This window comes from Nomascus leucogenys, chromosome 15 (genome assembly GCF_006542625.1).
Source record: "Nomascus leucogenys isolate Asia chromosome 15, Asia_NLE_v1, whole genome shotgun sequence".
Taxonomy (NCBI): domain Eukaryota; kingdom Metazoa; phylum Chordata; class Mammalia; order Primates; family Hylobatidae; genus Nomascus; species Nomascus leucogenys.
In genome coordinates, this window is record NC_044395.1 from 8,934,516 (window position 1) to 9,078,694 (window position 144,179).

The 144,179-nt window shown below is 42.3% G+C and overlaps 2 protein-coding genes and 1 pseudogene across 2 annotated transcripts; 1 reads left to right on the forward strand and 2 right to left on the reverse strand.

Moving 5' to 3' along the window:
• Positions 1-6,660: 6,660 nt before the first annotated feature.
• LOC100590552 lies at positions 6,661-11,641 on the reverse strand (annotated as a pseudogene).
• Positions 11,642-14,781: 3,140 nt separating this feature from the next.
• CDON (cell adhesion associated, oncogene regulated) lies at positions 14,782-117,111 on the forward strand. The gene is made up of 20 exons (XM_030828887.1): positions 14,782-15,008; positions 54,145-54,281; positions 56,238-56,510; positions 58,015-58,161; positions 59,307-59,450; positions 60,418-60,705; positions 62,295-62,564; positions 67,105-67,458; positions 71,724-72,022; positions 73,690-73,864; positions 75,946-76,077; positions 80,241-80,444; positions 82,584-82,765; positions 83,246-83,351; positions 87,829-87,951; positions 93,479-93,700; positions 96,109-96,389; positions 99,088-99,167; positions 115,887-116,161; positions 116,776-117,111. The coding sequence occupies exons 2-20, from the start codon at positions 54,206-54,208 to the stop codon at positions 116,937-116,939; spliced, it is 3,795 nt and encodes a 1,264-aa protein (XP_030684747.1). The 5' UTR covers positions 14,782-15,008; positions 54,145-54,205; the 3' UTR covers positions 116,940-117,111.
• Positions 117,112-121,508: 4,397 nt separating this feature from the next.
• VSIG10L2 (V-set and immunoglobulin domain containing 10 like 2) lies at positions 121,509-131,875 on the reverse strand. The gene is made up of 12 exons (XM_030828888.1): positions 131,794-131,875; positions 129,905-130,255; positions 129,361-129,636; positions 127,540-127,815; positions 126,681-126,929; positions 125,762-126,022; positions 124,131-124,421; positions 123,433-123,729; positions 122,649-122,771; positions 122,322-122,346; positions 122,161-122,213; positions 121,509-122,011 (listed from the first exon to the last, which is right to left on the reverse strand). Exons 1-12 carry the CDS (start codon positions 131,873-131,875, stop codon positions 121,914-121,916), a joined length of 2,382 nt encoding a protein of 793 aa, XP_030684748.1. The 3' UTR covers positions 121,509-121,913.
• Positions 131,876-144,179: the final 12,304 nt, after the last annotated feature.

Sequence of the window (144,179 nt, forward strand, 5' to 3'; positions counted from 1 at the left end):
GGGTGGGTAACAACTTTGTAACAGCACGTCCACGAGGAATAGATTGAAGGGGAAGGGAAATGGCCCCAAGCTTAAGTTTTCTCCATCCCTGCCACCTTCCCTGTGAACTTCCCTTATTCCGGTATCTCGTTCCTCTGTGTGTGTACTCTCCCTACTTGGTTTCCCCCCTTTTCTGACATAAATGTGCATGTAACGTCTATATCCAAACTACTGTGAGAAGATGTCTGAGTCCATTAGAGCTGCTACAACAAAATACCTTACACTGGGTAATTTCTAAAAAGCGGGAATTCATTGCTCATGGTTCTGGAGGCTGGGAAGTCTACAATCAAAGCACCAGCAGATTTGGTGTTGGGTGAGGGCTCATGATCTGCTTCAAAGATGGTACCTCTTTCTGTGTCTTCACACGGCAGAAGGGCAAAGAAAGCTCACTTGAGCCTCTACTCCTATTCATGAGGGTGGAGCCTTCATGACTTAATCACTTCCCAAAGGCCCCTATGTCTTAACACTATCACACTGAATAGTAGGTTCTGACATATGAATTTAGGGGGGAACACCAACATTCAGACCATTGCAGAAGAGCAGCCCAAGGCAGGAGCCACTAGCTTCTTTAGTCTCCTACCTCTGTCCCAAGATGCCAGAGTTCCAGTCACTCTTCTCATGGTGTCCTCTCCCTGCCCATGCCCTGGTCCAGCCTCTCTCTGGCCCTCAGGGAAGGGATACAGCTGAGATGGAGGCACAGAGTCAGTAATGCAGTTTCCATTTTTTCCAGGAAATTTGGTTCCCAGAACCCCCAGAATGGGACAGACAGTAACTGGGGAACAGGCAGGTAGTAAATAAGCTGGTCAAAGATCTGGCCAAGGGGAGAGAGAAGATGAGGCACAGAAGAGGGAAAGTGGGAAGCATGAGGCTAGCATGAGGACATGATTTCGGGGAAGACACAGGAGCTTGACTCCAGAGGCCTCAGTGCACAGCCATTGTCTTTTTTTATTTTTATTTTTTATTTTTCTTGAGATGGAGTCTCACTCTGTTACCCAGACTGGAGTGTAGTGGCACGATCTCAGCTCACTGTAACCTCCGCTTCCTGGGTTCAAGTGATTCTCCTGCCTCAGCCTCCTGAGTAGCTGGGATTACAGGTGTGCATCACCACACCTGGCTAATTTTCTATTTTTAGTAGAGATGGGGTTTTGCAATATTGGCCAGGCTGGTCTCGAACTCCTGGCCTCAAGTAATCTGCCCACCTTGGCCTCCCAAAGTGCTAGAATTACAGGCGCAAGCCAAAGCGATGGGCCAGTACTTTTAACTGACCAAGAGAAGAGGAAACACTTGGTTAGATAATGTAAAAGCAAAACTAGTAATAGAGATTCAAGAGATGTTCCTGTTCTTTGAATACATGTATGTATGTGTTTATTTTGTTGATAAGCACTTATATAATGCTGAGCATGGGCCAAGCTTATCTTAATCCTTATAAATCTTCTACAGCTGTGTCATATATGAATAAGTATCAATACGTAGAATATTCTCCATATTACTAATATGTAATAGATGATACTACAAATCAATAATTCATGTGTGTTCAAACTTTCACTGCTAATGCATGATAGTTGCTAACAACTGAAAAAATAAGAGAAAATTTTGACCTATAGGGGTAGAATTCGCAATGATTTTTACCACAATGATGATGATGGTGATGAGAAAAATAATAATAGTTGATTTTTATTATTGATTATGTACTTGTTATATGTATAATAAATACAAAAATAGTTATTTTTGGTTATGTCTGGGCCAAGTACTTTATATGCATTATTTCACCTAATCCTCAGAACAGATATAGAAAATAGGTGCTATCACGGTCTTTTTTTTTTCTTTTTTTTGAGGCAGGGTCTCACCCCATTGCCAAGGCTGAAATGCAGTGGTGCAATCATGGCTCACTGTAGCCTTTAACTCCTGGGCTTGAGTGATCCTTTTGCCTTAGCCTCCTGAGTAGCTGGGACTACAGGTGCACACCACCATGCCTGGCTAATTTTTAAATTCTTTGTAAAGATAAGGTTTCACTACGTTGCCCAGGCAGGTCTCAAACTACTGGCCTCAAGCAATCCTCCTGCCTCAGCTCCCCCAAAGAGTTGGGGTTATAGGCTTGAGCCACTGCTAGACCTATTACTATTTCTTAGATGAGAAAATTGATGCACAAAGCACGTTAAGTGATTTATCCAAGATGCAAGTTAGTTGTCATAGCATTCCTTGCTTCTGATACAGGAAACGTTCACAACTGATAAGGAACTGCAGGTGTGGAAACCAAGCTGATGAATAATAATGATGCCCATTATGAGTCCAGCACAGTACCAGGTGCATTTTATACACCTTAAATCCTCAAAACAACCTGGCAACTTGTGGTGTATTTACACCTGTTTTACTGATGAGGAAATTCGCCCAACTTCCTACAGCTTTTATGGACAACTGGACCAAACATAAGACCTCTTGTACCTCCAGGGACTAGTCATTATATCCAAATCTTGTTGGTCCAACCTGCGCTAGAGCTGTTAAAGTTGTCAGAACTTGCTCTAACAATGCCAGCCCCTTAGAGACTTTCACAGACTGTAGTTCATTTCTCCTTTGGAGGGGAAAAAGAGAAATTCTACCACGGAGACCTAGTGATTGGCCCAAGTCCATACCGCAGACAGGAGGATAATGAGGGAGCTGGGATAAATTATACTGGACAGGTTCCCCAATTCTCAGCTTGTTTTTTTTTCTGTGAGACCATCCAGCCTCGAATAGCTCATTCGTTAGCTCCCTATCCTTTGCAAATATCCCCAGCTCCTTGCCATTCTCTCTCAGGTCCTTTGCTTTCTTTCACATCTCAGCCAAGGGCTCCTTTGCCACACGTAGCCTAATGACAGGGAAGGTGGCATTGTGTCTGCTTAGCGCCAGGCTCCCGTACAGGCCTTTCTCTTTCCTGTAAAAGGATCTCCACATTCTTTGCTAGTGCAAAGAAGATGTGGAAAGTCATTTTCTCCTGACCTGGTATATGGGTAAATCAATCTAGCATCGCAAACCCAGTAACAGAGTTAGGTGATCTGTGTGTAATGGGTTTAGGCAGTGAGTCTCCGGAGCTTAGCCAGTTCAGCATAAAAAAGGCCATAGAAATCCCTCTCTCCGTGAAATCCTCTTGCACACAATTCAGGAAATGTACAAGACAGTGAGAATACAGTCAACCTATTGGAATTTCTTTTTCGAAGAAAAAAATAGATTGAGAAGGAAAATTGTTGATTGCCAACCTTCCAGCCTTGTCAGGAGAGTTATCCTGCAGTCAGTCATTAGATGTAAAATTCCTAAGGCTTGGGGGATGGTCAGGTCATTTAATACCATGTCAATATCAAGTTACATCATAAATAATTGGAACTTCCTGAATATTTAACAAGAACTTTGTTGTGTAAATTTGGAAATCATCCAAATTGAGACAACTGACTTATGTTATTGTTTAGCCCTCTGGGTCTAACTCATTGTGGGGGTTTAGTTGTTTCGAACTTTGATGCTTTTAGCACAGAGTAGAAAGAAAGGCGTTAAACCGATTGACTTTTAGATCGTCAGTTTCCCTTCTTGTTTTTGGTTTTAAATTGATTGATGCTTTTTTCTCATGTAAATAAGACCAAATAAAAATCCGAAGTCATAATGTGAAATTGCTGTTTAGCTTGCAAGCCTTTAGCAGACTAAGTCATCTTGGTGATGATCAACTTTGACCACTCTTGCAGTTGCTAAATGGGCACCTTCTGACATTTGCTACATCTGTCAGATCATTTCTAGTCCAAGAATATTCTAGAGGCTCATAATGTTCATTTGAGTTGGTATCAAATTCTAGACAATAAGATTTGAGTTTCTTCTGAATGGGAATCTATAAGGTTTCATAAACCATAAGATAACAGTATGAATGTAAAGATTAATTATGGTTATTATCACCTAAAGAATAAAATCCCAAGTTCTTATCTTACCATTCAAACCCTCTCCTATGCAGCCTCATCCTATCTTACTAACACTGTCTCCCATTTCTTCTTCCAATCCCTCCTTGGCAATGGTCCCCTCTTCTCTACTTCTCTCTCAGTCTTTCCCAGCCTCTAGACTTAGGCTAAGTTTTCCTTCCTCCTTGAAGCCTTCCTTCCTCTACTTCAGTTGGAAGTTATTTCTGAAGCTACCATTTACTGAGACCCTACTCTGTGTCAGGTACTGTGCTAGAAATGTGATGCATTATCTCATTTAACTCTTGAACGGCAGGTCTTACTTTCACATTAAATTTTTTGTTTGTTTTGGATGAGTAGCCTGTTTGCATGGTTCAAAAATCAAGACAGCATAAAAAGCTACACTTTTTTTTTTAAGATGGGGTTCACTCTGTCACCCAGATTGGAGTGCAGTGGCACCATCTCGGCTCACTGCTGCCTTGACCACGTCAGCCTCCCAAGTAGCTGGGGCTACAGGTACACACCACCATGCCTGGCTAATTTTGTATTTTTTGTAGAGATGGGATTTTGCCATGTTTCCCAGGCTGGTCTCAAACTCTTGGGCTCAAGAGATCCACCCTCTTCGGCCTCCCAAAGTGTTAGGATTACAGGCATGCGCCGCTGCAGCCAGCCAAAAGATACAAGTTTAAAAGTATCTTATCCACCTTCCACTATAAGTAATCATTTTTAAAGATATTCTTTGAATAGCCGGGTGTGGTAGCATGTGCCTGTAGTCCCAACTACTCAGGAGGCTGAGGTGGGAGGATCACTTGAACCTAGGAGGTCGAGGCTGCAATGAGCCATGATCATGCCACTGCATTCCAGCCTGGGCAACAGAATGAGACCCTGCCTTCAAAAAAAATAAAAATAAAAGGAAAGAGGTCTTCTTTAGTTCCTTCTAGTGGTTCTTTATGCAAAAAAAATCAGTAAATACAAATATATAATCTTATTTTCTACCTCTCAAGAAATTAGAGCATAATACTGCCCACAAGATGTCCTGCACCTGCCTCTCTCTTTCTTTCTCTTTCCTTTTCCATTTAACACATATTCTAGAGTACCCTCCACAGCAGTTCTCTGAGAGCTTCCCTTTTCTTTTTTCGGTGGCACAGTATTCCATTGTGTGGATGCACTTCTTGATGGTGGACACTTGGATTGTTTCTAATCTGCTATAAACAACAATGCAGTGAATAGATTTTTCATATGAATGCAAGAGTCTCCGTAGGACAAATTTCCAGACTGGGACTGCAGGATCAAAGGGTAAAAGCATGCTACATTTTGATAAATATTGTCAAATTTTCTTCCCTGGGGTCATACCATTTTTCGTTCCCACCAGCAATGTATGAAAGTGCAACGCACGCATCACTGTCTACAGTTTATATATGAGAAAACCGAGGCACAGAAAATACAAAATTAAGTGGTTAATAACATTCAGGCTGGACCTCAAACTTGTGCCTGGCTGTATTCCTCTCATCTGGTGTTTGTCAACTAGTGACTTGCACTGTTACTTGTTTTATATATACATAGGCCTAAACTTTCTAAAGCTTTATTATAAACTCTTTAGGTTTATAACAAAGAGTTTCTAATAAACAGAGGCTGGTCAATCACAGGTGAGAGTGAGGGAAAAGGGAAATAGGATATAAAAAGTTGGGAAACAAACGCAAGGCGATGCATTGTTATGAGGCCATTGCGTTTGACAAGTCACACAATACCCAGCTGGGCCCTCAATAGGTGCTTCTGCTTGGCCACGAGGGATGGCTCCAGACAAGTAGTGTAGACAAGCCATGCCTTGGAGCAGTCCATGGATAGAGGATGGGAGAAGGAGTTGATCTGTTGCCCTGCTCCCATTCCCTCCTCACATAGCAGAGATAACACACTGCACTTTCTTTCTTTCTTCGTGTGTGTGTGTGTGTGTTTTTTAACAGAGATAGGGTTTCTCAGTACTGCCCAGGCTGGTCTTGAACTCCTGGGCTCAAGCAATCCACCTACCTTGGCCTTGCACAGCGCTGGGATTACAGGCATGAGCCAAAACGCCTGGCCTCACACTATATTTTTGAGTTGTGTTGCTTAGCCCTCTCAGCAGATCCTGGGGAAGCCAGATTTCAAGCTCTGCGGTGCCTAGAAATGGAATGGTGTGAGGGACACAGAGTGGGTCACTGCAGGGTCTTGGAGACAGGTGAGGCTAAGAGAGTCTGATGAGGCCACATAAAATGTTCTTCTTTTTCGAGATAGGGTCTCAATCTGTCATCCAGACTGGAGCACAGTGGCACGATCTTGGCTCACTGTAACCTCTGTGTCCCAGGCTCAAGCAATCCTCCTACCTCAGCTTCCTGAATAGCTGGTACTTCAGGTGCATGCCATTACTTCCGGCTAATTTTTTATAATTTTTGTAGAGACAGAGTTTCACCATGTTGTACAGGCTGGTTTTGAACTCAAGCAATCCATCTGCCTCGGCCTCCCAAAGTGCTGGGATTACAGCTGTGAGCCACCACACCTAGCCAAGATGTTTTTAATACAGTTATTTCCTTGTATATCTTTAATTTTGTGCTTTATACCTAAAATGTGCTCAACAAAAGTTTTTTTTTTCAATTTATTTATTGAAACTTTATACATACACTGTTTGGCTATAGAATTCTAAAATCATATTTTCCAAAATGTTTTTATCCCAAATCACAGAATGATTATAGCAAAGAAATACATAAGTCATTCAATTTGCTTCTGAATGTGTTAAACACAGAGGATTATTTGCTCGTTTGGTAAACATTATCATATCCGCTTCTTCACCTTCTTCATCATAAACATCATCATCAACTTCAATAGCTTCTCCAGTAAAGTATGACACTGCTCTTGGGATTATACGCTCCCATAAAAAGTGACCTATTTCGAAGTCTGTGCAAGGATTTCAGCAGCAGCATCCAGATCTCCACTCTCAGGAACTTCAGGAGGGGCAAAAAAATGAAATAAAGAGTCATTGGAAACTGTGTTAGTCACAGTACGAACTGTCCCACTTCCCTTGTGTTTCTGCTTCTTCTTAATGGTTTTCAAAGTGAGTTTCTTTCCTTTTTTCCAATCTATATGGCACCCTGTACAACCCATAATTTCTGGTCCATCAAAAGAAGAGGGATCAGAATCATCTGGTTCTGACCTCATCCTGTATGTCTTTGACAGCATTTCATTTGTAAAATATTCACTGGGTTCAAAGTGAAATTCTAAGACAAAACTCATAGGCTGGTCAGCATCTGAGAGCCTCACTTTAGTATCCTTCGAGTGTTTCAGAATAGGTTCATCATGTCATTGAACCATATCACTGAACAAGTCAACATTCTTAAAAACAGTTAATCAAAATTCAGGAATTTCTCTGGGGTCTTCTTTTTCTTCATCCTTTTTCTCATCTTTGATCTTCGCGTTTTCTTTCAACTCCTCTGAAATCTCATCTTCTTTATCTGGTTTCCATTCACATTCTTCTTCCGTGGGTTCATAAATTGCATTAATAATCTCAAATCACTTATCAAATAGAGGCTGATAGAGAACAGCATACTTCCTTTCAAGATCGTGAACTTCCTCATAGAATCTGGTTTCTGTCTGTGCACATTTAATTTAACTTGCAGGTTTCTGAGAGCATTCACTCGTCTTTTAACTATCCTAGGCAGGCTTTCAATGTATCCTGTTGGTGTTTCTACCAGAACATCAAGTCTTTCTTGAAGGGCTGCAAGAATCTGAGGACTTTGCATCATCTGAACAGTTAGCTGACGTGCTTTGATTTTTGTTTCTTCACCATTGTCTTCTTCATGTACTTCTTCAACATCATCCAAATCTTGATCAAGTTCAGATTGTCAATGTCTGCCATGTTGTAAGAACTCCAAATATCGGCGGCTAGCATGGGGAGCCAGGAGGCCTGAGCTGCGCAGGCAGTGACTCAAGGCGGCGGTGGCGGCAGGAGGAGCAGGAGGCGGCACTGCGAGCAGATGGTGCTAAAAAAGAACAGAAGTTTTTTAACTGATCAATTTATTTGAAGTGATATTAATAAAAACACTTCCCATTATTGTAGGGAGACATTAATGTGTAATAATTAAGGGTCCAGCCTCTAGACACAGATTACCTGAGTTTTAATATGAGCTCTCACACTGACTAGCTGTGTGACTATAGTCAAGGCACTTCATGTCTCAATTTTCTCATTTGTAATATGGGACTAATGCTTAAAATAGTACTTGGCGCACAGAAGGAACTATATAAGCATTAACTATTATTATTATAAATAGCTTTTATTTATATTAAAAACACTTTTATCCAGTGTTTGCTACTTGACAATCACTGTATTAAGTGCTTTGTGTGTATCATCTCAATTAATCCTCCTAGCAAACCACTGAAGTAGGTCCTATTAACAACTCTATATGAGGTATTATTACTCTTTACAAATGATGAAGTCATTTACTACCTTACAAATGACGAAATCAAGACTCCAAGAGTTTAAGTTATTTGACCAAGATCAAATAAGGTACAGTCAGAATGTCATACAAGTTTATGGACTCTAGTTACTCTATTATGTTATTCTTGGAGAATCAATTTTTTTTTTTTGAGATGGAGTCTCGCTCTGTCGCCCAGCCTGGAGTGCAGTGATGGGATCTCGGCTCACTGCAAGCTCCGCCTCCTGGGTTCATGCCATTCTCCTGCCTCAGCCTCCTGAGTAGCTGGGACTATAGGCACCCACCACCACGCCTGGCTAATTGTTTGTATTTTTAGTAGAGATGGGGTTTCACCATGTCAGCCAGGATGGTCTCGATCTCCTGACCTTGTGATCTGCCTGCCTCAGCCTCCCAAAGTGCTGGGATTACAGGCGTGAGCCACCATGCCCAGCCTTGGAGAACCAATTTTAACATGTATTCAGTATTATAAAAGCACCCACTTCAGGCCTGGAATGTATTAAATGTCATTTAGTATCTAACAGCCTTCCCACCTCATCCCTGAGGACTTGAGTACTTGGCTCATAGTATTTCACTTATCAGCCTCTCAGTTCCTTCAATATGTCCCCTGGTGGCATAAATATCCACACCACGTAGTCCACCAGCACCGGTAAACATACTAGATCTAATCATTACATGGAACTGTTCTACTTCTGAAATGATAAACTCTGGTTATTACCAAAGACCTCTTGCTTCTTTCTTACTCAATCCTGTAACAACAGCTCTTTAATCTCATACGTATCTCCTTTTCTTTAATCTGTAATTTTTCCAGTCTATTATTCTTCTCAAACCTCTTACACCTTTTCCACTGCCTGGAGTCTATGATTGCTGTTTTAAAAATTTCTTACCAATACCATGTGTTATTTTCCTTCTTGTACAGCCTCCAGAAAAACTTCAAAATTGGATTGGTGTTATGCTTTTCCCCTTCTACCTGATTGATCAAATTTTGATGGAGAAAATCACATAATCATGCAAGCTCCATCACTAAACATTAATGGTCTCCAATCTCAGCCAGGCCCTCAGCATCACTTATCAATTCTCTGATTGATTTTCTACTTTCATTTTTCAACTCTCATTTTTCCTAATGACTATTCCAAACCTTTACCTCCTTCTTCAAGCATCCTTTTCAAGTCCCATACCTTGAGTTCAGTAAACAGCCTTTGCTCCAAATTCATCAAGATAATTGGGGGCTTTAGTTATTGGAGTTTTAGAGATCCATCCTTGGCTACAACTTTCTGGTTCCATTTTCTTCCTGAGAGATCGCTTCCACTTTAATGGTATAAACACTACTTTATGCTGATGATGTTTAAATCCGTATTTCCACTTGGAGTTCTCTACCTAGTGGACATCTGTGGTTGGAGGCCCCATAGTGTCTTAGTCTGTTTCTGCTGCTATAACAAAATGCCTTAGATTGGGTACTCTTTAAGCAACAGAAATTTATTTCTCATAGTTCTGGAGGTTGGGAAATCCAAGATCAAGGTGCCTGCAGATTCAGGGTCTGGTAAGTGCCTGCTCCTTACAGATGATGACCTCTCTGTGTCCTCCCATAGCAGAAGGGACAGAAGGGGTTAGCTAGCTCCTTGAAGCCCTTTTATAAGGTCATGAATCTTGCTCATAAGGGTGGTCCTCATGACTTAGTCAGCTTCTAAAGTCTCCACCTCTTAATACTATCATATTGACAATTAAGTTTCTTTCTTTTTTTTTAAACGGAGTCTCACTCTGTCACCCAGGCTAGAGTGCAGTGGTGTAATTTTGGTTCATAGAAACCTCTGCCTCCTGGGCTCAAGTGATTCTCCTGCCTCAGCCTCCTGAGTAGCTAGGACTATAGGTGTGCGCCACCACGCCTGGCTAATTTTTTGTATTTTTAGTAGAGATGGGGTTTCACCATGTTGGCCAGGCTAGTCTCGAACTCCTGACCTCAAGTGATCCGCCCTCCTCGGCCTCCCAAAGTGCTGGGATTACAGGCATGAGCCACCACACTGGCCGACAATTAAGTTTCAACATATGAATTTGGGGGAACACATTCAGATAATAGCATACAGCTACCTCAAATTCAAAAGGCTCCAAATTGAACACGTGATTGTTTCCCTGAAACCTGTATGTTCTGCAGGACATAACTCTCTTTCTAGGTACTTTGGGGGTAGGGAGAATAACCACTCTCCATCAAAACTAGCAGGCTGGGCTCATCCTTGAGTCCTTTCTCTTCTTTACCTTCCACATGCAATCAGTTTCAAGTCCTGCCCAAATTTCCTCGTGTTCTTGAAGTTTATCCCCACTTCTCTGTCCTTATTGCTATCTTCCTAGTGCAGTCTCTTGATTGAATTAAACTGCCTGCACTGCTTCAAAGCTTCCAAATTTTTTGACCTCAGGCTTGGCTCCCTCAAATCTATCTGCAAAAGATCACTGTTGCTAGGCGATCTTTCTAAGCACAAATCTGACTGTATCACATTCCCACTTAAAACCCTGCATGGACTCCCCATTACCTGCAGGATGAAGTCCAAGCTTCTTGGCATGACATACACGGCCATCTGTGACCTGGCTTCAGCTTCTTTCTGCAGTGCCTTCGCTTACCAATCCCTACCTGACCCCTTACACTTAGGCCACAAAGAAGAGCTTACAGTTCCCTTGATCAACAATGTATTCATAATTGCTTGCCTCTATGCCTCTATTACTTTTTTTTGAGACAGTGTCTTGCTCTGTTGCCCAGGCTGGAGTGCAATGACACGACCTCGGCTCACTGCAACCTCTGCCTCCTGGGTTCAAGCGATTCTCCTGCCTCAGTCTCCAGAGTAGCTGGGATTACAGGCACCTGCCACCATGCTTGGCTAATTTTTGCATTTTTAGTACAGATGAGGTTTCACCATATTGGCCAGGCTGTTCCCAAACTCCTGACCTCGTGATCTGACAGCCTCAGCCTCCCAAGGTGCTGGGATTACAGGCGTGAGCCACCATGCCTGGCTACCCCTCTGTTACTAATGTCCCCTCTGCCTGGTCCATCTTTCTACTTCTTCACCTTTATCTAGCCAACTCCCACTATCCTTTAAGATGTAGTTCATGGGGCACTTCTTTTGGTAAGATTTTCTTGGCAAGCCTTTCTCGCAAGCTCCATACAGGGTAGGCAACACTGACTTTGTGTTCACACGGCTCCCTGTTCATTGCACTGAAGATGTTTCCTTGTACTTATCCACGTGTGTGTCTGTATCACAGTTAGATTGTGAGCTCTTTGAAGCTAGGGACTGCACATTGTTTTTTTTTTTTTTTTAATTTTTTTGCACACAAAACAATGAACATTTTCTAAAAGTACATACAAACAAAAAGATGCATATCGAACATATTAGGAAGGTTGCACATGGGAAGGCGGGGAATAGAAATGGGGGGTGGGAATTAAAGAAAATAAATGAGAGAGGGACTTTGTATGGATCAATGATAATAACTCAATCCTCTATTTGACAAAAAAGAAGGAGAAGGAAGAGGAAGAAAAAGAAAGTGGGATAAAGGATCAGAAAGGGAGGAAAATAGAAAAAATTAGAGTATGACTCCAGGGTAGACCTGTTTTGTTGTCGCTTGTTTGGTTGGTTTGTCTGTTGTATTTTTCATATGTTTCGCCATGTTGGCCAGGCTGGTCTCGAACTCCTAGCCTCAAGTGATCAACCCGCCTCGGCCTCCCAGAGTACTGGGACTACAGGCGTGAGCCACCATGCCCAGCCCCCACATTGCTTCTGGTCTCTGTGGTAGACCTCCCAGAGGGGGCGGACGGGCAGAGGCGCTCCCCACATCCCAGACGGGGTGGCCGGGCAGAGGTGCTCCCCACTTCCCAGACGGGGCGGCCGGGCAGAGGCGCTCCTCACTTCCCAGACGATGGGTGGCCGGGCAGAGGCGCTCCTCACTTCCCAGACGGGGCGGCCGGGCAGAGGCGCTCCTCACTTCCCAGACGGGGCGGCCAGATAGAGGCTCTCCTCACTTCTTCCCAGACGGGGTGGCCGGGCAGAGACGCTCCTCACTTCCTAGATGGGGTGGCGGCCGGGCAGAGGGGCTCCTCACTTCCCGGATGGGGCGGCCAGGCAGAGGCGCTCCTCACATCCCAGACGATGGGTGGCCAGGCAGAGGCGCTCCTCACATCCCAGAAGGGGCGGCCAGGCAGAGGCGCTCCCCACATCCCAGACGGGGTGACCGGGCAGAGGCACTCCTCACATCCCAGACGGGGCGGCCGGGCAGAGGCGCTCCTCACATCCCAGAAGGGGCGGCCGGGCAGAGGCGCTCCTCACTTCCCAGAAGGTGCACATTGTTTCTTAATGTTGAACAAATGGATGAATGATTCATTAATGAAAAACTGTTTTACACCTGAAATGATTTCTCTTCTTTACAAAAATAGGGGGAGAGGAAGTAATTAATATCAACAAACATTGTGATTATTTCTCAGTCTGACTATGAGTAACAGTAGGCATAGTGAATTCAAATGGTACTGTGAGATCTGGAGGTGCGCAGAGTGCATTGTGTCCCAGGAGAAGAACCTGGAGTTCTCTGTGGCCACAATAAATTTGCAAGACTTCTATTACATCCACATAAAACTCTCATTTCAGTTAAATCCTCTATGTTTATAGAAAGTCTTACTTGCCGAGTGAAAAATTGTTTACTATACCTTGTTAATAACATATCGATTCTTGGTCTCAATAAGTGAACAATGGAACAGTGGAGGACAAACTCCACTGTTAAGAGTTTTTTTCTGGCTGGGTGTGGTGGCTCACGTCTGTAATCCCAACACTTTGGGAGGCCACGGCGGGTGGATCATCTGAGGTCAGGAGTTCAAGACCAGCCTGGCCAACATGGCAAAACCCCGTTTCTACTAAAAATACAAAAATTAGCCGGGGTGGCGTGTGCTGTAATCCCAGCTACTTGGGAGGCTGAGGTAGGACAATCGCTTGCACCCGGGAGGCGGAGGTTGCAGTGAACCGACATCGCGCCACTGCACCCCAGCCTGGGCCACAGAGTGAGACTCTGTCTTAAAAAAAGTTGTGGTTTTTTTTTTGTTGTTTTTTGTTTTGCTTTTTCCCTCCTGTACTGACTTTCTTTCCAGGGGCTTTACAAAAACCCTGAATCTAGCTAATTCAGAAAGCTAACCTGCTTGAACAATACCACACTTTCAAAGCATTTCTTTTTAAAATTCATGTAAGAAGGTAAGGGAGGACTGGCATATTTCTCCTGAAGTTCAGTACTGAGTATTTATAAACTTAACTATTATTAGGGCTCCTTTTGTAGTTAAACTAATAGTAAGTAATGATGATGGGGAAAAAAAGAGCTAACTGCTAATAATAACAATTTATAAAGAAGTTACAGTCCTTGAATGCCCACTAAGTGGCAGGTGCTTTTCACGAAGTATCGTATTTATGCTTCACAGCAACCTTTTGAATAGAAATTTATTTTTCCTTTTTCTGTTTGAACAACTTAAGTTCATTGAGCTCAGATAACTTGGGGCAGGTCCAACGGATGAGTTGGAAAGACTCTGGGGCCAAAGGCCACCAGGATACACCACGCCTCTCCTAGCCCCTGAGTTTTGCTACCTGCTTGCGTGTATGTGCAGGCAGGGCGGGTGGGTGGTGGTGGGAGAATCAGATGAAGCTACCTAAGGAACTAAACATGGAAAGTGGTGGAAAGGCGAAGGACGTATAAGCGGTGGGCCGCCGGAACCCTAAGAGAGACTAGGCAAGAACCGGGAGAAGGGATGCACCCGTTGGCGGCTCAGAGAATGTAGGTTGAGAGGCGAGGGGCGGGGCTGGGCGAGGGGCGGGGCCGGAGCGAGGCTGGGGCGGGGCCTCGAGGACAGAGTCGACCATTTGGAGACCTGCCAGAAGAGACGCCTCTCCAAGGGAATGAAAGGTGAGGGGAGCGTGAGAGCAGGCATGATGGGAATCTCTGTGACTTGCTAAGGCAACTCATCCTTACCTGTCCTGTACGCAAGAAGAACCTCTTCTATGCTCCCTGGGGTATCTCTCTTGCACAGTAGGCAGGTCAATGACGGGGAGAGGGTCCTGCCTAGAGCGTGCCCCCCTCCAGCACTTGGTACGGCCCGTGCCCCTGCCGCTGATCTGGCAGGCTGCGCGCGCACCCTCCGGCGGGGCGCGGGCCGGCGGGGCGCAGCGGCCTCTACGGCCCGCCTCCGTCTGTCTTTCCCCGGTCCCTCCTCCGGCTGCTCGCGTGCTCCGGGCCGGCCCAGCACCCGCCGAGTTACGCGCCCGCGCTCCCCGGCGGGGAGGAGCGCGGCCGCGGGGGCGCGCCCCGGTGACTCCGCCCCCCAGCTCCCCTCCCCTGAGCCCGGGAGCCCGGCTCGCGCGGCTAGGTGCGAGGAGACCCGGGACCCCACGCCAGCCCGCCCTGCCCAGCGCCCCCGCCCCGGCGTGCGAGGCGCCGCTCCCTCATCTGCCCTGCGCGGTGCATGGAGGGGCCCGTTCGGATCGCAGCCGCAGCCACCGTAGCCGCCGCCGCGCGCGCGGGGGGATGACCTGGGGGGTGGCTTTCCGAGCCGGCTGCAGCGCAGGAGGTCTGGAGGCTTAGCCAGCCCCGCAGAGAGGTGCGGGGGCGGGGGTCCCGCCGCAGGGTCGGAGGGAGGGGTGGCGCGCGGGCACTGGGCTTGGGGGGCCTTGGCTTAGGGGACGGGAGGTCCCGGGGACGGGCGGGCCGGCGTTCCCCGGAGGGCGTGGGGGTCCAGGGCTGCGTGCGGGGTCTGGATGCTGATGCCTGCCCGGCGGGGAGCCCCGGCGTTCCGCGTCCTCGGGGGCTCGGAGGCACCTCGCGGGAGGAGGCGGGGTGAGGTGTCAGTGACACGACGAAACCTCTTGACGATGGTCCTCGGGGGCAGGTGAGATGCCGCAGAGCGGGGAGCTAGGGCGCCCGCGCGTTTTCCCAAGGGACCCGGGTCCCTGGCCCCTCTCAACCTCCATCCCTGCAGAGCGCCCGCGAGAGACAGTGATTTATGTGTAGGGAGAAGCAAGAGAAATTTCCTGCACAATGTATCTTTCTCTGCCTTCACAAGACTCAGTGACTTCCCAGCCCCAGGGAGTGTATTTTTCCTTCTCCTGTGTAAAGCTTTCTGTGGATTGCATTATCATTTGCTAAATACATTACAGCTCGCTATTTATTTCAGTCGGCAGCTTCCAGACCTTTGTTGCTTTCTCTCTACATCTAGGAATTTCAGCAATAAATCACTGAGGGGGATAGATAGACTCTCTTGCCCTTCCCTTCATTGTTCTCCCTAACCCCACCAAATCAGGTGGAAGGCTCTCCAAAAGGAGCTGTTTCCAGAATGCCTGCCCTTCCTCATCAGGACGACAGAGGGTGGCAGGTGCTTTAAGGGCAGACTGCTTTCCAGTGGGAATCCAGAATTTAGAGAGCCTCATCAACAGAAAGTCAGCCTTTGTGTCCCAAACCAGACACCTTGAAAAACAGGAGGTTGGACTAAAAGCTCACATGAGATTTATTTTCAGGCCTATGCCAGTAAAGATGAAAGAGGCCAAGTCAGTGAATTCTGATTCCTTTCGGCGCTGATAACATAACCCCCACATTCCCAACTGACACTTGGCATACCTAGTGGACAGTGTCTCCAAGGAGAGGAAGGTGGGGAGGGTGTTACAAAATGAAATGAGTTTATTGTCAGCATAATTCTAAACATTCTATGACATTTTATAGTTCTCCGCCGCCCTCAGTCTATTTTTAGCAGAAAATTTGGGGATAGTTCAACTTTTAAGATAAGATGAAAGAAAACCTTCAAAAAATTTTCTGGAAATTTTAAATTAGTGCTTAACTAGAAAGCATTCTTTGGAACCCGAGAAGCACCAGATACTGCAGTCTCTGTTATGCACATGTTGAAGTGAACTGCCTTATACTTGAAGTTATATGAGAAGGATGGAGAAAACCTGTTTCATTTTGTAACGACGTGCCCTGGGTGTGTGTTTGGCAGTGTGTAGAACAGAAACATTTATATTTCTATTAAGAAACACACAAATGTATATTGTTTAACTTTCATGCAAAAACTTCCCAGTGTTTGGGAAATCTGTCTTTGTTTGAATAGTTTAGTCAACCAGGAGAATCAGTTACTAGAGGTACTGTGCTGTTGTTTGTGTAATAACTCACTTGGGATGCTTTGATTGATTGCCATGGTTCTCATCAACCTCCTCTCTGTGCAAAGTACTTAAACAGCTCTGACTCTCAAGCCATCAAGTACAAAGAACCCTTAGGACTTGGGTACTGATCTAGCTTGTGTAGCTTGGCTTCTAAATCTATCTTACGCCTTGCTTTCTTTGCAGGTGGTTTGACTTTGCAGGAAAAGAATTAAGTTCACTTTAAGATAGGACTTTCTCCTCCAGATCGTCAGGGTATATACAGATGAAGGCAGTAGGTAGGAATAGGAACTAATGTCCTAGGGCTTTGCGCTAAAGAGGGCAGGTAAAGATTTGTTGACTATTTCTTGGCCTTTCTTCTTATTTTCCCACTTTGCCCATCTGCCTTCATGACTTTATAGACAATTTCCTGTATGGTTTTGTCGAAATATAAGTTGAAGTAAAACCTGTAGAATTTTTTTTTTCGCGAACGTTTAGACTAAAAATTGGTGATTGTTTCTAAGTTAAATGCTAGGGAAATGATTTCAGGAATTAAATATTATCGCAGTAAAAATCAGGGAAGGGTTAGAAAATAAATCATGAATTGAAAAATGTGTTGCTTTAATGTGTAATGATATGAGCCAGCGCCTTGTGATCAGCTATGGCATGATGTAGAAGTATGGGTAAGACAATACAGTGGAGCTGTAGATGAGCTGCGTACGTGGTAGCCCCCCTTTAAGTAAGTGAACTTAGTACAAACTAATTAGATTAGAAACAGAATTTGGAGTATGGTTGCCAAATATGTTGCTCTGAAGGACATGCTTTTTTACAGCATTTTTTTAATGGGGAATTTTTTCAAGAAATTTCGTGAACTTGAATTCGAGAATGTTTTATTTTTACTTAAATTTTTATATTGTATGTAAACATTCCATGTGATAAGTTTTTGTTGTGTATTTGGCACTAACTCACTTTCAACAGCACAGGGGAGGGCGTTACTTGATTCTTTTTTGTTAGAAATAAGGGATGGTGTATGGAATATTCTTAATGTTACTTGAAAAATATTGGATTACAATTAAATGAAAAACTGGTTTGTTGGCTTTTTTTTTTTTAATCCTTCAAGTTTTCCCTCATTGTTTGTGCTCTTTCCCCCATTGTCAGGCTTAAAACATACAGTATCATTGTCATCTGTCTCCTGAATAATGGTCCTGAGGTGATATTATTAATGTGGCTTTTTAAAATCAAGCTAATTATACTTGCCTAAAAGAGCCACATGTGTGTGATTCTAGCTGCCTGGTGCCTTTTGAGAGCCCTGGAGACAAGCTAGTGAATAGAGCTGAAAATTCATTCTGTATTTGATTAAATGGAACAGACTCGCTGCTCCTTACCCCAGCGGGGGCTATGAGATCTCTTGATCCCCGAAGCGGCTCCAAGACCCTGGGAATTCCATTAGCGAGCACCTGAGGAATTTCTGCCCTGCAGTGCCTTTTTTGTATGTGTGTATGTGTGTGTGTGCAGAGGGAGTGGAGCAGAGCGGGGATTGGGGGGATGCGGGCAGGGGGGGTTGAGGGGGTGGAGGGAAGGCTACATTAGAAGACTCCGTATGTTGGCAGATCTAGAATCAAGGCATGACTTAACAACTTATCTTGTAAGAGAAAAGCCCAACCCAAAGGCAGATTGCTAGTCCGGACTTTATTACAAGCAGGACTTCAGTGATGTGTTTTTAGCACTGAAGTGAACTCCAGTGTAAGTACAGAAAGTGGCTTCTCTGCTTTTCCTCCGAAGCACAAGCATATACACGTTGCAGACTTGGTAAGTTTTCTTTGAATTATCTCTTGATAAATATGTCAAATTATCTTACTGTTTGGTCTTGCCTGTAAAGGCTGATGTATCGTTTTAATAACTTTCAAACTGAGAGCAAAATTAGATTTCATGTGAAACAAATTGTTTTGCAGTGATAAAATGCTTGTTTTAATAGGCATATTTTAGTTTACTCTTGATAGAATTTGATTGTTTCTGTTACATTATCATTATTATATAATTCTGATTTAGATTATGTCTTTTCTGTTGTCTTTTTAAGAATTCTATCATTTCTAGTGTTTTTGAGGCATTACTCTGCAGACTTGCTAGCAGCGCCAAGTAAATGAAAATCTATCTGCCAAAAACATTCTGTAAAATCTTTGGAGAAAAATTTTTGAGAAACATCAGTGTGTCTTCCTTCCCAAGTCCCTCTTCCCTTGCCTCAAATGTTTGGGCACAAAGTTTTTTTCAGAATATTAGCCCAGTTTGTTTCTTGTGTACTTTTCAAGGAAGACCAGTTCTGAATGGTGGATGGTGTAGTTAATTGGTTTTCATCTACCAAGAATGTGAATTCCAATGCTCCTAGTTTTCAGCTAATGCAGAAAGCAGTAGCGTATTTGATGGTTCATTTGATATATTTTGTTTCCAAGTGAAATCGTGTTGTAAATAGTGCACAGTCTTTTCCGTCCTACTCCCATGTAGCCCTCTACCAAATTCTGCTCACAATACGGTGTGTTCAGAAAATAAAGAAGCCTTTCTGAAGATATGTTTAGCTTTTTTCCACCTTAATCCTGTGCATTTCTCCTACTACTATGGCCAAATTGAAAGGACCCTCGAATGAATTGGAGTAAACACTGCAGTTTATGCCTGTCCACATTCACAGCTGTTTAGTCGCTTTGCTGTGCGGTATATTTTGATGGTCAGAGAGAATAAAAAACTAGCCCAAAGAACATTTTGTTCTGCTGTATATCTGTTGGAATGTGAGTAGGGACTCCAATGCTTAAGAGCCACTGATGTGCCTTTAATCCTACTCGAGAAAAAATATATGGGTTATATCACTCAACTTAGGTTACATATTTTGTTTATGTTTTGTTACTTGGAACTGTGAGGCCAATTTTGTTTTTATATTACCCTAATACAAACAGAGAATTCGGACGCTGACATAGAGCTTGCTTTTCAGCTATTCTTGTTCTAGACCAGCTCACCTCTTGTTATTTATGTAAGCCTGGGCAATGATCTTGACTTAAGCCTTGGGGGTCTTTATCTGTAAAATGGGGATAATAACAGAAATTATGTCTTACCACTATTGTGGGATTAAATGAGATAATGAAAGTCAAGCACTTGGCATATAGTAAAACCTCTGTAAATGTTAGCTGCTGTTATTTTTATTAACTCCTCCTGTATATGTAAGTGTACATGTATTTCTTTTTTTGTTGTTGTTTTTTTGTTTTCTTGTTTTTGGAGACGGAGTCTCGCTCTGTCGCCCAGGCTGGAGTTCAGTGGCGCGATCTCGGCTCACTGCAAGCTCCGCCTCCCGGGTTCACGCCATTCTCCTGCCTCAGCCTCTCCGGGTAGCTGGGACTACAGGCGCCCGCCACCACGCCCGGCTAATTTTTTATGTTTTTAGTAGAGACGGGGTTTCACCGTGGTCTCGATCTCCTGACCTCGTGATCCGCCCGCCTCAGCCTCCCAAAGTGCTGGGATTACAAGCATGAGCCACCGTGCCCGGCCGTGTACATGTTATTTCTTAGAAGCTAGTAATAGTGCAGGCACATGGAACCATACAGCTTTCTTAAATTTGCAGTTGAAACTTAGAAGGCACTTGGACATCGTGTGTTATTTTTTTCCAGTTGAGGTGTAACATAGTGATATACACAAGTGTACAGCTAATGTATACTAAGTGAACAGCTAGATGAATTGTTACATATGCACATGTCTGTGGTAACCAGTACCCAGATGGAGATATAGAACATTTCTTGGCCTTAGAAGGCTCCCTGGTGCCCATCCCAGGCAGCCCTCCCTCTTGCTAGCAGGCAGCAGCTATTCTGACGAGTTAGAATAGATGAGTTTTGCCTGTTCGTGAACCGTATGAAAATGGACTCCTACAGTATGTAGTCTTATGTTGGAGTTCTTGCACTGCTCAATAATGAGCATTATAGTAGACACAAGCCTGTGGGATTTATTCATGTTATTGAATAACATTTATTTATGTATACAGTACTAATTCATGCTTTGTAAATTGTTGTAGAGTCTTTTGTGCGGTTTGAAATCCATAATAATTCATTTTATTGGCACATTGGATACACAGCCTTTGGGGGAAAAAAGAAAATAACACTTCTTCCTTCATTACTAGAAAATCAGATCCCAATGGCTATCTTAGGAAAACAGCCATGACCTCATTTTTATTCACAGAACTGGGTTTATTCACTACTTGAAGGTATAATTACCTTCAGTTACAATTCCATAAACCAAATATTTTGAAAACTGTGTTCATTTTTATGTGTGTGTTTTTAGGAGGGAGCCTCAAAATAGGGGAAAAGGACCATCCAAGGTAGCTTATATCCTTCATGCTTAGGACTAAATGCCATAATCAACACTTAGCGTTGTACAGAAGTAACCACTAGTCCAGCGTTACTATAATATTCTTTGAGTTTAAAATGAAACAGTACAACGCTTTTCTGAAGAAAAAACAAAGCCCACCATAAAAGGAAGAAAGTGGAGCTAGGATGTTATACTGCAGGAAGATTTTGAAGAACAGGACCAAGCACTTATATCAGGAAGAAGAGTTTTGGCCACTAACTTATTAACAATTGTGGTCAGGCTATGCCTGTACATTCAGAATTTCTGTTTGTATTGTTGAAATTCTCTAATATGCTAAATAAAATTTATTTCACAGACAGACAAGATGATTCAGTAGATGAAATCAGAAGGGTTTTTGTTTGTTTGTTTTAAATTTTGGAAGGGACTTTGGCTGCGGTTAATAGCTTGTATTTCTGTTATTGGAAATGTTGATTAAGGATTTTCTGGGTGTTCTTCTTGAACACTAGCCATTTTTCTCTCAGGAGACATTGTATTTTTCAACATTTATAATTTTATTAAATCTGACTATTCATAGCTCTTGACACAAGGTCATTCTTCACATACAGCCATATGCAGGGATGGGTTCCTCTGGACTGGAGAGGGGCAAATTGTCCCCTTTACTTCCTAAATCTGACCATCCGTGGTCAGGATTTCATTGGGGGTTGGGAGCGTTGAAATAGTGATACGTGATTCATCTTTTGATCTATAGGCGTACTCAAAGATGCAGATTATGTTTCAGAAGAAAGAAGAACTATCCAACAAATAGAGCTGCCTCATGTGAAACCGTGCTGTTTGGAAGGGGCACGGACTCCTGATTCCTGAAAGTGTTGTGATGGCATTTGCAAAGGGTACTGTGGGAAGAATCTCTTCCTTGGTTGCGACATTGAACCAAATAACCTCTAGGGCGTTTGTAGGACTGAGGTTCCATGAAAGAGGCTTTTATGGTGTGCCTAGGCTACACACCCACCACGCACATGATCTTGGAGGTAGGAAATATGTTCAAAGTATCCAAACAGCCATTGGATAAATACATTTTTTAAACCAGCTCCAGTTTAAAGTTGGAGATTGCCTCAACTTGCTGGCCCTTTTCACTTTAAATGTAATCCTTAGTTTATCACTAACAAGTAAATGTCAAATATTCTTTCTTCCTTACTTAAATAGGGACTTTTTCAATGTTCTAAGTGTATTGGTATCAGAAATGATAATACTTAAAAATATAGCATATACTACCTTTTTATATAGGTACACATCTGAAGCCATTTGTTGGCCCAGTTATTTATTCATTCCTTTAACAAATATATGTAAACATTAATAAATATCCCTCTTGTCCCTCCTCCACTGCAACTTTTCTAAACTTGAGTTACAAGAGAGATAAATAACTCATATAGGAGGAGAAAGGCTGATATCAGTGACATATCCAAGTATCAAAACCATGTTCAAGATATTTTCTGGGATCCATAGATATTTAACCATGTATACATCTTATATCTGTAAATATAGTACTTTATGTTAATCATTGTTATTTAAAATGATGGAAGGAACTGTGGGATCCTGAATCACCAAAATAATATTTTCTCTATTTTATAAAACAGAAAAGTATGTTGAGTTTTTGCTGTTTTATATTTATGTATGCCCATCAATACCAATTCCATCCTCCCTGTAGCTTAGAAGTGGGCCTTCTGTATCTCTTGTCTGTTACCATTACCTTACCCCTCCATCCTCCTTCTCAAACTGTGGGAGAGGGACAGAGGAGATTCAGCATGCGAGATGAAAAAAATGCCTTTGCAACTCCTGCTTAAACTGTTACTAACTCATCCCCTTGTCTTCAGTCTTGGTTTGCCCCCTTCCAGATCATTGATTTTTCTTACATTTTGCCTGAGTAATGATCTTTCTGAAATGTAAATGTGATCACGTGACTGCTTTCATTAAAATCCTTTAGAGTCCCTGAATTGCTCACTTATTGAAGCCCAGGTCTTTGATTGGATATACAGGGTCATATGCCTACTGGAAGCTTCTGCCATCCCAGCTACTTTGCCTTCCATGAATATACCATGCTTTCTCGCAGGCAGGAAACGCATCTCTCCTGGCACTGATACGGCATCATAATTGCATACATGTCGGTCTCCCCCTTATTCTTTAAGGACAATGTGATTTTCCCCTATGTACCATTGGCCCACCCACCCCTTTCTTTGCACTCTGCTGAACAAGTACTAAACACTCAGATATCCTGGCTAGCATTAATGTGCATTGGAATTCTGGGTGAGGGAGTGTGTTCGACTGCATATTCTGATTCAGTAGGTCTGAGGTGGGGCCCAGTATTCTCCCTTTCTAACAAGTTTCCAGATAATACTGATGAGCTGGGTGGAACACACTGAGTAGAAAGATGCTGAACCATCTTCTCTAGATTCATGAATGATTTCAACACACAATTTTGCTCTTAAAAATTCAGTGACATCAATGACTCTCAAGTTCAGGGAGCGATACCACAGCTTCAAGTAATGAAGATGAACAAAAGCTTTAGATAAAGAAAAAAACAGTTACGTGTTGAAGATACTAGGATGTGCATTATCACGCCATTACTGGACTCCTTGTCAAATATTTTGAATATTTTAACAATTTTATATATTTAAAATGTATATGATTGTCCTGTGCAGCATTATTCAGTGCCCAGAGAGCTGATGTCATGTTTTGTCTTTTTGTATTTTGCGGGGGTTCTCCTGGGTATATAGGTACTAAAAAATATATTCTGGATTGTGTCTCTTGCCAGGGAAACTTCTGACAGTTACTGGCTTTTTACAGTATCAGAGTAAAAGTAATTAGAATTCTTTATTTTACTATCGTTTGGTATCTGTTCAGTGAGTAATTGTACACACTGCCTGGTTAGAGGTAAAATTGGCAAGGGGAACGAATGTTTAATGGATAAAATACTGCTTTTATCAGGCCATGAAATTATTGTAGTGACATCAGAACTTGGCAGTCTCTTATTCCAATAAAAAGAAAAATAGCATTGCAAGCTGGGGATAAGACATTTTTCCTGCCCATTTAATTTGGCTTCTTTTCATGATTTTGGCCTTAGGGTGTGTGTATAACAAAACAACAACACAGTGAATAACAGGCAGTAAGAATTAGGGAGTGAGCATGGTTTCAGCTGGAATGGACATAGTGTTTATCACTAACCTCTATTTCCATCATTCTAACTGTCCCTCTCATGTTGGTGACCATGAGAGTATGAGAGTGGGTATGGGGAATCCTCGTTTATAAAATGGGGTTGAACCTCACAGTTTGGCTTGATATTACGTAGCTTGCAATGTATTGAAAACATCTGATACTGGCTCATAAAATGATCATGTGGCTGAATGTCTGAATGTGATTATGTATGTGACAGTACAGTTTTGCAGAAAAGGTGCCATTTATCCCTCTGTGTAAAAACACCAGTCAAATAATATCAGATTACCAATCAGAGCGGTTTGATTTGATTTAGTGTTTCCTCCTTCCCATTTCATCCTATGCACTCTTATTGTGAAATTAGATTTCTAGATGTGACCATGATTTAATGACAACTCATTATCAGGATTTCGGTTTGGTGTCCTAGCATCCGAGCAGTAGTTCCAGTAAACCTTGGGACTACTAAATCTGGAGGAGGTATTTTTATAGTTCTTAATAGATTATTAAACTCCTGAGTAGAGCCACATTGGAGTCTTAACTGCTATGTTGTACCCATGATTTACCTCCTGGGTGCATCTTACTGTGTGATCGCCTTTTTAAGTGGGGTCATTTTATTGTTTCTTCCATTAAATCTTGGATGTTCATCCAAAAGGAAATGGCAGGTTTTCTTCTACAGCAATAAGAATTATAGTGAGGTTCTGCTGAGTTGGTTCTGGTGGGTGAAAGTATATTTTAAACCTAATTGTAAATGCAGTCGTCCCTCAATACCCATGGGGGATCCATGCCAGCACATGACACCCCCTATTGCCTTTGGCTATCCAAATTCTTAGATGCTGAAGTTCTCTGTATTTGCATATAACTTATGCACATCTTCCTGTTTAAATCATCTCTAGATTACTTATAATACCTAACACAATGTAAATGCTATGTAAATACCTGTTATACTGTAGATTTTAAATTTTTTTTTTTTTTTGAGACGGAGTCTTGCTCTGTTGCCCAGGCTGGAGTGCAGTGGTGTGATCTCGGCTCACTGCAACCTCCGCTTCCTGGGTTCAAGCAATTCTCCTGCCTCAGCTTCCCAAGTAGCTGGGATTACAGGCACCTGCCACCATGCCCAGGTAATTTTTGTAGTTTTAGTAGGGATGGGCTTTGGCCATGTTGGTCTTGAACTCCTGCCCTCAAGTGATCCAGCCACCTCGTCCTCCCAAAGTGCTGGGATTACAGGCATGAGCCACCACGCCTGGCCTGTATTATTTTTTATTTTTATTTTCCAAATATTTTTGGTCTGTAGTTGGTTGAATCTGTGGATGAGGAACTGTGGATACCAAGTGTCGAGTGTGTATACCTCTACTTAACATATTTTCAAGTGATATTATAATTTGATTAGAATTGTTCTGATCTCTAAATCAGTAGTTTGATTTCTATTTATTGAAAATTAGGCATACTTTATTTTTTATAGTATGAGTCCTTTTTAAGGTTACAATAAAAGTAAATGGATCAGATTTCTACCCTGAGTTCCCAATTCCAAGCTCTAGTCACCATGTTTTAAATTATTTTATATTTTGGTTGGGTTTCTCTCTTAAAAGAAATTGCAGTAATCATGTTTTGACTGTGTATAGGTCTTTTGTATAATTTTCATAATACATTTAGAGCTCAAGTTTTGTTTTGTTTTGTTTTGTTTTAATCCCATGGCTAAGTAAAGCCAATTTTGAGTCATTATGAGATTGACTGTTAACTGTGGTCTCCTATTAGGCTAGCAAACACAATTGATGTTATTTGTTATTTCTTTTGTGCTTGAGGATACATTTTAAGAGCTATTGTTGGCCAGGTGCGGTGGTTCATGCCTGTAATCCTAGAACTTTGGGAGATCGAGGCAGGTGGATCACCTGAGGTCAGGAGTTCGAGACCCGCCTGGCCAACATTGTGAAAGCCTGTCTCTACTAAAAATACAAAAAAATTAGCTGGGCATGGTGGTGGGTGCCTGTAATCCCAGCTACTCGGGAGGCTGAAGCAGGAGAATCGCTTGAACTCGGGAGGCAGAGGTTGCAGGGAGCCAAGATTGCACCATTGCATTCCTGCCTGAGCAACAAGAGCAAGACTCTGTCTGAAAAAAAAAAAAAAAAGGCAAAAAAGAAAAAAAAAGCTGTTGTTATAGCGATTAGGTCTTACAATTATTTCACATTTGTTATTATGACAGCAGTCACAGTGGGGGTTTTAATTATACAATACAGCTTGTGCAGAGATTTCATATCAATATTTTGTGGTATCAGATAAACTTTAGCTCAGGGTTTGGACTGCATGCATCTTAGTAATGTTAATAGGAGTCTTGTAGCTAACTCCCCAAGTGGATTTCTAAATGTGAACCTTGGTAAATCCAGGCTAATGCATTCCACCCCCCTTGAAAGTAATATCCAAAATTATCTTAAAGAAAACACTGTCCGTGTTTTACTTGTTATTTTAGGGTGTCTCTTCCCAGATAGGTAGATTGTTAGGGAAAAGATAAGGAAGTGATTACCCTTACAAAGCAGAAACTATAACACTTGGTTAGATTCACGTTTCCTTAGCTGTACATGTATACAGGACACTTAATTCATTGTGATTACAGGTGTCAGCTGGCCATAGAATCAAAGCAGCAGCCACCACATCTCAAATGCTACTGGCCTTTAGCAACCAAGAATGAGAAACTGATTTTTGAGTTTTTCATTTGTGCAATTAAGAATTTTTTTCCTTCATGTTGAAATGTGAGTTTTCTGGAAAAAAAAAAAAAATTTACATTGAGTAGGCGAAGTCCCCATTTGCTTGTAAAGGTTCTTTCTAATTCACTGAGAAATACTAGTGTCTTTTGTTTCCGATTCACCTAGAGTGAATGTATGCTGCATGTGTACTTGGGCAATTTAACAATAACTAATATAGTGTCAAAGGAGTGAAGTATTGCTTTTTACAGAGCCAGGCCCTTGTCTGTTTGTGTGCCCTGCAGACTATAAGAATGGAGCCTCCAGGGGATTGGGAAAGAAAAGTCCTGACCCAGGCTGTGCGTTGCGTGCACAGACAGGCTTAGGAGGAGCCACAGCACACCCCGTCCTTGGTCCCCTGCTGAGGAGTTTGTATTTCGGCAATTACAAATCTTGTTTTGTGGTTCTTTTTATTCTGTATACAGAATAATTTTCTCCTTTTCTGTTTCCGATAATGATCATTTCTTAAATAACTTTTATAGAGCCCTTTGTATTTTGGAGTATTTTACAGACTTTTTTTGGTTTGTGTGTGTGTGTGTGTGTGTATGTGTGTGTTTGCTACTTACAGGAAATGTGTGAGATTGTAAAATCTTTGTTAGAATGGAAATCATGAAGACTAAATGATCGAGCATTGATATCAGATATAAAAGTTTTAATCTAGTTCAAAGTTAGGTGTCCTTTAAAATACCTCTTTCGCATGTTGGAGAAAAGTGTTATTTGAAACTTTAGTCTTTCTTTTTAGGTTTATTTTAGGTTATAATTGCACAGTTGTATGTGTTTAGGAATAGATTAAAATAGTTAAGTTCTAAGGGTGCTTTTTTTGTGTGTGTTTTTTTTTTTTTTTTTTTTTTGCTTTTTTGGTCTTTGACATTTCTAAACCACAAGCTCTGCATTCTAGATACTATTGACCTAATGGAAAACATCGAAGCGCATTTTGCCTAAGGTAAAATTGACTCCCTGGTATCTTATATTTTTAAACTCATTCTTCTAAAGTTCTTCTAAAGAAGTCATTTCAGTTTTCTTTTCCCCTAGCCGTTGGGATCCTTGCTTTTTAACACTTTTCTTTAGAGCAGGCAGAATACTTGGATGCTTAGAAATTCTTTAACAGTATATCCTGGCTGAATATGAAGTATGAAAGCCCTTTCCAATTATATGTAAAGAAGTTAACAAGGAGGATGTTTTAGTTCGTTATTTGTGTCTTGGTTATAGAATGAATACAAAATCTGAATTGGGATGCTCTTTATTTTAACTGTTATTCCATGGTGCCCCTGCACCCAAAATGCGACTGATTATATTGAAACAAAATTTGTCTTTCAATTTCTTGGATGTGTTACAACATGAATTCAAGCTTTGCAGTTTTAGGTGATTCCTTTAGTATTGCTTTTGTCAGTTGTTAACTATTTCCGTTTTGTTTTATATCACTGTGTAATACAGGCCAAAACAAATGTTTTGGCATTTAATAATAGCTAATTGGTGTTATTTTGGTGTAGATTAAAATAATTATTAACTGTTTAATGGGATAGTTTAAAAATGGCTTTGATGACTTTTGATGACCATTTTGAGAAGTAAGGAGAGAAAAATAGATGTTCCTCCTCCTCTGTTGAAATGAAGACTGAGTTGTAATAGCAGTGGAGTGCAGCTCCCAGTAAGAGGTGTGAGGCTGTTTATTTTCACTCTGGAGATGTATATACTACAGAAGGAAAACTCTGGCCTTGCTTAACCTAAGCAAGTCATTACTTATCTACGATCTGTCAAGCAATTTGATTAAGGTTGACAGAGCTCATATAATATCAGAACCAGGCCCTCTTAATGATTAATGATGCTTGTCTGTAAGTTTTTCTTTTTTTAATTTGAAAAGAGAAAAATTGAACAAGAAAGACTACTTGTTCAGATCTCTAATTGCCCAGTATAAACTGTCTGTAGTATTTTTATCTATAGTGAGCAATATGCATTAATTTGTATGCTGTTTTTTAGGTTATAATTAAATGGCTTAAAAATAATAATTTTTCAGGTCTACAGGTTAACTTGGCTTTTAAAGAATTAAAGTGGGGCGGGGCGCGGTGGCTCATTCCTGTAATCCCAGCATTTTGGAAGGCCGAGGCGGGCAGATCACCTGAGATGGGGAGTTCGAGACCAGCCTGACCAACATGGAGAAACTCCGTCTCTACTAAAAATACAAAATTAGCCAGGCATGGTGGTGCATGCCTGTAATCTCAGCTACTTGGGAGGCTAAGGCAGGAGAATCGCTTGAACCTGGGAGGCATAGGTGGCAGTGAGCTGAGATTGCAGCATTGCATTCCAGCCTGGGCAACAAGAGTGAAACTCTGTCTCCAAAAAGAAGAAAAAATAACTAAATTGTTGAAATTTTAGAGAACCTGCTTCATATCTTAATATCTTTCTTAACATGGTTTTCTTTGATAATGTATATTCTTTATATAGTAGAATTTTTTAACCTGTAGGAAATTTTCCTCTTCATTCTCTAATGAAATTGAATTATTTGGAAGTCTTTGGCTTTAACTTAAGGAATTTTTGACTCTTTGCCTTCTAACTATAAAAAATGATTTGGATGATTGTAATAGCATATCTGGGGCGTTGAACGTTGCTGCTGACCTTTTTGCTAGATTGTTCCTTATCTCATTCCCATTACCAACAGATTAATACAATGTGTGATGGGAATGTGCCAAATGTTCTTGGCAACACTAAATCATTAGTCTATACTGTTGAGTCCAACTGAAGAAGACCATTTCTTTTCTTTTCTTTTTTTTTTGAGACAGAGTCTCACTCTGTTGCACAGGCTGGAGTGCAGTGGTGCGATGTTGGCCCACTGCAAACTCCACCTCCCAGGGCTCAAGCGATTCTCATGCCTCAGCCTCCCAATTAGAGTAGCTGGGACTACAGGTGTGTGCCACCACGCCTGGCTAATTTTTGCATTTTTAGTAAAGACGAGGTTTCTCCATGTTGGCCAGGCTGGTCTTGAACTTCTGACCTCAAGTGATCCACCTGCCTCAGCCTCCCAAAGTGCTGGGATTACAGGCAGGAGCCACCACGATGGCTGAAGACCATTTCTTGATTTTTATCATTTATGTCATTCACGTACTACTCTCTGGAAGTAGATATGGGACTGAAAGACATCCACATCCTTATTTTACATAAATGCAGCATGTGGAATTTGTAGATTAATGAAATGATTGAATTTAGAATGAATTTGTGTTACATAAATGGGAGCTTTAACCTAGGCATTTTTGGGCAGTGTATTATAGCAGTTTAGACTAGGATAGGTCCCGGAGTCAGAGAGCCTGGGGTCAAAGCCAGGCTCCACCATATTCTAGTGATGTGACCCCTCTGTGCCCTGATTTCCCCATCTCTATATGGTGGTCCATGAGGCTGTGGGATCATCCCATTTAGTCTTTACAGGCAAAATGAGGACACAATAGCTTGGGCTAGTGATTGGTACTTGCTAGGTACTTACTGCATGTGAGCAGTTGCTGTTGCTGTTCTGTTGCTGTTCTGTTTGAGATGGAGTGCTTTTTGTTATTGACAAAATGTGACATTATTGTGGTACAGCTTACTGAGAGACTGTCAAATCAAAATAAAATGGGTAGGATTAAAATTTAAGGAGCTCTTGACATGGGAATAACTAGAATTGATTGTATGTGCTTGGGTTGGTGAGGACATGGCTCCTGGGAAAGAGAGCAGTTAGGGGAGTGCTGTAATACGTAATGGTGAAAGTTTGGGTAAATTCGCATATCTTCAAGCAACTGAACACCATCTTGATTTTCTTGCTTTAAATTTTCCATTTTGTTACTTTCCCTTTCCCCCTCCATCTCCTGAAGCTCAATGTAAACATTCTTCAGTTTAATACCAGGTAAATAACACTGATTTTTATAAGAGATGTACTTCATACCTAGCTTTACTAGGCTAGGTATGAAGCAAGGGATAGCTAAAAGCAAGGGGATAGCTATCATTGGAATTCTTTGCTAACTTTTCTGATAATAGTTTTCCCCCAAAAGTATGAGTGTTGTCATTGATGGGAAATCTCAGTACTTCCTAGAATTTTTAGATGTATACTTAAATACTGAGCATGATTGTTACCTCTGTTCTTTCAGGTTTCCTACTTTTCTTTTGGGCTTACATATGTTTGGAGCAGATAAACACTTAACTGTGATTGGTAGTATTAAAACTACCAATAAAGTAACATCCTCAAGGTGCCTCACAGAAAGAAATAGAGTAGAAGTGGGGTCACCAGAGCAGAGATTTGCCTGGAGATAGACCAGTGTGCACACTGTCAGCCCCACCCAGACACTCCCCTGTTTTGTTTCTAGCTGGCCAGGATAAGTACAGTAGAAGTTGACCTCAAGTGGCCGTTGAAGATTGGGATTTAGTAATGGAGGGGCATCCAAAAAACTGGAGCCAGAAGGTGTTGTAGAATCGGAAAATGACAAGGGGGGCCACCGTCGCCCCTTTTCAGCTGGCTCTTGCTTCTCTGTCTTCAGCAGTGACAGTAACAGTGCTGCAGAAAGTAGATGCTTGTCTTAAATATTTTTTAAAAATATTATTTAGATAAGTCTTGAGAATCTCATTCTTTTCTTTGACCCCACAGATTGGCCTAATTACTGAATTTTTGTCACTGGTCTACAGGTTTTCAGAGCAGCACGGTAATTTTTGTAGCAATATTGAACATGTATGCAGGAGAAAACATTGTACCACAGCTCTAGAAATGCCTGGACTTTACGATACTCTGTGGGTCCCCTGAAATAGAGGATAAGTTTATTGCATTGCATTTATAGAATTTTATTAGGGTAATGGTCTTCATGGCTAGGGTAGCATTTATAAGATTCTTACAACTTTTTTGATTCTAGGGAATGGGAATCTTGTATTTGAAACTACAATTCTTATCCTACCATCCCAACACCATTCTTAGTCCAGATTTGTGAAGATGTGTGATCAAGGAAACAGCTATGTGTTTGGCTAGTTATAATGCCATTTCAGTGAATATGTCTTAATTGAGATGATAATATTCTGTATTTTGCTAAAAAGGGGCTAGCACTTAACCTTGAATGTGTGACTTTGTTTTTTTTTTTTTTTTTTGAGATGGAGTTTCACTGTTGTTGCCCAGGCTGGAGTGCAGTGGCGTGATCCCGGCTCACCGCATCCTCTGCCTCCCACGTTTAAGCAATTATCCTGCCTCAGCCTCCCAAGTAGCTGGGATTACAGGCATGTGCCACCACGCCCGGCTAATTCTGTATTTTTAGTAGAGATGGGGTTTCTCTTTGTTGGTCAGGCTGGTCTCAAACTCCCAACCTCAGGTGATCTGCCCACCTGGGCCTCCCAAAATGCTGGGATTACAGAGGTGAGCCACTATGCCCAGCCGAATGTGTGACTTTTTTGAAAAGGAAAAATTATTATAAAATCCTAATGTTGATGAAATAATTCTTGTTTTTAATTTCATATAATTATGTATAAAATAAACTGAGCGGAAGCATAAAACTAAAACAAATTTGCAAAGTAAATACTGGCTCCAAAATCAACACAATTCAAAAATTTAAAATAATATTTTAAAAACATTTAGATTTGCTATTGTTGAGTTTAATGATTGAGAACTATTTTCGTTTATTTTATACTTCCTTTGTCTGTTTTTTGATTCTTTTGATATTAAGCATGATTACCATTATTTTTTCTTTTTAACAATTTTCCCACAAATTTAAGGGCTTTAAACATTTTAAATTATTGGCCGGGCACGGTGGCTCACGCCTGTAATCCCAGCACTTTGGGAGGCCGAGGTGGTCGGATCACCAGGTCAGGAGATCGAGACCATCCTGGCCAACATGGTGAAACTCCGTCTCTACTAAAAATACAAAAAAATTAGCTGGACCTGGTGGCGCATGCCTGTAATCCCAGCTACTTGGGAGGCTGAGGCAGGAGAATCGCTTGTACCCTGGAGGCGGAGGTTGCAGTGAGCCGAGATTGCGCCACTGCACTCCAGCCCGGGCGACGGAGCAAGACTCTGTCTCAAAAAAAAAAAAAAAAAAAAAAAAAAAAATATATATATATATATATATATTTTAAAATTATTATAGGTACATAATAGTTGTATGTGTTTATGTAGTACATGTAATGTTTTGATGAAGGCATACAGTGTGTAATGATCAAATCAGGGTAATTAGGTTTTCTTTGTGTTAGGAACATTTCAATTCCACGCTTTTAGTTATTTAAAAATATACAATAAATTATTGTTAACTATAGTCACCTGATTGTACTATTGAATACTAGATTTTATTCATTCTATCTAATTATTTTTGTACCCATTAGCCATCCCCACTTTATCCCCACCTCCCTGCTGCCCTTCTGAGCCTCTGGTAACCATCATTCTATTCTCTGTCCCTCTGAATTCAATTTTTAAAAGTTTTTAGCTCCCACATGTGGTTGAGAACATGTGAAATTTGTCATTCTGTTCCTGGCTTATTTCACTTATCATAATGTCCTCTGGTGCCATCCATGTTTTTGCAAATGACAAGATTTCATTCTTTTTATAGCTGAATAGTATTCCATTTTGTGTATATACTACATTTTCTTCATCCATTCATCCGTTGATGGACACTTAGGTTGATTCCATATTTTGGCAATTGTGAATAGTGCTGCGGTAAACGTGGGAATGCAGATATCCCTTTGATGTATTATACTGATTTCTTTTCTTTTGGATATATATCCAGCAGTATCATTGCTAGATCTTACCGTAGTCTGTTAACAGTGAATTTGTTTTTAACAATCCATTATTTTGCAGGGCAGCCACTTTAAAAGTACACCCCAACATATAATACCAAAGTATGAAGAAAACCCATTCAATGAAAACTTTTTGTTATGTATTAATATTTAGTTTTTGTTGAAGAACCATATTCACATGGGATCTGTGCAATACGTGTGTTCCTACTTTGTGTAAGGTCGTCTCCTATGTCGTGCTTTTCAAGTTTGGCACACCAATGCTGCCATGAACTAGAAGATAAATCTCCCAAGTTTCTTTTTATCTGTTTCAAACTTTGTTTGTACAGCATTCTATAATGTCATATGACCTTCAGATGTCATCTCTGTGATCCAAAAATGCAAATGCAATTGGGCACTGAAATTTTGGGACCTGTCTTTGTTTGATGTTCCAGACTTCGCTGGATCAAATTATCACCATAATTTCTTTATCAGCAATGCATAACAACAATGACCTTTTTTTTTTTTTTTTTTTTTTTTTTTCAGAGAATTTCATACCCCCTGAAATCCATCCGCAGATTAGAATAGAGAAAAAGAACTAAAACCTGGTAGGTCTGAGAATCTTCCAGAATGAGAATGCCCATCGATTCACACTGAAGTGAGTGGATGTAAGCGCAACTGTGTACTCAAGGCCTTTCTTTTCCTTAGGAAGCTGTGTATGGAGCGGGAAGGCTTAGGCCTGGGGTTGCCCTGGGTGCAAACCTCACCCATGTCTTTGTTTGCTGTGGTCCCTTGGGGAGGCTATCTGAGCATTCTTTGTTTCCTCATTTGTAAAATGGAAATAATACCTATCCTTAAGTTTGTTTGAGGATTGGTAACAATGTCACCGGTAGAGGGTCCTGACTGCAAGTTGTCCACGTTCTTGGCATTTTTGAACAAAGGATTGGACAAAACGCCCAGCAAAGCAAAGAAAGAATGAAGCAACAAAAGAATGAAAGTGGGGATTTATTGAAAATGAAAGTACACTCCACAGTGTGGGAGTGGGCCGAGCAGCGGCTCAAGGGCCTGGATACAGAATCTTCTTGGATTCAAATACCCCCTAGAAGCTTCCCGTTGGCCACTTCATGCTCATCTCTTGTAAGTGAAGTGGTAGCCCGCAATCGGTCTGATTGGTTGCAGGAAGGAGCCAACCAGAGGCCCAAGTGAAGTTACAAAGGTAACGCTCCTGTGCAAACATCTGATTGGTTGCTTTTTGCAAAGTTACACTTCTGTGCAAAGGAAGACTCAGCCCACAATCAGTCTGATTTGTTGCGGACAGCCATTCTCCCACCTGCCAAGCAGAAAAGGTCAAAGCAAGTAGCCTCTGGTCCATTTGTTACTTAGGTGTGGAAATTAGGGTTTTCCTTTCAATTTAGTTCTAGGAAGTCGGGTCTGAAACAGCCTTAGGTTCCCTGCCTCCAGACCCCATTCTCCTGCCTCAATAATATATGTAAAATCGGCCAGGCGAGGTGGCTCACGCCTGTAATCTTAGCACTTTGGGAGGCCGAGGCAGGTGGATTGCCTGAGCTCAGGAGTTGGAGACCAGCCTTGGCAACACGGTGAAACCCGGTTTCTACTAAAATACAAAAAAAGAAGCCGGGTGTGGCAGCGTGTGCCTGTAATCCCAGCTACTTAGGTGGCTGAGGCAGGAGAATCACTTGAACCGGGGAGGTGGAGGTTGCAGTGAACCGAGATTGTGCCATTGCACTCCAGCCTGGACGGCCGAGCGAGACTCCCGTCTCAAAAAATAAATAAATAAATAAAATAAAATCTTTGAACCATAAACTTAATAATTAGTAGTTATAAACCTAATAATTGGTAGCTGTTATTATTCTTTGAATAATCTCATAAAACATGTTTAATAAGATGCATATATATATATATATGTTTCTGCACAAACCAATTCTTGTCTTTGTGGAAGCAAGAGGCCGGGGTGGATTAATAACTTAATAATTAGTAGTTATAAACCTAATAATTGGTAGCTGTTATTATTCTTTGAATAATCTCATAAAACATGTTTAATAAGATGCATAAATATATATATATGTTTCTGCACAAACCAATTCTTGTCTTTATGGAAGCAAGAGGCCGGGGTGGATTAGATTATCAGAATTATTTGGCAAGATTTTTCATACTGCATGTGTCCCACTTTCTTATCACTTACAGGTGACCCACAATTACCACTGGGAATGTGGCATAACTCTGCTGTGCTGAGGCAGAAAAATGAGTACTATCAACTAAAAACAGTTGAGTCTTTCTCGGGCAGCTCTGATTTAAGTACTTGTACAATATTTTAAAATCCTAATTTTGTAATTGCTTATGAAGACAAATTTATGTAAATAAATCAGCAAATTGGCCGGGCATGGTGGCTCACGCCTGTAATCCCAGCACTTTGGGAGGCCAAGGCAGGCGGATCACCTAAGGTCGGGAGTTCGAGACCAGCCTGACCAACATGGAGAAACACCGTTTCTACTAACAATACAAAATTAGCTGGGCGTGGTGGCTCATGCCTGTAATTCCAGCTACTCGGGAGGCTGAGGCAGGAGAATCGCTTGAACCTGGGAGGCGGAAGTTGCGGTGAGCCTAGATCACACCATTGCACTTCAGCCTGGGCAACAAGAGCAAAACTAAAAAAAAAAAAAAAAATACATAAAATAAATCAGCAAATTGATATTGCCTGATATTGACAGGGATCAACTCACATGCGAGCTGGATTAACCTCACGTGTATGTGTAGGTTAAGTTAGCATTGTGGCAGATTGTTTAAAAAGTGTATTTGATTTTCCTTAGATATTTACCAAATTTAAGACTTAAAAGAAAAAGTGTTGGCAGGAGGTGGGATAGATTGACCTGATGGTTTTAAGAAGATTTATGAAACTGTGGTTTGACCCAGTTAGTTTGTCCAATACTGTTAAAATCTACTTAAAATTTATCCTAAGAAGTTATCCTATTTAGTACTGGCATTATGTGGTAGAATTTTGTTTTAACATAGTTTGCTATTACATGATTTTGACTATACAGAAGTTCATATGTTGTGGGAAGCCTAACTATGTACAATAAAAACCTGATAGTTTAGTCAGTAATGCCCATCTGTGTCATAAGTGTGTGAAGAGAGTCTGTTATGTTTGTTTTGGCTACAGATCCGTAAAGCATCCTAAACGTAGAGATTTCCATTTACCCACAGTTGGTCACATGCCTTTTAGAGCTTTTAAGATCATAATAAATGTCTTGCAGCCCACCAAGTCATTTCTATTTGTGAACAAAATAACATGCCTTTGGTGTTGTTTATGGTCTTTTCCCCTTAGGTTTAAAGGGACCCTTTTGTTAAACTATTTTAATTTTTATCCTTTTTTTTTTTAGACAGAGTCTCACTCTGTCGCCCAGGCTGGAGTGCAGTGGCGCGATCTCGGCTCACGGCAACCTCTTCTGCCTCCTAGGTTCAAGCGATTCTCCTGCCTCAGCCTCCTGAATAGCTGGGATTACAGGCGTGCACCACCACGCCCTGCTAATTTTTGTATTTTTAGTGGAGACAGGGTTTCACCATGTTGGTCAGGCTGGTCTCGAACTCCTGACCTCACGATCCGCCTGCCTTGGCCTCCTAAAGTGCTGGGATTATAGGCGTGAGCCACCGTGTCCAGCCTGCCCATGTTTTTACTGTAGGCTGCACCATGCTCTTGGTTAGTTGCCTTGACTTTAGTACCTATTTTTAATTATATATCCTTTAATCACTTTTTAAAAATTATTGTAATAAAACATAAGTCAGTGTGGTTGTTAAGTAACTTCATAATTCCCAGAAAACATTGCTGGGTTTCTCACAGTGTAAGTTCTTTCATTTATCACAATTTACTAAGCACTCATTTTGTGCAAGGTATTTCCCAGGTGGTGTCTGTACAGTGATGAGCAGAATAGACAAGGCCCCTTTTCTCATGGAACTGGCAAACTAGTGGTTAATCTAGTTCCTCTAGAAATTTTTTTAAAAATTATTTTTTAGAGCAATTTTAGATTCACGGCAAAACTGAGTGGAAGGTACAGGGATATCCCATGTACCCCCCAGCCCTCTGTTCCCAAAGACCTTTTTTGCATTTATGTGACCTGTGAATAAGCTAGTCTAGCTCTTTTACTTACTTACTTACTTACTTACTTACTTATTTATTTATTTATTTATTTGAGTATAGTGAGTCAGGTAGGATCATCTGCTCTGTCTGTTCATGACCCTTCCTTGGCTATGATTTTTACGCAGGGGAAATCAGATTAAAATGAAAATGAAGGCCATGAGTGCGGAAGGAAAACAGTTTTAAAACATGACATTGGAGAGCAGTGTGCTGAGAAGAGAGCGAGGGGGCGATGGGGGGTTTCGAGTGGAACGTAGGGCTGCTTGTGATGAGGGTCCTGCCTCTGAGACATCAGCTTCCCAGCAAGGTCTAAGAGTTCGGCTTATTTTGGAGGGGAAGCTTAATCAAGAAGGCAGGGATGGGACTCTGGGACACATTGGGTCTTTTTGAGTGGCAGAAACGTGTCACTGCTGAGAAGAGTGATAATGCTGCTTTAGGGAGACCATTGGCTGACCCTGAGGATGAAGAGCTGTGGAATACCTGTGTTTGCAGATGACTCAGCCTGTTTCATAGCCAAATGTGTGGTGTTGAGCAGTTGTAGCATAATCCTACTGATTGAAGACAGTCAAAACGTTAAGTCTCTAGATTAGTTGTTTTTTGACACTGATATTTGAACCAGCATGATCTTTAATGAAGATTTTATATTCGTCTGGAGTAAAATGAGAAGCAGCTAACCAGAAGACATAAGCTGCATTTATACTGAAATTACTTCTTGCCTACTACTTTGTTTTCTAATGAAATACCAATAGTAGATGGCAGTGACTAATTTTTAAAAAATATTTTTAGGGCAGATTTTGGAAAGTTTACTTAGGATATACAGGTGTTTTGTTTGTAAATTTTCTGTCTCTTGAAATCCCAAAGTTTGAGAACCATTGCCGTAGTTTCCATTGAGTAAAATGACCTATGTACAATTATCTATCTTGGAAAATGGTTTCTGTGCTGTTTCTCATGCTAGATACTTCTTCACCTGTAAGATTTATGCCCAAGTTTTTGTGATGCCTCAGTATCAAGTAGGGTTCTCTCTCTCCAGCCATAGACTTAAGTTGGCTTTTTATTCTTCTCCAACAGAAATGGAAATAGCTCACTTCGTTTTAAGGGCACATTCATTGTTCCATGTACTGAGGTTAGGAGGCAAGTACCTAAAAGCCTCTGTCTATATAAAAGCTGCTTTGTAGATGTTTTATTAATACTACTGTTGGCTCTTTTAATTAGTAGTATGTTTTATTTGCACCCCGAGGCTGTTCAAGCAAAGAAGGTAATTTAAATCAACAAAATCATTTCTTATGTTTTGGAATACCTACACTTGCCATCTGATCCTTTACTCCTGAGGTACTTACTTATGTTGGCAGGGAAGCTAGGAAGAGAAAAAGATGATTATGTGGAGCCATGAAACATCTTAAAACGTCCTAAGTTCTTGGAACACTTTGCAACTAAATAGTTTCAAATTGGAAATGCTCTTTTGTTCATAACCAGAGATTCTTTTTTTTTTTTTCTTTGAGACGGAGTTTCGCTCCTGTTGCCCAGCCTGGAGTGCAGTGGGACAATCTCGGCTCACTGCAACCTCTGCCTCCTGGGTTCAAGCGATTCTCCTGCCTCAGCCTCCCGAGTAGCTGGGATTACAGGTGCCCGCCACCATGCCCAGCTAATTTTTGTATTTTTAGTAGAGACAGGTTTTCACCATGTTGGCCAGGCTGGTCTCGAACTCCTGACCTCAAGTGATCCTCCTACCTCGGCCTCCCAAAGTGCTGGGATTGCAGGCGTGAGCCGCTATGTCAAGCCTGAGATTCTTTTTTTAAAATAACTACTGAGTCTTTATGAGAAGACCTATCTCTTCTACTGTATACATATTTCTGACAGTCTTTCCAGAACTCTACGGATACCTCAATGATTGTTTGACAGTGGCTGTGATGTTCACAAAGTAAAGTTGGCTAGGGAAATTTCTCCAAATTCTTTACCTGAATATAAAGTGAAAGGCCCGCCTCTCCGGGTTCTTAGAATGAAACTGAACTTCACGTCTCCTACTGTTTTTTTTCTTTTCAACTTAGCTTTTTGTTTTTTTGAGTGAACATGAACACTCTTTTTTGCTTGCAAACTGAAGTGATGAAGTTAAATGTTTAGAGCTGAAATTTTATGGATTTTGGATATCTTTGCTGTTTTTTCCCCGCTTTCCTCTTAGTGCAGTCATTTTTGGAGCCTGCCATAGATGAGGCAAAACTATAGTGTAAGATAAACTTTTAAGTGTTTGTATGTTTTTTCATTTACACACAATAGTTGTAAATATTTGTCATAGAATTCCAAAGCTGGAAAAAAACTGAGTTTTTTTTCTTTTTGCAGACAGAACCTAAGCCATACTAAGTAAGTGTTCTGCCTAACATTCTCTAGGAAAAGGAGATAAATCCATTCAGACCACCAACTAATAATTTTGTTTTAAATATATTGTTTTAAAAAATTAGGGATCCTGTCATGTTTTGAAACTTTTTTATAGCAAAAAAGTTTTAAATTCAATTATTTATGAATTGCTATACAAGAGTTAAAGATGTCAGAGATGGAGTGTTTTAAGAAATGAGGTCAAGATCTCTGTTATTTTATTCTACTTTATCCCCCACCCATATTTGTTCCCTAACTACCTTGAATATAGATACTCAATGTATTTTTGCTGTATAAATGAATGAAAAACTGCTCTTTGCAGTTTTAGGTTGTAGATTCCAACCCCACTCATAGTCTGTGCTTAGAGAATGGGCTGAATGGACTGGGTACAGTGGGTCACGCCTGTAATCCTAGCACTTTGGGAGGCTAAGGCGGGCAGATCCCCTGAGATCAGAAGTTCAAGACCAGCCTGGCCAACATGGTGAAACCCATCTCTACTAAAAATACAAAAATTAGCCGAGTGTGGTGGTGCACGCCTGTGGTCCCAGCTACTCAGGAGGCTGAGGTGGGAGGATCACCTGAGCCTGGGGAGGTCAAGGCTGCAGTGAGCCATAATTGTGTCACTGCACTCCAGCCTGGGCGACAGAGAGAAACCCCATCTTCCAAAAAAAAAGAAAAGAAAGAAAATGGGTTGAATGAAGAGATTTTAGAAAGTTAAGGATCCATCCCCCAGCATTCTTATAATCCTCAGGCTCAAATTAGTTATATGATGTTATATAAAGAATAAAGTTGTAGGCTGGGTGTGGTGGCTCACATGCCTGTAATCCCAGCACTTTGGGAGGCTGAGGCAGGCAGATCCATTGAGGCCCGGAGTTTGAGACCAGCTTAGGCAACATGTGAGACCCTGTCTCTACAAAAAGTAGAAGAATTAGCTGGGCATGATGGCTTGCACCTGTGGTCCCAGCCACTTGGGAGGTTAAGGTGAGAGGATCACTTAAGCCCAGGAGGCAGAGGTTGCAGTGAGCCATGATTGCACCACTGCACTCCAGTCCAGGCAGCAGAGTGAGATCCTGTCTCACAAAAAACATGAGTAAAGTTGTATGTTTTAAGAAAACTCACTAAAAACAAAAGAAACCCTCATGTTGTGCACAGAAGTCAACAATGACAAGTCCTTCAAAGAAGAGTGAGGACTACAAGGGTATATACAGGTAGAAGTGTATTCTGTAAACATAAGATCTGTTATTGTGTAACTATGAAATATGAGTATAGTATAATACAAAACCCTTAAGCACTATGCCAAGACTTATACATGAGAATTGTTTCTTTAAAGCAGTCAGTTACCTTGGGAAACTGCATATTTAATCTCATGTTACTGTTATTGTGCCAAGAAATTTGGAGTTCTTTTAAAATTACCTTTATTGGTTGTGGTACACTAAAGAAAGTGTTTGATGTTCTTGATTTTTTAGAAATAGTCATTAATGAATAAATTGGGTCATAATGTTAGAGTTACAACTACCTGTGTTTAAAAATCAGATGTAATCATAATGAGAATGATATTCATGCCTGCTTTATACATTGATACAAAAAATAATAAGGGATTATGTTTTACACAGAGAAGCATCATTGGAATAAGTTTATCTGGGTTCCAGGTTGGGTCTATCTGCGGCTGTGTTTTTTTAGTAGTATGTATACATACGTGTGTATTTATATGTGTGTGTATGTACCTCTTCTGTATCAGTGTCTGTGAATTATTTCTTTGACCATCCTGCCAGTGTTGTGTTACAATCTAGCCACTGCTGCTTCACGCACGTGTGGCCTAGCAGAGTTGTTCCAACAAACTTTGCTTTATTTTTGATAGTCAGGCCGGACCTGATGCCAAAGGCCACTTCTTGGGCTTTTCCGCTTGGACTAAAACTTCATGCTATGTTGTGTTATATTTCCAAAGATACTGTGATCCTAATTGATTTGTTTTTCTATTTTCTAGTTCATCAGGGTGTTGTATCCTGATTGTTACTTTGGTTTTAACTGCCTGGCACTGATTTAAAGTTTTCGAGGGTGTAAGTTTTCCTGACATAGGCCAATTTGTGTTTTTACTTAATTTTAGACTTAACAGTCAATTGGTGCCAATTATGTACTAACTGCATAGTAATCTGTGATTGACTTGTATGTCAGCTTATGAACGTGCTTGAAGAACCCCTTTATCAATGCACAGCCTCTCTTCCATGGTAGGATGACAGCTTTGATGAAGCTGTGTCTGACCTAATTCCTATTACCAGTTTGAACAAAGCAGGGGCTTATAAGAAATCTAGATTTCTTTCATTATTTTATGTGGCCAAGTTTAAAGATGGAATAAGGTACTTGGAAACTAGTATTAATATGTTCTAGGTCTCTAGGAAACTTATAACTTGACAGTAAGATAATGTAAAAGTCATTGTGGCAGAGACCCAGTGTTCAGCCAGCATTGATTCAAGTTTATTTGCAGCAAAGATCCTTTTCCAGGATTTCTGTTTTTTTCTTATCTGCCTTTTCAATGCTTGACTGTGTATATTTGAATAATGTACTTCATGGAAATGAGTTTCTCCTTGAGGACTTTTTCCTCGTTATTAAAATGGAATCTAAGCCAAACCCCATGAGGGTGAGTCTTTCGTAACTGTCAGGGAAACTCTTATACTTAGGTTAGTCCAGTGCATAAGTCAGTAAGGTCTAAGCAAAGCGCTGGACCTGGTAACAACTATGTTAATTATATTACCTAACACCTACATGGGGCTCTTTTTCAAATGTTTCCATATTCCTCCTCCTCATCCTCCAGCAGAAGTTAGTCAAATGTGTGTCTGCATCTTTGCAATAGCTAGTTCTTAGCAAACTTAGCTTTTAGCATTTGTTTTGTGGTTACCATAACTGTTATTTTTCCCCATAAAGCCAATTCCAGTGACAAACTTGAAAAGCTACCAAGTGCTGGATTTGTGGAAGTGTTGACTCCATGGGACTTGCAAAATAATCCCCTTGAAATTTTCTGTATTTTGTCTTTTTAATGATCTCTCTCACGCTGCTTTTTAGAATTTCACCATTTGTATGCAGCTATGCTTTTAAATATTTATAATGCTCCTGTACAACCCACTGTGGATGCCAGGATTATCTTCACGATTCTTGGCTTCCTGTGCTCTAGTGGCAGGAAGAAATAGTCTCTTAGAAAGAGAGTGGAACAGGAACACTTGACTTTTTTTTTTAAACACACAAATATTGTGAATAGAACCTAACTGAGCTCTTGCCCCCTCTCCTTTGGTGTAATTAGGACCACATTGATTCCTGTTGCAGCTGGCAGCCCCTCACTGTTGCCTTTTTCTGCGTGTGACCCTTGATCTCAGTGACCTTTCCTGGGGTTCGTCCTGGGCCCTTTTCATTGTGTTGGAGCTGAAGTGGCTCATGTGGAGTTGATTATTTCTTTGCTCATTTGGCCTTTTTGGTGCCATAACTCCAAGTCACTTCCATTTTCTTCCTCTACTTTTGGCAGTCCACAGTGAAAGGAAATGCTTTCGCAGGCAGCAGGATCGTTTGTATGCTTGGCTGACTTGATTGAGACTTGGGAGAAGTGGGGGAAGGGTTGCGAAGTCTGTAGGTGTGAACTTTTTTGTTTGAGTTGATCTGAATGATTGCACGATCATTAATAAGTGCTTATAAAGTGAGTACTATGGAAAGCTGCATTTCAAACCCAGGGGCTTCATCCTGGCAGGAAGAGCGCACTCCCAGTGATTGGCAGTGGGCCTTGGTGTCTGAGATCCTGCAACTTTACTTTGATAAGATTTATATGGTCCTCCTATGGACTGGGAGCGATGCGGCAGGTCAGAAGATACATCATTGTTAATTGCACATGACTGCTTTAAGAAATTCTTTCGTTTCTAAAAGAACCCCCATAAGCCCCAGAGAGTAGCATGCTATTAGATAGTATGTTTGTTGCCACTAGACTTGTAGCACTCTGTTTGCCTCTCATTTCCTCCTGTAGAATCATGGAAGATGTATGCCAGCTGTTACTCTCATTTTGGGAGACCCCCTGTAGACAGCATGAAGACTGTCCCTAATCAAAGCCTTTAGTAAGCATGAAGGAATGTGTCTGATTACCCTACACTGTAGTACCTTGGAAAGGTATAACAGTGTGAAATATGAAATTAAACCACATTAAGAAACTTATTTTTAAAGTCTGAATATCATTTCTGTCTTTTCCTTTTTTTGTTTGAAAACTTCTTCATTAGTAGTATGGATAGTGTGGTTTATTTTGAATGAGAAGTTCCTATCCCTTCAAGCATGGTTGTTTTGGGATTCAGCCTGAGCCATAGTTCCGTGTGTCTGCTGTTGCCCACCACAGTGTCATCTGCGACCCAAATCTCTTAAGAACTTCAGGCTTCTTTCTGCTTGCCTGCCCGACCTTCCTTAGAACCCCACAGCTCATCTTGTTATCTCCACACCTTCAGACGCTCTCCATTCCCTCTGCCACCTCAAACAGCAGCAGCAGACCACAGAAGACCATGCTGCTCCCATCTCAGAAAATGCACATCATCCACTCACTCACTTGTCTAAGTCAGAAGTCTGGACAGCAGCCTCGATTCCTTATTTACAGTCACAGCAGTGGGGAAACAGAGCAGTGGACAGATGAATGGATTCCACAGATGTCCTAGGTCTTAGTGGTCTATTCTTTTCCAGTCCAACTCATTCATTATCCAAGTCCTGTTGATCACAGGGCCTCACTCTGTCACCCAGGCTGGAGTACAGTGGTGCGATCATAGCTCACTGCAGCCTCAACCTCCTGGGCTTGAGGGATCCTCCCACCTCATCCTCCCGAGTAGCTGGGACTACAGGTGTGCACCACCACACCTGGATAATTTTTGTATTTTTGGTGGAGATGGGATCTCCCTATGTTGCCCGGGCTGGTCTTGGAATTTCTGTGCTCAAGTGATCCACCTACCTTGGCCTCCCAAAGTGCTGGGATTATAGGTGTATGCCACCGCTCCTGGCCTCTTACGTCTTTTGAATATGACCGTGTCTTAAAAATTTTTGAAAAACCTTTCAAATTTGTCCCGTGATATTTCTCCAGTACAGGTCCCCGTATCTTTCACAATAGCCTTCTGAATTCTCTTATCCTCAGCCATTTTCCACACTGCAGTGTCGGTGATTTTTCAAAGGTACGGGACTGATCATGTCCTTGCCTGCTTAAAAGCCTTTGACACTGTCCTCTCAGAATAAAAGCCAAACACTTTAATATGATTTATATTGTTCTTTACACTCTTGTTTCTGCTCACCTATGTTGCTTTCCCCTCACTGTGTCTTATCCTTCTCTTCTTACTGTATTCTCCAGCCCAGACCTCCTTACTCTGATTCTGCAAACACACTGTTCCTTCTGCTTGGGATCCTTCCTTCCTTCTCTTCCATCCTTCCTCTACTCCATCCCCCAAACGTATCCATCTGATTTCACCTAGTCAGTTGTTTCCTCTGAGAAGTCTTCACCTCTCCAAGTCCGAATCTAGGTTAAGTGAGCCTTTTTCCTGGAGCACCTGTATTTGCTTTATTCTGTTGCTCACCTGTCCTTTTCTCATGTAACTGCTTTAATCTCTGAAAACCTTTATTTCCTAAGAATTCTGCCTTTTAGTATAAAGCATATCCATTGCTTTTCATGTAAAGAGTCATGATATGTTCTGTCCCAATCCAAGATAGCCAGATCTCACAGATAGAAAAACATGTCAATGGAGCAGTGAAAGCACATTTGTAGAGATGGCAAAAGATACTTTAAAAGTAAATAAATCCAGTTTGTTCTTAAATAAAATGCATTGAGTTTATTATGCTTGTCAAGGGAGGAAGAGAAGCCTTGAGGCTGGTGAAAGAGGAATGGTGAGGAATTCCTTCACGGGTGGTGTAGAGTCAGGAAATGGATTTTTGGACACTGAAAATCTTCTTGAGGCTCGTAGTTACCTCGCATTCAAACTGCACTTAGAAAATAAAAGCACCTAAAATCACCTTATGGCAAAACAAAAGCTCAACACAAGAGTGTTTCACAACTCGCGGAAATGGTGCACACACACTGCAGAGAGAAGATTAGTAGAATCTCACTAATTAGTGGAATCTCACAGAAGATCAGGAGAATGCCCACTGTCCTCCCCCTCAGCTGGCATCTGAACACAGAGCACAATGTTTGGGGTCAGCCAAACATAGCAAGCAATTCACTTTTTTCTACATGATGTGGTGTAAACTCTAAAAACTGTGGTATTATATAAATTGGCATGTGCAGCTTTGCCTGAAGCTATAATATCACTTTTTAGAGTGTTTTTCTTTAGTTTCTGATTGAAAAAGTTGTACTGAATAAAACGAAGCTGTATTTTTAAAAAAGTGGAATAACTTTCTAAGAGCCATTATTGCAAAAAGTTGCTATCTGAGCCATTCCTATGTTAGACGAGTCTGTATTTTCTGTGTTTTAATTGCTTCCTTACTTGTCACGTTTCCTCACCTGGTTGTAAGCCTCATGTGGGCAGACACTAGGTCTCTTTTATTCATCGTAGAGTTTCCAAGATAGCTCAGTGCCTGGTATATAGTAAGCATGCACCAAGTATTTACTGAATAAAAGATGAATTCCTCTGCTTTGAACTCTTTAAATACTTCTTACTCTCATTACATTTAAGACTTTTTTCTTTATTCTGGAGATAATTATGTTCATGCCCTTCTTTCTCAGTTGAGCAGTTTCCTTTAGATTGGTACATCTTTGCACCCCTCATAGGTTCTTGCCCAAAGTAGATGTTCTATGTATTAAATGGTTTGATTGAATGAATACTTACTTGAAAAGTAGAGTTATTTGAGAAGTTTGTGTAGGAAGTGATGTTAACTTCTTAGTTAAATTAAATATTCAGAATGAAGAAAACTGACAGGAGATTTAAAGTTGCCTGTGGTTAAGGTCAAGGTAGCCCAATGGGTTAAAAAACAGTATATACTATAATTGACTTCCATAATTGAGATTGGACTGCACTAATCTTGATAGTACTTAATCAAGTATTTTTAAGTGGACATGTGTTAGTTTTTCTTCGTAGTTCTGAAAATAATTTTTTCTTAGTTGATGAATAGCATATTTTGAGATTGTTTGAAAATCGAGATCAATCATTGTTTTAAAAAAGGAAATACCGTGTTTCATACAGAATAAGATTCTTTTTAAAAAACGGAATCTAACTTAAATAATTTCCTATTTTGAAGAACTATAACTGATCTCAAAGCCAAGTTTTTGTTCACAAATTAATCACGGTTATTTCCTAAGCTTGAAAGAAAACTACAAGAAAGTTTGAAATAGGAGGCTAGGAAGAGGAATGATTCAGAAAGACAGCCTTGATCGTCCTTATGAAAGCAAAGGCGTTGCTTCAAAAACAAAGTAATCAAATCTAGAAATTCAGGAAAGACTTTTCCCAAAGGATTATTCTGGCAGCATGTTGAAAAGGGGTTATAAAAGCAAGAAGTTCACAACCTGAACAATAAGTTAAGTAAACGTTAGGAAAGTATTTCCTTTCTTATTCTAAGATGAGGTACACCTTTAGCTTCCCTCTGCCCACAGAAATGCTCTAAGCTTGGCATGGCATATAAAGTAGAGCTTATAGGACAGGTTGCCTTCTATGTGGATGTGAGGGAAAGGCTTAAAGAAAGCCCTGTAACTTAGGAAACACCAGCTGTTGTTTAGTGACATTTGGACTTTGGGAGCAGTACTTGTGCCACACGAGACTGGGGAGCCTCCAGAGATTTTTACAGCATTGAGCAATAAGTTGTCCTGCTTTGTAGGTGGTTTAATGGTTTTACTACACTTAGCTGCGTTTTGTGTGTTTGTGTGTGTGCATGTTCTACAATCTTTTTCTGGAGAGACTGTACTACCAGGCGCTTTCCTGAGAGCAAAGTGACCACTAAGCATCTTCTCAGACAAATCACCCACTCAGAATGTCGGTGAAAAGAATGGAATTATGTTGGCCACTAGCTTTATATGAAGATGGGAAGGAGATGGAAGAACTTTCTCGTGGTCGTGCTAATTCCATTTGAGACCATTGGGTTCGATGAGCCCACCACTTCTGTTTTTCACATCAGGAATCAAATTCAAATTCTAACCTCTTCACTGATTTTATTACCTCTAGTAGATTAGGGAAATATATATATATATGTATGTTACATGGACAAGAAAAGCAGTAAGAAAGGGAGAATACGGTTTTGAAATGAATAGCAATTTACTGTTTTGAATGTCAGCAAATATTCCCTCAGAGTGTCAGCAGTTTTTGCATACAAATTTATTTTGAGAAATACGTGTAATGAGTTAAAACCACACAGTGTAACAATAGTAGGTCCTTATTCTACTATATAATAGATTATGGGTAAAAAGCAGAGATTTTATGTCCACATTGTTTTTTGTCATTGGAAGTTCACGGATTGACAAGGTTTGATGAATATGGCCTGCAATGTCCATGCCTTACATTCTTTTTCCAGTTACTTTTATGTAACTTTAGAATATTGTTTTAAAAAATCCCTGATAGAGAGTGAAAGTTGCTTTATGCCTTAGCAGGTATTTTAGTTCATTACTCAAAGTCATGATTTATATCCACGCTTTGCTTACCACAGTGTGAGGATCTAAACCATATGCCGGTGATGGGGAGTTACCTTCATGTGCCGATTTTGGTTGTGAGGGATGGGGTTGGCTATTGGGGGCCTCTTTTTGGAACACGACTTGACAATATGTATTAAGAGTCTTGAAAATGTTTGTACTCCCTGATCCAATAATTCTACTCCTAAAAGTGTCCTAGGGGCATAATTAGAAGAGTGGTGTAAGATTTATGGACAAAATATTCATAGCAGTATCATCTAGAATAGCAAAAAAGTAACATATATACATACATATATAAAAATGTAGCCTAACTATCCAAAAGAGAATGGTTAAGTAGACTAAAATACAAGACATAATAAATAAATAATAAATAAATTCTCTGCAGCTGTTAAAAGTTTTATTTATGAAGAATTTTAATAAGGGCCAGGGGCAGTGGCTCATGCCTGTAATCCTTGCACTTTGGGAGGCTGAGGCGGCAGATTACTTGAGGCCAGGAATTCGAGACCAACCTGGCCAACATGGCGAAACCCTATCTCTACTAAAAATACAAAAATTAACCAGGCATGGTGGCGCACACCTATAATCCCAGCTACTCGGGAGGCTGAGGCAGAGATTCGCTTGAACCTGGGAGGTGGAGGCTGCAGGCCACTGCACTCCAGCCTGGGTGACAGCAAGATTCCATCTCAAAAAAAAAAAAAAGAATTTTAATAAGGAAAAATGATCACTAAAAAATAAATTAAAGCACTTAAAACCCTAACATGTATTATCACAATTATGTAAATGCAGTACACCACATACATGAAAAAGATGAGAAGGAAGTGCATCAGAGTATTGACATGCTATCTATAGGTGGCGGGATTGTCTTGTTTACTTTCCTTTTTATACGTTTATGTATTTTCTGCACATTCTATATTGAATGTGTACCTTTTTCGGGTATTTGTAGAAATTTAGCAATTCTTGTAAAACTGACATATCAAATATGCAAAGGAAACTTGAATATTTTGTTTAAAATATCACCAGGCATTATGTTGACAACATCCAGTGCTTTAAAAAAATTCAAAATGAAAGAAACTCTGAAGTAAGAAAAAAAAAAGGCAGTGTGGTTTAAATCAGAATTCTATTCTATCTGACATGATTTAAATCAGAATCCTGTTTTTAATTTTTACATGAGGAGATTTGAATGTTACGTTCACTAGAACAGAGGTTAAGCACCTTTGGCAAGTAATGTGTTATGTGTGGTGTAGAGTGGGGTGGTTGTCCTTATCAGGGATTTTTTTTCTCTGCTGGTCATTATTTCCAGATTGAAAGAAACGATGAGGATGGGATAACAACTGTGTAAAGGAAATTAGGGTTATTGTCTCCCTTGCCAAGGTCAATTTCTGTAGGTGAGAAAAATGACTTGTATGTTAAGGCCACTGACTTGTGAATAAGAAGATGGCAGAAACCTTGTTTAGTTATGGTAAACTTTGTCAAACAAAATTGTGTTTATTTGCCAGAGCAATGTAGGGGAACTTAAATACACACACACACACACGTATTTGCATGTATATATACACACACATATGAATAAATTGTATATTTGGTTTTCTAATAACCTACTAGTTAAATAGCCATAACACTAATATTAAGGGTTTCTTTTTTGGTAAAGATAGTACTTTTGAAAATGACATACCATTGAAAGATTTTCCAGTAGTACTAATGGATATACTGTGATTTATACGTATCTAACCTTTGTGTGGTCAGTAATGTTTATTTGTGAGGTTGGGCCTGGGGTGCTGTTGCTAGCTGTTGACTATTACGTCAAGCTACCCAACTCCATAAAACAGCAGAATCCAACTCCTTGTTGTCATTATCACAGTTCTTTAACAAACTGAGCAAGCTTGCCTTGGATACATGTAAACCAAGCCAACATGTGTTTAGTAAATGCCTTTTCTGGCCATAGGTTCTTTCCAACTTCCAAAATCAACTGAGAGCATGTAGAGAGTAACCCAATAGAAAGATAGACTTAAGAAGATTCCTGCGTGATAATATTTAGGTAGCTGTAATGATCTGTGAAACTTTCAAGGACAACTATAAAGTCACTCAGTAGGTCATGCACTAGGGTTAAAGTTGACTCTGAAATTTGTTTCACTGCTTTTTAATAAATAAATAGCTGAAAGATTTGGCAAAAGGAAGAAACAATCCTTCTTGTCCTCATTCTCTCAGGAAAATGTCTCCTGTTAACAAGTTATTTGAATGTTTACTTTGCCTTGACTGCTTTCCAGTGGTGTGTCAGTTCTTACCCTTGAACCATGTGAGAATTCAAATAAACCAAAAAAGTTTTCACACAGCTGGACTCTTCTGCCAATGAGTCATTGCCAGTAGTCCCTCTCCCACTTTTTAAAGGAGGTCAGCAAGAAAAAACTGGAAAAGCAGATTTATAACCTGATATCCATGAGCTAGAGAAACTTGAGTTTGCACCTTTTAGATTTTAGAGTACTTGGCATAGAGAAGGTGAGCAGATTCTGAGAGATACTATTTGATTTATTAAAAGCTGTACTTAAGGTGCCTTCCTCTGTATTACTACCTAATTTTATTAATGGTTAGCATTAACCTTTCTTTGCGTAAATGAAAATGCACATAAAATTCTCATTTCTAAAATGTCATTAATGTAGCACTGTCATTAGATTTTGTTGTATTCTATAGTCGTAAGTCCAGTGTCTAGCCCTGGCTAAGCAGGAACATGGGGCATGATTTGCAGACATAGTAGCCTAGTCTAGCATAGTGCCTGGCATATAGTAGGCACTTACTGTATTTTCTGTTGATTTTTAAAATTATACATATGAATGAATAAGTGAGTGAAGGAATAAACAATATAGCTAGAATATACTAAATTCAGATGAGATGGCAGTTCTCATTAAACACTACTCCTTAAGGTCCTTCTGGGAATTGCATTCTATTGTATTCCTTTCATTTTAAGAAACATTTCTGAAATACCTACTTTCTGCTAGGCACTAAAATTTTGCAAAGCTAAATATGTCATTCTTGCCTTCAAAAAGGTCACAGTTGTGTCACCAGATAAGTTACATAAGAGAGTATTGAGTGCTGTGGTTACGCATGTCCCAGGTGTAGAGGTAGCATAGAAGAGAAAGAATTGGCCATGTCTGGAGAATGGCATGGACAGTGTTAGTTTTACTAGTTTTATTTATCTTTTATATTGTCCATCTCTCCTACTTGAATATATGGTATACATTTTTTGTCTGTTACTTGTTTTTATGTATACATTTTTAATTGCTCAATTCCCACCTCCTAGGATAGTCTTAGCATATGATAAGCATTCAATAAGTATTTGTTGCATGAATGATTTTTGATAGAAATAGCAGACTGACTCCAAAAAGTATGTACTGATTTTGTTTCCACCAGCAATATATGATAATGATTTTTGCTCACATTCCTGCCAGTGCTGGGTTTTGTGAAACTTTTGTAGTTTTACCAAATGTGCTATACTGTTTCTATAGTAAAATACACACACACACACACACACACGCACACACACACACACCACAAACAAACCGTCCCTTGACTACCATTTGTCTTCAGCAATTCTCCCTGTTTTTCTGCTGCCTTTGTATAGCAGAACCCTGGAAGGAAGTGTCTGTGCCTGCTGTTTCCTGTCTTCCCATTCTACCCTGAACCACCATCATGCTTTTGTCTTTTCTCCACTGAAACCACTCTTGTCAATATCACCAATGACCTTCAGTAGTCCTTCTGATAGTCTCGTCTTACTCTGCTTCTCATCGATGTTTGAGACCATTGATCACACTCTTCTAGAAATATTTCTTTTTCTTATTTTTTCAATTTATTTTTATTTTTATTTTTTATATGGAGTCTGACTCTGTTGCCCAGCCTGGAGTGCAGTGGCATGATCTTGGCTCACTGCAACTTCCACCTCCCAGGTTCGAGTGATTCTACTGCCTTAGCCTCCCGAGTAGCTGGGATTACAGGTGCATGCCACCAGGCTCGGCTGATTTTTGTATTTTTAGTAGAAACGGGGTTTCACCATGTTGGCCAGGCTGGTTTCAAACTCCTGACCTCAAGTGAACTGCCTTCCTCAGCCTCCCAAAGTGCTGGGATTACAAATGTGAGCCACCGTGCCCAGCCTAGAAATATTTCTTAGGTTCTCCCTGGACAAATAGATTTCTTTCTATTTCATTAACTACCTCTGCTGCGTGTCCTTGGCTATTTCCCGTCTCTAAAGGTTGGAGTATTCCAAGGCTCTCCTGTTTTATCTGTTCTCCTCTCTTCAGTCGTCTAGACATATTTTCCTCAGAGAGAGCTCATCTAGTGCCAAGGTGTTCATACGTTTAAGATCTACATTTCCAGCTCTGACTTCATACAGCTCCACACTCACACATGCAACTGTTGACTTGACAGTAGTACTTGGATGTCTAATAGATAGTTCAGACTTACCTTGGCCAAAACAGAACCAGTGATGAACCCTCTCTTCTGTCTCTCCTTCTCTAGTCTTCCCCATTTCAGTAAACTATTTATTTTGTGTCACCAAAACCCAAGAGTTATCCTTCACACATCTCTGTCCCACACTCTATATCCAAGCCTTTGACATGTCCTATTGGGTTGACCTTTATAATATATTCTGAATCCAACTACTTTTCTCCACCTCCACGGTTGACTCACTGCTCTAACCACTGTGTCCTCATCTGTCTCCAGGGTGATTACAGTATGTCCTGCTTAGTCTCCCTTTTCCACTTCAGCCAGTGATCTTTTTAAAGCATAAATAAAATTACATCATTCCCCTTCTCTATGTCCCCTAAGGGTTTGCTCTTGCATTTAGAATAAATCCCACAATCTTTACCATGGCCTTCAAAGCTGAATGTGATCTGGTCCAGCCTTCCTCTCTGGCTTCATCCATTACTATCCTTTTCTTGGCTTATTCCACTCTCACAATAGTGCCAAGCCCAATCCCAACACAGGCCTGACCTTGATATTCTTTGTGCTTGACCAATCCATGAGCCAGGAGTCCTCCATCTGAAAAAAGGAACAAAAACCAGTAGTACTTACCTCACAGGGTTGTTGTGAAGATTAAATTCGTGTATTAAAGCACTGAAATGGTGTGTGGCACATAGTAAGCACTACATAAATGTTAGCCATTATTTTGTTGTTTTCCTTATAGTTACTATTTTGGGGGTTGTGGAGGAGGAATACATGTTGGTTGCATTGAGATTTATATGTTTGTGAGATGTGTAAGTATAAATGCATTACAGGCAGTTGAATGTATTCATTTGGAGTGATTAGTTCTGTGTAGTAAGAGATATCCTAGGACCTTGGAATAATGAGCAAAACTTCTAGCTCTAGCGTCTAGAGATCAGTCTGTGAATTGGGAAGATTTGGATCATCAAGTGCCTAGTATTTGACGTACTCTACACAGAGCTTTCAAAATAGATGGCAGCCGTCATGCTCACACCTCCAGCTGCTCAGACGGAAGATTTCCATGGTTTAGATTTTCTTTCATTTTTCTTTTTTAGTGAACCAAGGCCTGGGGTTTGCTCTGGAAGCCTGTCCTGCCTGCTTCTGTAATCTGGCGCTATGCATCCGGATCTTGGACCCTTATGTACACTGCTATATGTTACTCTTATAATTCTGTGCTCTTCTGTGAGTTCAGGTAAGACTAGAAGAATTGGGGAGGGGGTGGTTTGGCCTTTACCCATCTTAATCCTATAAAAAATACATTTTTACTTCAATGCTTTGTGGTAATGGTGGTATCTAAAGATGTTTCTAAGATTGGTTTGACCAACTACATGATTTAAAAACTTGATAAATTAAGCAATTTAAGGATCTCTTAGTAGTGCTTTGGGCATTAGCAGACCTTCCTGTCCTGGCCCTTGTAATTTATCCCTTTCTTTTTTTTAAAAAAATACATATTTTCCAATCATGCTTTTTTAAAATAAGGAGATATGTTACTAATTTCTGAATTTGGAAAGAACAGGAATAAAATGCGGACTATATATACCAAAGAGAAGTTTTAGAATCAGCATGATACTGTGTTCAGTTGGGAGTGAGAGAACTTGGTTCAAATCCCAGGTCTGCCACTTTCTCTTACGACCTTGTCTAATTTATTGCCTACCTCTTTGGGTTACTGAAAAGCTAAATGTGTTTGTTGTTAAATGTGTATGTAAGCCCCACGCCTAAGACATGGTTCACGTGCATTTCTTTTTATTTTAGACTTGTGTGAAGATGAATATATAAGTAGATACAAATAGTGATGTTTATTCATTGAGTACTATTTATTTTTAATATCTGCTAAAATACTGTATAGCTGTGTTAAATTTAATAAGGGGAAAATTGGTTTTGTGGTTTTATTTCTGTTTTGCTAAACAACCACCCCAGATTCAGCCAAAAGAGATACTTCTCCGTAACTTCATTTCTGATTAAATATTCTATAGAAGTAGATTCAGCAATTTATTGATTTTTTTTTTCTCTTAAGTATTTTATTCCACCAAATTAACAAATGTGTCTTCCCCCTTCCCACTTTCGGGTTGGAACAGAAGGATCCTCATGGGTACTTTAGTGCAAGAACACCCCCGCCTTCCCGTGTTCCTGGAGTAATAGAAATCACAGACGAAACAATTGCAAATCCCAAATAAAACTACTAAGCCCTATGTTTAAGAAAGGGTAGCCTTTATATTTCAGCTGTGGCTTCCTAGCTTTCTATTTCTGTTTTCTTAAAACTTAAACATTGTTTTATACTGAAGGGAAGTAGTAAGGAAGTACCACAGCCCTCATTTGTAGAAAAACTTGCTCTCGTAAATCAAATCCTGTTGGTAAAATACGGGAGAATTCTTTTTATTTGGAAAGTCATCTTCACTTTTTCAGGTTCTTAACTTCCAATTCTTCCAAGTCACTTTATTAAAAGAGCTGTTTGCCATTTCCTTCTTTCTTTCTTTCTTTCTTTCTTTCTTTCTTTCTTTCTTTCTTTCTTTCTTTCTTTCTTCTTTCATCTTTTTTTTTTTTTTTTTTTTGTGAGACAGGGTCTCCCACTGTCACCCAGGCTGGAGTGCAGTGGTGCAGTCATGGCTCACTGCAGCCTCCACCTCCTGGGCTCAAGCAGTCCTCCCACCTCAGCCTCTGGAGTAGTTAGAACTACAGGTGTACACCACCACATTGGCTAATTTTTGTATTTTTTGTAGAGACAGGGTTTTGCCGTGTTGCCCAGGTTGGTCTGGATCTCCTGAGCTCAAGGATTCACCCGCCTTGGCCTCCCAAAGTGCTGGGATTATAGGCGGGGGCCCAGGGCCCAGCCGCACTTTGCTATTTCTTATTAATAGGATTGGTATTGTATCTGATTTATATCATCAGCATTCTTTTGTACCCTAATTGTTGTCTTTTGTACCCTAATTGTTAAGTGCTAGGCTAACATGTTGCTCTTTTTTACTTCCAACAAACAGGCTTATAAGAATTTTTGCTAGAACTTTTACAAGCATCAAGAACCATAACATATATAAAATAGGAGATTGCCTTTAGTTATAAAGATACAGATGAAATGTTTTTAATATAATCTTCTTTCTCTTTCCTATTTTCTCCCCTGCTTTCTTTGCAAATGGGGAATATTCCCTTGTAGACTTGGCACCTTATTTTACTTCTGAGCCACTCTCTGCCGTCCAGAAACTTGGTGGACCTGTAGTACTGCATTGTTCTGCTAAACCCGTGACCACTCGTATCTCATGGTTGCATAATGGAAAAGAATTGGATGGAAACCTGGAACATATTAAGGTTCATCAGGGGACTCTGACAATTCTTTCTCTCAACTCCTCCCTTTTGGGTTACTACCAGTGCCTTGCCAACAATAGCGTCGGTGCCATTGTGAGTGACCCTGCGACAGTATCTGCGGCAGGTGAGTTTAATTTTGTCCCTGTTATGTATGGGTTTTCTTGCAATTACTATTAGTGCTTGCATTTCTGAAGAGGGGAAAGAGGGGCTTTGGTGTAAGGCACATGGGAGTTTTTATCTCAGCCTTGACTCTTGCTGCGAGTATAACTTGTGGAAGTGCCCTTAGAGCTCTGTGAGCCTGGCCTCATGTCCTCATCAGTAACAATGACATGGAAATGATTTTTTTAAAGTTACGCGGTTAGGACAGTTTATTTTTTTCCTTTATAATCTCTGCAACTTTGCCAGGGAAAGGACACTTTTCTAATGTGAATTCTGAACAATTTCTTGGTGAGTACTTGGAAGTCCATGATATCATTAACAACAAAAGCTGTTGTCTACTCTAACACTTACTTGTTTCCTGGAGTCCTTTGTCTTTTTTTCACATCTAATTGTTTTATTTGCCTTGATGACTGAGTGATTTTAATGTATTTAATTGAAACCATGGTTAAAAAGCAGGAAAAAAGTAACTGTGAAGAAAGGAATGCTGAGTATTGAACTTACGGAAAATCTGGAATGCGTGGTTTTTCTTAGTAAGTTGGAGCCATCTGCCTTTCAAACGGTGATGGCTTCCAGTAATGGAAAACGCCTTCGTAAGGGCACCCCTATTTACAGAACAAATCTGGATTCCCCAGGAGTAGTGAGTTTGTCATAACTGAGAAGAGTAAATGTTTTTGTAGAGCTGTGACCCATGGACAGCTGTAAGACACACACTGGAGGGCTGAATTCCTCGTGGCAGGCTGCTGAGTGCTTTGAGCCCTGGAGATCATAAAGAGTTTCCCCTGCAGGCTCCATCCGTAGTGAACTGAGACTGAGAGGAGTTGAGACCAAGTTAGTAGATTCAGATAATCTAAATAATGATATCCTTCCTTATTTTTTTCATGTCCTAGGTTCATTCCAGAAATCATTTTATTGCAATGTAAATAGCTACAAACAGATTAAAGATCCGTAGGGAAAGTGAGTTTTGATGGGACACTGGATTGAGAAGGATTTATCTTGACCGAATGGGAATAATTATGCTTTATAGTTCTAGATGTCTTTAGGAGCAGTTTATATTTATTCCCTAGAAGCACTGACTTATGAAAAAGGGTTCCATGACTTAGGTCTTAGCCCTCAACCATGCACATCTGCCCCAGCTGCTTTCTTTTTTCTCTTCTTTTCTATTTTTTTCTTTTTTTTTTTCTCTTGAGACAGGGTCTCACTCTGTTACCCAGGCTGGAGTGCAGTGGCATGATCTTGGCTCATTGCAGCCTGAACCTCCTGGGCTCAAGCGATCCTCCCACCTCAGCCTCCTGAGTAGCTTGCCCCAGCTGCTTTCTGAGATGAAAAGATCATGCAGCCCTTTGGACTGGGGTCAGCTGCCACAAAAGGCCATGCTGCAGATGTTGTTTCTAATTTTTAAATTTCCTTTGGGAAAAAGAATTCAAATTTGCATTTATTTATTTATTTATCTGTTTCCTTATATATTTCAGTTCTTGGTGATTTTGCTTCATCCACAAAGCATGTTATTACAGCAGAAGAAAAAAGTGCTGGTTTCATTGGCTGCAGGGTACCGGAGAGTAACCCCAAAGCTGAGGTGCGCTATAAAATCCGGGGAAAATGGCTGAAACATTCCACAGGTGAGACCTTTTGTGAAAAGCCGGTGGCACACACAGAACAAATGTTCATTAAATAAGCTGCTTCTAAGCTCTGTGTGCTAGGGATGAACCGTGGATACAAGAAGGCATGAGTGGAGAGGACTAAAACAAATGGTTACAATATACAAATAATTATGGTCCCATACCCTGAGGCCTCACTCCCTCAGTTCCTTCAGACCCCCATCAGATTTCGCTTCCTTGGAAAAGATAGCCCTCATGTTCCTATCTAAAATAATATACCTGGTGCTCTCTGGCCCCTTTATTTAGTTTTGCTTTTCTTCATAGAATTGATCACACCTGATACCGTGTTATTCATATTTCTGTTAGTTTATTATTGTATGTCTTTTCCTCTGACCTCCGCACATACCCCTACTGGAATGCCGGCTGCATGCATGCAGGGTTTTTGTCTGCTCTTTTCCTTGCCGTAGTACTTGTGCCTGGCCATTGTTGGCAGAAAGTAGCCCCTTCATATGTATTTGTGGAAAAAAAATGAATGACTAGACGATGCAGGAACACCACGTGACCAGTGCTGTAGGTAGAGGTTTGCCAAAGTCGAAGCATGTTTCTTGTGCTTTGAGATTCACTATCGTTAAAATGCTTCTCCTGGGTTTGGTTTGCTATGCTAGTTCTGTAGACTTTTTTTTCTATTCTGCCTTGACTTTCCCTTTCCTTCATTTAAGAAATTTTCCTTGATTGCTTCTTTACCGCTAATCTCGTGTCTAAACGTAATACAGGCTGGCTGGTGGCTCACGCCTGTAATCCCAGCACTTTGAGAAGTTGAGGCCGGAAGATCGCTTGAAGCCAGGAGTTCAAGACTAGCCTGGGCAATATAGTGAGACCCCATTTCTACAAAAAATTAAAAAACCGGGTGTGGTGGCATGCACGTGTAGTCCCAGCTACTCGGGAGGCTCAGGTGGCAGGACCGCTTGAGTCCAGGAGTTCCAGGCTGTAGTGAGCCATACTTATACCACTGTACTACAGCCTGGGTGACAGAGTGAGCCCCCCATCTCTAAAATAAAAGAAAATAAGATGGAATAAAACATAATGATCAACCTTTGTGAGTTTTAGTTGTGCTGTGGTGTCCTTCATAAAGGGAGAGGCCTGACTGCACTCCCTTCCTTCCTCAGAGAATTACTTAATCCTTCCATCAGGAAATCTTCAGATTTTGAATGTATCCTTAGAGGACAAGGGATCATACAAATGTGCAGCTTATAATCCTGTCACACATCAATTAAAAGTTGAACCTATTGGCCGAAAGCTCCTTGTGAGTCGTAAGTATTTGGGAGAATAATGGTAACTGGAAGAGGAAGAGTCCTCATAAAAAGTTGGGCAATGATAGTTCTTTTTTCTCAAATCCTGTTTGTTTATCATAAAAAGCCTTACCAAAAAAGTAAATACAGGCTGGGCGTGGTGGGTCACCCCTGTGATCTCAGCACTTTGGGAGGCTGAGGCAGGTGGATCACCTGAGGTCAGGAGTTTGAGACCAGCCTCACCAACATGGCGAAACCCTATCTCTACTAAAAATACAAAAATTAGCTGGGTGTGGCAGCACGCGCCTGTAATCCCAGCTACTTGGGAGGCTGAGGCAGTAGAATTGCTTGAATGTGGGAGGCAGAGGTTGCAGTGAGCTGAGATTGCACCACTGCACTCCAGCCTAGGTGACAGAATGAGACTCTGTCTTAAAAAAAAAAAAAAAAAAGTAAATACATTAATGCATTATAGAAGAGTACTGTACGTGCTTTAAAAATGTAACTTACAGAAGGGAATTTTAGCCAAGGTGACAGAGTGAATACATGTGGAGAATTTTGCCCTTTGTTCAAACAAGAAGAAATAGAGGAGATACAACTTTATAGCAGTGGTCATTAAATTGATGTCTGTGAATTTTGAAAAAAAAAAAAAAAAGAGATGTGTCTGTCCTCTTTCTTTCAGATGTAATGAAAATCACTGTTGATTTTTAGGTTGTGGCGGTTGAGTTGAGGTAGCACCAATAGTTAGAGCATAGTAGAGGCGTGGCTTCTGAACTTGTTGGGAATTCTGCATTTCCAAACTGCCAATTCAGAAGTAGCCCTAAAGGACCACAAAAATCTGTTAATCCTCAACTAAAAAGGATTTAACTGCCAAATAGGACCTTGTAGTATAAAGAATACATGGGAAAATGGTGATGCCCACAGCTTTGCTAAGCAAGAGATTAGAAGCAAAGACTAACTAATAATCTCTCGTCTCCTTTCCTTTTTCCAGGTCCTTCTTCAGATGATTTTCACATTCTTCACCCCACCCATTCACAGGCATTAGCTGTTCTTTCTCATAGCCCCGTAACCTTGGAGTGTGTGGTGAGTGGGGTCCCGGCGCCTGAAGTGTATTGGCTAAAGGACGGGCAGGACATTGCACCAGGAAGCAAGTGGAGAAGGTTGTATTCTCATCTTGCCACAGATAGCATTGACCCAGCGGACTCCGGAAACTATTCCTGCATGGTGGGAAACAAGTCTGGAGATGTAAAATATGTGACTTACATGGTTAATGTACTTGGTAAGATGTTAGTCTTTAATTCTTTTCAAATGAAGCCATTTTTCTGGTCTAACGGATATCTGAAGGAAAGATCTATTTGTGAAATTGAAATAGGGAATATCTAGAAATATGTATATCCTAGCCAGAACAAGTTTCATTTTGATAATGACTGCTGAATTAGGCCATTCTTCTGGGTGGCATAAAGCATTTCGCATGGAATATTCATGGAAACCTCACCCCCAACCTTGTTGTACAATATAGAGATTATTCTCCCTTCTTCATAACATGGAGGAAAAAACTGGAAATCAGGAGAATGGAAGAATCTAACCTATATGTGTGTGTAGTATTCAGTAGTAGTAACTAAGACAGAGTACTGATGAGAAAATGTCAGGCCAGGCACGGTAACTCACACTTTGGGAGGCTGAGGAGGGAAGAATACTTGAGCCCAGGAGTACAAAACTATCTTGGGCAATATGGCAAAACCCCATTTCTACCAAAAATACAAAAATTAGCTGGGTGTGGTGGCACAGCCTTGTAATCCCAGCTACTTGGGAGGCTGAGGTGGGAGGGTGATTTGAACCCGGGAGGCGGAGGTTGCAGTGAGCTGAGATCACGCCATCACACTCGAGTCTGGGCGACAGAGCCAGACCCTGTCTCAAAAAAGAAAATGTCATCTCAAAAAGAAATCAATCTATTTAATTTAATTTTCTTTTTTTGGATGCTCTTACCAACGCCTGGGTGATAAAATTGAATTATTTCCACCCACATTTCTATGTATACTTTATTTCAAAGCTATTCCTTTGTTTCTAACCAGCTACCTACCTCACTATCATGTGTAGCCGCAGAAAACGTTTTCCTTTATTGAAACAGATTTTCATGAAAAAAATAGGTGGAAAGTGGTTTCATAGTGAATAAAGTTTTTGTAAACTCTTTGCATGTATTTATAATATTTATAACCATGGCCTGCTATAGGTTAGCAACACTGGAATTAACATAAGTGTATGACAAGCGGGCTTTGGAATTCAGTGATTAGGACTGGATTAATATGCATAATTTAGACTTAGGCTACAAATTCTGATAAATGATTTACTTTTGGGTAATAAGTGACTTTAAGGATCCCTAAATGAAGTTTTGTTTTTTTATTTTCACCTATTATACATCTAACCTCAAAGTTGAATTGACCATAAAAATAATTTAACCTCTGAATAAACATTCTTCTGTTTTATAAACATTCTACTGTTGGCTCCTGTTTAGTGTGAAATCCAGGGAAATTGTTACTGTATTTCAAACTAATCACCCGAAATAAATGCTAAGAGAAGCCCAGGATTAGAAACTATTTGTATATATGTGTGTATTCGCATATGTTGTGGGGAGTTAAGTGGGTGGAGTAATCTATGAAAGGAGACTATATCTTCTTAGTAACATATGGTTTATCCTATTAGTGGAACATTTCTAATTTTTTTCTTGATTACCACAGTAGACAGAAGAATGTGAATAAAACGCATTTGTTTCAACTGGTTATTGGTAGAGAGAAGATTTTTATCACTTGAGTGATAATTTAAGAAGTACATTTTGTGGGCTAGAGTTTAATTTGTGTGTTTTATTTTCAGAACATGCTTCCATTTCTAAAGGACTGCAGGATCAGATAGTGTCTCTGGGTGCCACAGTACACTTTACCTGTGATGTTCGTGGGAACCCAGCCCCCAACTGTACCTGGTTTCACAATGCACAGCCTATTCATCCTTCCCCACGACATCTAACTGCAGGAAACGGACTGAAAATCAGTGGGGTTACCGTGGAAGACGTTGGGATGTATCAGTGTGTAGCAGATAATGGGATTGGATTTATGCACTCTACTGGAAGACTTGAAATTGAAAATGGTAGGCTTTTAGGTCATGCCAGTCATAAGAACTTTTATTTTACAGATGGGCTTTTGTTGTTGTGGTCAAAAATGAAATTACTTTTACTAAAAGAAAATAACCCTAGCACCGTACAAGAACGGTGTTCATTTTCCATGTTCCTGGCTAGTGACAGGTAGGCATTTCCGTGAAGAAGTAATCTTATTTAATCAAGCTCATTAAAAAAAGTTTTTAAAAAATTTTCAACAGATTCTGTGTACTTTAAAAATCTATATGGTACAATCTCTCTTACTCTTATTCCCTAGACAGTCAGTTCCTCTCCTTAGAAATAATTAGTTTTGTCAGTTTCTCGAGCAGCCTTGTATGTAGTGCACATACAAGTGCTTTCACACAACATGAGAGAGTGTGTGTGCATTTTATAACAATATCTGTTTTTGTTTTTTTTTTTACCTAAATAGTGGTAGCATTCTTTATCATAAATTTTTTACTTAACATCTTGGGATATTTTCTCATATGGTACATAAAAAGTATTTTCATTCTTTTTTAAGAAGTTGCTGCTTAGTGGTCCATTGTGTAGTTGTAACAATTTGACTAGTACCTTATTGATGGTTGTTTTTAATCTTTTGCTATTACAAATAGTTCTATAATGAATGCCCTTCTACACAGATGATTTTGCACCTGTGTGAGTATTTGTAAAAGAAATTCCTAGAAATGGACTTGCAGAATAAAACCATATCTGTGTTAGTAATTTTGGTAGAAATTACTGAATCACTCTCCATGGTCCTTACCAGCGTACACTCCCACCAGCAATACTTAACTCTCCTTGTTTCCTCAAACCCTCACCAACATGGGGCATTGTCAGTTTTTAAAGTCTTTGCCAATCTGATAGGTAAAAAAGAGAACCATTTAATCTATATTTCTTTTATTACAGGTAAAGTTGGGCCTCTTTTCATGTTTTTGAGCCCTTTAAATTTGCATTTCTGTGTATTGACTGTTCTTTGTCTTTTGCTCATTGAAAAAATTAGGTTATTGGTCTTTTTTCTTCTTGATTTATAAGAGTTATCTGTTAGGGAAATCAATTGTTGATGATACGAGTTATAAATATTTTAAATTTCAGAGAATCAATATAATATGGACCAAATGTTATGACATTAGTGTAATTTATTTAGAAGTTAATAAAACAATTTTTAAAAATTGGCATGTATTTGGACACTTAAAATTATACTTCTCAATAGCTGGATCAATAAAAGAAATCATAATGGAAATTTAAAATACTTTGAACTGAATGATAATGAAAATGCTACAGATCAGTTTTGTAAGAGACAGCCAAATGGAATTTAAAAGGAAATTTATAGCCTTCTGTGGCTGTAAAAGAAAATTAGTAAGACTAAAAACTACTGAGTGAAGTAAAAGGATAACAGAATAGATTCAAAGAAAGAAAAAAGATCATAAAAATAAGGGCAGAAATCAATTAAATAGAAAACAAAGATAAAATACAGAGGATCAATAAAGATAGAGGTTGGCCCTTTGTAAAGTCTAAGAAAATGGACACATCTTTGGGGAAAATGATCCAAAGAAAAGAAAGAAGGTACAAATAATATTAGGAACAAAAGAGGGCTATAAATACAAGTCTTACAGCAATTAAAGATAATAAGATTAAGCTAAATTTTATGACAAAAAATTATAATAAAGACAGAAACGGACAAATTCTGAGGAAAAAATGTAACTTAGCAACGCTGACTGAAAAGAAATAAGCTTGAATAGTCCTACACCTATGAAAGAAGTTGAATTAGGAGTTAAAACTCTTCTCACAAAGAAAATAAGGGGCCAGATGATTTTATGGAGGTTCTACCAAACTTTGAAGTGATAGACCATTTCAAATATTATACAAACTGTTCCAGAGACGAGGAAAAGATGGAAACTCTCCAGTCTTGATTCCAGAACCACAATAAGATGGTGCAAGAAAGGAAAATCAAAGGCCAATCTCATTTATGAACATAGGTGTAAAAATCCTAAATAATATATTAGCAAGCCAGGACAGTGTAAAAAAGAAAATACGTCATTTCCAAACAGTTATCCCAGGAATCCACTTGAAAATGTAGAGTGTCATTCACCCTATTTACTGAATAAAGGAGAAAAACAATATGATTATCTCACTAGAGATGGAAAAACATTGGACATAATTAGGTATCCATGTTAGACACTTAGAGAAGTAGAAATAGAGTTGAACTTTCTTAATAAAGAGTGTCTAACAAGGACTTACAGGAAACATTGCATTTAATGGTGAAATATAAGAAGCACTTCCTTTGAAAATCTCTTCTGGCCATCATTATACTAGAGATCCTGACCAGCACAGAAAGACATGAAAAAGAAGGAAAGAACCCAGATCGTTGTTAATTTACAGCCAGATATGATTGTCAACATGGACTATCCCAAATAGTTTGCTGGCCCTTATGATGGCTGTTGTATGTCCTATTATGACCTATTATGATAAATAATAACATTTAACAAGGTGGGTGGATGAAGACCAGTGAACAAAAATCAGTTGCCTTGGCCAGGTGCGGTGGCTCACGCCTGTAATCCTAGCACTTTGGGAGATTGAGGTGGGTGGATTGCCTGAGCTCAGGAGTTCGAGACCAGCCTGGGCAACATGGTGAAACCCCGTCTCTACTAAAATACAAAAAAAAAATTAGCCAGGCATGGCCGCGTGAACCTGTAGTCCCAGCTACTCAGGAGGCTGAGGCAGGAGAATTTCTACAACCCGGGAGGTGGAGGTTGCAGTGAGCTGAGATCGCACCTCTGCACTGCAGCCTGGGCGACAGAGCGAGACTACATCTCTTTAAAAAGATCAGTTGCCTTTCTGTATACCAGTAACAAAAAAAGTATAATTTTAAAACCACCTTTTTTATATCACAGCAGTAAAGCACAGCCAGTTATATAGGAAGATGTATCAGTTCCTCAATATTATATATTGTATTCAGTATTATTTAGTTATCTGGTCTTTCTAAAAATTTTCTGTGGATTTGTGCAATTCTAATTAAAATCCCCTCATAATATTTTAAGGACCTTGACAAACTGATTCTAAAATTTATATGGATAACCCAAGGCCCAAGAATGGCAAAGACACTCTAAAGGAAGGAGAAAAAGAACATGGGAGACTTGCCTTAAACATCTAAAATATCTGTAGTAATTAAGAAAATATTATATTGGTACAGAAATAGATAGACTCTTGGAACAAGATAGAGACTTTCAAAAAGACATTTGCTTGTGAGGGCTTGACTGAGCTGGCATTGCAGATCAGCAGGGAGGAGACCCATTTCGCATTTTGATGTGGGATCGTTGTTACCAACATGGAGGTAAAAGTGAAACTCAGTGTCTTACGTTGTGTAAAAGATACAGTCTCAGTGGATTAAAGATCTAAATATGAAAGATGAGATGAAAAAAGTTTTCAAGAAAACATTGAAGAATGTATGATCTGTGGGTAAAACTTTTTAATAAGACATTTTAAAAGGCTCATTTTAAAAGATGACCACATTGAAATGAAAACATTTTCCTAATAGATACTGTTAAAAGCTGAAAAGAAAAGCAGTACATTAGGAAGGAGATACTAGTCACATACATACCTAAACAAAAGAACAGAATCTAGTATATACAGAGAACTCCGATCACTACAGAAAAGATTCATGACCCAATAGAAAAACTGACAAAGGCATTTCACAGAGGAGGAAGATTAATAATGTCACATAATCACATGCAAAGATGTTCAGCCTCATTAGTCCTCAGGAAAATGCATGTTCTGACCAGTGAGATAGCATTTTACACTCATTAGCTTGGCAAAAATCCAGAAATCTGGTATCAGTTGTGGGTTGGTTTTTTCAGACATGGGAAGGAGGACTGGAGAAAAAGACAGACATGCTAGAGAAAATGTCATTTACTTTGATCAATATTCCATTGTAAGCTCTCTTAAAAATACCTCCAGAGAATACCAGGACCAAAAAGAAAGATTTGGTGCCACTTTAATTTAGAAACGAAAATGCTGTTCATGCCTATGGGAAAAAAAATACAGGTATCATCAGTATCAACTTTTATTCAGAACAGGTTTTTTTCTCCCAAGCTTTTTATAATCAGATTCCTGCCTCCCTTCCCACCCTACCCCACAAAATTGACCATTTTCTTGAAGGAAAATTATCTACTTTTATACTTATTTACACATTTTTCCTGTTAAGGTCTGAGGTTTCAGCCTCATATGTTGTATATTTGCAGTGGTCAAATATGTGTAGTGTACCTTCAGAAAACTCGCCGAAGATTTCTTTATATATATTCCTTTCTTTCCGAAGGACAGGAAATTTACGTAGGAAATGTTTAGCAGCCCACAGCTATGAAACAACTCTACCATCTATTGACAGTTTTACTTGGTGAAAGTTGAGAAGGGAACTAACAAGGAGGTTGCTATCTTGGTTTCAGTCATTACTCCCACATTTACGTGATAGGATGAAATTGTTTTGCATCATAGATACTACAATGTTCTTTAATTTTCATATGTGAATTTCTTTTTTAATAGACAGTGGATTCAAGCCAGTTATAATTACAGCACCAGTAAGTGCAAAGGTGGCAGACGGAGACTTTGTCACTCTGTCCTGCAATGCCAGTGGGCTGCCAGTTCCGGTCATTCGTTGGTATGACAGCCATGGATTGATAACCAGCCATCCATCTCAAGTCCTGAGATCGAAATCCCGAAAATCACAGTTATCAAGACCTGAAGGCTTGAACCTGGAGCCTGTGTACTTTGTCATGTCCCAAGCTGGTGCAAGCTCTCTCCATATTCAAGCTGTGAGTCAGGAACATGCGGGGAAATACATCTGTGAAGCTACAAATGAACATGGTACCACCCAGGCAGAAGCATCTCTCATGGTTGGTGAGTTGCCATTATTTTTTATTTTTAGTTGAATAATTTCCTTTTATAATAGAAGATAAAGTGATTTGAAATATGTTATTTTAATGAATCCAGCAATCTCTCTCTATTTTTTCCTGATGACAGTGAAATGTAGAACTGTATTTCTTGGTATTTCGCTTTATGTGAATCACATGAATTTTGGTCTGTGTTTCTGATGTGTTTGTTAAGATTGTAGTTGCAATATAGAAAGCTCTCATTTGGGAGCAGGCCTAGAATATAACCTGTCTTTGAGATTAATGCTTTTGGTTTTCTAAGCCACCAAAAATGATATTGCAGACATTTTTTACGCCCTTGATAACTCCAGTATTGGGTCTGAAAGACTGGCCTTCATTGAGAATGTGGAGTTGTGGTACTACTAAGTAATACCTGTATGTATATATTCCCTGTGTCTTATCCAAAGTTATTTTCTAATGGGATGTATAATATTAATTCTTCGTATTGTACTGATTTTATGTGATGATGACTTAAAAACTATATATGATTTTTGATGTACTGGTATATAGACGATTAATATTCATGGAAATGGACTCAAACTTGACTTAATTCAAATTCGGACCTTCCATCAGTAGGCATTTAGAGCAGCTTTCCCCAACAACTAGTCAGTTGGGTATAGATTGTCACCTTATTTGTCTTGTGAGAGGCCCAACATCAAAGGCAGTACTGCCTTTAGTCTTGGGTAACTGAGGTCTCTGACCCTGGCCTCTGCTTTAAGGGGCTTAGCTTGGCCCTCTTCTGCCTGGGGCCATGGTCCCACAGGCCATAGAGCCCATAGGGTCAAGGAGCAGTGCTTATGCTGAGCTCAGAGCCCACGTTCCTCCTTCTAGACAGGTCTGGGGCTCCAGCATTTCCTGCTTTAGTGAGTTCACAGTCTGGTCCCCACAGTTCCTCTCCCCTGGCCCATCTGCCACAGTCTGGACCACACGACCAGTGTGTGGGCACCCTTAGCCAGAGCAGTGGCCAACGGGGGGTCCTTGGCAAAGGAGTGATGGTTGAAATAAAAAAGAGTTCGTATGTGCACATACGATTTCCCTTCACATGCAAACAAGGACGCCCTGGCTCTGAATGAAGCTGGAGGCGGAGGAGAAGTGGTGGAGACCAGGGACTTCCCCTTATCTTCTTGTGCATGTTACAGGTGGGGGAGATGTGGAGGCTAAGCACGTGGGCTGTGTCAGAATCCTGGCTCTGCCACTTAGCAGCTTTGTAACCCGAGGGCAAATCACTACACTTCTCTGTTCTGTTTCCTCGTCTGTGTAACAAGTATAGTGAAGGTGCCCCACTCATGGGGTTGATGTGAGAATCCAAGGAGTTAATGCATAGTGCTTAGAATGGTGTCTGGCAATAGAAAGCCTTCCAATGGTACTAAGTATAAAGTTATGATTATTACTGTCTATTATTAAATTATAGTGATCTCCTGTGGCAGTGTTAAGGGAAGGAAGAAATAGTTAGTGATTTTAGAAACCTTAAGAATCCTTAAATGAAGAAAGTAGTTCAGTGTTACATAAATCTGCACCTATAAATGAATATGTGTGTGTGTTTATATTTCTATTCCTCTAGGCAAAAATAAGAGTGGCTCTGTCAAAATTGTTAGCTGCATGACAGGTGTAGTTGCAGGAGCTCCTTGGGTAGAATTTAGCTGAAGGGATTATGTGAATGCAAGGTGTAGAGATACATATGTCATAGTTATGGCTGATGGAACTAGATATTTTGTCTAACTTCCTCACCTTAAATATGATAAATCGGAAGCCCTTTGAAGTTATGTGAACTAACTTTCGAAGATCTTTAAGATTCCCATGTGCTCCAGGATTTTATGTCTTGATAAATACTACTTTTATGTATGGTAACCCCATCAGCTATATTCTACCAGAGAGGTCCTACATTGTCTTTTTTAAATTTTCTAGCATAATTATTAAGATCCAACTGAGTTTATTAAAACTCAAAACAATATATAACAACTCACTTCTTTGCATAGGAATCTGAGCCTTGTGAGATTCTAGCATCCTGACAAGTCATTTACTTTGACTACTGTACTGTAAAGGGGAGAGCAAGCTAGGTTAGAGAAAGAGAGAACTCTCTCCCCAGCCTTTTGTTTTTTCCAGAGACCTTGGGTTTTTGAGGTCCTGGATGTACAAATATTTGTAGAGTGTGTGGTACTCTTTAAAACTGTCATGGGAGTTGGCGTGGGTTTCCTAAGTAGTTTGGGTTGTGAGTTGCTGGCAGCAGTGGTCACAGTGGGAGCATCTTTGACAGATATGGTTGTACTCCCTCCCTATTTAATTAGTTTCCACTTACAGTCATTAAATTTATTTACATTGTCATAGTTGCATCAATCTCTTTTCCAATTCAAAAAACATTCCACCTTAAAAGATGCTAGATGCCTGTTCTACCCATTTCGTAGAGTCTGAAGATAGGTTGAGATAATACGTGCAAAAACACTGGGGAAGTACTGGTAAGGTCTTTTCAGTTGTATTGAGTGTATCTCCCAAGTGCCCAGATTATATCATTGAAACAGAAGAAGAAAGTTAATTGAATCCCCCTTTTAATAAAAATTCTGGAGAGGTCTTATTGCATCTTAAGTCTTACAGAAATGGAATTTTGATACTCAGACAGCGGAGAAGCTGCAGCGTAACGTTTTTCTCATGCTTCTGTATGAGGCATGTGGCATTTAAACTCTTTTACAGCCAGATCCCACTTCCCAGTGGAAAACTGCCCGGAGGATCCACTAAACTTCTAATGATAAAAAGGTCCTTCTCCACTACCTCAAGCCACAGTTAATTACCTCCACTTGCTGAGTCCGTCTGTCTGCATTAGCAGGCACCGGATCACACCCTGAACATCAGTCCGCAGTCTGACTCACTAGATAAACTCTGCTGTTCCAGGAGCAATATTTTGAAGTTGTCTCAGTGAACTTAATTAGTTTTCTTCTACATTATTTCCTTACTAGCTTCTTGTTTTCTCTGATGGAGGATGCTTCTGGGACACCCTTTCTCTCTTTTAAACCAACAGGGAACTAACCTTACACTGTTAGTCCTGTTTTCTGCTGGTTCTCTACTACAGTCCAGCCCTTCTAAAAACACACCCATCTTTTACCAGGAATCTGACTTCATTTTGGAAATAAATGTACGTTGTTTCCTCTGCACTCTTCCTCCACAAAAGGAGTGAAAAATAGAATTTTCCGTTGCCAGTATTAATAGCACTTTCAAGAAAGCAAGCTGTCACTCCTTAGGTTTTATTGCGCTGGCAATATATTCGTTTTCGTAAATTGTTCTTTCTTTTTTTTTTTTTCACAGCAGTACCGTTAACATTCTTCTGGCAGCCTTCACTTAGTCTCTCTGAACCTTAATTTCTTCATCTGTAACATGGGAGTATTACCATCTACCTAAGAATGTTTGGAGAATTAAATGAGATTATGTTTATAAGATAGCTAGTACAATGCTTGGCACATAATATGTGCTCAGTAATTATCTTTGACTGTATGCAACCTATTTATTTTTTCAGTGCAAATTGTTTTTATCTTTCTCTGTATATTCTGTATGCTGTTAGTAGTAAGTGTTAAGGCTGCCTGCTTGTTTTATCTTTTTTAAATTTTTTTGAGTCAGGTGTAGTTGCAGGATCCCCCTCGGGTAGTAGTTAGTTGGCCTGTTGCCCAGGCTGGAGTGCAGTGGCACGATCATGGCTCACTGCAGCCTCAACTTTCCCAGGCTCAGGTGATCCTCCCACCTCAGCCTCCCAAGTAGCTGGGACTACAGGTATGTGCCACCACGCCTGGGTAATTTCGGTGTTTTTTGTAGAGATGGGGTTTCACCATGTTGCCCAGGCTGGTCTCGAACTGTTGGGCTCAAGCTATCCCCCCGCCTCATCCTCCCAAAGTGCTGGGATTACAGGTTGAGCCACCATGCCTAGCCAACTTGAAATCTTCTGAGGTTAAACTAGCAAATGATTATTACTAAAAAGAATACTCTTAGAGAACAAGGAAAAAATAAGAACATTTAATTGCTACACTATTGCATCATATAATTGGTTTTTCAAGCAATTTATTTGCTCTACCATGAGAAAAGATTGGGACTAGAGGTTAAATGTTTCCATGAATTATAAATGGCAATGTTACCCGTTTTAACTTCCAGGGCTTAAATTGTGCTAACAATAAAAGTGAGGGCAGTCACGTCACAAACTGGGTAGAAGACACTGCAGTGAGGGGTATCTTCAAGCTCTCTCCTCTCTCCCTGCAGTTCCTTTTGAAACAAATACAAAAGCAGAGACAGTCACACTTCCTGATGCTGCTCAGAATGATGAAAGAAATAAGAGAGATGGTTTAGAAACCGGGTTACTGAGCTCATTGCCGGGGAAGGTCCATCCCAGTGCAGTGGAATCAGCACCAGAGAAAAACGCCAGCGGCATCTCTGTTCCTGACGCCCCCATCATACTGAGCCCCCCACAGACCCACACACCAGACACGTACAACCTGGTGTGGAGGGCAGGCAAGGATGGTGGGCTGCCCATCAATGCTTACTTTGTGAAGTATCGAAAGGTAATGTCTTATCGTTTATCATCTTTCTCTGCTCACACCTGAACGTTCTTTGTATGACACATACTGTTGCCTTTTCCGTTTGTAGAATGGCAGGAAACAGAATAAGAGTGTTCCAGACTGATGAGTTTGTCAGAGAGATCCCAATCATGCTGGATTTACCAATCCTAGGAAAGCACTGAGAATGAAGTATAATTTCCCCCCAAACTGGAATTCTAGGAAGCCAATGATGTCTCTACATATTTAATCAACCATTTAAACCCTTCAACATAAAGCTCTATAACCACTTTTAAAACACAAATTCCTTCCTTCTCTAAGGTAGTAGAATACCATTTATGTAGCAAATAAAGCAGTTTCTTATTAAAAACAACTATTTGAACAGAGTCTCTGGCATAATTTATGCCAATTGTTTGCATTTCAAGGTTTTTTTTTTTTTTTTTTTTTTTTTTTTTTTTTTTTTTTTGAGACAGGGTTTTGCTCTGTTACTCAGGCTAGAGTGCGGTGGTGTGATCTCGTCTCACTGCAACTGCTGCCTCCTGGGTTCCAGCAATTCTCGTGCCTTAGCCTCCCAAGTAGCTGGGATTGCAGGCATGCACTACCACATCTGGCTAATTTTTTTGTATTTTTAGTAGAGATGGGGTTTTGCCAAGTTAGCCAGACTGGTCTTGAACTCCTGACCTCAAGTGATCCACCACCTAATCCTCCCAAAGTGCCGGGATTACAGGCACGAGCCACTGTGCCCAGCTTCAAGTTGCCTTTTTAATTGTATTAAAGTCACACATTGTTTGGTCATTTTTGGTGGTAAACCTTGGGCCTCTCTCAGTTAACTCTTCAAATATTATTTTCCCCATGGGCTTGTATTGGAGCAGAATGGAAAAGCTCCTCTCTGTTTAATGAGACCAGTAAATGAATGAAATGGGAGGGATGCATTCCATATTTAAAATAATTTTCTTTGTTCAAGAAATTTTAGTATACATTGTTGAATGGTAATGTTTTTAATGACTAGGAAAAACAACATGATGATATTTTAATATGATGCTATTTTAAAGTTTATGTACTGTTTCTAACCTAATGAATGATTCTAGATGAAGAAGTTTTGCTAGTAATCTCATCTACCCTAAAACCTCCATGCAATATTGTTTCTTGGTTCCATTAATCAAGAAACAACTGATTAGATCTTTTTATTTCCTGTAACACATATTGAACAGCATCAAGACATGAAGCAAGAATGCTGGAAATATATAATACATAATTATATAATTCATATACATATAACATAATATCATCTTAATTTACCATATATCTACTATGTATATTATATAATTACCAATGATACCTATTATTTTATACTTATTTTATTCTTCATTAGCCCAGGAAGAAAGAAGATTTTGTTTCCATAACAAGTAAAGGAAACAGAGTCTGGGAGGGCAGTAACTTGCTTGAGGCCACACATTAGTGGTCAGATGCAGAGCCAGGAGTTTTTCTACAGTGAGAATTGCAGCGTTCTTGCAACAGATCTTGTATTTCTTAATATGAAGAAGTTACTTACCATGGTGTATTACTTCTTAAAACTCTTCTAGAATTAAATGAATCCTAGTTTTGATCAAATGTGACTGAAAGATTTCCTATCCTCCATCTCCTGCTTTTCTGGTGTGTTTTCTCTTGGGCAGCTGGACGATGGGGTTGGCATGGTGGGAAGCTGGCACACGGTTCGAGTCCCAGGAAGTGAAAATGAGCTCCATTTAGCTGAGCTGGAGCCATCTAGTCTTTATGAAGTCTTGATGGTAGCAAGAAGCGCAGCAGGTGAAGGCCAACCTGCCATGCTTACCTTCCGAACCAGCAAAGGTAAGTGAGGAAGTGAGGGCTTCCTTTGGAGGAATGAGCTGGCTGCCCTGATGTCAATTTATTCGTAAGAATTCTTTTTTTTTTCTTTTTTTTGAGATGGAGTCTTGCTCTGTCGCACAGGCTGGAGTGCAGTAGCACAATCTCGGCTCACTGCAACCTCCGCCTCCTAGGTTCAAGCAGTTCTCCGGCCTCAGCCTCCCAAGTAGCTGTGACTACAGGCGTGTGCCACCATGCCCAGCTAATTTTTCATATTTTTAGTAGAGATGGGGTTTCGCAGTGTTAGCCAGGATGGTCTCGATCTCCTGACCTCGTGATCCGCCCAGCTCAGCCTCCCAAAGTGCTGGGATTATAGGTGTGAGCCACTGTGCCCAACCAGAATTCTTTTGGATAGTAGAAATTCCTATATATAAATTCACTAAACGACCCTATTATAGCCTCCCCCTTCCATTTTGGGGTCACATTTACATGGTTGTGTTGTCCTATTCTATAGAATATTCCACAGATGTTTTTGAAGGCTTATGTTATACAAGGCAATGAGGATAGATGATATAGGGAAAATGAAGATGGTCAAGATGAGATCCATCCCGACAGAGCTTACACTTTGATAAGAAAGCTAAGATGTGTAACTTAATACCAACTACAAGACTGTAGTCAGTTCAGCTAGTATTTATTGAATGCCTTTTACATGTCAGGCAAGAGGCAAAATAGACAAAACTTATGGCCTCATAGAGCTTCCATTCTAGTTGAGAGAGACTTATACGTAAGTTATAAGTACATTAGAAGGTGTTAACAGAGATATAAGTTAGGGGGTGGATACAGGAAGTATATGGGGTAGGAGTTGTTAACAGTTTAAGCAGGCGGCCAGAAAAGTCCCCAACGAGCAGTCGACATCAGAGCAGAGACACGAAGGAGGGGAAGTAGAAAGCCATGTGTCTCTCTAGAGAAAGAACATTCCCAGCAGAGATAGCAAGTGCCAGGGCCCAAGGCTGGGTGTGCATGGTGTTCACTAGGAGCACGAGGGGGCTGCTGTGATGGGAGCAACGTGGGTGAGGAGGCTGTAGGGGAGAGATGCCAGGGAACAATGGGGAGTCCACATCACACAGCACACCATCCACCTTGGGAGGACTTTGACTTTACCTCTGAGTGAGCTGAGAAGAGCTGGAGCGTTCGAGCTGGCTGGAGTCTGGATAGAATGGAGGTGGGTAGGATTGTAGGCAAAGAGACCAGAATATGCCAAGTACCACAGGAGATTTCCAAGGACAGTGCTGGGGAAGCACAAAGGAAGGATATTCTTTCTGCAGAAAGAGAAAAGGCTTGTGAGAGAAGGCTTGATAAAAAAAGATGCCATCGTGGCTTGGCTGTAAATGAACAAAGAGACTTTGGTGGGTAGGGAAGGGAACTGGATGGAAGAGTATTTTAGTATGGCACTGTAACGAAAAGGAGGTATGAAGATTGAGAAGAAACCAACTAGTGGCTTTTGAAAAAGACCCTTTCATCTAATTACTAAGTCTGGCCAGAAAAATAACAAGTACTTTCTATTTTAAATGTATCTTGAGTTAATTTTCATAATCAGTCATTAGGTGTTCATGGAGTCTGACCTATAAATACTGAGTAATCGTGCATTTCAGGTTTTAACAAATCACTCCATTTCACTTTTCGCCTCTTGAAATATTAAAACGATGTGACACTTTTCCTTAGAAAACTTAGCAGAAGCTCTTTAATGATGAGTTTTATGGCTTAGAATTAAGAAATATATACAGTAAAAAGAAAAATGGACTAATAGTTTGAACACTTAGTCATTTGGCTTTTTCACCTATTTTTTTTTTTGCATACGTAAAGTTAAAATGAAGGAAGACATATTTTAGCTTTACTTTAAAGATACTAGAAAAAGACCAAGTAATTTTTGGTCAGTTCCTCAGATCAGCTAAGTATTTATGAAGTAGGTCTTACATTTAGATGCTGTGGCAGATAAATTCATAAATTTATAACCACATACCAGATAAGTTTCACAGTACTCTTTTTTTCCCCACTTTACATACATGTAAGCTTATGTTACTGTATATGTTGATTTACCTTTCTAGAAAAAACAGCATCATCAAAAAACACCCAGGCATCCTCTCCACCCGTGGGCATCCCTAAGTATCCTATTGTTTCAGAGGCTGCAAACAACAATTTTGGAGTGGTACTTACAGATTCCTCTAGGCACAGTGGAGGTAAAAAGAAGAATATTTTATTGTTTCTTTACAAATATAACTGACCTGCTTCAGATTTGGGGAGGTGGGGTGGAATAGGGTGTTTGTTTATTTTCATGTCTTACCATACAGGTCTTTTAGGTTCTATTTCAACCATTTTAATGTCCTATATTTAAACTCTGGCATCTCAGTGTCATGATTAGTACTTAACTTCATTAACTCTGACTCAAAATGTTCTGGTACTAAGTTTTTGTTTTTTTGAGACGGAGTCTCACTCTGTCACCCAGGCTGGAGTGCAGTGGCGCGATCTCGGCTCACTGCAAGCTCCGCCTCCCAGGAGCCTCCAGCCTGGGTGACAGAGCGAGACTCCGTCTCAAAAAAAAAAAAAAAAAAAAAGAAAGGAGTTTTCTGGTACGAGAAGGAAATTTATATTTTGAACTCTGAAAATCTCACTGTTCATGTGTGTGACGCATCAAAATGTATAGTGGTACCTGTGGTAAGTTATTTTACCGAAGGATTACATGTTACATTCACTTTTTTTGTGTGTGCTATATCTAGTTAATCTTATGGTTTTTAAAAGTCTTAGCTGTATAATTTTCAAAAGACTTTTTTAGTATTTAAATTTCACACTTATATGAGCTCTACACTTATAGCCAGGTGTGCTTTTTGTGATTGTCCTAAAATGTCAGGACAACTAGGGAAGACTTAAGATTTCATTGCTAAGCTGTAAGAATTTTCAGACTTCTCTTCCATATTTTTACAGTTTTCCGTGAATTGATGTCAAACAAAAGCAGGTTGTAATGCTTTGAACTCCCTCCAGAGCACCTCTGTATCTTCAATATCATGAATCTCTTTTACTTGAGTGCTGTTCTCTCTGAGGCACGTTTCAGCTGCCTTAAGCAGATTACATATATGAGTATTAATTTCATGTGAATAAAAGTAATGTCTGAAAAGCAAAAACCTTACCATTTATTTTACACGTTCTCTGGCAGATACTGTATGAAATGCTGGAACAGCAAAGATAAAATAATCCTTGCCTTTAAGAAGTTTACAGTATAGGCCTAGCATGGTGGTGCCCGGTGGCTCACGCCTGTAATGCTAGTGCTTTGGGAGGCTGAGACAGAAGGATCGCCTGAGTCCAGGAGTTTGAGAACTGCTTGGGCAACATAGTGAGACCTGGTCTCTACAAAAAATTTAAAAAGTAGCCATGTGTGGTGGGGTGCACCTGTAGTCCTAGCTACTCAGGAGGCTGAGGCAGGCAGATCGCTTGATCCCAGGAATTTGAGGCTGCAGTGAGCTATGATTGTTCCGCTGCACTTCAGCCTGGGTGACAGAGTGAGATCCTGTTTCAATTTTTTTTTTTTTAATTACAGTATAGTGGATGATATAGGTAGCTAAACCCATAACAATATGTGGATAATGCAGACAAACTAATAACAATTTTGATTGCTTATGCTCGAGATCATACCCTTGGTGTTATGGGTTCACGAGAAATATCTAAGTCAGTCCCTCAATGTAGACAAGGGTGAGTAGATAAGAGAGGCTTCTCTGCATCGTAAGCTAAGCTTCAAAGGACAAGGACAATACAGACAGATGAAACAGGAGAAGAGTTTCTAGCAAAGACAGCTCGACAAGTGGCTGACATTCTATTTTGTTTAGAGATTGAGAGGTTAGAGATTTTTTTTAGTGTGACTGGTTACTGTGGGGAATGATGCTATAGTGGGCAGGCAGGTAGGTGCCTTGTGTGATACGCTTCAAAGTTGAATCTTTCCTTGAAAGCTATAATGAACCCTAAAGGATTTTAGAGAAGGAGAAGGGAGGAATAGCAAAAGAAAAGGCTAGAGAAATAAGGGGAGTGACAGTGTGGATGGAGGAGAGGGAAGACCTGTATGAGAGATTAGGGGACTGGAATCCACACTGAATGAGAAGGAGAAAGATGATGGATTGGGTGTGGGTGCCAGAAGACCATTTACCAAGATAAGTAATAAGAGTTTTTAGGTGAAGATTATGGATTCAGTTTTGGAAATCATGAGTTTGGAGTTGTCCAAGAAGAGATAACCGCAAGAAAAGATTTATTTAATATTCATAACAACCTAATGAGGAACAGATTTCCACGTCTGTTTTGCAGATTAGGAAACTGACACATGAGGAGGTTATGCACGATGCCTCAGATCATCCGGAAAGTGGAGGAACTGCTTGCTCTCCAAGTCCGTTTCTAACTCCAAGTGCTGTCTGTCTTTTATACCTTGTTAACAGTCACATGCTATTTCTTTTAGATATTGAAGATATTATATTCTGTGGAGACATCTTCTCCAATAACTTTCTTTTTCCTATTTGATCTGTGGTGTTTGGAGAGTTTTGATTTCAGACGAGTCAACATAAGGAAGTCGTATGGTTTTTCTAGTATTAAAAAAGATTCACTAACCATACTATTCATTCTGTTTTCATTGCTTTCTAACTTGAAAGGAATACAGTAAGTATCACTCAGCATTGCCTGCTTTGAATATATTCCTCTTTTATCCCTTAAGCAATTTGTTTTTTTTAAATGCTACAGTTTTCTTCATACAAATACCACATTCAACTTTATTTTCTTCTTTCTTATGTATTTGTATGGTGGGTTGAAGACATGTTGAGGTGGAAAGGTGTTGCTCAGTTGAGGAGCATGGCATAGGCTAGAGATGGGGCTCCCTAGTGGCTTTCTCAAAGTAACTAGTGTCACCATGGCCCAGAGTTGGCCCTCCACATTCCAGCTCTAGAAACTTGATTGTCAGCATGCCAAAAGATCACTGGTCTCTCAAAAACCGGCTCGTGTCTATACAGTTCACAGATGATCAAGGCAAACCAGAATGGCAATTACAAGTTTGCAATGTCACTGTCATACAGACCAGATTATTTCTGTCAGCATTCTTTCCTTGTAGGAACCAAGTGGGAAGCCAATTACAACCACAAGATTGCTTGTTGTGTTAGTCTGTTTGTGTTGCTATAAAGGAATACCTGGGGCTGGGTAATTTATAAAGAAAAGAGGTTTACTTGGCTCACGGTTCTGAAGGCTATGCAAGCATGGCACCAGCATCACTGGCTTCTGGTGAGGCCTCAGGTTACAGTCATGGTGGGAGGTGAAGCGAGAGAGCAAGCATATCACAGGGTGGGAAAGGAAGCAAGAGAGACGCCACATGCTTTTAAATCACCAGCTCTCGTGTGAATCAACAGAGCGAGAACTCGCTTACTACCATGGGGAGGGCACCAGGCCATCATGAGGGAACCACCCCCACAACACAGACACCTCCCACCAGGCCCCACCTCCAACATTGGGGATCACTTTTCAACATGAGATTTGGAGGGAATAAGTGTCCAAGCCATATCACTTGGTCATCAAGAAGAGTTAGATACATGGTTTCAATGGCTGATGAGCTTACTCCTCATGTTTTCACCTCCTGCAGAGTCGAGACCATCTACCTTGTGTGGTAGAGCATCCACTTTCCTTGGCAGTGCTAAGTGAAAACTGCTAGACCCTAGCTCCCTGACCCCCTTTTCTACATGTTCACGTGGATCATGTTTTCTGTTAGCACTTTTATTTAACGACACATCCTGTCTTCCCGTATTCATCCTGAGCAGCGTTCTCTCTCCCCTTTATTAACAGTATTGATTTTATCAGTCAGATTTTATCTCTATTTGCCACTTATAGTCTGTATTTTGGAGTAACCTTCCTGTAGCCTTGAGGTGTATTAAGATAGTATGGAATAGTAAATAAGAATTAGTAGATTGCTGAGTGCATTTTGTGTAGCTTGGATAGATGAAGGAAAACATTTAAATAAGATAACACGTAATTATGAAAATTTATTATAAATTTTAACGACAATCAAACTTGAAGCACCAAATAATACTTACATATTATTTTAGCCATGAATCTGAATAGTGTGGTCAAAATGATCATACTTGTTAGCTTTCAGTTTTTCAGAGCTAATTATCAAATTTATAGATTATTTTACTTTCTCTTTATTTCCTGTATTCCCATTAGCTTTTCACAGAGGACAGGAAGACTGCTGTAAATGTTATAAACTCTGGGAAAAAGTTTGGTGAAGAACCTTTAATAACATGAAGTTTGGGACTTATCCCTTTAATTTATCTATGTTATTCTTGTCTCTGACATGGTGGGTTATTGAAATGAACGTTTCCGTGTTCAGTTCCAGAGGCACCAGATCGGCCTACCATCTCCACTGCATCAGAGACGTCAGTCTATGTCACTTGGATTCCTCGGGCAAATGGAGGTTCTCCAATCACTGCCTTCAAAGTCGAATATAAACGAATGAGGACCAGCAATTGGCTGGTGGCAGCTGAAGACATCCCTCCTTCCAAACTTTCAGTGGAAGTTCGTAGTTTAGAACCAGGTAGTAATATTCAAACGTTTCCTTTTACCATCGGTGTGAACTTCAGATACATATATTTATATATTTTGAGACAGGGTCTCACTCTGTTGACCCAGGCTGGAGTGCAGTGGCATAATCATGGCTTACCTCAGCCTCCCAAGTAGCTGAGACTACAGGCACTCACCACCGTGCCTGGCTAATTTTTGTGTTTTTTGTACAGACAGGGTTTTGCCATGTTGCCCAGGCTGGTCTTGAACTCCTGGGCTCATGCAATTTGCCGCCCTCCGTCTCCTACTAAAGTGCCAGGATCACAGGCGTGAGCCATAGCACCTGGCAGATGCATATTTTTAGTAGTCTTATATTTTTTTCTAATTGTTGAAGTGTTCACGCTTATTGTATAAAAATGTGAAAATAAAGAAAATATAAAGAAGAGAATAAGTCACCTAAAATCCACCCATTCAGAGATAATCATTGTTTATATTTCGTTGTTTTTTTTCTTAGCCATTTTTCTCTCTCTCTGGTTGTTTTTTTTGTTTGTTTGTTTGTTTTTTCGAGATGGAGTCTCCCTCTGTCACCAGGCTGGAGTGCAATGGTGCGATCTCGGCTCACTGCAACCTCCGCCTCCCGTGTTCAAGTGATTCTCCTGCCTCAGCCTCCTGAGTAGCTGGGATTACAGGCGCCTGCCACTACGCCCAGCTAATTTTTGTATTTTTTAGTAGAGATGGGGTTTCACCATGCTAGTCAGGCTGGTCTCAACCTCCTGACCTCAGGTGATCTGCCTGCCTCAGCCTCCCAAAGTGCTGGGATTATAGGCGTGAGCCACCGCAGGATCATGCCGTAAATATTGTTTTATTATCCCATGTTCCCCATATTTTGTCATATATGTTTTCCAGTCATTAAAAATTCTTCACAAACTCAACTTTCAGTAGAGATTTACCTTTCATATAAATAAATATACCATAATCCACTTAGCTATTCTTTATTTCTGGGCTTTAGATTATTTCTGTTTATTTACAGTTAGAAATACTGTGATGTACATCTTATGTGTGGGTGTGTTTTGCTGTGACTGAATAAGAGGAAAATTGCTTGTTATTTGACAAAAATTATTTGATCTGATGCTGAATTTCAGCACAGTTGTAATACTCAGTGCTTAGTGTTATGGACATGAGTCAATGATGAACACGCGTTTGTTCTTTAAGTTTTGTTTCAGCAGAGGAACCCTCCCCTCCCCACAAGAATCTTGAGGCTATATGAGAGAAATTAAACCATAAAAGACAAAAAGCACAAATAAACTTTCTGTACTTTCATTCGTTTAGGTTTCATGGCGGTTTTTTTCTGGACTTTTAAATGTACATTAGTAGCAAATGCCTGTGGCTGTCAAAACAAGCAACGTGCGCAGCATAGGGTCATGTAGGTGTAGTTGGGAGAAGCATCAGTTTTAAATGCGGGTGAAGCTAAGAAACATTCCGTAGATTGAAAACACTGTTTTCAGAAGCTTAGTAATTATTTTTGAGCTATCGGGAAACTTGCTTTAGGATTTTGATTTCTTCTTTAGGTTCAGGTTTTCAGAAGTTCACAATCCTCAACATTTTTTTAAGTTCTTAGTATCTAATTCAAATAATTCCTTCTACAGTAGTTAAATCTGCTCCCTCTTACCCTGTTAGCAGTGAAACCAGAGTGACATCTGCAGCCGTCCACACGGTGCCTCTTTATGAGTGTATTCACCGTATTAAACCGTGCTTCAGTTGTTTCTTTTAAAGTGAAAAGAACCTAGTTTTGGGGACAGATAGTTCAATTAATACTGCTATTGATGGGTATGACTTAGAACAGGATGGTGAAAAGAGCAAATGTCCTCTTTCCTGTTCTCTACCTGCTTCTTCCCTGAGATGTCATTAATCTTTCGCAGCCCTCTTTCTTGGTGACTCCTAAGATGGTCTTGGGATCTTGAACACCATGCACGGAGGAGCCACTCCCCGTTGACTGAGATTGTCAATTGGGTTGAAATCTCTTTACCATACAGGCTTTAGATACTTTATTATAGATAGGTACTTAAGCACAATTGCCATATTTTGACTATTCTGCCTTTAGTTGTCTTATTATAGCTTTTCTTAGTTATGTTTTTTTTTATTGTTGTTTGTTTGTTTTTGTTTTCCCTCAAAGGTTCAACATACAAATTTAGGGTCATTGCCATCAACCATTATGGTGAGAGTTTTCGGAGTTCAGCATCTCGTCCTTATCAGGTGGCTGGGTTCCCCAATCGCTTTTCCAACCGTCCAATAACTGGACCTCACATTGCATACACAGAGGCTGTCAGCGATACTCAAATCATGCTAAAGTGGACGGTCAGTAAACATCTTCTGGAATGAGATTTTGTGGTTTGGTCATGTTAACAATCAATTTAATATTCTCATGACACAATACAGTAAACAGCAAATTTTGAACTTTTAATTGAGGGGAAGTGCAAGGGCACCAATATTTGTCTAAATAAGAGCACGTATTTTGAGGAGGGGCAGGGTTACAAGGAAAATTATTGTTTCCTCGGCTCTTATCCAAATGTTGTTAACTTAATTGCCGTCGTGATTCATTTTGAACCAAATGTGCTTTTATGCTTTTGAACCCAGGGAAACGTACTGCCTTATTTCTGTTTAACCTTGCAATAAGCTAAATGCTTTTAATACCTTTGAAGTAAATTAAAAATGGCCATTATTGTATGTTTGCAAAATGAAACTAGAAAAATGTGACCAAGTAGATAAAGAAACCTTAATGAATGAGAAGGTTACATTTATTTTTCTCTTTGACAAGTCTTTGCTTCTGTTTTTTAGTACATTCCATCAAGTAACAATAACACTCCCATTCAAGGATTTTATATCTATTACCGACCAACAGATAGTGACAATGACAGTGATTACAAGAGGGATGTTGTAGAAGGTAAGTCCCCCGGCACACTGGAGTCCCTGTAAAGGGGCTTTGGAGAAAGAAGGTTTATGAATATAAAATGCATCATCCCAAGTTAAGACAGTACAAAATGGTGTATGTGTTACTGCTGTTGAATTTGTCCCAAAGAAAGCCACCTTTTCCCATTTAATATATGCAGCACCTTATATTCTGGTTGCAGAAACTTGTACAAACATTTGGGGGAAATATAATTAATCAGTAGTAGTTCATCTGAAAGAAAATTTTGATTTGTTTCATTTAAATGAACAGTGACCTGAGTATAAAAAGCCATTATAATGTTTAGCTACTTTAAAAAAATACCTCACTCATTTTCACTAGAGTCTGTCCTAGAAAGATCACGTCTTAAGCATCTTGCTCACTTGTAGAGATGCTGAGAAATTGGGATGCATGTAGTAAAGAAAGAAAACGGCTAAGATGGTGAAGGGTGTTGAAACTGCTTTTTTTACTGCATTTAAATAGAATCCACAATTTTGCCTATGGCCTGAAGGCCCCCCCTGACCTGGCTGGCCCCTGCCTGCACCACGTCTCTTGCATCTCTCCCTTTCTGGCCCTTCTTTCAGTTTCCTTGTGTGCACCGAGACATTTTTGCCTCAGGACCTTGGCACAGGGTAGTTCCTGTTGCCTTTACCTAGTTATGTGCACAGAAAAATTGTCCCACTTTTCAAAATGTTTGACAGTCAAGTTACGGGAAGTCAAATCTTCCCCGTAACTTCCCCTCGGGTGTCCTCCTCTCATTTGCGTGAGAGGGTACCTTGCTGTAGTTTCTAACCATACCCTTTATGTTTATTTCATAGCAGTTACCAAAGTTTAAGTACATGGTTTTGCGTGTGCGTGTGTGTGTGTTTGAGAGACAGAGACTGTGTGCGTGTTTGAAACTATTTGCTTAAAATCTGTCTCCTCTACTAGATGTTAACTCCCTTGTGAGCATAGGACCTTTTTTCCCACTGCTATGTCTCCAGCCCCTACAGTGGTGAGGTGGCCAGTATTGAATTCATGTATGAATGGAGTCCACAAAGAACAAGAGAATCTCTAACGATATTCAGGTTGAAAAAGACTAACAGAAGCAACATGATAGCTGCCTTCAGATATTTAAGGACTGTTATGCGGAAGAGGAGCTGAGTCAATTGGGGGAGGGGAGGTTGCAAGAAAGCAGTGTAAGAAAGAACTTTCTAACAGCATTTCTAACATAGGTTCCCCCACAAAGTTGTAGACTCCTTAATTTTGGAAGTGCGCAATAGAAGCTGAATGCCCGCTTCTCAGTGGTATCTTGGAAGGGATTCTTGCTTTGGGAGGAAGGCTTTTTCCAAGGTCTTTTTTTCACTCCAAGATTCTGATTCTTTGAAATAAGAAATGTCCTAGTGAATTATGTCAGAAAATTGCCATAGGCCAAGATTATTTTCCATATGACTTCTTGACATCAAATACTGCATATAGTTTGTGTTATAGTAAATTACATTATGCTGTATCACATTTCTTAAAATATTGTAGCAGTCCTTTTCAGATTTATCCAGTGGAATGACTTTTGTAATATAATGAGAAATTTATGACCCAATTTTTAATGCCCGGCACTTGGTAGGTGCTCAGTAAATATTTTTTGAATGAGGGAATGATTGTTTCTTTTCTGCCATAACTTTTAGTGCCAAAACTATTCTGTGCTCTTAGGACTCACGACTAGTAGCTGTCTCGTGGGAAAGCAGAGCCTGGAAGGGGCATGAGGGGATGTTTGGGGTGGGGGGCTTTCCTGTGTTCTCTTTGTTGACTTAGGTACAGATACCATGAGCATGTCCAGTTTGTGAACATTCATTGAGCTGTACAGTTATGTGGACTTTTCTGTGTGCATACTTTACACCAGTGAAAAGGCTATTTTAAAAAAAGAAATGGAAGGATAATATTTAGGTTGGTGCAAAAGTAAAAAGTAATTGTGGTCTTTGCCATTACTTTTAATGACAAAGGCCGCAGTTACTTTTGCACCAACCTAATAGTGATTGTCCTCCATTTTGGGCCTGTCTAGGTCTTCCTTTTATTTCACTGGGTTTAGGGCCGTGGGGATGTCCGAATTTTATTTTAAGAATTTTTTGACAGAAGCTAAATATTTGCCATAAAATAGTTCTAAACAAGACATGTAAATAAAATGAGTATCTGTCTTTGTCTCTCTGTTTTTCTCTCTCTCATCATCATCACCCTTCTTGGTTCTATCCACTAATAAACAGTTTTAAAACTATATTCTCTAGTCAAATCTTTGAGCTTTTACAAACTTCTGTAAATGCATATTGAGCGTGGAAGTTGGAAATTAAGAAGCTTTTATATCTAGTAGTAGTGTCTGCAAATGTGAGTTTTGCCTTAGGTTCACAGAGCACTTGTTTATAAATGTAATATACTGAGCAGTTAGATGTTTAAGTGGACTCCACTATGCTGTGTAATTTGCTTATTCTATATTTTCAAGTTTATGCATTTGAAATTCTTTTTGTAGCAGTTGGAAACTATTGGTCTGTTCTCCAAAATGCAGGAACAAAAGTATTCATCCTTTGTACTTAAAGTTTTTTTTTTTTTAAGTTTTAGATTACTTCTGTAAATCGACCCAAAATTTAAACTTTTGAAAACAAAATTAAAAGTCAAATTGTAAAAGAATACAGTAAGAGAAGGACGATTAAGCTATCCTGTTTTCTGAATTAGGTTCCACATTTAGATAAACTATAAATGTTTCCAACACACCAGTGTTTTGGTGTTGAATATTTTTATCTTCTAAAGTTAATTCCAAGTAAAATATCAGTCATTCTGATCTTTAAGTCTGTGCTTTGGTTTCTCTCTGAGGTAAATCCTTACCTTTTCTAAAATATCCTTTGGGAAAATAATTGCCTATTAATCAAAGGATATGTGCTGGTTCGTCAGTTTTAAACCTAATGATGTACTTAGTTGTCTTATTCATCAATGATCAGTAAAATTATTTCTCTTTGCTGATATTTCCTATAATTTTAGCCAGTGGAAGAATAACTATAACAATGGAATATTAATCTAACAAGATATGTATAATTTTAACTATTTTTCTCTTCTTAGTAACATATCAGAAGCCTAGTTTAATGCCATTTTTATGAACGCTATGAAAGGAAAACTTCAAATCTAGTGTAGTAATTATTCAAGAGAATGTTTATAGTGTAGGGTGAGTGTAGGGCTGGGTTGGGAAAGACCCAAGGCTATAAAAAAAGAATTTTGGAAAGCCTTTGGATTTTAGAGACAGATCTATTCCATTTTCAACCAGTTTTTGAGTCAACATCTTTTGGGGGGTCCTTTTTACATTTATAAATGGGGCATTGAACTCCTCACTTTTGAGCCTTTCAGAGACAATCCTAAAACAAGCAGATTTTCTTCCTTAGAAAACGTGGGTCTGTACAAGTGAAGGGTTTTGTACTGTTGACCTGAAAAGAGGCTTGTACTTCCAGATTGAAATATTTTTGTCTGTATTCAGTTAGAAAGGAGTCTGGTGATATTGGTCCTGTCAGCCAAGTAGATTTAACTTGCATGTGTGGTTTTGTTTTGCTTTTTTTCTCCCCCTTTAATTAATTCTTAAATCAGTTGGGGGTGTACTTGAGTTTCTAAGAAACAGTGGAGACAGTCTGAAGAGATGTTTTCCACAAGGGATTAAGGGTGCTTGAAGAGTTAATTTAATCTGGCAAAAGTGTCCCTGTTTATGAAAGGTTGTCACAGGTCCCTGGAAGTCAACATGAAGAGTGATTTCTACTGGAGTGTTCAGTTTAGGAGTGTTTCTAAATGAAATGTTGGCTGTGTGCCACGGATAACAGAATCATCTACTAGGGATACTTGTGTGGTTTGGAGATCTTGCCTCAAAAGAAAAGCAGGAGTGGGTGTGGCGGCCAAGAGTTTCCCAGAGTAGATTTTGCTTTTTGGTGATTCTCAGCAGTGTATTCAGGCATTTGGTCATATGTCAGTTCATGTTGCATCCATGAAAATGGAATTGAGAGCTTTGCTAAGGCCATTCTTGTAACTGGTCAGTTGCTCTGGGTAGTGTACCATTTGCTGGTCCCGAATGTCCCGTTGCTTTTTGGTGGGAGAACATAGTGGATTGACTTGCTGGGTTAAGATAGGGGTGAAAGGACTTGGGGTTTCTTTCCTATGCGTAAAATTAACATGTATTTTGTGAAAGACCCCCCACTAATTATTTTTAGTGAAACAAGTATTATTGCCAACACACAGATATAGTTTTAAGTCAGTCAGTTTATCTCCTCTCTTTACCTTTTTTTTCATGCCATGTAATAGAAATGCTGTTTATCTGTGGTGCATTAGTCAGATACTTACTGTTAAGTACATTTTTATTGCACAAACTACTAGATGGTGGTGGATGCTGCTCCAGCCTCATCCTGAAAACGTTAACTAATTATATTGACATTATCATTTAGGCTGTATGATGTGTAAAGCCTTTTATTTTTCCCTTTAGGTTCAAAGCAGTGGCACATGATTGGCCACCTGCAGCCAGAAACCTCCTATGACATTAAAATGCAATGCTTCAATGAAGGAGGAGAAAGTGAATTTAGCAATGTGATGATTTGCGAGACTAAAGGTAGGAAAATTCTTGCTTTTCCCTGGACAGTGATAGAATTCCAACCCTGGATTTCTGCTTCTGACTCCTGATATATTCTGGGTTTTGTTTTGTCTTGTTTTGAGACACGGTCTCACTTTGTCGCCAAGGCTGGAGTGCAGTGGTACAATCTCAGCTCGCTGCAACCTCCACCTCCTGGGTTCAAGTGATTCTCCTGACTCAGCCTCTGGAGTAGCTGGGACTGCAGGTGCCACCACCACGCCTGGCTAATTTTTGTGATTTTAGTAGAGATGGGGTTTCACCACGTTGGCCAAGCTGGTCTCGAACTCCTGGCCTCAGGTGATCTACCCACCTGGGCTTCCCAAAGTGCTAGGATGACAGGCATGAGCCACCATGCCTGGACATGACTATTGATATATTTGCCTAAGGAAATTTCTGCTTTGGACCATTTTCTAGATGCATACACTTAGACTGTCCCAACAAATGTATCATATGTGGGCTAGAATACTTGTCTAAAAAATATATACATAATCATTATTCTTGTTCATTAATTTATGTGTGACTCTAAGTAAATCACCTCCCTTCCCTTTATTTTTATTTTATTTTTTTTAGAGACGGCATCTCACTGTGTTGCCCAGGCTGGTCATGAACCCTTCCCTTTTTCTTGACAAAGATATTAGAAATATTTGTTGACTACTTTCTAGATTGCTGTGAGAATGAGAATACTAACAAAAGTTTAGGAATATTAAGGAGAAGTGCAATGTATGTTTAAGGTGGTTTCTTGAATGACAGATATGTAACTTCTATCTACTTGTTTAATTAAGTGTAGTAAAGTTTAGAATTAGCAGTTGCTAATTCTAAATTGAACATTCTCAACTCTGCCTACATAGGTAGATTCACTGTCAAATGTTGCCGTCTTTAAGAAGAGAAGACACCACAGGGGAACAATAGAAATAGCTCATGTAGATGTTTACGAGCAAAACCACTCATCCACAGTCTCAGTTAATCTTCACAACAACTTTGAGGATACTGTCAACTGCAAGGAACACGAAAATCTCCTCTCAGTAGGCTTCAACAGTGAGGAAATGTGTTATCCCAAAAATAAGCAGACCAGAAGTAGGTAACTAACTCCAACGTTGTTAATTCAGGAGGCTGAGACAGGAGAATCGCTTGAGCCTGGGAGGTACAGGTTGCAGTGAGCCGAGATCGGGCCACCGCTCTCCAGTCTGGGCGAGAGAGTGAGACCTTGTCTCAAAAAAAAAAAAAAAAAAGTTCATTTGTTTTCTGTCTTTCCTGTTTGTCGTGTTCCCATTGCCAGCTTGGCCCTAAGATTAGCACTGCTGATAGCTCGCCACAGTTCTGGGTGTCACCTTTAAAGTGTTATAATATCTGACAGTGTCTATTTTCAGGAACAAGGAAAATTTCCCCCAAAGTCCTCTACTAGATCTTCCCACAAGTCTCAGCCACAATTCAGCCCCACACAGCCCCTAAACCATTGACCAGATTTATCCCAGAGTTCTGTGGGGTTGAGGTAGACACCCAAACAAAATTGGAGCTCTCATAAGATGGTAAAGAAGGCTGTTGAGTGAGCTGGGCAGCCGTCGGGGTCTCTACAGGTGATCTTATTATTCCTTTTTAAAAATGAGGATATGAAAAAGTATATTTTTAGAAAATGAGGAAATGGAGGCTCCGAAAGATTGAATGATAAGCCAAGGCTTAGTTCCAGCTTTTAAATTCTAAACCATGTGTGTTTCTGCTGCAATACACACATCTTAAGTCCATATTTAAACATATATCCACATACATTTGGACTTACCTTGAATTTCATTTGTTTAGCATATATTTGAGTGCCTTTTTGTACCAGACACTGTGATGTGTTCATGGGATACTTGGAGTAAAGTTAAATAAAAATGAAATTTATCATCTCTGTCCCCAGGACATTTAAGAATCTAGCCAGACAAAACATAAAACATTATAGCTGTTGTTTATAATAGTATAACAGTATAGCTGTGATTACAATAGTATACCTCATTTTCTGACATCAGTAGGGAATGAAAAGATTCTACCTACAGACTTTCAGGTCAGTGGAAAACAAAAAACTTCTTTGAAATGTTAACTATTCATGTTGAATGACTTTTATGTAATTATGTATTACATCATTCCCAGCCTGTTTAGATGGAAGATCTCATGTGTACTTCAACCTTTAAAAAATGACTGTAGGTTCTTGTGAACAATGATGGTTTTATCTTGAGTAACTGAGGAAGGTTTTCAGGGATGACAGAGGTGCTGAAGTCTGGCCATTTTCACTTCCCACCGAAGATCAGAGACTGCTGTGATGTTTCTTTTAGTTCTTTGGCTTCTCTTTATGTTTTTCATCTCACCTTTCTTATTTCAGGCTGTTAGCTGTCTCTTCCTATCAGGGTTAATGGATCTCACTCACCCTTCAATGTAAGCCATCTGTCCTCAGTTTTTAACTTTAGCAAGGGGTTAGAAACCAGATTATGAAGCTTGGTAGAATTACAAATGAATTAAGAATAAATAAAGAGTGATTAAACCTGATGGACTTCCCTATGAGTAATCATGATCTTTAATATATGATACGAACATCCATTGTGCCTCAGAAACTCTTTTGTTTTCTTTAGGGTTGACCAGGACATAGAATTGTATAATCTAACATACCACCTCAAGTAGAAGTTTCCTTTAGCATCTCTGCCAAGTATTCATCCAGCCTTCAATAAGAGAGAACACCTTCTCTTGAAAGATGACTTCTTTTCTCATTCCCAGCTCTGTTTTGTGTGGTTGATGCTGCTAGAAAATTGAACCCCAAGTTAATGTTGTTTGTTGAATAAATTTTTAATTTGTTGTTTTTTTTAAGATGGAGTCTCACTTTGTCGTCCAGGCTGGAGTGCAGTGGTGCAATCTCAGCTCACTGCAATCTCTGCCTCCCGGGTTCAAGTTATTCTCCTGCCTCAGCCTCCCGAGTAGCTGGGACTACAGGCACGTGCCATCAAGCCTGGCTAATTTTTTGTATTTTTAGTAGAGATGGGGTTTCACCATGTTAGCCAGGATGGTCTCAATCTCCTGACCTCGTTATCTGCCCAGCTTCGCCTCCCAAAGTGCTGGGACTACAGGCGTGAGCCACTGCACCCAGCCGAGTAGATTTTTATTTTTAATTTTCTTTCCTGGTTTTTCCTCTTTTTTTTTAAAATTATACTTTTAAGTTCTAGGGTACATGTGCGCAACGTGCAGGTTCGTTCCATACGTATACATGTGCCGTGTTGGTTTGCTATACCCATTAACTCATCATTCCTAATGCTATCCCTCCCCTATCCCCCCACCCCCTGACAGGCCCCAGTGTGTGACGTTCCCCGCCCTGTGTCTGAGGCTTCTCATTGTTCAATTCCCACCTATGAGTGAGAACATGCAGTGTCTGGTTTTGCTCAGAATTATGGTTTCCAGCTTCGTGCGTGTTGCTACAAAGGACATGAACTCATCCTTTTTTATGGCTGCATAGTATTCCATGGTGTATATGTGCCACATTTTCTTAATCCAGTCTATCATTAATGGACATTTGGGTCGGTTCCAAGTCTTTGCTATTGTGAATAGTGCCGCAATAAACATACATGTGCACGTGTCTTTATAGTAGAGTGATTTATAATCCTTTGGGTATATACCCGTAATGGGATGGCTGGGTCAAATGGTATTGCTATTTCTAGATCCTTGAGGAATCGCCACACTGACTTCCACAATGGTTGAACTAATTTACACTTCCACCAACAGTGTAAAAGCATTCCTATTTCTCCACATCCTCTCCAGCACCTGTTGTTTCCTGACTTTTTAATGATAGCCATTCTAACTGGTGTGAGATGGTATCTCATTGTGGTTTTGATTTGCATTTCTTTGATGAGCAGAGATGATGAGCATTTTTTTCATGTGTCTGTTCAACGAGTAGATTTTTAAAAAGCTACTTTGCTTCTGTGGTTTGTTGGCACCGTAACAGGAAATTCAGTATAATAACCAATAATAACAGCAGAATTGATTGACCACCACTCTGAGCCAGGCTCTAAGTGCTTTACATGGCTTAACTCATTTACCCTTCATTACCACTAGATAATTGATAGAGCTCTTATTAATATCCGCATTTCAAAATGTAAAAACTGGCCGGGCACGGTGGCTTATGCCTGTAATCCTAGCACTTTGAGAGGCCAAGGTGGGCAGATCACTTGAGGTCATCAGGAGTTTGAGACCAGCCTGGCCAATATGATGAGACCCTGTCTCTACTAAAAATATAAAAAAAATTATCCACGCATGGGGGCACGTGCGTGTAATCCCAGCTACCTGGGAAGCTGAGGCAGGAGAATCGCTGGAACCTGGGAGATGGAGGCTGCAGTGAGCTGAGATCACGCTGTTGCACTCCAGCCTGGGCGACAGGGCAAGACTTTGTCTCAAAAAATAAAAAACAAAAAATAAATAAAAACAGGTTTTGGAGGTAAAAATCATACAGCTAATGATAAGTGGAGGTGAGGTGTAGACATAGGCTGTGTGCTTCCAGAGACTGGCTGCCAACCACTTTGCTCTACTGCTTTTCTGTGACATTTAGAGACTTAAGAACATACGATTTGGGGTTGAGAGAATGAGGTTTGAGTCCCACCTGTTATTAGCTTTCATTATCACTATTACCCAGAACACCGATGAACCGGGTAAAAGTACTACACCTACACGGGCTCCAAAGTCTTTGTTTTTGGAATGCTTAATACTATGTGTGAGGTTTCGGAATGTCATTGGTCTAGCAGTCCAAAGCTGTAACTTCTAATATTGGTAGTGATTTTTATATACATGGTAGAAACATAAAATATGTAATTCTGAGTCTTGTTTAGCTCAAAATATATCTGACAGAAAGGAGTTTTTGTTCCATCCATAAGTAGAAATACTTTTTTTTTTTTTTTGAGATGGAATCTCGCTGTGTTGCCCAGGTTGAAGTGCAGTGGCGCGATCTCGGCTCACTGCAACCTCCGCCTCCTGGCTTCAAGCAATTCTCCTGCCTCAGCCTCCCCAGTAGCTGGGATTATAGGTGCCCGCCACCACGCCTGGCTAATTTTTGTATTTTTAGTAGACACGGGGTTTCACCGTGTTGCTCAGGCTGGTCGCGAACTCCTGAGCTCAGACGGTCCGCTCACCTCGGCCTCCCAAAGTGCTGGGATTACAGGCATGAGCCACCATGCCCGGCCTAAGTGGAAACACTTTTATTTCAACTCTGGGAGTTTTCTCCAAGTACAGTTAAGCAGATAATCATATAGCAGTTTGGATTAGACCAGTGCATATGTTCCTCTGCTCTTAGGATCTCTCTAAAGTTTGTGGACTAAAACTTTGGCACATCAGGTTTTTAAACTTTAGAGCCCTCTTTGTGACTCATTGGTGGTCAGATCATCTCAGTAACAAGAGTAAACAGACTGGCTTGCATTCCTAACCAGACCTCCTTCAGAGAGTAAACCATTTCATGGAGTCTGTATTCACTCTGACATCATGTTTTCCTTTATATTTCAACTAGTGAAACGTGTTCCTGGAGCTTCTGAATATCCTGTCAAAGACTTGAGTACCCCTCCAAATTCTTTGGGAAGTGGAGGAAATGTGGGGCCTGCAACCAACCCTGCCAGAAGCAGTGACATGTTATATCTGATCGTTGGCTGCGTGCTGGGCGTCATGGTCCTCATTCTGATGGTTTTCATTGCAATGTGCCTGTGGAAGAATCGCCAGCAGAATACCATACAAAGTAAGTCACTCATAAGTATTTCCTTCTCTCTTTCTAAAGATGGGTAGACAAATATTGTCAGAATAAATATTGATTTCTAACACTGTTGTGTATTAGTGTCATGGTATGAAACACATTAGATACTGTCATTCAGAGGAGATGACTTTAAAACTGTTCTAGCTGTCAGCCAGAGTAAGTGGAGCATCAAATTAAATTGCCCAGCAGACATAAACACCAAAGCCAAAACTAAGCAGGTCTCTAAGTAAATAGCTGACTTATTGCTGGGAAACTCCAGCTTTGTTGGACCACCAAAGAGGATGCATATTTGAAGCCTGAGCTCTGGAATTGCCGTAGGAACACCTTTACACTGGTACAGAGCTTGTCAACAGGGAATAGAAAAGCCATGACGGAAAGCAGGTAGTGAAAACTTCTCTAAGTCACTGTCACTGAATGACACTTAGCCAGTGAGGGTAACGCAGCCCTGTTTCTGTACCTGATGGACTCAAGACTGCTCCAGCGTGGCACCTTCTCCCTGCAGTGTAGCTAGGAGTGTGTGTGCTTGAACATCGATGATGGCCCTGCTTTGAAATAACAGTGAAGTAACCTAGAACCCCCTTTCTCTTTTCTCTTCCTTCAGTTCTCTTCACTTCACTGTCCTACTTTTCCTATTATCTCAGCTATCATAAAATAGGATAATCAAATCAAGCAGAGCGTTTAGTTTTTGGTGGGAGGAAGTTTTTTAGTTTCCCCTTTGGCTCCAGAGTAAGGAAATGAAAGAAAAGTGAGGGAGGACCTCAGCAGGCACTTCCAGTGGCTGTTAGCCAGTTCTCACGCACGCTCGCCTTTTAGTTACCAGTTCCGGGGGAAGGAAGTACTCTGTTTGTATTGAATGGTGCCTTCCAAGAGATAGGGGGAGAGACGGTGGCTGCATCAGGCTGAAAGGGATGGTGATCATTTGATTTTCTAAATGGTTTTAATGCCATCGCCTTTAATTGTGTGAATGCGTGTTGAATCATTAAAAGAGAAGTATTAATCTGGTCGTCCGAGCCATATTAGTCAGATTAAAGTCATCCTACTTTGTGACCTGATAATATGTTTAAAAATGGAAAATTCTCATGGTGGTGTTCATTCAGTCATTTATTCAAAAGATAGTCATCGTCTTCTGTATACCAGGCACTATTGTGGACAGTGGAGATGTAATGGTAAATAAAATAAACATAAACACCACGTCTGCCCTCTCAAAGTGTATAGTTTAGTGGAGACCACAAGCAGGTGTACTGAGATTACATACCTGGGCGAGAGCGCACAGTAATGCGGGCAGCTAAGGAAAGGAGGGACACCTAATCCAGCCTTGGCAAGCTCTTCTGCCTTCGAAGAATTTATCCAGACTCCAACAACAAATCTTGTACAGTTTGGACACTCTAGTTTCTAAGAGATATTTTACTTTTTCTAAATATATCTGGTAGATGTACCTCTGGAAATCAGAGTTTTGAGGCAGTCATTTATATGCTTTTAATAGAAGAAAATAGAAGGCTGGGCGGAGTGGCTCACGCCCGTAATCATAGCACTTTGGGAGGCCAAGGTGGGCGGATCACGAGGTCAGGAGATCGAAACCAGCCTGGCTAGCACAATGAAACCCTGTCTCTACTAAAAGTACAAAAAATTAGCTGGATGTGGTGGCACGCACCAGCTACTTGGGAGGCTGAAGCAGGAGAATTGCTTGAACCCGGGAGGCAGAGGTTGCAGTGAGCCAAGATTGCGCCATTGCACTCCAGCCTGGGCAACAAGAGCGAAACTCCATCTCAAAAAGAAAAAAAAGAAAAGAAAATAGAATCGCTTTTTGCCTTTGGTACTCCACACCTTCCAAATTGGCTGTAATGACTAAGGAGCTATATGAATGATCAGTGACTGTATATACAACTCCATCCTTTTACTTAACAAAGTTGTTTATTGCTACTTGAAATATCCCACCTAAAGCTAGTCTTTTGTTGTCATTTTATGCAGTTTTTTTTCAGCACTTTGAAGTATAATATATAGGAGTTTAAGCACTTTTTCCTAGTATTGCCAGTACTCTGATAGTTTCAGCTTGCCCAATATATTCATTCTCTTTTGAGTAATTTCTCCCTAGTTAATTTTTCTTCCCGTTAACAGAATCACAATTAACTCAGAGTTCACAGCTATCTCTACACTCTATGGAAAATAATAGCAGTAACTTTATTAAAGCATGTCTTACAAGTAGGCTTTAAGTGAACATTTTAAAAATGTTTTTATTTTAGTCTATTTGTAGTTTCTTAGGGGTTTTATCTGTAAGACCTTCTCAGCAAGAAGATTGTCCTTTTTAGTGTCTTACTGTGTGTGTGTGTGTGTGTGTGTGTGTGTGTGTGTGTGTGTGTGTGTGTGTCTGTGTCTGTTTTGTTCTCTTTTAACAGAATATGACCCACCAGGATATCTCTACCAAGGATCAGATATTAATGGGCAGATGGTGGAATACACCACTCTCTCAGGAGCAAGTCAGATAAATGGAAGTGTTCATGGAAGCTTCCTAACCAATGGCGGCCTCAGCAGTGGCTATTCCCACCTTCGCCATAAGGTCCCCAACGGAGTCAATGGAATTGTGAATGGGAGCCTAAATGGAGGGCTTTCCTTCGGGCACACCAACTCTCTAACCAGGACACACGTGGATTTTGAACATCCTCATCATCTAGTGAATGTAAGAGACCTAACTATAAATAAAAGCCCCTCTGTCCCTCAGGGTGCCAAGTACCAGAACAGGGACAGCATGCTTGGCTTTGTTCAGTATAGAGTTCAGTATAGAAACCTCACACGTTTCCTTGAATGGAAACAGCATCGATCACTGGCAGCCCTTTGATCCAGAGTGGTCTTTGTAAGTTGTTTTCTATTGCCAGGTAATAGTTATATTCATCAGTTTAGTTTCATTTTAAAATTATTTAACACTGAAAGTGGAATACCAGCAATGAACAGACTGGAAGTTGTTCTTTAGATGAAATGGAAATACCACTGGACATAGACTAGACCAAATACCTTAAATTTGATTTATTGAGAGCAGGGTCTTGAAAATGCAAATGCCGAGAAGAGTCAGGCAGATCAGGAAATTGTGGGAGTGAGATGGTAGCGCTGGAGGAGGCGATGGCCACCTGGAGAGCACAGACAGTGTCTTCAGGAAGCAGCCGCAGTTTGACACTTACAGTCGTCATGGGCTGAGGGCCCAGTGTTGCCAAATTTTCTGATTTTTCAAAACCTCTGTAAATCCAAGTGAAATTGACAGATTTTTACATGCTGGCACCTAATTCAAATTTTTGAAAACATACGTAGGCCACGCCAAACATCTCTGCAGGCCACCGGGTTGTGACTTCTGACCTTTCATGGGCTTCTTTTGTTTGTTTTGCCCAATATGTTTTGTTGTTGTGGTTGGTAAGCTTTTTACATTTTACAATGTTAGTATTCTTTAGCCACACAAAGAGTGATAAACCCTTAAGACAGCCTTATATCAGAGATAACTAGTTGATAGCGTTTAATTTTCGAAATGGGAGTAGAATGACTAGCATATTTTAGACTTATGCTGGGGTTCTCTGCACTAGAAAGTTTGATTTATGACATTGTTTGGATGCACATCTATATTACTTTGGATCAAATAGATAATTTGTTTAATTGATGGAATTAAGCATTCAGTTTTTGTCATTGTTCCGATTACAGATAAATTTACCATGACCCACAATGTGCTACAATTTGACGAAGCTTAGAGGTTTTTTTTCCCCATCTTCAGTTTATTAAAGATTTGTTAAAATCTATTTGGAGAACAAAACTAATATATACTCATATTTTAAAGCTAGAAATTGAATGGCTTTTATGTGACCTAGCTTTTGTATGTTGCAGAAGAAATATTAATTTGCTTTAATGCATCTCATTTAAAAGAGAATCATGATTTCATTATTTCCTGTGGAAAGATACAGCATGTATTCAGACTTTCTAAACTTTTTTTGGTCACCATTCCTAGTCCAAGCTACTACCATCTTCCAAGAAAACTGAAGGAGAGAGCATTAACGTTTGAATAGCACACGCTGTTTCCATAAGAAGAAAACATAAGGCCAATGTTTGCTTTAGTGTTTGAACACGGAACCTTGGGTTTTTTGCACAATGAATTTCTATTTAAATAATAGGCGCCCCATTTGGTGTACAATGTCAGAAGTTATCTGTGATTCTAAACTATTCATTGTCTTACTTTTCTGGGTGGGGGAAATAGAGAAATTTTAACAGCGTTAGTGATCCTAAAAATCATTGCACTAACTTTAACATATTGAGGGATTCAGAGAATCCCTAACCCACAACATTACCCTGCAGGTTGTGAACTTCATTTTCTGAGCCTTTCAGGTTTGCCCTCAGATGGAATATAGTATAGGAGAGTTCTTTCTCTCGATATGTTCTTAATAATTCCTGTTGCTGGCTGGATCAGAAACACTGAAGGAAATTTTCAGCACTTTTGGTTTGCTTAGATTCTGGCTGCTGTTATGAAATGAATGGAAATGGAAAGTATTCTAGGAAAAACAATTGCCTGAACTTTTCCTAACCTTGAAGGCCTGCTTTGGGTTTGGGTGCAGTGTGACAGCCTCTCCCACCTTTTATCAAATTCAGTTCTGCTGTTTTTCTTCTGAAAGCAGAATTCTGCCTCTGACTATCAGGCTAGTTTAATTTTTAACTTCATTTTTGAAGAACCTTGCTATTTGTCAAGTGAACATTTTACAATGAGGTATGTGTTAATCTGGGCATTTTTCTTAATTGCTGGGCAGTTTCCGCCAAAAGCAACATCCAAATATTAACACACCCCCTCCAAGTCATTGCTGGCTGAAGATCTACTCCATCTGGAAAAATATAGCATGCTTTAAAACTTAGCGTTGTCAAGTGAACAGACCTAATCGAAATAATTACAGGAAAATGAAGATGAGTTTATCATGTGACATCATCTACACAGGTTTTACACCCCGTTTCTCCAACTGGCATCACATGAAATTCTTCCCTGACGGCCGAGAAAAGAGAAATGAACGGAGGCTGTAACGTATAATGTATTTTGAGCCCACTAGATTTGAAGGGAAGTGACTAAACTTTTCCCTTCATTTATTTACCTTTGTCTAGTACAGAAATACGTAGGAAAACATGGCAGTGAAGTTTTTGGAATACGGTTTAATATAGTGCAGAACTCTCATTCACTCCTTTGTGAATATGGGTCAGTGATACTCACAATGACGTTGTTCTGGGAGTTAGTTAGAATATACCGTGTGCCCATTTATGGTTGACATGGTTTGTGTGTATTTGTGATTATTTGGTTGCTGGTCTGTGGGCACCTTCAGCATTTCTTCTTCTTTTCTTTTTCTCTGACGCTCCTTCCTGTCCAGGGTGGTGGAACGTACATGGCCGTGCCTCAGATTGACCCTCTGGAGTGTGTTAACTGCCGAAATTGTCGAAATAACAATAGGTATGTTAATAATGTATCTGCACAAGCTGTTGTGAATAAGGCATATGCATCCTTTTATTTTTCCCTTCAGCAAAGGAAGTTCTTGGAATTTTACCTAGGATATAAAGTTCAGGATTTGCAATCTTAAGGATTTGCAATCTTAAGTTTAAGGCTGTTACTGATTTTTTGCCTCTGCTTTCCAATTTTTATCTTTTTGTGCCTCGGTTTCTTTAGCTATATAGACACAATCTTAAAGGCTCTGTTTGTCACTGAAATATTATTATAAGGCTTCATGTTTTTGAAAATTTTAAATTAGAGTCATTCTCTGTTATAAAGACTTTATCTTTTCTCACCTTTTATTTTCTACTCTATGTTATGGGATGTTATGAGGATGAATGACAGTGTGTCTGAGTGTTGGGGGGAGGGGGGAACCCTCTGTATATAGTAATTTTTTTCATAGTAATATTACGGAAATTTTCCTACCAGATTATCCAGTGTTTTTTTTTTATTCTTAAAATCTTAAGAAAATTAAGTAGCAAACCCTTGCTTTGAATTTTGTGTTTTAATTTTAAAAGTGATATGTACTCACAATATTTCAAACAAGATAGAAATATGTAGAGCAATGTGCATTTAACACATAGGATACTCAACACACTTTCCTACGACCTCTCTCTATATTAATCCCAAAGGATTACCAAGCTTTTTGTTGTATTAATGTTGTTTCAGAAATCTTAGTTTTCTTTTACATAATGATGTTATTGAATTACATGGTGTCAAAAGTCCTTCCTTCTCAGTCCTAAAACTCTACAACCAAAAAGATTATATCATAGTTAGTACATAAAATAACTGGAGTATGGATTGGAGTTTAGATATTTTATTATTGAGATGATGTTTGACCTATATATTTAAAATGGATTAACAGGTTAAGAGTTCTCTCTGGGAGTTATTGAAACCAGAACTTGAAGAAGGATCAGGCCAACCATCAAATTAAAAGTACATTGTTTCAGCCTGTGTTTTGAGAGTTGCAGAACAAAAGCAACAAAGCTTCTTGGAGATTGTTTGTTATCATTTACTTAACCCATTTCAGGGTGTCTATAAAAGAGCCATCTGCTTATTTTATGTACTAAGGTTTGCTTGTTACGTATTTAAATTCTGTATGACCCTGGTTTTGAAAATGTTCATAACATTGAAACCACATTTTTGCCTTGAGCTTTTCATGGACTTTACCATAGTTTGTTAGGCAACATGCTAAAGACCTGGTAAAGATGGTTCATGTACCTGGCGAGTGATCAGATGGATTTGGTTACAAGTGGTCTTGCTTAAAAATTTAACGTGTTTTCTTTTGTGGTTCTTGGTCATCAGCAGATCTTGATTCTCCTGGACAATAGAATGGTATAACGACAGGATCTCTGGTCTAAGAATAAGTAGACCTGGTCTCTGATATAGCTTAAACCTGTGATCTTGCGAAAGTTACATAATGTTTCTGAAGCTATTTCGTTAACTGAAAAGGGGAAAATTGTCCTAGGTAATATAAGATTGCTCCCAACATAATCTGACGGTAGTCTCTGGCAATTTCCTGCCAATCATGTCTTTTTGATGAAGTATCATCTTAATATCAAGAATACATCCCATTTGCTTAGAAGGACTTACGTGACCTCTGCCATTTAAATGACCTTGGATTTGTGGCTATTTGTATGTGTAGTGTGTGTGTGTGTTTGTGTGTGTGTGCGCGCTTGTGTATGTAGTATTTTAGTATTTGAAAATTTTTATTATACAGTTTTTTTTTCCTTTAAGACAATGGACAATTGTATTTCTATTAATTTTCAAGTTAATGACTTACTACATTTCATGTGTGTGGGTTTTACTGTTATCTGGGAATTTAGGTGAATTCTCTTCAGCTTGGAACACCAGATTCTTTTTCTTCCTGGTTTAAATTTTCTTCCTCATGAGAATCTACCTGTTTAGCACAAGTCTTTACTTGCCTGCATTGCCTTCAAGGTTAGCCAGTGTCTCACCTGGCTCCCAGGAGCAACTGTATGATTTTGACACTTAATAATTGGACAGATAAGTATCAATAAGTACCTATCTTCGGCTCTAGAAAATTTGAATTATTAAATTTAAAGATTTTAAGTCTTTTCACTTTGGAATTGAGAACAGGTATCTCCTCTTAAGATCTTACAAATGACAAAATTTGTAAAAAGCTGTGAATGCTGAAAGGTAGATGATACGTGATTTACTCTCAAAATATAGAAAATTGTAGTCAATTTATGCTTTTAGAATATCGACATTGTTACTATGAATGGTTTGCATTTCTGAATGTCAGCTGAAATAGTGTAAACATAAAAAGAAGCATGATGTCAGTTGCTATATGAGGGCTATCAAGTGAGCCTCAGGGTTTTTGGCTGTTCAGTCAAACAAAACAAACATTTACTGAGCACTACCCAGGCTCTGGACTAGGTTCTGAGGTGTTTCCCTGTAGAAGGAATGTAAGAACAGTCATGGACGTAGAAAGGATAATGTTTACATAAGAGTGAATAGGCGACTTCAGTGGTTCTCAAACTTTAGCGTGCATCACTTGAAACACTTAATAAAAATGCAAATTACTAGGCTCTACTCCTTCTCCTATTCTTAGACCAGAGTTTCCGATTCAGCAGGTCTAGGGTGGGGCCTGAGAATTTGCATTTCTAATGAGTTCCCAGATGGTACTGATGCTCGTGGTCCTGGGACCATGCTTTGAGAACCACTGGAATAATTTGACAAGCTGTGAAGTGCACCTAGAGAATAGTAGGATATTAAAATTGGAAAACTGGACCGAGTTTATATCATGGATAACCCTGAATGTCAAGGTTTAGTAGTTTATTTAATGAACAAGTCCTATTAAATACTATTACTTAATAATAGTCCTATTAAATATTATTTATTAAATAAGCAAGTTGATTTAATAAACAAGGCCCTTTATTGAGTGCCTGTCATGTACTAGGTACTGGCCTAGGCCCTGCCTTCAGAGAGTCCATAGTCTAACAATAGTGATTCTCAGGCAGAGGTAGGGATATAGGGAGTAGAGTTTGAAGAAGCACGTTGAGTTTTATAATTTTATATTTAAAGAATAGAAAAAATCTCTATGTCTGTAATGTCTATGTATACAAGGGTATGCGATTTTTATATTAATCAAAAGGGGATATGCGTTAAATGTTGAGAAACACTGGGGTAGCAGCATCATAATTGTTGCAAAGCTTGTTGAGAACGGGAATGATCTGTTCAGATATGCTCAGGCGGGATGAAAGATGGCGGTGCACAGGAGGGAAGGGAGGGAGGGAACCAGTGAGATATGGGTAGAGCAAAGGCCTCAGCCTTCATGAGGGAATGGGGATGAAGAGGAAGGGATGAGTGAGACTGCAGACGTGGAGTCTTCAGGACTTGGCCATTGACTGATAGGGATCTAGAAAAACAGAAGATTCCAGATGCGTAAGAAGTTTCAAGCATGGATGACCTGGGTGGTAGTCATAGTAATAAGAAACTTAATAAAATGATATGTCATGAAAAGGTGATGAATTTGGTTTTAGAGTTGAAGTATGAGTTGATACCTTAAGTCAAGGAGAAAGATGAAAATGCTGGTCTTGGGTTCAGGGGGTAGAATGGAACTATGATACAGATTTAGGACCATTTTAAGTTCTATCCAAGTAATAGAACTTAAAAACAGATGACACCAAAGGAGACAATATCCTTGGCAGATTGGTTATTTTTATATATTTAATTATTTGATGCATTTATTTGCTTTTATTTCTTATGTATTTAAAGTGATTAGACATTCTTTTTATAAGGCATCATATCTTTTATTATTTTTTCTTACTGCCTTGATACATCTTCAGAGAATAACAGAGATAGGAAAAGGAGAATGATAAAATAAGGAGAGTAAAAAAGAAAAAGAGAATTCCCTCCCTCCCTTCCTTCCTTCCTACCTACCTACAAATGTTTGCTGCAGGTCTGTAGTGGGCCAAGCACCAAACTAGGTACTGGGGATATGGCAGTGAGCATAACAGGCATTGCTCCTGCCTGCGTGGAGCTTAGAGTTTAATAGGAGAGACATACCTTTTAAGAAAATGACATAAATCGGCTGGGTGCGGTGGCTCACGCCTCTAATCCCAGCACTTTGGGAGGCTATGGCGGGCGGATCACCTGAGGTCGGGAGTTTGAGACCAGCCTGACCAACATGGTGAAACCCCGTCTCTACTAAAAATACAAAAATTAGCTGGGCATGGTGGCAAGTGTCTGTAATCCCAGCTACACGGGAGGATGAAGCAGGAGAATCACTTGAACCCGGGAGGCGGAGGTTGCAGTGAGCCAAGATCATGCCACTGCACTCCAGGCTGGGCGACAAGAGCGAAACTCTGTCTCAAAAGAAAAAAAAATGACATAAATCATAAAAATGAATATGTAATTAAATCTGGATGCTTTAAAGGAAAAGTAAAGAATGTGGTAGAGAGGAAAGTCCTCTCTGAGCAAGTGGCATTTTGCTGAGCTCTGAAGCTTTATAAAATTAGGTCTAAGGGAAGGAGATAGGTTTAGAGCTTTCCAGACAAAGGGGACCATTTATACACAATCTCTAAAACAGAATGCCCGAATCCTCAAAGAACTTAAAGAAGGCCAACATAGCAGAAACCTAGTAAGTGGAGGAGTCAGAATTAAAAGGTGAGTGAAATCAGATCACACAGAGCCATGGCACGTCTGTGGATGGTTTTAAGCAGGAATTCGGTTGTGGTTTTTTTTGTTTGTTTTGTTTTGTTTTTTTTCTGAGACAGAATCTCACTCTGTCACCCAGGCTGGAGTGCAGTGGCACGACCTTGGCTCACTGCAACCTCCACCTCCCGGGTTCAAGCAATTCTCTGCCTCAGCCTCCCAAGTAGCTGGGATTACAGGTGTCCCCCACCACACCTGGCTAATTTTTTGTATTTTTAGTAGAGACGGAGTTTCACCATGTTGGTCAGGCTGATCTTGAACTCCTGACCTCATGATCCACCCATCTCGGCCTCCCAAAGTGCTGGGATTACAGGCATGAGCTACCACGCCCAGCCGAATTTGGGTTTTTAAAGAACACTCTGGATGCAGTTTGGAGACTAAATTGGATGGGGCAGGAGAGGATACCCGGAGACCAGTTAGACGGCCGTTGCAGTAGTCCAGATGAGAAACAGTAGACTAGCATAGTTGTAGGGAGAGAAAGTGAAGAATTTTGAGAGATTTAGGATTTAGAAAGAGATGAGCCTGAGGGATTAAAAAAAAAAAAAGACCAAGTAATTGTTGAAGAGGCCAGTGGAGGAAGCAGTTGAAGATGATGTCTAGGTGTCTGGGTGCAGTCATTGAGGCAGAAAACACTGCAGGAGGTGAAGAGGAGCTGCTACTCCACAGTGTACTTCTGGGAAGTTGTCCTCTGAGATCTGGTGGTGCCTCTGCAATTCACCTTCTTTGTTCCACAGATACTAAGAACTGGAGAAGTCTTGGGTGGGGCCTTTCCCATATGGACTCCTACCTGCCCTGTGCCCTGCCGCTCCAGGTTCTTTTTTCTCTGGCTTCTCAGTTGTAAACTTAAGCATATTTCTTGGAGTGAGCTTTTAAGAAACAAGACATTGCCAATCCTTGACTCCTTTTATCACCCATCTATTTTAGTAATAACCATCTGGAGGGAAAATGTTGCCTCTGTTATGTAAATGAGAGTATGATGTGAAAAGTTGAGAACGGGTGAGGAGTGGGTGCACTATATAGATGTGTGGGGAAGTTTACTTGATTCTGGGGCTCTTGTGACATGCTGTAAATGACTGCTTGCCTCATTATGTTCCATTACCTTGAATCCTTTTTAGTTTCTTTTGGTTTTCTTTTGTTTTTTTGAGACAGAGTCTCACTCTAATACCCAGGCTGGAGTGCAGTGGTGTAGTCTTGGCTCACTGCAACGCCACTTCCTGGGTTCAAGCGATTCTCATGCCTCAGCCTCCCTAGTAGCTGGAAGTACAGGCATGTGCCACCGTGGCTGGCTAATTTTTTTGTATTTTTAGTAGACACAGAGTTTTGCCGTGTTGGCTAGGCTGGTCTGGAACTCCTGGCCTCATGTGATCTGCCCGCCTCGGCCTCCCCGTGTTCTGAGATTACAGGCGTGAGCTACTGCACCTGACCCCTTTGCAGTTTTTAAGAGTAATATGTAAAGCTCACTATGAACACCTAGAAAGAAGCGTATTTAATGCAGCTTTGCAGAGAGCCAGTTCCTTACACCAGAGACCTAATCAAGAAATCCTTGTGCCATTTGGGTATTTCAAGAGTTAAACGGATTTTAATCAAAAAACATCAAAAGCTTTCTACCCTTCTCTTCTCTTCTTCTCTCCTGAATTCAAAAGGCAGTAATGCAGTTCTGGATATGTAATCAAATGTGGCTTATTAGTTGCTTGGCTAGTTTAATGGAAAGGGATTGACATTAAATCTGGTCTTTTTTAGCATCAGCCTTGATAATTTGTAAGAGAGAGTAGAGAGGACACTGATGAAATTCACAGATGAACAAACTGAGAGATCCCATCAGGAAGGAATGAGAAATTAACTTGAAGGGTCTTAGAGAGACTGGAGATGGACAGGAAGTCTCCCAGGAAAAATCAGCTTGGAAAAATTATATAATTCATCTGGGAAAAAAAGTACAAGTTACATGGCTGATAGTCAAGAGAAGTAGTGAAACTATTGAGAACAGTGCTTTAGAGAACAAAGATACTACAAATGACTTCAGAGTTTTGTACAATGACAACCTTAAAAGTCTGTGTGTTGGATTTGGGAATGCTCTTTCACCAACTTGAAACCCTCCGTGGATGTCAGATGTCCTCTGATGACAACAACATGTAGAGATGAATATGAGAACATTAATTATTATTATTATTTTATTTATTTTTTGAGATGGAGTCTCGCTCTGTCGCCCAGGCTGGAGTGCAGTGGCGCCATCTCGGCTCACTGCAAGCTCCGCCTCCCGAGTTCACGCCATTCTCCTGCCTCAGCCTCCCTAGTAGCTGGGACTACAGGCGCCCGCCACCACGCCTGGCTAATTTTTTATATTTTTAGTAGAGACGGGGTTTCACCGTGTTAGCCAGGATGGTCTCGATCTCCTGACCTCGTGATCCGCCTGCCTCAGCCTCCCAAAGTACTGGGATTACAGGCGTGAGCCACCAGAGAACATTAATTATAATAGTAGTTCTTTCCGGCCTAAGGTTTGATCCACCAGTTGGTTTGCTAAGTATGAAAACAACAGTTGTCCAGTTCACCTGAGCTTTTTCTTCCAGCAGAAAACATGCATTCAGCTTCTCTTCCATCTATGGTAATCTCCCTATTTCCCTAAGAAATTCAGAGTGCTGTGTTGAATTTTAAAAATTGATCAGTACTTTCCTTTTGGGGAAATTATATATCTCCCCAAGTCTGTCTTCTACTTCTAAAATGGAGACGTAGGGCCTGTTGTCAGGAAGTCAGGGAGTCCAGCTTTTTGTCTTTCTTTATAAGCTCGTGTGTGTCTGTCAACTTGCCATGTTCAGGAATACACTCAGTCATTTGTTGTCACGCAACATTTACTGTCATGTTTTATGTGACAGCTGCTGATAAATTAATTCCCAAAAGGAAACTCTCGCTCTAATGCTGCGGTCATCGCAGCATCCAACAGAGCAGACATCGAGAAGGGAAGACAGCCGTGGCCCTGGAGTGGTACCATCAGGGTTCTTTAGGTAGTAACTGATAAGCTCCCGAAAATAAGAACTGGGTCAGCAAAATGACACAGTGACAAGTGGAAACAGCAGAGGTGAGTGGAATTTTAACATAAACTACCGGCCAGGTGCGGTGGCACACATCTGTAATCCCAGCACTTTGGGAGACTGAAGCAGGCAGATCGCGAGGTCAGAAGTTCGAGACCAGCCTGACCAACATGGTGAAACCCCATCTCTACTAAAAATACAAAAATCAGCCAGGTGTGGTGGTATGCGCCTGTAATCTCAGCTACTCTGGAGGCTGAGGCAGGAGAATTGCTTGAATCCGGGAGGCAGAGGTTGCGGTGAGCCGAGATCGTGCCACTGCACTCCAGCCTGGCGACAGAGCAAGACTCTGTCTCAAAAAAAAACATAAACTACCACCAAGACGTAACTATTTTAGAAGTCTCAAGAATATATGCATGAGAATAAGCATCACACATCCAAGAAATTCACGGATAGTTCTTTCCCTCTAGGCATAATCAAAAGAGGAAACTTAATGCAAACATTATGTAATCACCTAATCAGAGTAATTCTGTACATAATCATGCTTAACAAATATTCAACTGTGTAATCAGAAGTGGAATATTTCAAATAGATTCTAGAAAATATTTCAGAGGTGTTGTATAGTTTTCAAGAATATTCTTCCAAGCACAATCCTACACTACTCTTCCAATCTTCTGTTTCCTAGTCTGTGTTATTCAGAGTGTTGCTTAAAGAATATTTTATTATTTTTTGTGATACCACAATAGAGTCATTTTCCTATCTTTCAGATTGGTCAGACAGGCCTTTCCTGGGTTACTAAAAGGTATCTTAGTAAACTAACAGGTCCCAGACCACCTGAGGTTTTACAAAACAGCTTAGATTTTTGTATGTAGCAAGATGCATAGAGCTACATTTACTCAATGTTTTTAAACTTAAGATTAAACAAAGTAGTTTCACTGAGCTAGAGAAAACTCAGTAAAAACTTTTATTCCACATTAAGCCAGTAATAACTGCATTTGAAAGACCATTTGAGAAGCCTAAGATAGTGAAGTTACAAACTATTTGCATTATATAAACTGTAAAATGTGCATCGTGAGAGCATTTTATTGAATGTCATATGTTTGCAGACAGTTGTCCTGTTTTCTTATTTACTACCTTAGATTTGTCTCTTAAGTTTACATATGTACAGATATGATTTTTGTGATCATCTAATTGCTTTGGAAATTTTAACTAAAGCATTATTAGTAAAATATTTGTTTTCACGGGCCAGGCGTGGTGGCTCACGCCTGTAATCCCAGCACTTTGAGAGATTAAGGTGGGCGGATCACCTGAGGTCGGGAGTTCAAGACCAGCCTGACCAACATGGAGAAACCCTGTCTCTACTAAAAATACAAAATTAGCTGGACATGGTGGCGCATGCCTGTAATCCCAGCTACTCAGGAGGCTGAGGCAGGAGAATCGCTTGAACCCAGGAGGCGGAGGTTGCAGTGAGCCGAGATCACGCCATTGCACTCCAGCCTGGGCAATGAAAGTAAAACTTCATCTCAATAATAATAATAATAATAGTTTTCATATATCATATCTGGTTATATTCAGAGCAGACTATATTCCTTTTTAGTAGATGATGTTCTTCATGCCTGTATCTCAACATGTAACCCCTAAGTTAAAGCCATTTTTATGCTGACACATGTAGACATCTGGAATTGAACTAAAAGTAATATAACTGAATCATTTACATTTGGTTAGCTAATTGGTTAATTACTGATGATTATGAGTTAAGATTCAGTGTACTAGAAAATTTTAAATCAATGTGGTTTATGCTGAAATTCAGGTTACAGTTGCTTTACAGATCTAACTCCCAAGTATGTTACTGTCAACACCACTCTAGTGATTGAGGGTCATAGTTCAGAATAAAGTAAACACTGCTATGATTTCCTGTTTTACTTATCTGAAAAACAGATGCTAAAGAGTAGGTAATAGGAAATTGTACTTCTCTCTTGCTAAATATCTGTAATTTCTTTAAGAAGTGTGTGTATTTCATACGCCGGTTAGCTCCCAGCACATAAAACCTGTGTCGACACGCTGATGACCACACTTGCGGTTGGCCCTTACGTCTCTGTCTCACCCGCTCCTCCAGTCCTGCCCCATGCGTAAAACTTCACTGTCACTCTGACAGAAGTACTTTACAAACTATTGGTCTGCCTTTAGACTTCATTCAAAAATCTCATTCTGTAACTTGGCTTTAAATTAAAGACAAGAGCAGAAAAAAAGAAATTAAACAGAAGGAAGCAGAAGGCTTTAAGGGCATCTCATTGTCTGGCAAGTCATCATTGTTTTGTTATATCAACATTATGAGTTCATTCAAGTTCATTCTATGTAAACAAGTTATTAATTTCTAATATTTTGTAGGGAGCTGTCCTAGGTTTTCAAATTCTGGCAAATACGTGTATGTGTGTTTTTTTTCCTACATCTTAATTTTACTTCTTTTAAATGAAAACTTTTCTTTCTGATCTGATACTTCTTCATCTTTAAAATATAGGTTTTAGCCAGGCGTGGTGGCCCACACCTGTAATTCTAGCACTTTAGGAGGCTGAGGTAAGAGGATTGCCTGAGCCTAAGAGTTCAAGACCAGCCTGGGCAACATAATGAGACCCCTTCTCTACAAAAAAAATTTAAAAATTTTTCAGGAATGGTAGCACGTGCCTGTAGTCTGATTGAGTCTGATGCAATATGGAAGAATATACTGGGACTGGTCTCTACCTAGAATGTGGGAAGTGCCCTATTCTCATAGCCTCAGCTACTCTGGAGGCTGAGGTGGGAGGATCACATGAGCCAGGGAGGTCAAGGGTGCAGTGAGCCATGATCATACCCAGCCTGGGCAACAGAGTGAGACCCATAAAGAAAATACAAGTTTCTAGTAGCTTTTTATTACCTCCAGATTCTTGCAGAGCAATGCGACATCAAGGCAGAAGATCACTTAGTGTATTTTAGGCCATCACTGTTGAGGGATTTCATTAAGTACCTGACTGTGCTGTGTGTCCTAAGGTATCCGACACTGAGAACTGTCATTGCCTTTGCTCCAGGAGATTGAAGTGTAAGTCAGACAACTTTGAAGCAGACAGATAATAGAAGGACCTTACAGATCACAGAATCAATATTGAACTAGGACAGAAATAACTACTATCATGATACAGAAAGCTCAAGGTGTATCTGTTCATTCTCGCTTTACTATACGTGTCTCATCTTACTATTGGGCATGGGCTGCTATAAGGTACTTTGACTATTAGTTTAATTGTTGCTCCCTGATCATTAAAAAAGGAAAAAGTCTGGTGTTCTAATGTTTGTCATTTTTAAAAAACATTTTTGAGGTCCTATTGTGTGTCATTTTCCATGTGCTTGGTGCTAGCCATTATGACATTAGTTAGAGTTTAATGTGAATTAGGACTTTTCCCACTTTCCAGACAATACAAATACTTTAGAACATTTTAACTCCATTTCCCTCTCCAGTGTTTTGTGTTATTTTTGTCATATGTTTGTATTCTAAAAATATTTAAAATCCTCTAAGATATAAATTTACTGCTTTTGCAATCCATATTTATTCAGAATTCCCCACATTCCTTTTTTGTTGCTACTCATTCCTTTCTGTATTTCCTTTTTTTAAAAAATCTGTTGCTAGTCATTTTCCTTGAACTTGAAGAACTTCCCTTAATATTTCTTATAGTACAAGACTGAAGGTGACAGATTTTCCCAGCTTTTTTATCTAAGAATATCTTTAATTTGTCTTCCTTTTTGAAGGATTTTTTTCTTTATTTTTTTAACTGCTAATTGACTTCTAGATTGGCAGTTACTGTCTTTCTGTACTTTAAAGACATTATTCTGTTACTTTATTGCTTCCATCATTTCTGTTGAAAAATCATCAGTACAGCTATTGTTGTTCCCTTTCAAGGTAATACTTTTTCTTCTGGCTGCTTTTTTTGATTTTTGTCTTTGTATTTTGCTTCTACCCATTTAATTATTGGCATTGATCGGTGTAATTTTCTTTGTATTTATTCTGCCTGGGGTCCACAGAGCTTCTTGGATCTGCAGCTTGAGCTTTCATCAGGTTTAGAAAACTCTTAGCTTCTATGTCTCCAATGCGGCTTCTGTTCCATTCTCTCTTTTCCCCCTGCAGAGAGGCTCCAGTTAAACACAGTTTTTCGCCATACGGTGCCTCCTATGTTCCTTCAGCTGCTTTCATATTTTCCATCCCTTGTCGTGGGAACCGATTATGCTTCGTGGTCAACAATCCTCTTCGCCTGTGCCCAGCATGCTCTTATCCCCATGTGTTGAGTTCTTAAAGTTCAGTTACTTTACTGTTAATTTCAGAATTTCCAAGTGATTATTATTAGATTCTAGTTCTCTGTTAAAATTCTTGTCATCTACTTTATTGAATGTATTCATCCAGTTTTTAAAGTCTTTGCTCACTCACTATCTGCATCACTTGTTTTTCTCTTGTTCTTGTCTCCTGATGTGCCCAGTACTTTTTATTGAATTTTATTTTATTTTTTTTGAGACGGAGTTTCACGCTTCTTGCCCAGGCTGATGTGCAATGGCGTGATCTCGGCTCACCACAACCTCTGCGTCTCAGGTTCAAGCGATTCTCCTGCCTCAGCCTCCTGAGTAGCTGGGAAAGGCATGTGCCACCACGCCTGGCTAATTTTTTGTATTTTTTAGTAGAGACGGGGTTTCTCCATGTTGATCAGGCTTGTCTCGAACTCCTGATCTCAGGTGATCCACCCGCCTCGGCCTCCCAAAGTGCCGGGATTACAGGCGTGAGCCACTGCAACCAGGCTTTTTATTGAATTTTACACATCAGATAGACAAACTTGCAGAGTTTCTGGAAGATGTTTTCCCCTCTAGAAAGGATTTACTTCTGCCTTTGGCAGGCAGTTGGACAAAGGCCAGATCACTTTAAGTCATTCTGGGATTGACATGATTTGGTCCTGAGTTGCAGTCTTTGTAAAAGCCCTCTCTGTTCTCTTCCTGCTTCACTCTTATTTTTAGGGTGTAGCCCTTCAAGGGTCCCACTTAAAAGCCTGGGGTGTTTACTGGGCCTTTTCTCCTTGGCAGACTCTGAACTCCAATTTTTGTCCTCCCAGCGCCATGAAACAGCCAAAAGCTCTGCTCAGCTTCTTATCTGTCTCTTTCTTCTTGACACCTCTTTGTTTCATCCTGCACTGAATCGGGCAGATGCCTCCAGAAGAAAAGTGGTGCTGATGCTCAGGGCCACTTGTACCTTTCCTGCAGAATCTCAGCCCCTCGAGTGCTTTGGTAGCCCTCACATTCCTTTAACAGATTTAAGACAAAATTCCTCCATTTTTTTTCTAGTTGTTGGTAGCAGGAACAATCAGAGTTGTTCTGATAAAAGCTAATCAGCCATAGCCAGAAGTCAGGAATTTAATTTTTTTTTTTTTTTTTTTTTTTTTTTGAGACGGAGTCTCACTCTGTCGCCCAGGCTGGAGTGCAGTGGCGCAATCTCGGCTCACTGCAAGCTCCGCCTCCCGGGTTCACGCCATTCTCCTGCCTCAGCCTCTCCGAGTAGCTGGGAGTACAGGCGCCCGCCACCACGCCCGGCTAATTTTTTGTATTTTTTAGTAGAGACGGAGTTTCACTGTGGTCTCGATCTCCTGACCTCGTGATCTGCCCACCTCGGCCTCCCAAAGTGCTGGGATTACAAGCGTGAGCCACCGCGCCCAGCCAGGAATTTAATTTTTAAGAATTATTTTTGGCCAGGCGTGATGGCTCACGCCTGTAATCCTAGCACTTTGGGAGGCAGAGACGGGTGGATTGCCTGAACTCAGGAGTTTGAGACCAGCCTGGGCAACACGGTGAAACCCTATCTCTACTAAAATACAAAAAATTAGCTGGGCGTGGTGGCATGCACCTATAATCCCAGTTACTTGGGAGGCTGAGGCAGGAGAATTGCTTGAACCTGAGAGGCAGAGGTTTCAGTGAACCGAGATCACTCCATTGCACTCCAGCCTGGGCAACGGAGCGAGACTCCTTCTCAAAAAAAAAAAAAAAAAAAAAAAAAGAATTATTTTCAACAAAACGTGGCAGCCATATAGGTTGCCCCGACGAAAGATATTTCTGATCTTTTGATATTAGAGTCCTTCTTCCTCTCTAATTCCATAATTGTTATCTAATGTAATTTTCCTGATTGTGAGATGATTGAGTCTGATGCAATATGGAAGAATACACTGGGACTGGCCTCTGGTTAGAACGTGCGAAGTGTCCTATTCTTGTCAGCCACACATCTATGATTTATCTCAAAGTTAATTGCTCCCAGTGTCTTTTATCTTTTCTTAGATAACACTACATTATATTGATTATATTGTAACCTTTTTTTTTTGGTCTATCTCCTTTGCTAGACTGGGAGCTGGAACTCTGCTTTACTTACCTTTGAATTTTAGACATCAGATACACAAACTTGCAGAATTTCTGGAAGATGTTTTCCCCTCTGGAAAGGATTTACTTCTGCCTTTGGCAGGCAGTTGGACAAAGGCCAGATCACTTTAAGTCATTCCGGGATTGACGTGGTTTGCTCCTGAGTTGCAGTCTTTGTAAAAGCCCTCTCTGCTCTCTTCCTGCTTCACTCTTCACTCTTTCAGTGCCTACCACGATGTCTGACCTAAGGAAGGTATTTAGCAAATGCTTTCTCAATAAAGGGTTCTTTCAGATAAGGTTAGTTATATAGATGGATAATCATTAAATTCTCAGTAGTAGTAGTTTGAATTCACGAAGGCTTTTCTCCCCCCAACCTTGCCCCACATTTCACCCTGTTTAGAGTCTGTAGATTCCATGCATTGAATACATTCAGGGGGACTTGGGGGTTCCTTGAGTATTGGGAGACTAAGAACAAAATGCAGGAAAGGAAGACACTGATCACATGGACATTTTTAAGTGGGTTTCAGATTAGTGCTCACCTTTGCCAGCATCCAGAAAATTTTTTTATAAGTTTAGGGTTGAATAAAATAGACAAGAGAGTAAGTCAGGAATGCCGTACTCTTCTGCAGTCATGACACGTCTAGACCAGTGCTCTGATTGTGGCTCCAGTTAACATCCTTCTGCACCAGAGCTTTCTTCACTATTTATTCACTGAAGACATGCGTGGAAACACATAGGTTATATCTAAATCAGGCATTTTTTTGCTATAGAATTAAACATTGAAATTAGAGTCATATTAGAAAATACCATACTCAAATTATTCTGCACAGATGAATACTTGTCACACTTTACTTACCAGGTGACTGGTCTCTGAATTTAATTATCTATATAGTGAGTATATTTCTGTATTTGAAATTAAAGTTGGAGTTATTTAAATTAAAGATTTGGTTTGCTGCCAGATTATCTTATTCTCTTTCAGGTTCATATCTGTCTTCATGCTTAAGATTTGGTATTTCCAATAACTTGAATGAGTATAACTGCTAGCAACAGTTGATTAGACTTTTACTGATTTTTCTTTGCCCCAGAAACATATCAGCCCATGTTTAAAGGATGCAAATCCAAATAATTCTTATCTTCATTGCCTAACATTATCTAGCTCCAGGGTACTACTGGTCAGTCCTATGTGTTTCCTACCTAACATGTCCAAATCAAAGCCCAGTGCAATGTCATCTCCAGACTTTTCTTACTCCCAATTTTAGGGGAAAAAAAAAAGTGTCTCTGAGGCTCCAACTTCCAGTAATGGTGAAATAGCTTGATCGTCAACAGATAATAATGATAAAATCTGGATAATCTGAAAGTATAGGAGAATAAGCAGAAGCAGGCAGAAACTGAATAAGAGTCTACCCTTGAAATAAAATGTGTGAGATTCATGAGTTTATGGGTTTTTGTCTGAAAGCAGTCTCCAATCTTGGGGCCAGGATGCAAGCAGAAACTATCAGAGAACTGAGTTTGATGCCAACAGAGCAACCAGAAAATTAAAAGGAAAATCTAGTTTTAAAAAAAATTAGTATACACGTGAAGAAACAGGAAAATGTGATAATTACTTAAGGGAAAAAAAGTCAATAGAAACAGACTCTGAGACGACCCAGATGTCACAATTAGCAGATAATGACTTTAAGCAGCCATTATAAATATGTTCAAGGATTTAAAGGAAGGTATACACATAATAAATGAACATACGGGGAATTTCAACCAATAAACAGAGCTGGTACAAAAGACCAAATGGAAATTCCAGAGCTAAAGAGCTTAATAACTAAAATGGAAAATTTACTAGATGAGCTTAACAGCTGTTGGAGACCAGAAGTTAACGGACAAGAAGATAGATCAGTAGAAATTGTCCAGTCTGAAGAACAGAAAGAAAAAAATTAAAGAAAACACACATTGTAGGTAAAGGCGGGAAGTAAAAGTAGAACAAAATTGACATGAAATGCTCAGTGGTAATAAATTCCAGCAGTTAATTCTGTGAAGAAAAAAGTTGAAAAATTAAAAATTCCTGGATTTTGAATGTCTAATCCTTATAGCGTTTCCTCCAAGAATGGGGGGAACATACCATCTGATTTCAAAGCAGTGTGTTTTTGGTTAACTTTCCTAAGGTTGTTTCTTTCATGTGTCCATACATTTCTTAGCTTCCTGTCCTCCTCTTCCTCTTTTATTCTCTCATTCTTCCCAGCAGCTAATGGCCTTTTCCTTCTGGGTGCTACTTTTGGGAGCTAGTTAATAATGAAGTAGATGACTTCTGACAGTGGACTAAGACAAAGGAAGCCTGTGTGCTGGGACATTGAATAAGGATGCATTCTTAAGTATTCTTTTGGTGTATTCTCCTGTTGTATGGCACTTTCACTATCATTTTGAAATTCTCAGTACTTCAAATCATAGTGAATCATTCAGTTGTTTTTAAGCATCACTCTTTCTTAAGAGTCTGTGAATACAGAATACCGAATGATATTTCAGAATAGGCTTATTTTAATTATTGGTTCCTCTAGTCACAATTCTGTTTCTTTTGATTTAAACTCTGCAGGTGTTTCACCAAAACCAATAGCACTTTCAGCAGCAGCCCTCTTCCTGTGGTCCCTGTGGTAGCACCTTATCCTCAGGATGGTTTGGAAATGAAGCCCCTCAGTCACATGAAGGTGCCTGTATGCCTGACTTCCGCAGTCCCTGATTGTGGCCAGTTGCCGGAGGAGAGCGTCAAGGACAATGCGGAACCAGTCCCTACTCAGCGTACCTGCTGTCAGGACATTGTAAATGACGTCAGCTCTGATGGCGCAGAAGATCCAGCAGAGTTCAGCAGAGGTCAGGAAGGCATGATCAACCTTAGGATTCCAGATCATCTTCAGTTAGCTAAGAGCTGTGTATAGGAAGGTGATGCTTTCAGAGTTTCCCCTCTATGATTAGTTTACATATTTCTTGGGAGAGTGGGCGGGGTGCTGGGTCCTTCAAGAAAAGATAGGACTCAAGATAAAGGATTGTTTGAAATTCTGTTATTACTCATGTCCTTCATCTCAGGCTGTCAGTCCCATCACACTTTGGAAAATCTATTTGGAAATAGGCTTTGATTTCATTCGTAGGGTAACAGAAGACTTGCTGGAAGAACGCATTTTGTGAACATGAGCCCCTTTTTGATTTGAGTTGGTTCTGGAGTTGTAACCTTTCAGGTGGTTATTTTAGGGCTTTTAAGGGGTTGCTTTACTCCTCAGGTGAATTGTATAGCTTCTCATGAGAGCTCAACTTTATTTTAAACCTTTTAAACCTTCTGTCTCCCTCAAATTCAAACCAAACACAAACCAGGTTCTATTTATGCTCGTTTTTCTTTCTTCTTGGCTCCAAGTGTGAAGAAGTTTTTAGACTGCTTTGTAAAAATCAGCCTTTATCATTTGATAATGCTCCCAAACCTTTCTGTGTTTCAGGAGACAGCTGTGCCCATTCAGAAACAGAGAACAACATTGTAAGTTGGAATGCTCTTATTTTGCCACCTGTCCCAGAGGGCTGTGCTGAAAAGACAACGTGGTCTCCGCCTGGCATTCCTTTAGACAGCCCGACAGAGGTCCTTCAGCAGCCCCAGGAAACCTGAGGACGTGCAAACAAGCAGTCATGTTCCAACTTCAAGCCAGTAACTGCACAAAACAGGCCTGGGAGCGAACTGTGTGAAGGACCTTAATTCAAATCAGAGAAAATCATTATTTATTTTTTTGTAGTAGTAATGTCATATGAATGTATCTTAAAACGTGTGCCCTTTTATATTATTTATGCCTTAAATGTTTTCTTCCCCATTCCTTCCTCCCCCTCGGTAGGAAACAACCTTGTTTTGCATGGTATTCCGTCACCTGGAGGGCAGAGGGGTCCTTCCATGTTTTCTAACAGCTATAGTGACAGCAAGAGCTCCCCATGCAAAGGATCCCATCTCTTGGCTGCTTCGGCTAGGAGGGAATGCAGGGGCCAATTGAAGGTTGCCACCAGCTGGGTTTTCAGGTGGAAAATGGTCTTTCAATAGTGTATTCTCAGACTTTTTTTTTTTTTTGAGATGGAGTCTTGCTGTCATCCAGGCTGGAGTGCAATGGCTCGATCTCGGCTCACTGCAACAACCGCCTCCCGGGTTCAAGCAATTCTCCCGCCTCAGCCTCCCGAGTAGCTGGGATTACAGGCACCTGCCACCATGTCCAGCTAATTGTCTTGTATTTTTATTAGAGACAAGGTTTCAGGCTGGTTTTGAACTCCTGACCTCAAGTGGTCCACCCGCCTCTGCCTCCCAAAGTGCTAGGATTACAGGCGTGAGCCACCACACCCGGCCTGTATTATCAGACTTCCTGAGAACACTTTGAAATCAACTGCAGTTGTGACCCATGTTTATAATAGCAGACCTGGCTGATGGATTTTACAAGAGTGCCTTCCACAAAAGTGGTAATGCGACCTGTTGACTTTCTGCACGTGGGCACAAGTGATGTTCAGTTTGCTAGGCACTAGTCATAGTGTTATGGACGTGGTGGAGTGTAAGGTCTTGATGAATTACGGCAGTATGCAGAAAAGGAACCAAGGCCGGAGAGACAAATAATGCCTAATGTCCCACTGCTTTACAATTACATTGAATTATAAAATGGCCACTGTGGGGCTCTTTTTGACTGTTTCTCGGAGTAGGAACAAAATAAGACATTAAATCGTGGCTTGAAGAGAAAGATATGCATTTTCAGAAGAAAGAAAGGGGAGGGCTGCAGGGAGCCCGGTTGGCAGGAGCTCTCCAATCTGTTGGATTAGCACAGGGACACGCTCATGGTGCCATGACGCTGAAACTAGTCATCCCCCACCTCCAACATAGGCAGCGGCCTGCAGGGGTGAGTGTCCAAAAAGACTTACTTTGGAAGAAAAGGGTTGTTGTTTTTTTTTTCCTGAAATTTCCTGATACCTTTTTCAGAATGTCACCCTTGTGAACAGGCACCTAAAGCGTTGGTCAGCAGAGCTCCTGACCACGGCTGCCTCTGCGTGACAAGGACATTTGCAGCTGCCTTTGGAAGTCTCTTCACATTAAAAAACAATAATTATATAAGTGTGTTTCATAGCTTGAGTCAAGCTTTCAAGGATCACTGCTCCTTTTTGCATTATGCATCCCTTTGGGGAAAGAAACAGAAAATTACTCTGTTTCTATAGAATCAAGCAATTCCAGCAGAAGTGAAGAAATGTTAGTTTCCCAGAAATCACAGTGGAATAGAATATAATACTATGTTAACCAACTTTCTGTATAAATGCATCAGTATTCCCTTACATATGTCTATATATTTTATAATAGAACTGTTAGTGAAAATGTGCTTGTTTAAGCTGGGTCACTATGCAAGAGTTACTTCCAGTAGAATGTAGTGAATGTAATTCCCTAGTCGGATATTAGGGATGCTGTAGCCCCAAGTTCTACATTCCAGATGTCCGTGCCTATAGTGTACTGGATTTATTCTTCATGTTGCTTAGATGCAATTAACTCTGGAGGGGGATAGCTGCGTCCCTTATTTCTGTGACTAGCAAAGGACAAAGTCCCAGCGCACAGAATATGAAAACATACCCTGTGTTAGCCAATCAAGTCACAGCAATGCTGTCACAAAGGGAGTTTTAGAAAACTGGGGAGTCACTGTCCGTAGACAGCCATTTTGATTCAGGAAACAGGTGTATTAGCATGAGCCTTAGGTCATGAACTGCTTTTAAAGATTGAGTTTGAATATGGGATCTGTCCACAAGGAAGAGAAACTGGCTTTACCTTTAGGACAATCTCATTGTGGACTGCTTTATTTATATTATTAGTAACGCTGTTTTAAGTGTTATTTTTATTGTATTTTATTTATAAAAATGCCTTTATATATTGAAATATATAAATATATATATATATACACACACACACACACATATATATATATATATAGAATTGCCTTTATGTTTAGGCAGTGTGAGTTTCTCCCTAAGCGTGAGTTGGCTCTGAACTTTTCTGCCCTGCACAGGCACCCAAACAATCCTACCTAATGTCACTTCGCCAGGAAATGAGAGGACATGGTACAGTGTGGGAGACGGCACTAACACGTGTTGAATAACTACTGTGTACCAGGCACTGTGCTCAGTGCTTGTTACTGTTGACTCATTTAACCCTCACAACTCATCTACAAAGTTGGTATTAAAATCCCCCAGTCACTCAGTGAGCCATGGGACCTGAATCCAAACCTAGTTTATCTGGAGCCATAATCTGGGCTCCTCCCATTTTTCCATACTGCTTTCCAAAAGCATTGCGGTTCACTCTTTAGATGGAGCCAGTCCCGTTCCGTATGCTGTGATCTATCCCTGCCGTGGAATTCCTCCGAGGCTCCAACTCTGCAGCCGGAGAAGCTGCCCTCTGGCCTCCGCGGACAGAGCTCTGCTTATGACTTCGTCTTCCAGGAGTCCACATTTCTCCCCTTGACGGCCCCTGTCTACCACCTCCACCTGGAAATTTGATCTTTACTGTGCTCAGTGATCATGAAATTGGTCAAGCCTCTTCATGTTCCTTCTCATCTAGAATTCTGTGTGATTGTTTTAGCATTAAACTGCCCGCTCCCACTGTATCATTCCACGATCTCCTTTTAATGTTTTTCTTTCAGTTTTGCACTGACGGTCTGGTGACAGGTGCTGCCAGGGTGCAAGTTACATTGCAATGTTCTAAACCTTTTGAAGTGTTCTTGGCAAAAGCATTTCTTTCTGGGTTTTGTTTTTGTCGAATGAGTCTATGAAGACTCAATGCATCCATCTTGGGCTGATCATGCCACAGATCTCATTCCAGCTACGGTACTGCCAAGAAGTGAAGTTTATCATTGAATTTTACCTGTGTTGCTGTCTTTTTAAGTAATGACTTTGAGATGCATGCTTTGTATCATATTGAAAAGTATGTTTTATTTTCCTTAAAGTTGTAATATTATGTGTGAAACTGTACATATTTTAAATGATGTAGCTTTGGCAGGTTTTATTTGGTTGGTATGATTTTATATTAAAAGAGAACGCTGCTTTCATATAGCATAGCCCCTGAAGGTGGGGATACTCCCTGTTTGTACAACGCTGCTTATAGTTTGTGATTGGGGTGGGCAAATGTCTTCCTCTGAAATTCTTTGGAACCTCCACCCCTGTCCTCCCCTGAAACTCCCCTGTGCACACCCCTTCTGTTCTGACTGCAGAGATCAAGGCCCTGAAGGAGCAGGATCTTGGGCAAGTGTTTTAGGAGAGGCTGAAAACATACCTGAGCCTGGGGGCGATGGGGAGGCAGGTCCACCTCCTCGGGGCAACTTTGCATTTCTTTGGAAGGAAGGGAGGTGGGTAGGAGAGGAGCTTGGGAGGATGAGGAGGAGCGGTCCCGCCTCACACATTGTCTATTTTTACCATTAACCTAGGGCCACATGTTTATGAACTCCAGGTTAGAAATTTAGCCTCCTTGCGAAAACGTGTTGTTTTACTGCCCTAAGCAAATACACATCTCTAGGCTTCTCTGCCCAGAAAGCCAACAAAGTCTTTTGCATGGGGTGTGGCCCTTTTGTATTTTATTTCCCATATTTAAATAAGCCTTCCTTAAACCCTAGCCCCAGTCCTGAGAGCTTTGAGGGTAGCCGAAACCCCTTATCTAATAAAGTCTAACTCTGTGAGAACCACAGAATCTTCTTAAGTTTCTCAATTTTCTGTCTCCTTTCAGGCGCCACTTCCCTTGTGCTGGCGGGTCACCCGTTGGCTGTCTTGCTGTTTCTTCTCATCTGTGTCTCCTGCAGAGGCGGCTTGGAGTCCCAAGTCTTCTAGTCAGTTGAACAAGCATTCATTTGTGTTTTCACCCAGATTGCAGACACACACACAAACAGACACACACACTTGGAGCTAGTGAGTCATGCTGGCAGCTGACATTGTGACTCTGGAACAGCCCCGGTGCTCTGTGGGCCAGCTCCCCCAGCCTGGGGGCGGGAAGCTACATCTGCAGTACCTCTGCTCTGTATCTTGTGGGCTGGGACTCCTGGAGTGGGACCACTGCAGGGTCAGTGATGTTTGTAAGCTACGGTTGAGCAAAGGAACACACACCTACACACCTTATTTCTTCCCACCAGCCAAACCTGGGGCCCAGCCATCAGCCTCTTTCTGCGGGAGTTGCAGTGGAAATAGCCCTCTATTGGCGTGAACATCAGCTCTGATTTATTTAGGAATTGCACCATCCACAGACTTTTTTTCTGGAAGCAGCTAGCTTGCTCATACTTCTATAGCACCACAGATGGTTCCCAGTACCATGGCTTTCACTTGCCCTCAGACACCCAGAGATCCCTCTCTCCCAGTTGCGGGTCCTCTTCCTTGTCCTGCCACCTCTGTCTTCCCCAAGGTGGGCCAGGGCTTCTCTTGTAACCATGTCACTTAGGGACACTGCAGCTGGGCCTTGCACCAGTTGTAAAGACTGGATATTAAGTGAAAGTGGTAGTTGGTGTCTTAGCTACGTTGGTTTTATGACCAAAGTCTGACAGAAGGGCTCTTCCCAAATCCCACCTGCCTTCCCTAAGCCTATTTGCATCTTCCTCTTCGGGCCTTATGGTGTTGCAGTCACTGTGATGGTGACATTCACTGGAGCATCCATGGTTTCTTGTGCAGGATCCAAACCTGGGGTGGTGGTTGGTGTTTCAAGGCCTATGAAGGGCGTATGTGGGCAAAGAACAGAGAGATGCTTTGAGAGTGTCCACATGTTCCCAGAGCTCAAGAGGGACCAAGCATCAGCCTCAGCACCCCGCACTGGTCTCCTTGCACACGAGTCGTCGTCTTCTGGATAAAGTGCTTACCTGCCTGTGCCTCAGCATCTTCTCTGGAACCCCTCTGTTGGTGCCTTTGCTCCCTGAGAGTGAAGTGGGAGAGTAAAGTTAGTGGCAACTCACTTCCCTCGCTCTCCTTTCCAACTGGAGGAAAGCCCTGGCCCCCAGGATGACTGGGGTTCCACACTCACATGGGAACAAGCAATTGACCAAGGCCTGTAAGAAGGAAAAGAAAAGGAGTATTACTTGGCCAGCCCAGCAGAGATCCCAGGAGGACGGCCCTCTCTTTCCCAATGGGCTCTGTACTGGGGCCTCAGGAACCCAGAAGGGGATGGCCCCAGGTGCCTAGGTTGGGGGTTGGAGCCTCGAATGGCAACATCTAGCACTGGGGAGAGGGTCAGAATTAAGGAAGAGCCTAGATTCTTCTCCCCCGGGACTGCTGCATCTCTCCTGTGGGTAGGTCAGGGCCTGGCCACCCTGTGGGGTCAAGCAGCCCTTCCCTTCCGATTCCCACTCACGGGGGAAAGTCTCCGGGTGCCGGGCAGCATACTGGAACACCAGCAGACAGGCCACCATTGCTACCGCCATTCCTGTGCCTGCTGCACCCAACACCGCTGGATAGGCGCTGAAGGGGGGGTCCGCTAGGAGGGGAGAGCACAGGTCACATGGTTTAGAGCCACTGCAGAACTTGGGCCACAGTGGCTTGTAGGGAACCACTAGGGTTCTGGAGAAGCGGTGCCCTCCCTGCTCATCCAGTTCCCCCTGCAGCTGACATGGGGACCCAGAGAATCCTGGAGATCAGGAAGGCGGCGCTCTGTCTGCCTAGTGCTCTGGGGTTTGAATCTCCCGCCAAATCCCCTGTTTCTGGTGCAGAAGACAAAAGCTTGGTTATCTTGGCTGCTTGGGGCTGAAGGGGAGTATGCCATAAAATTAGGAGTTCCCAGGATGGACAGGGGGCGGCAGGAAGCTGAGAGCCTGCCTGTAGCCCTGGAGGGGAGACTGAGGCACAGAGTGGGCTCCTGTTCTTAGTCACCCGCACCTTTTCCTTCCTCTCTATTCTGATCATATGAATTAGGGTTCCTAACCCTCAGCCTGGAGCCTCCTGAGCCCCCCAGGGAGGGACAGGAAAGAGCCGTGGAGATTATCTGAGGGGAGGGTGGAGACGAGGACGGGCTAGGGACGGGAGAATTCAGTAGGAAGCGAGCAAAGGAACAGAGGAGGGGACGCCCTGTGAAGAGGAAGATGAACCAGGGGCCAGTGCTTTGGAGAAAAGGTGGGTCCCTCCCTGGCATTAGCTGGCACCTGGTGTCTTCACCTCTGAGGGATGTCCTGCAGTGTGGTGATTCAGAGCCAGGATGCGGAAGGCATAAAGGACCCCGGGGTCCAAGCCTCCCAGCCGCCGGCCTCGACTCTCCGGCTCGATGTCACTAGCTGCCGTCTCCCACGCCCCAGCTCCTGGGCCCAGGGCACTGGCCTTCCGCTGCACCAGGAAGCCGGTCAGGTTCCCGGATCCTGAGATGGCCCATTGAAGCTGCACCTCTCTCCGGTGCCTCCCGTAGGTCAGGCGGCTGATGGTGACATTGGGAGGAGCTGGATATCCTGGGTGAGGGTGGGGACAAAACAAGGCACATGTATACCTACAACCGTGTGAGCTTGTGCCCCCAGATTTGCTCCTGTCAAGAGACAGCCTGGCAGTGTGGAAAAGGCACAGGATTGGAGTCTGTGGGCCTGAGAAGCCCTGTCTTGTCCCATCAGTTTTTTCCATCTATAAAATGAAAGGGAGGCGATCCTGCCTGCATGGCGTTCTGTTTGCCATGACAGCGCCAGATTCACGCACGTGTTGCCCATCTAGCTCTTGAGTCCTGCCTATGCCCGAGGAGGCTCAAGCGTCCGCATTTTGGAGCAGGGAATCCCTGTGCTTTCTCCACTTCAAGCACTCTGTGGCTGTTGGTCTCCCAGCCCCCACCTCACCACACACACGCACTCGACCCCTCACTCACTCAGGACCTCCAGCAGCACGCTCTGACTGCTGTTGCCCACGGCGTTGCGGGCCACGCATTGGTAGGTGCCCCTGTGGTGTGCCGGGTCAGCATTGTAGATGCGCAGGCGCAGCTGGGCACCCTCAGGGTGCAGCATGAATCCTGAAGTGCCGGGGTCCACTTCTTGTTGTTGAGGCCCCAGCCAGAGGAGCTGGGCGGGTGGAGTGCCCCCGCGGAGAGAGCACTCCAGCCAGGCCTCTCCCCCCTCCAACACTGACACGCGGGGCTCAGCCACGTCCAGCTGTGGGGCTTCTGCGGGGACAGAGGATGAGGCTGGCTAGTGGGAGGGCTTGGGGACAAGGTGCTGGCCAGCATTGGAAGACATGGAGAGGAGATGGAGCGGGAGTGCTGCGGAGTTGACAATGAGGCTTGTCTGGGGCCAGTCTGCCTTCTCTTCAGGTTCCCATCCTGTGCCAAGTTCCTGTCACAGTGTGCTCCAGGGCTTGCTGATATATGATAAAATCAGCAGCGTTCCTCCCTGCTCCTTCCCTGCCCCACCCTAGCCTCGGCTCCTGCAGGCAGGGCCCTGCCTTACTAGTCTCTGCTTGAACGGCCCCTTCCAGCACCTGGCCTCCCTCCCACTAGTGGCCCCCCACCTCCCGGCTGGCTCCAGGCATAGTGCTGGGACCATAGCAGGTGCTCAGATTTTATGGACTGACTTATTAAAGACCCAGTCTCTCAGGTGTCAATGAATCTCCTACGATGGAATTTCCGGTCCTGAGACTGAGTAATAGGGAAGGAAATATTTGGGGTTGAGGCCTCCTTAGAGCCCTGAGAACATGCTAGTTACCAAGCCTTTGGGGACCAAGAGGTAAACCATTCTGTGAGAACTGTTGTATGTGACAGCTTCTCTGTTTGCTTTTCTCACATTTTTTTTACTTTGATATTTAATTCTTTTTTTCCTGGTTGCAGTAAACAGACTGGCAGGGCCAGATGAAGACAAAGAGGAAGCAGACCAAAACCAAACAGAGTAAGAGAGGTGGGGAACTGACTTCTGAAACATTAATGTAAGTCAACAATATAATCAGGCACCTCTCTTATGCAAATCCATGTAAATGAAGATTATGCAACTGGCATTTCCACTTCCTCTAGATCAGTGCTATCCAATATTGTAGTGACCAGCCACGTCAATATGGGAACTTGAAATGTGGCCAGTCCAGATTGAGATGTGCAGTAATTGTATATATACCAGATTTTAAAGACAAGATAAAAAAAGAATGTAAAATATCTCATTAATAATTTTTATTATTACATATTGAAATGATAACATACTGGATATATTGAGTTAACTGAAGTGTTTCACTTGTTTCTTCTTCTTTTTAAATGTGGCTGCTAGAATATTTTAAATCACATATATGGCTCACATTATATTTTTATTACACAACTCTGACCTAGCCTAACCCCCTCATTTTATGGGTCAAAGAAAATTTGAGTCCCTGGGAGCTCAGCTCCTACCTACCTCCTAGCTTCCCTGTCCGCACTGACTCACTTTCCATGCCAGCACAGCCACCCCCTAAGATCTCTTTGTCCTGATTCCAAAGGGTTCCTCCTCCTGTCCCAGCCCCAGAACAAACTCGCTAGCCCCTACTCACCCAGCTGGAGGTGGCAGTGGGGGTCAGGGGTCCTGAGCAGGTGAGTGCCTTGGCAGGTGAACTCTCTGCCAGCCAGATCTTCTTGGGCTTGCAGGAGGTGAACGGCCACCGAGGAGCTGCTACCGCCCAGGGGCTGCTGCTGTTCATCAAGCCAGCTCAGCGTGGCGGGGGGCTCGCCGCCAGGCCACTCACAGCTCAGCATGACGAACTGGTGCCCCATTGTGGCTGTGCTCCAGCAGGTAGGCCTCCCGAGAGGCTCCCCTGGAAGGAATGATGGCTCAGTATGGCCCTGTGGAAGGAGGAAGGGCTTGGCAGTTCCACCCTATCCCCCTTCCTTCATTTGTTCCTTCACTCCCTCCTTCCTTCATTACTTTGTCACCCACTCATTCACACACTCATCATTTATTGATCATGTGCCAGGGAAATGGTGGGAACAGACATTAAACAATTATTATGATTTGATGTGTGCTAGAATATAGACAGAAAGACAGACAAACTCCCTGGGGCTTCCGGAAAGAGGACAGGATGACATCTGAACTCTGTCCTGGCTGATGGCTGGGAGTTTCTCTCTGCACACTTGGCAGAGAGAATGCTGAAGGCAAATTTCAAGCCCAACGTGCGTCAGAGCGGTAGAAGTGCAGTGTGAGGGCAGTGACAGCCTGCTGATCCTGCAGGCAGGGACAGTGGGGAGGTGACAGGGCTCCAAGCCCAAAGTGAGGGGAACAGAGCACAGTGTGGATGGGAAAGATGGGAGATGGGGACTGAGAGCTGAGTGCCGCCCACCTCCTTGTTACATGGCGTGTTTTGGAGCCTGCGGTCTGGAGCGCCACCCAGATCCCAGGCCCCCCGGCTCTCCCCTGACCTCTACCCCCACTCTGCCTGGAATGTCAGAGCCCTGGGGTTTCCTGTGTCCACTCACAGAGCATGACCGTGCAGAGGGCAGGTGGTGCCAGGGCTGGGTGCTGGCCAGTGCAAGTGAAGACGCTGCCACTGGGGAGCTGGGCGGCTGCATGACTCCAGGTGGCGTTGCTGGGGGCAGTAGGGCCAGGTCCCTGGGGCCCATCCCACTGCAGCTGGGCAGGCGGAAGCCCCCCAGGCCAGGCGCAGAGCAGAGTCACAGCCTCAGGGCTGGGATGCACTGCACAGGAGGGCTGTCCCTCAGGGGGATCTGGATGGGGAAGTGGGTGAGGCTGGAGCAGGCTCCACTGCCAGTGCCCTGCAGCCCCCAGGCCCAGGCAGGCGAGTCTGAAGGCCAGGGGTGTCAATGGGTAGGGGAGTAGGGAGAAGTCGGTTAGGGGAAAGATTGAGCCTCTCTGAGGGGCTGGTAAGCAACAGGCTGAGCTCTCAGGTCGGGGCAGGAGGTTACCGAGTGTACAGGAGTTTGGAGTCCCCAAGGAATCCCAGAGGCCCCGTGGAAGGCCCCATCTCCCATTCTCATCTTTGTCCCTGGGCACCCAGGAGCCAGCACACCTTGCCTCACTGCCATTGCCCTTCTCTGTGCCTCAGTTCAGTCCGCAGGGCCATGGGAATAATCACTTAGTAGCGGGGTGCTATGTAGTGTCGGTAGCTTCCCCCCGTCCCTTCCCCTTCCCACAGTTTTCTTATCCTCTTTCCCCGCCCTCCAACTCCACTTGGTTGGAGACATCCCTCCAACAAGAGCAACTTCGGCACGCGCCTCTCCACGGGGCCGCTGGGTCTGCCCGAGGACAGCCCCACAAAGGCTCCGGCGTGAGCTGTCCCCAGGCCAGGTCTGGGCGTCACCCGACCCCCACACTCACAGTAGATGGTGAGCTGGACAGTAGTCTGGGTGCGGGCGTCCAGGTAGCTGTTGCGGGCCAGGCAGGTGTACAGGCCTGTGTGGACACGGCCAGCTCTGGCGATGACATAGGTAGGCCCCGTGTGGACTTGCGTGTGGTCACGGAGCCACACATAGTGACTAGGTGGGTTGGAGGCAGCCAGACAGCTCAGGGTCACCTCTTCCCTCTCACTGGCCCAGAAGCCCTCCTCAGTGAGTCCCAGCGGCTCCACGGTGATCACAGGCTTGTCAGGACCATCTGGAGAGCAAGGAAGGCCAGTTACACCTCCCCAGCTTCGTTCCTTCATCCCCGCACATGCTCATCTCTGAATGTATGCATCCATCTTAGGGGCATGTAGTATGCATTAGCCCATGTCCGCCCCAAGGCTAGGCCCTCTTGGAGCTCAGAGTCCAGGGGCCATGGGCACATTCCAGGATGCTCAGGGCTTATGTGTGGAGGTGAGCGCCCTGGGCTGTGGGCGCGCTTCCTCGAGGGACTCCTGGGTTGGGCCAAGGTGGGGCAGAAGAGAAGTAGGGGACCCGAGCTCCCCATGTGCCTGAGACTGAGGGGCTCTTGGAAGCAGACAGTCGGCCACTGTAGACTGCAGAAGTAAGATACTCCAGTGGGTGATGTCCTGAGCCCTATCCCAGCAGCCGCCTCCTTTCACTTCCTTGGACTCCATCTTCCCCTCTCTCCTGCGTTCCAAGCTCAGGGTCACCATCTTCGAAGCTCTCCCTGACTCCAAGAGTTCTGAATTCTTTGCCTGCTTCCAGTCTGCTCCTGCCTCTTTCCCAAGAACTCTCCTGCTCACCTGCCTCCTTCCAATCTGCTCCTGCCTCTTTCCCAAGAACTCTCCTGCTCACCTGCCTCCTTCCAGTGTGCTCCTGCCTCTTTCCCAAGAACTCTCCTGCTCACCTGCCTCCTCAACAGTCCTCAGTTCACAGTTTCCACAAACCGCCACCGTGAAGACCGATAAATTGGACACCATTCGTCCTTGCTCCTTAAAACATCTAAGACCAGCACTGTCCAATGGGCGGATGCCAGCCACAGATTTTTTTTATAACATTTTCTAGTAGCCAAATCTTAAGTAAAAATGACCAAACCCAATCAAGCAAAAAACAAAAACAAAAACCACCAATAGGTGTTTTACTTTAAGAATATATTTGATTTAAGCATATATATCCAGAATGTTATTTCAATATATAATCAATATAAAAGTTACGGATAGTTTACATTCTTTCTTTTGGACTAAATCTTCAAAATCAAGTGTGCCTTCCATGCCTACAGCACAGCTCAGTTTGGATTGGCTCCATCTCGAGTGACCGAAGGTACACATGCGTGGCTGCCATGTGGGACAGCGAGCTCCAGGCCACCCTGGCCTTCGTCTTTCACCCGGGGCTCCTGATTTCTAACTTCAGGCTTACTGCCCTCTCCTCCCACTGTGGCCCCACCCCCATCTCCTCGGGGTTCCATGGGTTTCTGAGAGCCCTCCAGGCTCAACCTAAAGGCAGACTCTCCAGGCCACCAGTGAAATCGTGAGTGAAATTGTAAGCATGAATGTATGCACGTTTTCCTGGAAAAGGGTGTCCATGACCTTAAAAAGGCTAACAGCCTGGAACTAGAGCTGCACTGGGCACCAGGGGCACAGCACCCCGTGACTCTTGCCTGCTGGAGATTTTAGAGGGATGGGGCACTCCCGCAGTGGAGGGATCTGGGGAGTTCTGAGGTGTGGAAGGCCGAGTGTGGATGGGGAGATGGGTGTCAGCCCTGACAGCTCCCCCACCCCACCACAGTCTGACTCACAAATGACGTCCAGGAAGGCCCCGTCACTGCTCAGCCTGTTCACGGAGTTGCTGGCGCTGCACACGTACCAGCCTAGGTGTGTCCGGTTGACAGGGTCCAGCTGCAATAGTGGCTCAGTGACCCCCACCAGGGCCTCTCCAAGGCCTCGGGATGCCTGATGCTGCCAGGCAAAGGTCACAGGCTCTGTGCCCTCCCACACTGCACACGTGGCCACCACGGAGGCTCCCTCCACCGGGGATGGGTTACTCAGTCGCACTTGAGGCTTGGACACCGGCACTGGCCAGAGGAGGGAGAGGCCCACTGTGTTATTACAGACCCAGGACACGCCCAGCTGTGTCCAGCGCCCCCACCCCTGCTGGCTGGGGCCTCACCTGCCCACCCACCCTGACCATCCCTTCCTCATCACCCTAGCTTTCCTCAGTCCCTGCAGTGGGGCGCCCTTTAGAATCCGGGTCCTGCACGCACACAAAGGGAATGGGCAACACACATGCAGAGAAATCCAAAGCAGCCCGTGGACCAGCTGCAGCTGGGGCCAGGCCCTCACCCAGCACAGCCAGCGTGAGGTGGGAGTAGGCAGTGTGGAGCTGGCCGCCAGCCACGTGCAGAACCTGGCATAGAAAGTGGCCGCGGGCACCCTCGCGAAGCTCCCCCAGCACCAGGCTGCTGTTCCTCAGACTCACGACTCCCAGAGCCGAGGCGATGGCCTCCACCTTGGACATGGCTCCATCGGTGACGGCCACAGGCCGGGGAACCAGGGAGCCCAGGGGGGTGAAGCTCCAGAGGACCAGCAGCGGGGCAGGCCCGGAGCCACAGGCCAGCTCCACGGAGCCACCTCGCACTCCCTGGACAGACACCACCTCCTCTGCAGGGGCCTCGGGGGTCGGGTGGGGCTGGCCTGGGGAGAGAAGGGGCATAGCAGGACTTCTGGGCTGCTCTGGGCTCTCCTGCACTCCCTGCCTTGCCTGGAGCCTCTCTTTTTGGTTCTGCAGTCCCAAGCGGCCCAGGCAGGTTCAGGAAGGCCACATAAAAGCACTTCTGGAGTTGGTGGGCAAGAGACAGTTTCTGTGGGAGCCTCCGGGTTTCCTGTTTGGAGGCACTGAAGGAGGGGTTGACTGAAGTCAGAGAATGGACTGGAACAGTGATCCCCACTCCTCATGGGTCACTAGACCATTCAAAAGGCAGATTCGTGGACGTCACCCCAGACTATCAAGTCAGACACTCCCAGCGGTGGTGAGGGGGTCAGTACCCAGGAATGTATATTTGTAACAAGCACCCCAAGATCAGTCTGATGATCAGTCCTGTGACGATGGTGACCCTGGAGATAAGGAGATCTGCACGGCCATTGGTGGCTCGGGGTCTGGAGTTCCTGTGTAAGGATTCTAGGAGGATCCCAGGGCTCCATCCTACCCTGTTCCTGTCGCATTGCAGCAAGGGGAAGAGGACCCATCAGCCCATCCAGCATCCGTTCAACTAAACATAGAGTGCCGGGGTCACAAGGACAAATGGGCCCCCACCCCTGCTCTCATGGAGCTCCCAGTCTATCAGGGACCAGCCATTAAGTAGTTCCTGTGGAGTAAGTCACTTAACAGGTGTTCTTGGCTCAGGGCCCGGCCCTCAACCCCAGCCTAAGCCCAAGTACCATGTTCCCCGCTGTCCCCTTACATGTGGCCCAGGTGGGCCTCATGCCATAAAGTGCTGAGGACCTCAGCAAATTTGTGTGAAAATAAGTCCCTGGGGCCGGGCTCGGTGGCTCACACCTGTAATCCCAGCACTCTGGGAGGCTGAGGTGGGCGGATCACCTGAGGTCAGGAGTTTGAGACCAGCCTGGCCAACATGGCAAAACCCCGGCTCTACTAAAAATACAAAAATTAGCTGGGCATGGTGGCACACACCTGTAATCCCAGCTACTCGGGAGGCTGAGGCTGGAGAATCGCTTGAACCCAGGAGGCAGAGGTTGCAGTGAGCCAAGATCACACCACTGCACTCCAGTCTGGGTGACAGAGCAAGACTCCATCTCAAAAAAAAAGAATAAAAATACGTAACCCAGAAACCAATTTCTTCCAACCCCATGGACATTGCTTTGGCCCAAGATGCCAGCATCTCTCACCTGGATTATGGCAATGATCTCCTGATTGCCCTAATCCCCCTCAAAACCAGGGAGCTTTCTGAAACCTAGATCTGACCATGCCACTCCTAAGCTTACCACCTCACAGTGGCTCTCAGGATGACTCCAGCTTCTCAAGGTTAAGCAGAGTGCTATCACCTACGTGGCACATAGTAGTCGCTCAGTGAACGCTAGTTAAATGTCTAGCCGATGAATGACTGAATGGACTTCATGAAATGGAATGCAAAAGGAGGATCCCCCAGGAAGTGGCAGGAATAATGGGATGGGAGTAGGAAATGAACCCCCTGGAGGATCTGAGTATCACTCACCTGAGGCCCTCGGGTGCAGAAGGCAGAGGCGTATCAGCAGCAGGAGGCTGACCAGGTTGTGCTGGGCCCTCTGACCCACCATGGCCCCATCTCACTGGTGGCCACCCACCTAAGGCTCCTGCCTGACTTGTGGGCCCTTTCGACCCACAGCAGAGCCCAGCCCTGGGAGGATGGTGGTCTGGTTCAGGTTGCCAACTTCAGCCCTGCCCATGCCTCCACCCCTGCTCTCCTGTTACCCTCAGTGCCTCGATGACTTGTGAATTATTTACCAGATGATTCACTCTATCCATAATGCAGAGTTGGGGAGGGCAGGACGTGGCTGGGGCAGACCCAGGGGAGAGGACCACGAGCTCCCTGCATTTTCACTCGAAGGATATTGTAAAATTAGAGTCACTGAACAGAGTTGAGAAAGGCCCCCAAACTCTTCTGTTCCAATCACCTGCCCAACACAGGACTCTGACCACAGGGACCTTGAGGTTCAAACAACCTTTAGGTGGAGCGGCGGGAGGCGCTTTGGAGTCAAACACTGCTGGGGTTGGTGATAAACTGAAAAGCGAGGACGTTTCAGAACCTCCCTGGGCCCTAGCTTCCTCACAGATAAGTGGGATAATAACGCCTTCTTTGCTGTAAAGCGTATATTATGAATATCAAATGACAAGACTTAAATTAGCACATGGGGGTGCTTTTTGGGTGCTGAAATGTGCTGTTCCTTGAGTTAAGTGAGGGTTACAGTTCCTCAAGCTGTACATTTATTTTTTTATGTACCTTACAAATCTTTGATATAATTCATGCACACATATGTGTTTGATATCATTCATGCCTGTCCATGCATGCGCTCATGCACACACACGGGTGAACAGTGCCCAGCATGCAGTAGGTGCACAATTCATGCTCCTAGGTAGATTTGAACTATCAAGTCTGGACCCTGGCGCTGGGCTGGAGCCCGGCATTCCTGCTGTCCAGGGCTCTCTGAATCCTCCCTCTCTCTAGCTCTCGGAGCATATCCTGTTGTCTAGCTGTCTCTGAATGACAGCCCGAGAGGGGGTCAGATTTTTCCATCCTCTGGTGGCAGGGTTAGACTGAGGATGAGATTCCTGAACCCCAGTGAGAAGGGGGATCTGATGTCCGGTTTCAGGTTCTCCAAGGGTCAGCCAAGACAGGAGCTGTCAGAGTTGAATTCCAGGTGGCTCCTCCGGGGCCCAGAGATGTCACTGTGGCACTCTGGCTTCTCACTTGCCTGGGACAGTGGCTGCATGGACAGAGGCTGTATGGACAGACCCCTATCCCGCCCTCACTCGATCCACGGCCAAGGCCTTCCATGCCTTCCTCAGGGTCTCGAGTCCCTGTTCCCTCCTAACTCAGCTATGGAGCAGAATGGCAGGTGGTCCCTGAGAGTCAGGTTTGACTGCCCCTGGTGACCAGTGCATACGGGCCACTCATTTGATTCCCCTACTCCCCAAACTGGGTATCTCCTCGGAACTCTGTTAGAGGTTCCTATGGAAATAAAGTGTGGGGATCTGGCAGCACTCTCCACCTCAGGGTGGCCAGCCCCTGTCTCTGGAGAGAACAGGAGAATTCCAGCCGTGTGAATCAGGAGAGCTTTAAAGGATCCTCTGGCGGCGACAAGAGCTTGTGCTGATGTAGTTAGTCTACGACGCTTGCGTTATCAGCCCCCAAGCCTTTGCTCAGCTGGGGCATCAGGAACACGGAAGTCAGGTGGGGCTCCTCAACCTGCTCTTTCCCCTTAGGAAGGGGACCCTCGAAGGGAGAGTCAGGGAGGGAGGGTATATTAGTCAGGGGTCTCCAGAGAAAGAGAACCAAGAGGCTGTATGTTTATACAGAAAGGGATTTATCATAAGGAATTGGGTCATGTGATTATGGAGGCTGACAAATCCCACGATCTGCTGTCCACAGGCTTGAGATCCCGGGAGAGCTGAGGTTTCAGTTTGAGTCTGAAGGCAGGAAAAGACCGCAGTTCCAGTTTAGGCTGTCAGGCAGGCGGAGTTCCGTCTTACTCAGCCTTTTTGTTCTCTTCGGGCCGTCACCTGATTGGATGAGGCCCACCCATGTTGGGGATGGCAATGTTCTTTACTGATTCTATCAATTCAAATGTTCATCTCACCCCAGAACACCCTCCCGAAACACCCAGAGCGATGTTTGAAATATCTGGGTACCCCATGACCTAGCCAAGTTGACACATAAAACAGACCATCACAGAGGTGAAGCCTACCCCCGATCCTGTGCCCTGGCTCTGCCAGAACAGGAACCCCATGGCAGAGCCACAGCCCCTGTCTGGAAGAGAAGAGATGTGTCTGGAATGGGAAAACAGGCCCAGGGCTGCCTCAGGAGGTGAGGAGCTGGGAGAGACAAGGTGAGCTGGTTCCTTGCTTTGAGGGACAAGAAAGCGTAGTAGTGAGAACACACATTTATCTCTTTATTACTGTGTGACCTCAGCATCTTACAGAACTTCTCTGAGCTTCAATTTCTTCCTTTATTTAATGGTTTTCCTGAGAGGAACGCATGAGATTATGCATGTATAGCTCCTGCCTCTTAAACTTACTTATACCCCTTAACCAAAGAACATAAACAATGAATTGAATAAATGTTTCTTGAGCGTCTAAGTTTAAGGCACAGGGATGGGGTCAGATTTTTCCATCCTCTGGTGACAGGGTTGGAGGCCTGACAAGAGATCCTCTCTTTCCCTCCTTCCCCACTTCCCAAGGAGCTTCAGCCAAGCTGAGGTCACCCGGAGCTGTGATCTGCACTGTGCAAGCTCAGCAGCTGGGCCCTGGGGCAGGTAAAGCTGTGGATTCCCAGGTTCTGGTGCCTGCTTCTCATCGTCCCCTCCTGCTCAGGGCCTGTGCTCTCCACCCTCACTGCATGGCCTCCATCCCCAGCCTGCCTGGGCCCCCAGGGCTCACATCAGCCTGGAGGGAAGGACAGGCAACTGTGTGGACTAAGGGGCAACCTGGAGTCCCTGGAGTGGACTCGCAGCTGAACTCAGAAATGAGGGGCTTATAAGGAGGGACTCAGGACCTAGACTCCAGTAGTTTGAGGTGAAATTCTCGAGGACCTGGCTGAGGTTCCAAAAGGGCTGGTGGGACCTTCCTCTGCACACAGGAAGCCCCTCTGCCACCTCCTCTAGAGAAGGCCCTGTAGCTCCTCCCGGGGGAACGTCAGCTGGGCGCTGCATGACCTTGGGTGAGCAACCCACTCTGTCTCCATCTTGTGGCCATCATCTGTGAAATAAAAATAATAATAACTCCCTCTTCAAGTTATTGGACAAATGACATACAACCACCAGTATTAAGCCCCTGGCAAGTACCCAGCATGGCACGTAGATACATTGAATCAATGTTAGCTCTTGCCCTCCTTCTCTTTAAGTTGAATGAAAATCTGCTTCCCTGACACTTTTATCCTTGGGGAATTGTTTCATGGAAGTTTTGTAAAATTACTCAAATCCCACTTCCAGATGAAAGTCATTCACTATTTGAAACTGCGTGTGCTGCTCTTCTCTTCTCCACCTAAATAAATAATACTAGTCACCATTTGTTGTACACTTACATACACCAGGCATGGGTTAGGGGTTCCCAACAACCCCATGAGAAAGCATTACTATTCATATTTTATGAATGGGCTCAAACTCTCCCCTATTTTCTCCCTGTGGCTTGATTTCCTGTGCCCCAGTTTGCTCCCCATCTTTAGACATTCTCTGGTTTGTCCCCGTCCACTCTGAGACTGTGGCTCACTCAGTCTGGCCAGGGGCCTGTGGAACTGCTAAGTCCCTTCTCTTCTGACAAGAATGCTCAAAGCCTTGCTCAGTTATTTACTGAGTTTCACGGATCCCCCTCAGCTAACATTTATCATGTATCAGGGCATGTTTGCTACACCGCATCCTTGAGGCCTCCCCTGGCTCCCGAGGATGGCTGGGCACACCTGGCTCTCCTGAGAGGAAGCGGCGGCTCCCTGAGTCTCCCTGTGTCTTGGGACGAGGCAGTGGTGCGGCTGGAACAAGCACCAGGTGCCTGCAGCTGCCTCCTCTCCAGGACCCTCCGCTGTGCATGGGCAGCAGCTACACCAGACCGTGGGTACTTGGTAAACCCAGGGACAGATGATGTTTGTCTCGCACCATATCCCTGTGCCTCTGAGCCAACCGACAGGCCCCTCCTTTTGTGCTGTGGGTTTTAACCCAGCTCTCCTGCCGTGTGACCATGTTGAATCCTGACTCGGAAGTCACAGGGCTTTGGAGCAGCAGCATGTGAAAGGACAGGGACAGCTGGGCTGGGGAGGGGAGCAGATGCTCCTGCAGGAAATGGCTTCTCCATGTGTGTGTCAGGCCAGCCCGGCCCTCCGGGACCCCAGCAGGAGACCAGCCGAGGGCTGCAGAGGAAATGGGTTAGAGGCTCCACAGGCAACGTGTCCCCGGCTGTGTTCACGGCTAAGGAAAGGAAGGAGGACAACAGGGACAGAGGACAGGCAGGGGCCACTGCCTAGTCACTTTGTAAACTGATCCTTAGAGACTAGAGAGGAAATGAAGGAGGCCCTGGATGGAAGGGTTGGGAACAGGAGGTGAACAGATCAGGAGAGGAAGGAAGGGGAGGCAGACGCAGGCCGAGGCTGAGGCAGTGACAGTGCTGGGAGAGCACCTGTTGGGGCCGCAGGGAAGGAGGCCTAGTTTCTGGCACCAGCTTCACCTGGGAGCTAACCCTCCTTCCATCTGCTTTCCATTCCCGGAGCCCTTTCTCAACCAGCCCTACTTGGGCACGTGGAGCAAAACACTCATGGCTTCTGCTTCCTGATTGGTTAAAAATGTGATTGCAGTGCTCACCCTGATACTGCTCAGGGCTGTTGTAAGAGGCTGATGGTGGATTAGTAAGAGCGTATAAGCTGCTGTGCAGATGTGTCTGGAATTGGTGGGTTCTTGGTCTCACTGACTTCAAGAATGAAGCCGCGGACCCTCACGGTGAGTGTTACAGTTCTTAAAGGCGGCGTGTCGGGAGTTTGTTCCTTCTGATGTTCAGATGTGTTCAGAGTTTCTTCCTTCTGGTGGGTTCATGGTCCCGCTGGCTCAGGAGTGAAGCTGCGGACCTTCGTGGTGAGCGTTACAGCTCTTAAGGCGGTGCATCTGGAGTTGTTCGTTCCTCCCTGTGGGCTCGTGGGCTCGCTGGCTTCAGGAGTGAAGCTGCAGACCTTTGCGGTGAGTGTTACAGCTCATAAAGGCAGTGTGGACCCAAAGAGTGAGCAGTAGCAAGATTTATTGCAAAGAGCAAAAGAACAAAGCTTCCACAGCGTGGAAGGGGACCCGAGCGGGTTGCCACTGCTGGCTGGGGCAGCCTGCTTTTATTCTCTTATTTGGCCCCACCCACGTCCTGCTGACCGGTAGAGCCCAGTGATCTGTTTTGACAGGGCGCTGGTTGGTGCGTTTACCATCCCTGAGCTAGACATAAAGATTCCCCACGTCCCCATCAGATCAGTGAGATACAGAGGATCGACACAAAGGTTCTCCAAGGCCCCACCAGAGCAGCTAGATACAGAGTGTCGATTGGTGCATTCACAGACCCTGAGCTAGACACAGGGTGCTGATTGGTGTGTTTACAAACCTTGAGCTACACAAAAAGGTTCTCCAAGGCCCCACCAGAGCAGCTAGATACAGAGTGTAGATTGGTGCATTCACAGACCCTGAGCTAGACACAGGGTGCTGATTGGTGTATTTACAATCCCTGAGCTAGACATAAAGGTTTTCCACGTCTCCACCAGACTCAGGAGCCCAGCTGGCTTCACCCAGTGGATCACGCACCAGGGTTGCAGGTGGAGCTGCCTGCCAGTCCCGCGCCGTGCGCTCGCACTCCTCAGCCCTTGGGTGATCGATGGGACTGGGCGCCGTGGAGCAGGGGGTGGCGCTCGTCGGGGAGGCTCGGGCGGCACAGGAGCCCATGGAGCGGGTGGGAGGCTCAGGCATGGCGGGCTGCAGGTCCCGAGCCCCGCCCCGCGGGAAGGCAGCTAAGGCCCAGTGAGAAATCGAGCGCAGCGCCGGTGGACTGGCACTGCTGGGGGACCCAGTATACCCTCCGCAGCCGCTGGCCCGAGTGCTAAGCCCCTCATTGCCCGGGGCCGGCAGGGCCGGCCGGCTGCTCTGAGTGCGGGGCCCGCCAGGCCCACGCCCACCGGAACTCCAGCTGGCCCGCAAGCGCCGCGCGCAGTCCCGGTTCCCGCTCGCGCATCTCCCTCCACACCTCCCTGCAAGCTGAGGGAGCCGGCTCCCACCTTGACCAGCCCAGAAGGGGGCTCCCACAGTGCAGCGGTGGGCTGAAGGGCTCCTCAAGTGCCGCCAAAGTGGGAGCCCAGGCAGAGGAGGCGCCGAGAGCGAGCGAGGGCTGGGAGGACTGCCAGCAGGCTGTCACCTCTCACAGAGATGTGAAGAAAGGGGAGAGCTGGAATCACATCAGGGTTCAGATCTTGGCTCTGTTGCCCACTACCTGAGTGACGATGAACAAGTTACTCACCCACTTCAAGTCTTAGTTTTTCCTCTGTGAAATGGGACTAATTGTTTATTAGACAATATTAGAAGCCAGGTGTGGTGGCTCTTGCCGGTAATCCCAGCACTTTGGGAGGCCGAGGCGGGCAGATCACTTGAGGTCAGAAGTTCGAGACCAGCCTGGCCAATATGGTGAAACCCTCTCTCTACTAAAAATACAAAACTTAGCCGGGTGTGGGGGCGTGTTCCTATAGTCCCAGCTACTCAGGAGGCTGAGCCACGAGAATCACTTGTACCCGGATGGTGGGGGTTGTAGTGAGCCGAGATCACGCCACTGTACTCCAGCCTGGGCAACAGAGAAAGACTCAGTCCCCCCACAAAAAATAAGTTAGAAAATTAATTTTGTTATACGTGGGAATAGTTTTTTGATTATGTGAGACAATGTTTCTATTTTTTAATGAATACTAAAACATTCAGCAATGAGATGTCCCCATGTCTTTAGCTTACCTTAAACTGCTGCACAAAAATAGACGAGATGCTGCTTTCACCAGGCCTCTAGCCCTGCATTGCCATGGGGATTCTTCCAGGGAAGAAGCTGTACCTGCTTGACACAGACATTAACATCTTCCTAATTTCATAAAAGTTGCATGAGGTGTGCGAGGTGGTGGAAGGGGTGAGATGGAGAAAGGAGAGTGCCTTTGGGGGCAGTTAGAGCAGAAAGGAAGAGATTTCCCTGAGTTTGGGGATAGGTCAGAGGTCACTAGGTACCTGGGAGAAGAAGAGTCTGGAGACAGCAGGCCAGGACCCCAGAGCGTACAGGACTGGAGAGCTATTGCTGACTGCACAGGCCCACAGAAGGCTTGGACAACGAGCAGGCCAACCACCACGATGGACCAGCAGTTAGAGGGCTTCCCTTGGTTTCGTCCCTCCTAAGTTTCTTAGTCAATTTGTGTGGCTATACTAGAATACCCGAGACTGGGTAATTTATAAAGAACAGAAATTTATTTTCTCACCATTCTGGAGGCTGGGAAGTCAAAGTCAGGACTCCAGCAGGTCCAGTGTCTGGTGAGAGCTGCTGTCTTCCAAGATGGCGCCTTGTTGCTGCATCCTCCAGAGGAGACAAAGGCCGTGTCCCCACATAGTGGAAGGCAGAAGGGCAAAAAGGGATAAACTCCCTCTGTCAAGCCCTTTTATGAGGGCAGCTACTCCCATTCACAGAGGAGGAGCCCTCATGGCCTAACCACCTCTTGGAGACCCCATCTCTTAATACTACCACATTGGCAACACCTGAATTTTGGGGACACATTTAAACCATAGCAATAAGCCCCCAGGTTCTTGTGGGACACTGGAAAAAGGCAGAAGCCCCAGGAATGAACTCAACTCCATTTGATTTTAGTGAAATAGAGAAATGGATATTTTTGTGCACCTAAGTTTGTAGAGTAAGAGTCACACCTGCTACACCACTACTATTATTATTATTAGCGTTGTTGTTGTTGTTGCTGTTTCCTGGGCTGTGACACTAGGCCTCAGTGCATTTGAGTGCTGTCTGATATGAGAAAAGTGCTCAGGACAGCTGCAGTTCCTTCCCCCAGGAAAGACTCCTAGCCCTTCAGTTCCGAGGCTCTTTCTGGGTTCTGCCCCATCTGGCAATGGTGCTGCTACCAGGCCGGGAATGACAATATAGGGACAGTTCTCTGTAGTTGAGGGTCTGTTGCAGGGCCCTGGTAGGAGTCTGTCTGGACCCAGCACAGGGGATGCCCACCAGGTCGGCCCTAGCCTTCAAGGGTGGGCCAGACTTTTGAGGTCTGTTGGGGAACCCAGGGCCCAGGGAAACTTCTAGTTGCTCTCTCCATCTTCAGGCTTGTCACCTCCCTTCTATCCCCTCCCAGTGCCCTCCACCCAACCTGGCTAGATTCTCCAAGTTCCCTGGCTGGGGAGCAGGAAGGAGTGGGGAGTTTCCATAATGTCTCTGTAGAGCTCCAGGGTGAGGCTTGGCAACTGGAAATTGTCAGCCGTCTCCTTGGCGACCAGCAGCCAAATAATTCTGGGAATGGAGGAGGGAAGGGAGCTCTCAGCAGGGCGGCCAAGAGAGGCAGCCCTCACTTCCCAGAAAACTTCAATTCCTCATTACCTGTGTCAACTGGGGTTCAATCAGGAGGCAGAAACCACACCAGTTAGTCTGAAAAGAGAATTCAGCATAAGGAACTGATAATGAGGTATGAAGTTGTTAATTAGGTAAGGAGAGGGTAAGGAGAGAGAAGAGTAAGGTTTCATGGGGGTTGCACCTGCAGGAGCAGCTACCACTCCAGAGCTGGAGAACCCTAAGGAAGAGTTTTGAAGGAGGGCTCCAGAGCCTGTGACCCAGACATCTGAGGAGGGGGCTCAACTCAGCAGGAGCTGGGGTCTCTGGGTGTGAAGGAAGGACTCCTGCACCCAGACCTCTGCGGAAGGGGCACCTGCCAGCTGGTGCTGCGGTCTCTCAGGTAGGGGTGCAGGGCTGGGGGTGGGGTGGATGAAGAAGTTGCAAGTGTTGGAAACACTGCAAACTGGATCAGGTGCTGCTCCAGGAGGGGCCTGCTGTTCCTGGGATGAAGATGTGTTGCTGGGGTGACCTCACAGGGAACACACAGATGCAAACAGGAAGGAGCCTGTCCACACTTCCTGTCCCGCCTGCAGCCTCCTTCTAGTGACTGGCAAAGCAGAAATGGAGTTGGCAGGGTCCAAGCCCAACATCACAAAACTGGCTATAGAAGATACAGGTCCAGAGCTGAGAAATAAGAACCTTGTTACCACAGTGCTGGAAGTTCTGGTCTTCCAGCCCTGTCGTTAGTGGTAAGAGCAATGCTGAATGCATAGTGGGTGCTCACCTAATATCATTGTCTGACCACTGCCTCAGTTGATTCCTGAAAAGGCACATGGGCAGGTAAGGGACAGGCCCTTCCCTCCCCTTCTTGGCTTTATTCTGGCCTATTTTGAAGTTACTGACATTCACAGGCTCTGATAGCTGAAAGGAATTTTTATAATGGTAATGATGAAAACAACAGCAGCAAAGAAATATTACAAGTGGCCTAAGGAAAACTATAAAATTACTGGGATCAAATCGTACATTAACAGTACAGGACAAGATAAATAGCCCCATAGGGCAGAAATAGAACAAAGTTCAGAAACTTATCCCCGTGTGTATGGATTATAGGGTAAAATAAAGGTGGTATTTCAAACCAGTGGATTCAAACTATGGTTTCTTTAATAAATTGTATAGGCACAGTTGGCTCTATGTCTGAATGAAAAAAAAAAAAAAAGGTTACGACCTCTACCTCATTAAATTATTAAAACAAAATTTCAGAGCCAAAAGATTTAAATGTAACATTTAAAACAGTTTCATGAGGAAAAATATTAGAAGAATATATGATCTAGAGTTTGAAGAGATTTTTCTAAATAAAATAGAAAATCCATAAGCTACAGAGGAAAAGAGAGACATAAGATGCTTAAGTTTTAGAAAGATAAAATATACTGCTGGGATCATGAGGTCAGGAGTTGAACACCAGCCTGGCCAACATAGTGAAACCCAATCTCTACTAAAAATACAAAAATTAGCCAGGCATGGTGCCACGTGTCTGTAGTCACAGCTACTCGGGAGGCTGAGGCAGGAGAATTGCTTGAACCCAGGAGGTGGAGGTTGCAGTGAGCCAAGATTTCACCACTGCACTCCAGCTTGGCCAACAGAGTGAGACTTTGTCTCACAAAAAAAAAAAAAAAAAAAAAAGAAGAAGATACCGCAGGGTGCAGTGGCTCATAGCTGTAATCCCAGCACTTTGGGAGACCAAGGTGGTCGGATCACTGGAGCTCAGGAGTTCGAGACCAGCCTGGGGAACATGGCAAAACCCCATCTGTACAAAAAATTCAAAAATTAGCCAGGTGTGGTGGCACGTGCCTGTAGTCCCAGCTACTCGGGAGGCTGAGGTAGGAGGATGGCTTGAACCCAAGAGATAAAGGCTGCAGTGAGCTATGATCACACCACTGCACTCTAGCCTGGGCAACAGAGTGAGACTTTGTCTCAAAAGACAAAAGACAAAAAAAAAAAAAAAACCAGAAAGATAAAAGATACTATATGTAAAGTCAAAAGACAAACTATAGACTGGAGAAAATATTTCAATATGTACCACCAATAACAAGTTAATATGTGGTACACAAAGATCCTGTCTGTCAATAAGAAAGAGAAATAACCTAGTAGAAAAATAGGCAAAAGATAGAAATAGGTGATTCATGGAAGAGAAAATCCAAGTGGATAATACATTTATGGAAAGATGCTGACCCTCACTAATAGTCAAGGAAATGCAAATTTTAGAGATGGGATACTGCTTTTCATTTATCAGAATAGCAAAACTTGGTAAGAATGATCATACCTAGGGCTGGAGAAGATGAGGGGGAAACCACCCTTAATCACAGCTGGTGGATATGTGAATTACCCCAGACTTTTGAGAAAGGGACCTGGTAAAATATATGAAAACTAAAAATATACATCTCTTTGAGCTACGTAATTTTTGGAAATTATACTATGGGGGAAAAAAAGCAAGCTTTAGTATTTGAGGATATGCATACAAAAATATAGCATTTTTTTGTAGTGGCAAAACCATTAGTATTGATTGAATGATATACGTATACCCATGTAATGTAATGTTATACAACTTTTAAAACAATACATGACACTTAGGTCAAATGCTCTATGATTCCACTTAGGTGAGATACCTAGAGCAGTCAAAACCACAGAGACAGAAGGTAGAAGGGTGGCTACCAGGGGCTAGAGAGGGAGGGGAAATGGGGAGTTATTTAATGGATATAGAATTTCAGTTTTGGAAGGGAAAGTCCTGGAGACGGGTTGCACAACAATGTGAATATACTTAACACTACCTCACTGTATACTTGAAAATGGCTAAGATTGTAAATTGTATGTTATGTGCATTTTACTATGATTAAAAAAAGAGAGAATAAATTAGAGGGATTTTCACAATGTTTTGTTAGGTGAGAAAAGCAATCTGCAGAGAAATCTATGTGGTATTTGTAAAATAAATGACAATAAAGGTAAATAAACGCCTTCTGGGTAATCCAGACCTGCCTGGCCGCGCCCTGAGTCCTCCAACTCCAGAGCACTCTCCAGGCTGGTCCAGGCCTAGGGCTCCGGGCAGGGGCTGGTGTTGAATGAAGCTTACTGGCTTTGCCAGCCCTAGATGGCAAAGCACCCTTTAAACAGACTTCTGCCCTGGTGTTCTCCATCTCGACTCTCCTCCCCCAAACGCTAGGCCCCCACAGGTTCTGGCACAGCCAGCCAAGTCCCACAGCTGTTTTTAATATTCTGCACAAACTTTATTGAAATGAGAAGCCCCGTTTATCATCCTTCAGGCCCCTGCTCCTTCTGATTAGGTACAGATGACCTGACAGTCAGCGGGGCCTGAGCCAGCAATCAAAGAGGAGATTGTTCTGAGCCAGGAGGTGAGAGGGGCAGAGGCCTGGGAAGCCGAGCAGGGTCCAAGGAGACTCGGGCCAGCCAGGAGGAGATGGGGGAGGTTCTCGGGCTGGGGGAAGGAGGGGAGGGCAGGGCTGAGTAAATTCTTCAAGGACCCCTGGTTTGCTCATCTTCTCTGGCCTCTGAGCCTCCTTCAAAAGCCTTGCATTCTATGCCAGAAACATCTCCTCATCTCCAGTCTCCAAACTCAGCCCCCATTTTGCTTTACTTCCATCTCTCAACAATACCAGGAAACCTCTCCAGATGTAATAAAAAGAAAGGGCGTCTCTCTAACCCTTGGCCTCTCCATAATTCTACTCTTCCTAGAGCTACAGAATCAAAACTGAAATATTGAAAACAACCTAGAAATCACCTAAGTGTCAATCCTGCAGCTCCCTCTACAGCATCCCT

What these genes read in the sequence shown, in the direction of transcription:
- VSIG10L2 (XM_030828888.1), bottom strand. Translation starts at nt 131,875, where the DNA reads ATGGTGGGTCAGAGGGCCCAGCACAACCTGGTCAGCCTCCTGCTGCTG. An exon ending in TGTCCAGCTCACCATCTACT is followed by an intron (nt 126,930 to 127,539) that starts GTGAGTGTGGGG and finishes TTCCCCATCCAG; the next exon opens with ATCCCCCTGAGGGACAGCCC. An exon ending in AGATGCTGAGGCACAGGCAG is followed by an intron (nt 122,012 to 122,160) that starts GTAAGCACTTTA and finishes CGCCCTTCATAG; the next exon opens with GCCTTGAAACACCAACCACC.
- CDON (XM_030828887.1), top strand. Translation starts at nt 54,206, where the DNA reads ATGCATCCGGATCTTGGACCCTTATGTACACTGCTATATGTTACTCTT. An exon ending in AAGACTTGAAATTGAAAATG is followed by an intron (nt 62,565 to 67,104) that starts GTAGGCTTTTAG and finishes CTTTTTTAATAG; the next exon opens with ACAGTGGATTCAAGCCAGTT. An exon ending in AGAAGCATCTCTCATGGTTG is followed by an intron (nt 67,459 to 71,723) that starts GTGAGTTGCCAT and finishes CTCTCCCTGCAG; the next exon opens with TTCCTTTTGAAACAAATACA.